General features: G+C 39.8%; 1 protein-coding gene across 5 annotated transcripts; it reads left to right on the top strand.

Annotated features, from left to right (window-relative positions):
• Positions 1–11372: 11372 nt before the first annotated feature.
• SLC25A13 (solute carrier family 25 member 13) lies at positions 11373–118136 on the top strand. Of its 5 annotated transcripts, none has more exons than XM_052801805.1 (19): positions 11709–11767; positions 14234–14248; positions 36585–36638; positions 41192–41334; positions 47910–48025; positions 63733–63872; positions 70574–70720; positions 72283–72421; positions 73254–73347; positions 73519–73603; positions 75772–75856; positions 76310–76468; positions 83514–83566; positions 85580–85660; positions 98578–98718; positions 110969–111107; positions 114825–114983; positions 115064–115154; positions 116035–118136. In XM_052801805.1, exons 1-19 carry the CDS (start codon positions 11756–11758, stop codon positions 116222–116224), a joined length of 2043 nt encoding a protein of 680 aa, XP_052657765.1. In that variant the 5' UTR covers positions 11709–11755; the 3' UTR covers positions 116225–118136. The 5 variants fall into 5 exon arrangements, with proteins under 5 accessions (XP_052657789.1, XP_052657780.1, XP_052657765.1 ...); XM_052801797.1 differs by lacking the exon at positions 11709–11767 and adding an exon at positions 16569–16633 and having other exon boundaries at positions 14197–14248; XM_052801829.1 differs by lacking the exons at positions 11709–11767; positions 14234–14248 and adding an exon at positions 11373–11394.
• The last annotated feature ends 3760 nt before the right edge of the window (positions 118137–121896 follow it).

The following is a 121896-nucleotide window of genomic DNA, read 5'->3' on the forward strand; positions in this document are numbered from 1 at the left end:
ATTTTCTGTCATTCTCTAAGGACCAATGTACCTCTGTTTGAGGCTTTACAGTGTCTGATCAATGATTGTTTCAAGGGATGTCAAGACTCTATACAGCCCATTCTGTGCAGTCATTTACCTTTCTAGAAGACTGAACATACAAAGCGTTTTAATTCTGACAAAAAATATTGCTTTTTCTCTGAGCTATTTTTTGTAACCTGTCCTTTTCTTCAAAGCAAGTGGAATCTCTCATCTAGCATTTCGATACAACAAGCAATCACACTTAACTTTTCTGCTGTTGTATTGTTTCTAATTGTACCTACTTACATTCTATGTCTCAAAAAAGAAAAGAATGCAACAAAGAAAAAAATTGGATTATACAAATAATTTATTCATCATACACTTGGAAATAAAATATAAAGTTTTTTCATCTTTTTCCATTATAAGATCTTATTTTCATTTGCTTACATATTAACCCATCACTTCGGGCCAGAATATTCCATGGTAGCTGGCTGGCTCACAGTGACCTTTTTTTTTAAGTTTTAGCAAAACTGGTGCAGTCATTCTGAAGAACAAGATGAAAAGAGTGTTTTTTCAATACTAGAAAAGTTTTCAGAAAGTGAGCTGTGGCATCCACCATACTTTGGAACAGATGGATGAAAACTAATAGACAGCTAATGCTTGTATTAGGGATGTGCTTTTTATTACCTCATGCCAGTAAAATGATTTAATTTGGACAAGATGAAAAGTTTGGAAAATTTGAAATCTGCAGATTCTCAGTAATGGTTTGCTCAGGGCTGGTACCTAAATTCTTCAAATATTTGTTCCACATTGAGCCAGCAGCTGAAGGATGTAAGTTCTCTGCATTTCCATGACTACTTTTTGCTGTTGTTGGCTAACGCAGCACTGAAGAGCCAAACTAAAATTAGGGAATTTCTTTTCCACTTCCAGTGCACAAAAGAGGGGAAAATGGCTCAATTAGGGCACAAGAGAAACAAGTCAGAGCTGGTATGTTGGGAAACAGCAGCAGAGGCTGAGGAAGAGCAGCCATTGAAAAAATGTAAAAGGAGTTGGCAAAGGTCTTCAAGCACTGGGCTACGAAGGAAACCAGATCAACTGAAGAGGGATGAGGTTGCAAATACCAGGATTAGAAATTAGTCAGAGTGGGGAAGGCTGCTCAGTGACAGAAAGAATGAAATGAGGCCCAAGGAGGTAAAGGTGATTAGTCAGATAAGGAGTTTCATGAGGAGTAGCCAAGGACATACAACAGCTGTGGGGGAGAGACCAAGGTATTAAAAGGAGGGAGACGGGGACAATACATTATCAGGAGGGTAGTAGATGAAAGGCCAATACCGACCTGTGTATGACTGGGGGAAAAAAACCCCAATCTAAAAATACAAGCACTGGACTGCAGTCCCTTCAAGAACTGGAATATTTTAATGTGTCCGATGATCCTGAATTATCTTCTGCACCAGAGAAAAATGTGACAGGAATAATTAAAATCAGTAGCCACCAAAGCAACTGGGGGCACTGCATTTCTTCAGGTATTTCTGAAGCTTTCACTGGCTGTCATGTACCCACTGCAAGCCAGGCTGTGTGAGAATCTGTTCAGTGTCTGAAGTCCCTGCTGGATCAAGCCCTCTGAGGCAAAGGAATGCCAGTTTCTGGCCCTTAAAACCTTGGCTGAGCTATGAACTAAGCTGCTCAGCTCTAACAGGAATGGGCCAGGTGAGGACCCGAGTGGAGACATCGCCTTGGGCGCCTACAGAGCCGTACAGGGAGGCTTCTGTGGGGCTCCAGTGACGACAGACTCTATTCAAGAAAAATCACAGCTTTGAGATTCCCAACCATTTCAGCATCCTTTCACAGATCTGACCCAGAGAATTTAGTACATGTCTTCACATAGCACTAGACAGGTTATGAAAAAAATCCAACCAGGCATTTCAGACCCTCTAAGAGAAGCTGGATGCAGGTTAGTTATGCAAAGAGAGCCAGAGGTACTGACCTCTGAAAAGCTGGCAGGAGCGCTTGGAATCACTTTCTGATATGCAGCAAGTAGCTGACGAGTAATGATTAACAGATTCCAAATAGCAACTTTAGACCATGTAGCTGTGGTCAGAATAAATGGTTCATGTTAATGATTTACATAAACATTTCAAACTCGGTGGCACGGAAGTGAGTATCTTTCATCTAGCAGCAAGAATATAGAAGATCTGCCTGAAGGGAAACTGAAAGCTCAGTTATTGTGATACTTAACCTAAGTATCTGAAGTTCCTCCGTTAAATATAGAGTGGTATGTCAAATGCCTGGGCTCAGCTCGTTTCTACATAATCGCTCATGGAATATTTTCTTTCCTCCAGAGATAATGCTCTGACTTGGACTAATAAGACTCTCAAAAGATCTGATTAGTTAAGCTTCACTTAAAATGTGCCAAAGCAAAGTGAGATAGACAATCCCACAACTCATCTCCTTGGTTCTTGTCCAAAAAGCACTGAACAATGGGCTCTGCAACAGGCACTGCCGGTCAGCAAACTCAGGCCTTTCAGAAGAAAAAGGAGAGCATGTTCTGGAGCTGAAAGTTGTTTCTGCTCATGCCCGACCTTTGCAGGATATGGGTCTCCTACTTGATATCAAGTACAACAAGGGAATAGAGAAAAGGCTGTTACTTTGCTTAGTTTTTAAGGGCAAATAAACCAAGACCAGAACCTCCACTAGGTACCTAGGAACTCTTTGGGAACCAACACAAGCCTGGCAGGGTGGGAGAAAAGTGTTGCATCTTGCAACTGCCCAGAGCCAAGAAGTCTGACAGATGTGTCTCATTCCCGATAAGAGTTCCAGCTGCTAAGTGCTATTCTATATGAGTTTCTGAACAATATAACAATACTAGCAGGCTGCTTCAGGAGGCTTGTAAATATAAAATTCCCCCAACAAGCCATACTATTAAGTAGACAGTGACACTGTTCTGAAGTTCCAAATCTTCTTCAGCTTCAGCTTCTCTGTGGACCTCATCAAGCCTAGTCTCAGAGGTAAAATGAAAGTGAGCAGATCCACTCTCAAAGAAAATGCCGGTCCCTTATGGAAGAACAACCAACCTGTAGCTCTTCAGTGCTGGTTATCATCTTAGCACTTGAGTTGTGGCTGAGGATTCAAGAAGGGTATTGCTTTCAAATCTCACTAGCAAAAGTTGCACGTATTCTCTCAATCAATATAGCCTACCTATTTGCGTTATCTGGCTGAATCTAGTAATGAGCCTCATGGTGATTGTACATACTCTGCACTGACAGGGAAATACCAGAAGAGGAAAGTACACAAGACTCGAGTGCATTTTATGACTACTTCTCTGATGCTCCTACAGAAGTCTAAGTTAATGGATTCCCTCACCAGGAGGTGAACATTTCAATGATATGCACTTTAAGTCACTCTGTATTAATATAAACAAGCAAAGCAGTACATGACAAAGTTGTTCTCTTCACCCCGGCAGAGATGAAAATTTTTTTCCCTTTTGCAAGTTTTCCTCTCTCTCCCTGGAAAAGGACACTTTGCTGACTCACATCTGATTAGCCCTGTGTCCTGGTTTTGGCTGGAATAAAGTTAATTTTCTTCTTAGTAGATGGTGTAGCGCTGTGTTTTGGGAAGAATGTTGATAACACACTGATGTTTTAGTTGTTGCTAAGCAGTGTTTACACTAAGTCAAGGACTTTTCAGCTTCTCATACTGCCCCAGCAGAGGCTGGGGGTACATAAGAAACTGGGAGGGGACACAGCAAGGACAGCTGACCCAAATAAGCCAAAGGGGTATTCCATACCATATGACATCATGCCCAGTATATAAACTGGGGGGAGTTGGCCGGGGGGCACCACGGCTCAGGGATTGGCTGGGCACCCTCAGCGGGTGGTGAGCAATTGCATTGTGCATCACTTCCTTTGTATATTCTCTTATTGTTAGTAGTATTAGTATTATTTTCCCTTCCTTTTCTGTCCTATTAAACTGTCTTTATCTCAACCCACGAGTTTTACTTTTTTCAACCCGATTCTCTCCCCCATCCCACTGTGGTGGGGGGAGTGAGCGAGCGGCTGCGTGGTGCTTAATTGCCAGCTGGGATTAAACCACGACACCCTGTTACTGTAGTAGAAGCAGTGGAGAAGGAGAAAAGAACTGGATTCTTTTCTGCCTCATACATCACTATCCACCCACAAAATCTAACAGAGGATAAATCATATTCTCAGATGGGAATTTTCCTACTGATTTCAGTAAGCAAAGCAATGGATTTTCTGTATTTATTTTTTAAATTTTGTTAGCCACAGAAATAGTGGGCTAAACAATCAAAACATCTGTTGCAGTTCAGCTTTCAGGAACTTAGCCGAAAGCCCCTAAGCCCTCCTTTTGATATGTAGAGTGTGGACATCTGGCTGTGAAAGCTCTGAAACACTGAACACAAAAGCGCATGACACATTTTTACTGAGTCACTGCCGGTCATACAACTCATCCTGAAATATCATGCCTGCTTCTGAAGCATGAAACCATAGATCCAGATCGTTTCTTCCCACCTCCCCAAGGCTTGTTCCAACCACACTGAAAACAACAACAAACAAAACAAAAAGAGAAAAGAGGAGAGAAACAATCCATCAAACAAGCAGCTATGTGAGCAGAGCAACCCAGAAAGTCTGATTTCCTGTGGATTCTTCTGGAGTTTAAAGAGATCAGTAGCTGGGCTGACGTCTTCCCCTGTGGTTAGGCTTTCCTCTCTCTTTGGATATGGATTCTTTGGAGTCTATTAAGACATGAACTTACAGTGTAGTCTATTCTTCAGTGGGAGCAATAAGAAGTCTTTATTCTTTATCAGGCTGCTGTTTTTTACAAAACCTGGAGCAATGTCATACCTCTGAGACTGCCACTTTTCTCTCAGGCCTGGTTGAAACTTGCTAACAGCTGACTTTTGACCAGATACATACAGAAGCAATGTGACCTGCTTTTCTTGGTAATGGAATTAAAAACAAGTGCTCCAAATAATTAGAAGTTATCATGTTCCCTAGGTAAACACACTTGCTATCAATGCTTCCACTCTTTTAAGTCATTAAAAAACTTTTGAACTTTTGTCTTTATTCAGTTTGTTTTCACAAAACAAATACCAAAAGCTGGCATACACTGATAATGGAGAGCTGTAAATACCTAGGTGGGTAATATTCTTAGAGTCTAAGCAAAGCACTGAAACTAACGGAAAAGCTCCAGCGGGCTTTAATGGACTTTGAGCTTGACCATCTTTCTTCAGCTATGGAAAAAGACTAGCTCATAGTGGGTCCTCTGGAAATGTGTACTAATAATTAATAAATGTTGTATCTCCATGGAAAATAAAAAATGATGGGTTTTGGCTGGAGAATGAAAGAAAACACTGAGTTTCAAGATGACCAAATGTTTATATTTTCAAACACATAAGTTTGTTGAAGTTAAGAGAAACTCAGTGCTTTGTACAAAACTTTGCAGAGGTTCTACGACTTTCTGCAAAGTCTTGACTAACTTAAATCCAGCTGTCCTCTTGTACATGATGTATGTTCAGTGTGTGCAGACATTCATGCATACATTTTATAGACATATACATGTTCTATTAAACGATGCCTAGTCTTTTCTGTGAATAAAGTCTGGTTAAAAAGTAATGTGTCTATCCAAATATGACCAACATTTCAGCAAATGGATTTATTAACAGATTTCAGTCTGTTGTTATGGATAATGTTTACATTCTAGGTATTTTGGTGACTAGGTTAACTTTATTAATAGCAAATTAATATACTGTGTTGAAAATCTGATCTACTTTTGCTCTTTATTTTGCAGTGATTGACAGATTCATTATAATTTTTTCCTCTTCATAAATGCTTCAGAATTGAGATCTAATCCCTCTTTTGCCATTTTAACTTGGTGTTGCAATTTTGTTTACTTAATAAATAAAACTGCAAGAAAAAGAAGGTAATTTACCCCTTCATAAACCTCTATCTTGTTAACTTCCATCTCTGAATAATGGCCAGTGAGCGTGCAATGTGGCTGATACAGAATGGATTTGGTGTAAGCAAAAACAATTCTGATGGTATTGTTAGAAGCTGGCATTTGCACTTATGCAAATTTTTTACTGATTCAGAATAACAATGATTTAATCCAGCAGCACAGTTCAGCACTTGACATGCAAACACAACTGTTATTGTGTTTTAATTTATTTTTTTATATCCCCTTATTAAAAAAAAACCAAGAAAAATTTAGATAACTCCTATATCTGTAAAATTTACATTCAGTACATAGCTTAAAAAATGTGACACTATTAGTACACAGTGTGATAAATATTCTAAGCATACACAACTTCTGCTAGGTGATAAAATATTCTGAGCATGTCCTAAAATGATTCTCTCATCAGAGATGGCTTGTTACCTCCACCATCAGCAGATACTGATAATTAATCAACTGAAATGAATCTTTACAGAATAAACAAATCTGTTATACATGAAGGATGATTATGTTCTTTTGGCTGTGAAGATTTTTCATAACTTATTCATGCCAATGGTGTGCCTGAGTTATGAAGTATTTTTCACTTATGAAATAAATATAGCATCCTTTGTTTGTCATATATCCCCTCTATTTTCTGGGCTTTAACAACGTAAATCAGCACAAATCTACCAGCTATGCTGATTTACACCAACAGAAGAATTAACCCTCTATTCATAATCAGCATCAATGTTTCCTGAGTTATTTCAGATGCATTTCTAAAACATAGCCCTGGTAAAGCATTTTCAACTGTTCCATTTTAACAATAATGTCTGTGTAAATGCCATCATCATCCGTAAGACAGAATCATAGCTGTCTCCTTCCAACTTTGTGAATTCCATTCTCGCCTGGTAGATGCAATACACACAGTGGGGGATAGTGTCGTATTTTGAGATGGGAAAGCCATGAAAATATACTACCATTTGTATAGATTTTTAAAACGAAATCATACTTCTGCATGCTGCTTTTATGCTCACTTTACCTTAAACTATTTAAATGACCAGTTTGGTTTTTCACTGGCAGAAACACTGATAGACGATGAATTTTAGACACACATGTGAAAGTATTTTAAAATCTTATGTTCTAAGGAACAGGAAACAAGATCATGTTTGGCTGACCTCCTCAGCAATCACAGGTAAACAACAGGGTTTAAATTACAAATATGTGTGATATGGTAAAAAAACAACAGCAAAAAAGCAAACATTGACAATCGTCAGATGACATTATAATATAACCAGAAAAACAGCAAATATATTTGAGGAAATCATGATCTGCTGTGAATATTCTTCAGAGAAAGAAGAAATGTGAATGATTCATTCAGACTGAGTCATACTTTATTTTATTAGAGAAATTCTCAGGGTTAGGCCCACTGTGTGAGCACAAATTCTTGGCTAAGATTCACTAAAACTGATGTGCTAACTCACATCAGCCAGACATCCTTTATTAAAAAAAAAAAAACGAAACACAAACCCACAGAAACAACAAAAAAACCCAACCAAGCCCTTGACCTAAGGAAAGGGATACTGCTTCATGCCTTTCCTTGAGGCTTCACTGGTGGAGAGGAGTCAATAAAGAGTTTTAAGAACTATTTAAACAAAATCTGCTCAGGAAAACTGTGTGCTCATTTCTTTTGAACATTCAGCTCTTTCCCATTAGGAATGAGGCCACTTGTTTATTTCTACTATAAGCTATACTTACAGGAAGACATGGTGCAAGTTTTGTGGTAAGTTAAAATACAGCACACTATCCATGCTGCTGTATGTATAATATAACACAAAAGAAGCCTCCTGGAAGACAATTACTATGTTGTGGGGCAGACAGAAGGTATACTGAGGAAAACAGCTCAATAATTTGGATAGTATCGTAAGTCTTGAGGGCCTTGGGTCAGTCTTTGCTTTACCTCAGCCTTTCACCAAGGCACTCAGTGCATCCAGATCTTTCCAGATCCAGTCCTTTCCAGATCTCTCCAGATGCACTCAGATCTTTCCAGATCCAGGAAGATATTTTCTTGCCTTTAAGCTACATAATGCAATGCCTACATTTTAGGCAGCTGTCTGCCAGTGCAAAATCCAGAACATTGTAAGAGAAATCATAGAAAGAGTAATGAATGTCAGAATAAGATCCAAAATAGCTAGCACACTGAGCTCTGCCTTACACTAGTCAATAGGAAAATGATGATCATTTTATCAGTCCTTTATCAAGTCTAAAAAATCACGAGGCCCAGGCTGTCAGTTACCCCAAGGTAATCTTCAAGAAGCTCAGCAAAGATCATATGTGCCTACTGAATTACGCTTGCCCTGCTATACAATAGCCTAACAGTTAAAACGCCAAGCAGTGAACCAGCTCTCATTCTCTCTTCTACATGAAAAGTTAAAGCCTATTTTTTCATCTCAAGGACAGTGTCCAGATACTAGGTTGTGGCTTATTTTGGAAACAAGCTACAGCTCTTCCTGCAAAACCCGTCCCCATATGTACAAACAAGCTCAAGATGCCCTGTATCAGAAGAGGGCACAAGAAGGAGCTAACTGTAGGCTGTTTCACATTGCAGAGGGGAGCCCTGAAATGATTGTGTGCTCTGTTTTTTGAGTGTTACATGAAAGACACAGAAAAAGCTGCCAGCTGAGGAGACAGAATCTCCTAACTTCTCCAAGAAATGCTTATATTTTTGTAATGAAAACTGACTCACAATTTTACCCTCATCCCATTGGATTTTACCAGACAAAAGAGTCACAATTCTCTCCAGTCCAGCTGATCTTGGATGCTCCTCTGCACAATGACACAGCTTCACTAGAAAGAATGAAAAATGTTCCTCCTCTATTCCCCAGAGTAGTCTATGGCTTTGTGGTTAAAATATACTGAAAGGAGTATGACACATGGGGCTGAATCTAACCTCAGTCAACAGTGGACTTTTTGAAAATAAGTTGCTTATGTAGCCAAAGACAGTGCTGTAATCTACTACAGTCATACTGCATGCCATTTTAAAAGTGAACATTAGCCTTCACTGCTTTTTCTATGAAGATAAGGAACTTGGGCCTGCACGTGCACGTTGGACATGGTCAGGGACCTGCCAGGCCAAACCCTTTATGCTCAGGTTTTCATGTAAGCTAGGTGATGACCTTCCAGCCTTGTCAGGACCAAGGCACTGCTGAAGGCATGCCCAGGACTTGAGGCACCTGGAGCTCTTGAAGGCTGGGAAATGAAGTAGATCCAGACTAGATATAGGAAGGGACCTCTAAAGGTCATCTAGTCTACCCCCCCTGCAATAAGCAGGGACATCTTCATCTAGGTAAGGTTGCTCAGACCCCTGTCCAATCTGATGGGTACATTCAGACTAGATACAATGAGGGTGGTGAACCACTGGCACAAGTTGCCCAGAGAGGTGGTAGATGCACCATCCCTGGAAACATTCAAGGTCAGGTTGCACAGGGTTCTGAGCAACCTGATCTAGTTGAAGATGTCCCTGCTTATTGCAGGGGGGTTGGACTAGATGACCTTTAAAGGTCCCTTCCAACCCAAACTATTCTATAATTCTATGATTCTAAGTGTTAGAAGAGCTCAGATGCTGTCACATTTACGGAACAGTTGAATGAGGCTTCCCAGGGTCATGCTTTTTTATTTGCCTCTCTGAATTTCACCACCAGCCTACCTGAAACATAAGCAGTTTTCATGCTTGTGTTTTTCCTTGGCAATTGACTCAAGACCATGTGGCAGTATAACGTAAGAACTGTAGTAATTTTCTTAGCGGTCTTAATATGGAAAAAAAAAAATCCCATTGAAGCCTGTTTTCACAAAAATAAAGCTCAATAGGACAGACTTTCAGCCTCACATCTAAATATCCTGGCTTCTGTATATTCACAGAATGTTGTATTTGTATTCTAAGACAATTGTTATGCCATTTTCTCTCTGTAATTTTTCTCTTCTTAGTGGTATTATTAAAATAATCTGAGATTGGTTTTTGTTGTTTATAAATGGACTGCTATTATCTATTCATTTATGACAAGGTGACAGTTATCTAGTTTGCAGAGAGGCACTACATGATTTTTTTTGTGTTCATTTGAAAAGGTGTGGTTGGAGGAAGGCTTCAAGTCTGCTTTGCTCTAACTGTTTTTTCTAGGTCAGGGAGATGCAGCAAGAAGAGAAAGGCTGTGCTGTCTCACAGAACAGCTGAGCACATGCAGCGGGCACACGGATCGGGGCAGGTAGAAAAGGAAGAGAATCCAGCAAGTGGAAGGGTCTTACAAGAAGCAGAGACTGGAAGACTGCTGAGACGCGAAGGAGGCAAGTACGTTCCCAGGCCTCACAGGCAATGGAAGAAACTTCCGAGGGACACAGAGGAGACTGTATAATTTGCTGAAAAACAGAAAGTCATTAATTCATTGGACTGAAAACAAACATAAAAAGAGCCATCTTGCAAAGATTTATAGTGGGCAGGTGCAGATGTGTTTATGAATCCTTATCACTTCCCTGCTGTCTCCCTCTAAGACAATTAAAAACAATTAAAGAGTTAATTGTCCTGGTTTATATTGTAATAGCTGTCTTTGAGATCCTTTGCCTTTTTAGTATCGTTACAAAACTCATTTTAAGGGAAGTGCTGGAAGATCCACCTCAAAGCTATGACTAACTTGATATCCCATTATAAACACAAAACCTCACCCCAGAGCTGCTCGTACAAGCAACCTTTAGTTACACACATGTGACAAGTTCCCTGTCTGCACTGCCAGCCTCAGGCCAGCCTGAAGTCCCCCCAGGAGCCAGAAGCCCCGAGGCCAGCCAGAGTGGGCATCAGCAGGGCTGGCGATTGCCCTGGTCACAGCCGCGGGCCTGCATGCCAAATGGTATGCTGCCAAACATGCCCAGACAGGCTGTCTGTAGACAGTCTGCAAACTGTCTGTGAGGCTGAGCGTGCCATACTTGTGGTCATCCTGGGTATAGCCGTGGACTCTAGTGGGGCTGCTTACGTGTCACGTTCACGCTGACTTAGGAACTAAAATGGCATTAACAAAATTTGATTGAAAGCACAGCTCGTTCTCGGGACATCCCAGAATGAAGCCTCGGGATACAGCAACTGGATGAAACATCCCTCAAGCAGCAGTCCAGCTCGCGGGGAAGAAACAGCTCTGGGCAGGAGCGCAGGGTTTGCTGAGAGGCGCAACACCAGCATGGCTGCTGTGAAGGTGTTTGGCATCCTTTCTGCTGCTTGCCCCAGCCGGCGTGCTCTGAGCACCCCGGAGGCATTTCCTCGGGTTAACAGCACGAGTCACTCATTGGCGACATGGTGGTCACTCAGGGCTCTCTCCAGCGGCCGGAGGGGCCTCAGGGCCCCTCAGAGTCCCTCTGAGGCGACTCGGAGGCTGCAAGGCCACCAGCCGTAAACTGAGGAGAAAACCTGAGGTAAACCGGGTCCCCCTCGCAGGGGTGAGGTGGCGCCCGCCCCGAAAGGCCCGCGGCCCGCCGGTGCCTGAGGCCGCATCTCCCGCCGCCTCACCTGGCCTGGCCTGGCTCAGCGCACAGCGCGGACCCGCCAGCCCCCCGCGGGGCCGGGCCGGGCCGGGCCGGGCCCGGCCCGGCGGGGTGCAGCCAATGGGCTGGCGGCGCCGAGCGGCCCCGTCCATGCCTGGGAGAGCAGTGACGGCCGGCGCTGGCGGGCTGGTGCGCAGGCGGGGAAGCTGCCTGCCGCGGTCGGAAGGGAGGGGAGAGGAGGGGAGGAAGGGAAGGGACGGGAAGGGAAGGGGGTGGCCGCGCCGGGCACAGCATGGCTGCCAAGGTAAGTCACCGCCGGCGGCGGGCGGGGAGGCGGCGCGGGCGGCGGCGGCGCGGGCGGCGGGTTGTCGGCGCGCGCCAGCGCGGCCGTTGGCGGCGGGGAAGGGGCCGCGGCGGGAGGCGGGCGGCTGCCGCGTTTGACCTCGGGCCTGTCCTTGGCGAAACTCGGCGGGTGGCGCCGCCTCCTCCTCGCGGCTCCGCGGCCCCTCGCCGCCGACCCCGGGGGAGGAGGGGGCTGGGTTGCGGGGCCGCCGAGCGCCGGCGGCGGGGGTGGCCCTCCCCCGGCCGGCGGCGTTGGGTGCCGGCGGGTACGGAGACGGCGCGGCGGGGATCCCCGCCTGCCAGCCCCGGGGAGCGGGCCTGCTCTCTGCTTGTAATGCACCATCTGCGTGACACCGCGCGGCCGCCTCCCGCTGCCGGGGAGGTGAGGGGCGGCTGGTGCCGCCGTGGCTCGGTGCGGCCCTCACCGCCGCGGCCGGCGCCCTGCCCCGGCCGGCACCCGCGCCCCGGCTCCGGCGAGCGCTGTTAGGCCCAGCCGTGCCTCAGTAAGCACCCCGGCGTACACGTCCTTACACAAAATGCAGGTGCATAAGAATGCACAGACGTACGTGTTTGTATATACGCTTATTTTTGGACGAGGGAATGCAGCGGGTCCTTGGGGCAGCGGCTGGCAGGTCAGGACCTTGCGGGGCTCGCCGTGCCCAGAGCGGGCACTGATGTTGGCCCTGCCCCGCTTGCAGGCCTTAGCGTGATAGTCCCTTTTTGCTTTTCCTCCCATTTTCTCCACATACTTGTTTTTACCTTCTGTTTTCCCATTTCATTGTAGTTGCCAGCCGGTTTCATTTGTCAGTGCTCTCCTGTCAGATTGATACCTGTTAGTTAGGCTTTTCTGCTGTTTTAGAGGGATAAATTAATTGAAATGCTTTTTATCAATTGTTTAATAACACACTTCCATCCCAGAAAAAAATAAGAATTAGCCATTAGCTGGATCAAGACCGTATAAAACGTGGGTATTCAGCTTCTAATGGCAGATAACATTATATGTAGCGTTGGTGTTTCAAAACTTACTACTAGGCTTTCATTAGGTTTCTTCTTTGAATACTGAGACTTTAAAAAAATAAATTGGCCCACATCCTGCTTTTGTTGAAGTCAGTGATGAAACTTAAATCAAGAAAACATCGGAAAACAAAACTTCCCCAAACAACGCAAAGCAGCACATGTGCTCACTCTGGCTGGAGTTGTACACTTGTTTGTTTCGGTGAGTCCGTGACAGTGCTGCTCCTATCAGTACCTTCCTTGCTAAGAACTCAGGTTATCTGAAATGCATGCTGTTTTAATGGCTTGGGCAGTATGTGATTCCTCTTTGCTAGGTTATACGAAACAGTTGTCCCCAAAGCTTATGTTTATTATTTATAAATCTTAGCTGTCCAGTCTAGCTTCCCCCCCCCCCCCACTGGTCCATACACACAGCTTATCAGTTACATCTTGCTAAACTATTGGTGTTAAAAGAGTTAAAAGTCTTCCATTCACTGAATTTATGAACCATTTACTTATCTTTTCCTCTCCAAGCAGCAGTTCTTAATCTGCAACCTGTTTGAATCCATACTAGTCACATATACTTAAAAAATGTTGTATGTGTAGTTAGTGTTTGTCTAAATCAGGTAGACGTGTGCTCCATGCTACACATTTGCTCCATGCTACACATTTGCTCCATGCTACACATTTGCTCCATGCTACACATTTGCTCCATGCTACACATTTGCTCCATGCTACACATTTGCTCCATGCTACACATTTGCTCCATGCTACACATTTGCATGGTGTCCTTTTTATTTTAGCCTGGTTTATTGTACAGTTCAGATCACCAAAATCTATACAGGCATATGTTGGAAAGACTCAACACTTAAGGAGAAACTGAATTGAATATCGTATGTTTCTGATTATGTCAGGCTCAGCAGAGAGATACCTGATAAAAAGAATAATGACTTGTCGCTAGTGTCATAAGCATCCTTGGTGCATTGCAAGACAGAGATACAGCACTTTGTACTGCAGGGTTTACAGCCCTCATGTAGCTTCTGAGGAAGGCTTCTGGTTGCAGGCTTGAATGTGTTTTGAGAGACTTATGTTTTTAAAAAAAAAAAGTAGAACTGGGAGCAGCTAGAATGGATTAATTATTAAGTTACCTTGTGAGACTTCAAGGGTTTTTTTATCTTCTTGAGGTGAAACAGTTGCTGTTAAGCACAAGTGAATTTCTATTTTTATTGAAGTCAGTGGCAAAATGTAAGTAGCGTTTCATACTCTAACGGTAATGTCTGAGCTCAGGTTCTGCAAGCATACATATGAATAACTTTGCCACGTAAAGAGCTTCTGGGCCTGAAGTTATTCACATGTGCTTGCAGGCATGGGCCTTGATTTGTGTTCTAACTTCCTCACTGATGCATCTCAGTAATGTTTGCCTTTTTCACCTCAGCCAAACAATGGACTGGTGAGTCGAATGATTTTTCTAAAATCCCTTCAGTACCTTTTCCTTGCCAATATCCTGCATGACTGCTTCCTTTAATTTTTTAATTATACCCTTTTAGGCATATGAGTCTTTAGGATTGAATGTAATTGTTCTTTGCTTGCAAGATTTCAAATGTTGACATTTTAAGCAGACTCTAGGAATTCAGTCTGTCAAAAGGAAAACCCAAACGGGATACTGTTAAGGCTGCATAGTTAAACACTCAGGTGTCAAGAAATGGGCAAAGCTTTTATGCGTGGAATCTTTCATGTCCATTACAGTGCCATTTAATTATCTTTGTTGTGTGTTACTCAGTGTCTTACAATTTATACATTTTAAACAACGTATATTGCACATCAGCATCTTTTCTTAATCTTTGAAAACATTTTCTGAAAGTGTTTTGTGAAAACTGCACTGCAAATTATATTTGCACAAATTGCCAGTAAAAATTGCAAGTGAGATGTTCCAGTAGATTTTTACCCCATTGATAACTAAATTACCATCATAGGTACTGGCTTCTTTTTCTGAATTGCACAGAAAACAGGCTATGTGGAAAGTCTTTACGGTAATGCATGTACAGAGCAATAATGACATTTTACATAGTGTGTCATGCTTTATTTCTTCATTTTGAGTGTTTAACAATGCAGTCACAATGTTTTTTCAGCCCTTTAGCCAGATACTTCTAAAGAGAAGTTACATAGTCTAGCTAATGCCCCTTGTCATTCACCTGGTGTGTATTTTACAGCAAAATTAACTGTGCCTGTTGAGTGAATGTAAACTACCCTTGGTCTCTATCCTGCTACACAGTTCTGGGCATAGCTGTTGTCTCATGCATGTGCAAAGTGTGACTTGCTATCTTTTTAAAGTCCTACTGCTTGGTGAATATATAAACTTATTTTCAGTGGGAAGTTCTAAGGTACTTCTCAACGAGAACTCTTTCCATATCCAATTTTGCCTTTGCCACTGTCCTAATTTGTCTGTTCAACTTAAGGTCAGAAACTGTCACTTATAATGGGAGCTAGTATATATAATATTTTTAAACTTTGTATTTCATAACCACTAAGCTACAATCAGAACAGTTAAAAATTTTATTAACGAAAACTCCAAACTTGAATAATTTTGGTAGATAAAATAAAGATTAGAAACTGTAAAAACAGTGGGCTTAGCATGGAAGCACTTGTACACCATTAAATTTCATCTCTGCTATGGATAGCATGTGAATGAATTTCGATACTTGTACTGAACTGCATAGTACTGATATAGGAGTTGATTTTTAAATACTGTGGAATATCTCTCTTGTTTCTAATGTAATTTTTTTTGGTGCATGTGTGAGCTTCTATTGCGCACATACTGGTTGCCTCTATTACCCAGAATATATGAAGTATTTTAAAATTACTGTCTTATGAACAAAGTGAACACAAATATCACATGCTTAAAAGTTAGTTGTAAAATGACTGTTCAAGTGAAGGCATGAACTTTGCATCAGTACCTGGTGGGACTACTTGCATGCTTAATTTTAAGTGCATGTGTAAGTCTTTTGAAGAAAAGTGCCTGACTGTCAGAAATAAAAAGATAACACAAAGAGATTTTGTTGTTGACTTTACTTACATGACAATATTCGGGATGTTTCTATTGCAAGGTAAAGAAAATTTGTTACACAGTTTTTGAATATTTAACAATTTTTTAATTCTCTTTCTGCTTGTGTTTTTCTGGAACTGTGTACTATGGAAGCTGTATCAGTGGAGTTACATATTCTTTCTGGTTACTGCCGTATTTACCTTTAAAATTCTAAACCTTGTCATATCAAAAATAGTTCGTCCCCTTCATAGTCTCTTTGTATGTCTTGGTGTTGATATAGTCAGACATTTCCCACTGAACACCCCAGTCCTGCAAGATGCATCACCGTGACTGAATTAATTGGAGTTCTGTGAAGGGTTGATGCTGCTGGCCCTGCCTCTATGGGTCTTTTTGTGTGTAGAAATGATCCGATGCTGGCAGTGGGTGATGGGAATTAATGAGGTCTGGATAAGCAATGGTTGAAATACAAACAGCATGGCAATGCAATTCTAAATGAACGTGATTCCAAACAATGCTGAAACTATTAGATGCTGGTGCAACCATGCCACGTTGATTATTTTGCTGTCATGCACACCCAGCGTGTCCCTTTGTGCTCCATCGTGCCTCTTTGTTCAGCTCCTTCTCCTGTGCTCCTCTCCCCTGTGCTAGCAGTAGGGTGGGGTGTGCCTGGGAACAGACTGAATTCACTCTTCTTCCCCTCGATGATGCCTTTCTTCCCTTCCTCCAGCAAAATGGAAGAGAAGAATTGCATTGCATTACATGTGGATTCGTTGGGCCCTCAGAAAGGAACAGGTGAGGGATCCTAGCATCATGATGGGCTACCGTGTCCATGAAAGGAGTGGAGTCCCTTACAGACAGGCTCCAGCCACTCAGTGAGATGAAAATTGTGGGGTAAAAGTGGTTGGTGAGTAAGGAGAGAGCAAGCTGTGTGTCCCTGAAGCATCACTGAGTTTGTGTACTGTAGAGTTAGTAGTGTCATGATGCTTAATGGCACCGTGGTAATTTTTTTGGATGTGATAGCACCGTGTAAGATCCACATGGAAAATCCTATTGCTAGTCTGTACAGGTCCAGTGGTGCTCGCTGATGTGTAGTTACATTTTGGAACTGCACATAAGTACGTAAATTCTTAAAACACCTTACGTATCACGAGACTCTTCTTTCCACTTCCCCCCTCAGAAAAAACATGTGTATTTATGCTGCTTATGACTTATTACTGCATCTTGACTTCTTAAGAGGCCAGAATTTGCCTGATAAAGGGACACTGAATTTGTGTGAGTGCTGATAACTTCAAACCTTTTCTAAGTACAAAGTAGCATGCACGATGACTACGACTGAAACAGAGGAGAAAGCAAATCATTTACTTCCCTTCCCTTCCCTGTCGTCCCTGCCATTGTTTATGTGTTTAGTTTCATTTGGTTTCTTTTACTGCACAAGTGTTTGCTTATGCCATTTACCTGTAGGAGGACTGCTTGAGTCCTAATCCCACAAGGTGCACGGCTATTTACGGGGCCCACTGGCAAGAATAATTCCAGGGAAGGCACTCACGGAGTGACTATCTTGTGGAAAAAGTCCATACAGCTCTCTTCTGCAGTGAATGCCGAGTTACCCTGAAAAGGAGTTTTATTACACTGGGGCTTTTGTCTCAATTGAGTTTATGTGTTTCTTTGTACTACTATTCCCACCCCCTACACCCCCTTTCCTTATGAGAGCAAGGTGGGAGCAAGAGGAGGTGGTGAAAGAGGTCAATTTATGTCTTTAATATGTTAGAGAGGTACTGATGGGATCGCATGTTGCAACTGCCAGTGGTTTTAACAAGTTTTTGAAACTTGCTCTTCTCCATTCTGGTATCCCTGTAAGAGGAATTGCAGGGTGACCTTGCTTCATGTATAGCTCTAGGAGAGTCTTACTGGACCCAACAGTTATGTGTACATCCTTACATGCATCTTGTCTGTTGTGATGTCCGCTGAAAAGTATGTAAAGTTATCTGGATCTTACCACATCGGGAAATGAATTCCTCGTTCTATGCAGCTTTGTGTCCCAGGAGGTTAGAGAAGCTGTTCCGAGTGTGCATCAAACAATATGTTAAAGGCACTTCTCCTGTTCCTGTAATGTAGACAAGCTTACAGCCCTGAATGATAACAATGTGTCTTCTGACCAGCTTGTTTAGGCCAATATCTATTTTATTTATCTATGTTGTCCAAGGAGTATGACAAGGAGGTATGTGATACTGTATTTCCTGGAAGATGGCATGATTGTGCTGCTTAATTTTAGCTTCATTTTTGCTTTTGATCTGTGGAAGCGCTGCTGCTTTGGCTATAGAATGGCTTCGCTGTACTGAATAGAGCCTGTATGTTTGTATGGCGCCAAACCTAAACTTGCATAAGGCCTCTGGGCACTACTGTGAATGCTAATCATGCTGTTTTGCTCCAGCTACAACACAATCTTCAGAAGCAGAGTAGCTGATGTTTTATGGTGCTAGATAACTATGGATAGTAAAACATAAGGTTGCATATTTTCTGGTGCATTCTCTTTCTGGAAAGTATCTGTATCTCAGTCATTTGAAGGGAGATAAAGAGGTCCTTGTAAAAATACTCTTGTCTTCGATTGCTTTGGAATAAAGCAATTTCAACTCAAGCTTTGTTAAAACACTTAAAGGAACACTGCAAATGCATTTTCATAACATTTTAAAATAATTTCATGCTATTTACAATACCTTAGAAACGTGCAATTGTAATTATATTCTTTACCAAAAATGTTACTTGGCCTGCACAAAATCCAGTGTGTTAAAGGATGAAATTGCTCATAAGGAGTGGGTTGTTGGCATTTTTCATTTTCTCTGAAGAGGGAAAAAAAGTAACATTTGAGAGAGAGCGGAGAATTGAACGCACGTATACCAAACTATGTACATTTGGAGAAGAAACAGAAGAAATAGAGCTTGTCACAAGCCTGATCAAATTCCTCTTGTTGGATACTTGTGAGGTCCCTAACCTCAGCTGCTGGATTCATATGCTTCTGGTGTCTTGCATGCCTAGGCAGCCTGCAAGAACTGTTTCTATGCTGACCAGTAAGGTTACTCTTTGGGTCTCCTTGAAGGTCTGCCTTACTACCTGGCTTAATCCTGGCCATGTGAAAACCAGAGCCTGGAGTTTAGGCTAAGAAGACTCTTTGGTGTTCTCTAGATCAACATCTCCATGCCTAAATTTTATCCACTTGGCTTTGGAACTAGAATTAGGAAACCTATCTGAGGTGTCCAGGAACAGGAACCACAACAGCCAGGATGCTGATTAGGGAGCATCTAAGTCAGCCAGTGGGAAATGAAAAGATAGGGATGTCCCAGGAGGATTTTCAAACGGCAAGGCTTGCATCTCTTATTTCAGTCAGGGACGCTGTGTACTTAGCAACACAAGGACTGGGGGACAGAGGAGTGGGCCAGAACCAGATTCAGTTGCGAGCAATTAAGGCAGCCAGCTGGGAGGGGGAAGATTTGGATTCTCTGTTGCCAGTGGTGTTTATGCATTTTGCATGAATGATACCTCCACCTGCCAGTTTTGGAGGGTTGCTATGCTTGATGCTTACTACAGTTCTGCCAATGCACCTTAAATGTGTTGCATGCGTGGTTGCTGGGCTGGAGTGGAGACGCCTGTTCAGCGTGTTTGAAATGTCTGTACGTGCTCAGCCAGGACTGTGGTGCTTCTGGATGTGCACCTTGGTGGAACTGGAATCCTGAAAATCGTAAGTCGCGTGTGCCTTTCTGCTTGTAGGTGGATTGGTTCTTGCATCAGGCTGTGACTGAGGTAGTGGAGCGTGCTATTGGATCTGACCCTCAGAGGCCAAGCAAAGTGGAGTTTGCAAATACATAAACACACGTTTTATTTGTAGAGAGTGCACTGAGATTGGCAGACTTGTGCCCAGACAGCCAAACCTTTTCACAATGATTTTAAAATCTTAGTAGTGTCATCACTACTTCCATAGTTTTAGGAGGTTACTGGTTCTTTTTTAGAGTTGTAGGCTAGACTGGATCAGGCCTCTGGGACTGGTTCTTTGCCTGTTTTCCCTTCCTGAGACTGAGCTGATAGTCTCTCTGCACTGGTGCTAGGGCTGAACTCACTGTAGCTGTTCTGTTAGTTGGGTTAGAATGGAGAGGTACCTGTTCGCTTTCTGAACTGCGAGGTCACTGCATTTTTTGAAAGCCAGTGGTGGCCACGAAGCTGTGATTCAACTTGGATAATACTAAACATGCAGTAGCAATACTAGAGTAATGTAATGGTGCCGGGGTGAATTAGAGTGGGTAACTGACTTGGCAAAAAGTAGCACAGCTTCTTTTTTTATATATATAGCTTGCTTTTGTTTGCTTTAAATCAGATCAGTTCCTTAATATGGTTCACAGCAAAGCAGCATAAAGAGTTATGTGGACTATTTACTGTCTGGCATTTACAGATATTTTTTGCATTTTCCACTGCTCAGCAGAGAAATGAGAAGGAATTGTTTTTTACCAAAATTAGGTCTATGCTGTTGTCTGTGGATCAGGCAGTTTGTTTGTTGACAACCCTTCATGCTTGGCTCATGACAGGATAACCATAGAGGTGCTAGGGCTTTTTCCCTAAACATAAGAGGCATGGTGCAAGAACGTAGCCATGGGGATGTAACTGTAAGTTTTGCATAGGCAAAATTGTGAGGTTGTCATAGAACTAATTGGTCAACCGATGTACCCACTAGTTATTTAAATGCCAGTGGGCGACAGTCAGTTTAAATGTTCGGAAGAGGGAAAGTAAAAAATGGAACTAAAACACCAATAAAACTCAGTCACCATTTTCCTCTTAAATATTTATACTAAACTCTTCAAAAGTCTTTTTTCCCATTTTCTTTATATAGCCCAGTAACTGGACTGATAGGAGCATTTTTAAAAGGAAAAGTTTGATGTGAATTTTCCATGAAAGCAGAAATAAAAAAATCAGACTGCCCTTGCAAATGGTTTAGTGTTGTGTTGGTTTTTAAAAGATGTGTCTCTGATTGGCTTATTTATGTATTCAAATGTGAACTGACTTTGCTGTAGGAGGAGTAACTTGTTTTAGGCAAGTTTATGGTGGTATTTGCCTTGATTAGGCTAGCTCGTCCCTACAGGTTTTTCTAACAGTGCTGATCAGTTCTAGCTCAACACCAGGCACAGAAGATGTCCTTAGCCTGTAGGAGTCAGGCAGCTGGTGAAATCCTAAGTCTCTGAGGCTTTCTTCTCCCTTTAGAAATGTGGGAGAGTAGAGGGGAGTGACCTTAGTGGTGAAGATGATGGAAGCTTGCATGCGATGCAATAAACTTTATGTTTTGTTTCTTAGATTGGTAGTTTTTGAATTATTGATACATATGTGAATTTTTAAGCACTATGGCATTTTATAAAATACCCATATTCAAATGTATAGAGGTCAAAACGAAAAACCTAGCTACAAAGAGGTTTCATGCATTTATTTTAGGTTACTGTTGCCTTTATGACTATGACCTCCACATCACCTCAGTCTTGCTTCCTACCAGCCAGGTCATGTTAGCATAAATAATGTTGGTGCTTTGTTCATCCCTTCAGCAGGAGACCCACTCTCAAAGGCTTTGGGCCAGAGCTGGAGGGAGGTTTATATCCTTCTGGGAACAGGCACCTGGGACCTTTTATGGGACTCGTCTTTGTGTTGTTTTTCTTAACCCAGATATCGTATTTGGAAAACTTATCCAATCGTGAGTTTATTGTAATAAATAGTACTACTGCAACTTGTGATTGCTTTAGTTACTCTAAAATACGTTTCCATTCTTAAGTGACACATTTTCTTTACTATCCACATCTGTCTGTGGGATAGAGAGTGTTTTTGTCCCTGTAGCAGCCTTTCTTATGCCTGACAGTTTGTGTTCCTTCTCAAGCACCATTGCTGGAGTTCACTGAATTTAGATGTAGGCTTTTTGGAAGACCTGAGGCTTGCCATCAGTTAGAGCTTCATTTGGTTTTAGGTAGGGCATAGTTACACCACAGTGTTTGCTGTGGAAGCTGAGAGGTGACAATTCTGGTTTTCACCAAGCTCTCGGTCAACTAGTGTCCGAATAGCCTCTTGTTTTCAGTAGATGTTGCAGATTTTCATATGAGTCTGTCTTGTCTCCTAGTCTTTCCACATTTTTGGCATTCTTACTGTTAATATTTTAGGTGGCTGTGATTGCAATGAATAGGACAGATAACTGCTCTTGAAACTGTTAATTCTTGCTCCACAAACTGTCCTTATGACAAGTGAAGACTTCCCAGCCATATAGTGCTGTTTGAATTATTACTACTTCTCTTTGATTAAATGCAGGTGCAAATAGTGAAAAAAAGATGTTAACACTGCATCTTCTTGCATACTGCTAGGTTAATTAAATTTGATGTAATGTGGAGAGAAACACACAGACATGTGTCTTTATTCGGGCATGTAGGATCACCTTTTTTGTGAAGTGCAGTGCTTCACAGAAAGCAGATAAAGAATGTACTGCTCCAGCACCTCTCTCAGGTATCTGGGACAGGAATGTCTGACAGCAAAACAGACTGATGAGGGAGGCAAATGGTTAATGATAAGTTGTAAATTGAAGAAGGGTCTTTCAGAAACTGACCTTTTTAAAGCACATCAAATGCTTTTTGACCAGCATATCTTATTTTCTAAAAGCTGCCAGAATACAGAATTAAATTCACCTCCTAAGGTCCAAGTTTTGGTAAGCCAGCAATGACAATCCTAGAGTTGTAGTTATCTGTAGAACTATCCTGAGGTTATATCGAGATTAGCCACAAATTATATAGCTGGAACTTGATTATGTCTTCTGTTCAAAAGAGAAATATTAAGAAGATAGTTTTGCTTGAAGGGTATTAGCATATAGTCTTTAATTTTTTTCCAATCTTCAGGTCCCACCGTAAATCAATCCCATGTGAAGGTAATATACCCTCAAACTCTTAAAGTCTAGTTTTTAAAAAATTTCTCATCAGTATAAAAATTTCAAGGCTTTTAAAGGCTATTTTTGCAATTATGGAGACCTATCAGAAGGGTAATACATGTGCTTTTTACAACCATGATTTTTATGTCCTTGATGATTAGGGCAATTGAAGAATTGCAAAGAGCAACCTTAATTCCAAAGCTGGAATACGGAAGAAGGTGTTGTGTAGCTAGATGACCATAGTTATTAGCCAACCTTATAAATAGGTAGAAGCAGATTTTTTTCCCCTCCTCCTTCAGATGCCGTTACATAATTAGTGTTCTGGAGTATTAAAACCTTGGCTCTTGAGCTAAACAAGTGTTGAGCAAATTAAAACATAATATTTCTGAGTAGTTGTGGAACTGCACAGAGAGGGAAGCATAGGAGATCAAAGTCTGTATATTTCTGGTATAGTTGAACAATTTTTCTTAAACTGAAAACTTTAGGAAAAGGACGAGAACAGTGATCTGATGTATGTGAATTTCATTTGTTATTTCCCCAATACCGTTTATTCTTTCTCTCTCTCCATTTGTGACACTGTAATCTTGTTGGTACTTCCTTCGTAATTGAAATTGATTTACTGGAATTCACATTGTTGTGTAAAATGCTATTGACCACAGATTTTTCCAGCTTCATGCACAATTTTGTATTTATCTTTTCATGTATTTCGGTTTCTGTAGGTGAATACTACCTGGTATTTATTGACTGAATATTTAAAAATGTTCTTACCTGGAGCCGAGCTTCATTTCTGTCTGAGAAGATAAGTCTAAACTTATCAGGAAATGGAAGGTTCAAAGAAGGTTCCTTGGCAGGTTGGAGTTTTTTCTTAGGGCTGGCTTTACAAGATGAGGAGAGAACAACAACTAGCACTCTCTGTTCTTTGTTTTTCTTTCTGATGTTGTGTACTGGGAAAAATGTCTGTAGATTTCAGAATATGGAGTCATAGAAGGGCACACATTTTTTTCTAATTTCTTTGTGATAGTGTTTGCATGCTGTCTAAAAGTGCACTTAGTCAACAGGGGAGGATGCTTTCACAAGGCTGATCCCGAGCCAAATGCCAATCATCGAGCCAGTAGGAAGAATAAATTCTAATTGTCTTCATATTTAAGTTGCTGTTTCTTATCCCAGCTTCCCTGAACTCTCTCAGCCAATAGAACCATCACTTATTTGGGGTTTGGGGTTTTTGCCTCAGTTAATAGATATTTAATTCTGGGAAGTTAGCAAATGTGCCCCCTTCATCTAAGTAAAGCAGTAAATTATAATAGTTTTTAAGGAGTAAATTAGAGTGAATTATTCAGTGTTTGAGTAGCTTGAGCGGCATCTGGCTACATCCTTCATCAAAGACTGATAGGTGTTACTCAAAATGCAGGTAACATCTCCAAAGCATAAAAGGCCATCAGCAGGATCATGACACAAAGATTCTATGTCTGTGCACACAACTCTGGTTTGGAGGTCTGTGTTCAAAGGTGTGCACACATGGTTTCCTACACTGAGAAATGAGATCTCATCTCCTGCCTTAATGCTTCTTCCTACTTCTGCGTGTTTGTGGTGGTGTTTTGCATTTTTTCTGCAGTTCTTTTACGCCAGGTGCAGACTACAGCTTCTTAGTCGAGTATCTGGTCTGGTGTGTGATGTTACGGTGAGGGAGATAGACTAGGATGTTGTCCTGTATCAGTAGCAGGGTGGGAGGCTCCCTGCTTAAAGGACTTAAATTGAAAGGTATGTTCTGCAGTAGCAGTCAAGCATTATCGTCTGTCCTTTGTTACGTGACTTTCCTGTCGCATCCATCCATCGTGTGACCTGATACATAGGTCTGATTTTAGGACAGAGGAAAAGAGGTCTGAAAATTAGTACTACTGAACAAACAGCAGGCTGTTCGTTATTATTGTCATCTTTCTGTGCCTTGGAAATACGGCCTATTTCCACTCTTCCCTGGATCCTTGGCTACTAAAACCTCTTGGTCACGTATTTTATTATTGTAGGTCTTTATCATGTTTGACAACTACTGTTTGATGGAACATCACTGATTTAACAGATCTTTGGCAGAAGAAACCTTTAAGTGAGGCACCAAGTATGAAAAGCCATTAGAAAAAACGTGGTATGTAAAAATACTGTGTCGGGCTGATTCCTGCTTTCAGCCCATTGTGCAGTCTGAATCTGACTAGAGAAATCTTCACGTGTTTAGGGGAAGAAATTTTTGAATAATTTCACATTTCCATTAAAATAGTTTTTGTCACTGACATCAAGTCAGCCTTCCTCCTTCCTGTCACTTCACCTGTCTAACGCTGCTTGCCATTGTGTGTCAGTCTAACTGGAAACTACTTTGTAAAGATCATGAATTAGTCCCGTGTTGATGCTGTTCAAAAGGAAAACATGGCAACAACAAACTTTCTACAATTGCTTTTACTCTGTTCACACACCCAAATCAGTTACTTGGTCTGCATCTTTACTTTCAAGAATGGTGTGAAGCAGTGGGTTCAGTCTCTTCTGCATTGTGAACATTGTACTACGAAAGTTTTGGGTTTCTCTTTTCTTCTCACAGTAGAAAATGATAGTGACTGTAAACTTATTGCAATTTGCTTTTCGTGTTCCATTACACGTAACTTATAGATTCAGTATCTCAGTTATGAGAATAGCTCAGACCAGAATACTTAATTCTCAAGTGTGTAAACATTCAGCCCAAATACTGTATAATTAAAATAGCACTTAATAGTTCCTTATTCTGTGTGCTACTGACAAGGATAGTGAACCAGCTTTTTCCCTTTTTCTTGTGGATGAGTGGGGAGAGAAGGAGGGAAAGAGGGAACTGAACTTTTGAAAATGATGTAAGGAGCTTAGCAAAGTATGCACAAAAAGACTGTCAAACACACTTATTTTCCTTCTGTGTTTTTAGAAAGTTTTATACAGAATACGTGTCTACAATTCTTTTGTGGCTTTGAAAACCTGGAGGTACTTTGTGTTGTGTGTGACCCACAGTTTGATTAAACAAAGGGATATATAATGAAAACTAGTGTGAGGTCTCCTGACTTTTCTGTTCACTGTTTGAAGACTTCCTGGGCTGGCACAGATTGCAAAAGCTGTCAGGAGTAATCACTGCTTGATCACCCAGCGTTTTTATGAGGCAAAGCATTAATTTTTTGCATTTCAAAGGGCTGGATCAACTGGTCAGAAAGAAGTTTTTGGAATTTTACTACATTTTTGACAGTTGATGGCAAAAAGTGAACTACATTGTAAGCTGATACCAGTAGCATACTGTGGGATGGCTGACATACTGCTCTTAATTCATTTGGTGATGTCAGGGTGCTGACATCAACCCAAGTGTCCAAGGAATGAAATGGAAGAACTTCTGGTTAACGAGAAATTGAATGAAGAGTGCTAGAATTTCTCTGGTATCTTAAACTCTGCTCTGTGTTTGGTTAATCTGGTATTTTTAGATTTTAGTTTAACTGCAGTGCCCCATAAGAAAATGGAAATCTCTTTCTTGGCAAAAAAAAAAAAAAAGATAAGATTTAATTCTGTTTTACACTCTGCTAAACATGCCTGCCTGAAAGTAATTTTAGGATTTTTTTTTTTAAATTCCTATCTTTAAATCAAAATGCTCAGTTTGACATCATCATAATTTCCACTGCAACCAAATGATCTCACAAAAATATTCTGAGGGCAGTGCAGCAGAAGTAAATTTAATGCTTTAATGAAACAGTTATTGCTTTATGCAAATATATGTAATAAAATAGACTCACAGATGAGAAGCCAAAATCATTCAAGCTAAAATCAGAATAGTTTCTAATTAAAATGTATTAAAATGCTGGAAATGTTTCCGCAGTTTCTTAAGGAGATGAGAATTTTTTAATTATTGTTGTCAGGTATCTTACAACTTTTGCAAATTACAGAGAGTTATTGTGAACTCTAACAATTTTGACTGAGTTGCGGCAAGTCACTGGCAGATAAACCTTTAGTATTGCAGTTACTGCCTTACATAAACGATTTAGGTCTTCATTGGATTATTTAATATTCCCACATGAAACTGCAAATTATTTCCAAGTACCTTCTTTGATAGCTTCAACTTTCTGTTCAAGCTCTTAGCAAGAATGAAGGTTACATGGCCACAGTGGCCTGTGGTAACTGTGTAATCTGCTAATATTTAAGCACCAAGCATTTGTTTATTGTTAACACTGAAGATAAGAATTGTAAAAGAAAATGTTAAACTGCCTTTACTTCATAATTGCCCTGTCTTCAGGGAGTTGATTTCATAATTTTAAACTGAAACCCGTCTGATGGGAGTTGGACAAACGGTGATACCGTTGCTTGCAGGAAAAAGAGAGCGTGTTTGCAAACTTGTATTTTGGCATGTATTTTGAGATGACAGGCAAAAATCTTTAAGGGAGAGAGAGAGAGACTTTGTTATTTGAAAGTCTAGGTTTTCCATAGTCAGAGGTTGACTAGCATGTTTATCTGGAAGGTGGATAGTTACTGTGACTCTTTCAGCTTTCACAGAGCATGGGCATGCTCCCCATGACCCAATACTCCACTGTGCTGAGTGCTGAACAGACAAAAAAGAAAAGAAAAAAGAACCTAATTTTTTTTTCTTGTTGTTTCAAGTAGCACAGTGTTATTATTTGCCTAAGGAGTGCTGCTGTTATTTTTGTTAGCTATGAGGAAGGGTTCCTGACCACAGGACTTAAGATTTTCTTTGAGTCTCATCATTTATAGCCTTTAATAAGTTCGCTTTGTGTGTGTGATGCCGTTTCCATTGTGCAGTTGTCTTTTGTTCTTTTTAAGGTTGTAGAATTGGATACATGCACACATAGGGATTCATGCCCACTCCCACACCCTCCCCAGTTCTCTGAGCTGCTGAGGTGTAGCATTTTCAATAGAGTTGAATAGATGGATTTGATTATAAATAGGATCTTGAAAAGTGAACTTCTGTGTTCAAAGAAGAAAACACAACACTGAAACAAAATACATTTACCTGTCAGTTATTCCTACATAATTCCTGTCATGCAATTATTAGTCAAGACATGTAATGTATAGGAACTTTTCTCCAGCACATTTCTTTTACTTGCTCATTCACAAGCACGAAGTCACAAATACCAACAGTTACTCTAGCAACAACTTGAGACAGACCTTTCCGCAAGTTTTTAGGCACTGATTGCACATCCATATAATATTTTTTTTTCCTTATTACAGAAGTAGTAGTATCTCTTACCTGAGAGCAGATCATTCTGTTACGATACCCCTGTATGGCACTGCTCCAGGCTTGCTTTCTTCAAAGGGCAGCAGTTTTTTTGTTTATTGCTGCAAATGATCCTGCTCACTCACTGGGACCTTGTGTCACAGTATAACTTCCATTGCATTGACATCTGGGAGAGAAAATCACAGAGAAACCTTCTGTAACACTGTTCAGAGTGTCTATTTCTGCCATTGTTTGCTGTCTTGGTTCTGTAATTTATGAAGGTGTCAGATAAAATATGGGACGCATCTTTTTAGGTCGCTGTCAGCACTCCATGGCGTCAGGTGCAGTGCAGCACTCTCAAGAAGTTCCCTGGTGGCGAAGCATTATATCTATTGTTTTGAATCTTTTGATTTGTGACTTGTCTTGGTAGAAGAGCCTGATCATTTAGGCTGAAAAAGCTGCTTTGTACCATGCCAGGGGCGGAGTAAGCATTTGGGTGTTGGGGGCTGGAGCTAAAAGCCAGGTGAAACCAGGAGTGATTGTCTCTGTTGAGCTGTGAACTGCTGGGAACCTTGAGCACCATGAGCACCAGGACCTTGGAGAGGCTCGTTAGTAGCTTATATGTTGCACTCAGTGATGGCTTTCCCAGAGGTCACTGGTGCTCTGCATAGCTGTGAGAAGATGCTTCCTGAAGGTGTCACCTTGTGAGAACCATAGTGTTAAATGGCCTTGTGTCTTAATTGTCGCTTACCCGTTGCTTAATCCTGGTCCAAATACATATTTTATGCTAATAACATTGGGTGCCAGATAAACTTTATGCTGCCCTAATAGTCTGCTACTTCTCCCTGACAATTTTTGAGTGATAACAGCTATCTAATCTGCTTCCTTCAGGAACTACTTTTGATCTTGCTGTTACACTGGAGAATTTTTCTATCCTTTGCTTCTTTGGACGAGATGACTATTTTCCTGCCGGATGTAAGCCTGAAGTTTAGCTCTAGAAGATGAATTGCTAGCACTGGGAGGACTGCTTTTGGAAGATGAATGTGAGGCAGTTGATGTCTTGAGCTTATGGTCAATGCACTGGTTGTATGGTGCATTGTAACAGAACAAGCCCTGGGAGAATCAAAAGGGAAAGTTTAAACTGGGCTGAGATAGCCACCAAATATGTTTTAGCAGGTTGACATTCATTATGCTTAGGTATGCCTCCATTTCTGAAAAGTGTAAGGAAGCAAAAGGGAGAGCAAAGTAACAATGTTAGCTTCTATCATCCCATCCATCTATGGTGAGCAGGAGGGAGGTATTTTTGAAAAATACCCATGAGTTGATGGAAACAACATTTGACCATTCTCATTAATAGCTCATTTGAAATAAACTTTTTTACTGAAGAACCCTTAATAGGTATTGTTCTGGTTTAACCCCAGCCAGCAACTAAGCACCACGCAGCTGCTCACTCACTTCCCCCCCACCCAGTGGGATGGGGGAGAGAATCAGGAAAAAAAGAGTAAAACTTGTGGGTTGAGGTAAGAACAGTTTAATAGGACAGAAAGGAAGAGAATAATGATGATGATGATGATAATAATAATAAAATTACAATAATAATACTAAAAGGATTGGAACATACAAAACAAGTGATGCACAATGCAATTGCTCACCACTCGCTGACTGATGCCGAGTTAGTTCCCGAGCAGCAATCTGCACCCCCAAGCCAACTCCCTCCAGTTTACATACTGGGCATGACATCCCATGGTATGGAATATTCCTTTGGCCAGTTTGGGTCAGCTGCCCTGGCTGTGTCCCCTCCCAACTTCTTGTTGCCCCTCCAGCCTTCTTGCTGGCTGGGCATGAGAAGCTGAAAAATCCTTGACTTAATATAAACGCTACTTAGCAACAACTGAAAACATCAGTGTGTTATCAACATTCTTTTCATACTGAATCCAAAACATAACACTATACCAGCTACTAGAAAGAAAATTAACTCTATCCCAGCTGAAACCAGGACATGTATAATTATTGCATTTCTTCAAGTGAGTGGTGAGCTCCAGTTTGCTGAGATACATTGGGATATGTAAATATTACATAATGGCTGTAGCGAAGTAGCTTGCTTGTGTATCTTTCCATCACAGTCCTGAAGATCATCTGAGTGAAAACATGTTACAGAGGAGATATGAGACAATAGGGAATATTAGTTTGAGGAAGAAGATGGGCTGCTGCAGTCAGAGTACTGTAGCTGTTTATGATAGGTAGGTAGGTAAAGTGATTGGAGAGCTGAGCTTTTTCTGATGCCTACATGACAAGTGAAAGAGAAATTTCTGTTTTTCACAAAGAGTTGGTTTCAGGTTCAGTTTCTCACTGTCGTGTAGTGCATCATGTTTTGTTGTAGGAATGACAGCAATTGCATCCTTGTCCTAGTCCAGAGGCTGACTACAAACTAATAGTCCGGTTTGTTCCTAACTGCATCTTCTGATACATGCTTAGAGTTTGGAGTCGATAGTATTGGTCACAGTATGATGCTTTTTCCTTTTATTAAACAATTTTGCTGAGCAATGACAATGCCTAGCTATTTTTACCTTAGTATCGGGCTAGTTATATGGTCCTTCTGTTTTCCAGATCTTTAAGTAGGAAAATTGTAGAAGTACACAGCCTAAGTGTCTTTTTACGTAGCATTAATTAGCTATTCTTGGAAATTCTTGTAGCAGTTTTCCTTAAGATATACACTACTCCCACATTGGTTTCTGTACCTACTTGGAAGCATTGGACAAACTGGACAAGCATTTTCCTGTGTATATGTAATTGATAACTGTGTGTTGGTCCTCAGGTTGTGTGCAAAAATACTATGGTTTATTGGGAATCTCCTTGTGCAAGAACCATCTTACGAACAAGCCAGCTGCATTTGCTTTGGGACTTTGAAAGTAGAATCAAAGCTAGCAGCTGATTGCCCAATAAAGTAGTCTGTTAGCTTTGATGCATTTGGGGGAAGTGAGACTTCCACTTACCATGGTGCAGAAGCTGAACTGGGAATTGCCCAGGATTTATAATTGTGACAGAGTGAAGATAGATGTGAATAGTTTTGCCTGAGATTTGCTGTCTCTGTTAGCTAGCAAATTTTGTTCTGCTTCACCATTGTATGGAGTAGTCTCTGCGCAACTGTCTAGTTTCATTAATGTTTATTCGGTAGCTCTGCATACTGAATCAGCCTGTAGGATCTAAAAAGACTTCGTTGATTAGTGTTAATAATATTTCTTTTTCTTAGCTTAGCTAGGTGTTATTGGATAAAGGAATGCAGTAATTGCTACTTAGTGTAGGGTTACACTTTTGCAAAATGTGATGTTCGACTCTGAGGATGAGAACTGTTTTTAGAAAATAAATGTTTTTGTCTCAGGGTGACTGTGCTCAAACTGATGAGGCTGAATGTACCTGCTTAGTAGTTACCAGCTTCTCTTACAGTGCTTCTTACCCTAAGCCTTTGGGTAGGTATGCCAAATGCCATCTGATTATATTTTCCTAGGAGAAATACTCAGCTTACCGTTAGGGAGGTCTGGCAAGAACGTCTTTTTGATCTACATTCTGTGCCAGCTCTCCTTGCAGTTGTCTGCTTCCCTGCTTGGTGAACTGGTCCACATCTTGCTTGCAAACTTTCCCGTGATGCTGAGTTCTGTGTAGTTCACTTTCCATTGCAGATCACAGTCAAGTTCTTTTACTTGGATTCTGTTGAGCAGAAGGAATGGCAGTGCTTTTGCTGAGGTGAGAATATGCTGAAGCTTGTTGGGCTAATGAAAAACAGTTATTGGGGCAGCTGAAACAGGAGACAGTGCCTTGGACAGATGTTGATGCAGAACACTGTTGTAACTTATGATGCTGTGTGTGATGATGGAAAGTGACCAAGGGGAGTTGCTAGGTTAGAAGAATGATTGTGTATGTTTGTGGTAGTACTAGTGTAAATATGGAAGAAGGGTGATTCTCATCTAAGTAAGCAAGTTAGTTTTATTAATATACAAACTGGAGCATTGTTTTAGCATAATACTTACACAGTATTAATAGAATTCTGGTCTGAATTCAATCTTGGCCAGTAACTGCGCTTGAATTGGTTTCCAATATTCCAGTCACTCATTTAAACAGGAATGTAAGGTCAAACCCTGGTTTGATCTCCTTTGGAGTGGCACATTTTGAGTGTGTATGTATACTCTTAGCCAGAAGGAAACATTACAGTGATCTAATCTGACCTCTTAAATAAACTGGGCCACATGTGTTTGAGTCTTACAGGTGGACTCAATAACTTGTGATGAAACTAAAGAATACCTCTAGAATACACGAGGTTTCAATCTTGATTTGAGGTCTTTTAGTGGTGCCAAATACATTGCGTTCTTTAGTCGTGTTTAAGAATGGAAGAACTTTTAAAAAATAGTCTACATTTCAACATGAAGCTACTAGAGCTTGTGATCACTTGTTAGGCCTTTCATCAAACATCTTCTCTCTGTATGTGCCTGTAGATAGTGTTCTCTAGAATTAAACAGACTGAGCTCACTAGTGCCCAGCAGCGAGGCAGCCCTGCCACAGCTCCGGTTCTCTGCTTGGAGAATGGCTGCTCTCCAGCATCTTACCTGCTTGGTGTCAGGAGTTTTTAAAGATCATCAGGGTAGAGGGGGACATCTTTACCTCCATCAACTTTCTCCTTCACGCTTGAGCTCTATTCAGGTCAAACCGTGAGGAAGAAACAACTCTTTATCTTTGGTTAGGACTTGCTGTTGTCCCAATAAACTTTCTGGAATGTTGTAGCAATTCCCAGGTATTCCTGGATCCCCATCACCTTTCTACTCTATCCAAACAATGGCTACTAAAGTGATCTTTACCATAAAGGTGAGAAGGTCAGACATCTTATGTTTGCCGTTAGGTTAATGCTATATTGGCATTAATTTCGATTTTCCTACTGCCCTTTTTCTCTCTTGCTCACCTGTGGTGTTGTTCTTTACTGGGTGGAGCACACTCACTACTTTATTAGTCCTTTTGTATCTCTTGATACCATATACCATCTGACAACCTGTTCCTTCTGCCATGTGTATGACAAATATATTAATAGATTTGATTGGAAATGTAATATAATTTTCTTTGATTCCCAATGGATTCTATTTTCTTGCGTTGTTGTACAGTTATATTTTTCTGGGAAGAGTTGGTTTGCATTTGTTATTGAGGGTGGAAGTGAGACTGAAAATGCATGTCACTGTAAATTGAGCATAAGTCAGCAAGGAGAAAAGAGCTCTGCTGGAGAAAATGGGCTGAAATTAAGATGAAGGTGCAAGGGAGTCTAAGGATATGAACAGCTCCAGTGTGCAAATCAACCTGTGTGTTACTGTCCCTCACAGAGCTTTCCCTTTCTCTGTGCACCCTCTGTTTCCCTTTGCTGAACGTCATTGCTAATGGGAGGGTTTCAGCATTTTTAAATTCAGTTCTTATATTGCCTGTGCTGGCTGGTTCTTTGTATACATTATAATGCACATATACACATAATATGTTGGCTAAAACTTCCAAGTATCTACCTTAGGAATGAAAATCCCTGCTGACATTTTCTGTACGTTATCCCGGTCTCTTCTGTAGCATTTCCTGACTTTGTTATAATCCTGCACTTTAGTTTCTGTACTCCCTGTTGTCTCCTGTTATTTTAAAAATAAATGTTGTTTGTTGGAGAGATTTCTTCACTGAACCTTACTTAATAAAAGTTACTGGGTTTTTTTAAGTGTTAGTGTCTGTTACAAAGCATCTCTTTGTGAAGAGCAGTAACAAACATTATTTCCCTCAGATCTGTTTTATCAAATGCCTCCTCAGGCAAGTAGAGAGATGTCATGCCTACCAGCTCATAGCTGGTTTTCTCTCAGGCTTCTTATGGAGAGAAGATAAAGTAAAATGCAGAAGGCTTTTTAGTAACAAAACACATCGGTAACAAAACACATCACCTAAGCCCAGTTATATGAAAGTCAGTAAATATCATCTGAGTTGACTGAAGGAGAAGCAGCCTGTGTCTGTGGGTCACTTTTCATCAGGCACACTACCTGTTGGCTTGCAGTCTTGTTGGCATCAGGTTACTTAGCCCACCTTCAACTGCTAACGTAACTGGGAACAATTTTCGGAATGGTATTGAAAGTGATATTTTGACCTTTTCCAGAAGGGGAATCTGCTAGTAACGCCTGTCATCGGGATCAGTTCTTGTGTCTGTGTGTGCAGCTTCAGCTTTGCCCACAGCTGGGGATGGATGAAAGGCTAAATTAAATACTACTTCTTCTAGGACTGGTATGGCTGCATTAGCATTGGTCCTCCTGAAGCTGTAACATAATGTAATAGAGGCTCTTTTCCTTATATTAGGGTCAAATACACCTTTCAAAATGGACATTGGTGGATGACACATGGACAAACCAATTAATGTGGTGCTAACCATCCCTTTCCTATCCTATTTCCCGGGAAATGGAAGAATGTGGAAGTAGACAGTGGGAAATGGAGGGAAGCTGTGGTCCACAGCCACTGCTTGGGCTGCTATTCTGCAGTGCCTCTATGCATTCATTGACCTGACCAGCTTCAACCTGTCTTTCAGTATATGGTTTGAAAGAAACTTGCTGTAAAAAACCCACCAACCTATAATCAAAAGGGGGCTGAAAAATGGCAGCTGGGCTGTGAGCACATTTTGTCTCCTGAGTTTCTCAAAATATTAATGTCAGTGAAACCAAAGGAAAATGAGTGTAAGTTCAGCTATCAGCATGTACCCCTTTGTTCTTTTCATCTCTGGTTTATTTAGGCTTAGATTTCTGGGACAGTATAAAATTTAAACTTTAAGGCAGATGAAGTGTGATACTGATTTATTTTTAATGCCTGTAGGTGTTTGAAGTGTCTTTTGTTTGCCTATATAGTGGCAAGATTCTGGATTGCAGCAGTATAGAAATGGTGGGGTTTTTTCTTTCCACAGTTCCCAATTACTCTAGAGTACCAGATTTTTACAAATGAGCTTAAATTAAATCTTTGCTTACTACACAGTGATTACATTTAGGACAGCTGGTACTTTAGAAAATACACATTTTTAGATTCCCAGCTTCACAATTACACTTTGATTTTTTGCAACGGCCTCCACACGGATTTCTGTGCAAACACAGAATTGGGACTCTAGCTGTGGACTCGGTCATTTGAGTCCTAGCATAACTTCAGGTGTGGTTTTTCCATTTTAAAAAAACCTTCTAGAATTTTATAAGAAACCTTATTCATACACTTTTCTTAAAATACTCTGGGGTTTTTTTGTGGGGATTTTTTTGCTTGTCTTTTTTTTTTTAGGGTTTTTTTTGGTGGGTTTTTTTTAATTTTTAAATGACCCATTTAGGGTGAGGACAAACTTATTAAAGATTCTTCATTAAATGTACGTGTGAGGATATAATGCTGTTGTACAGACTTATACAGATTCCTACCATTTTCTGCAGTAGTCTAGTGTGCTACTAGAAATGCACTTGCAGTCACGTTCGCTTTTACAGTCTACCATTACTCTGGAGAGTCAAGAAAGTAGTTGGTCATGTTTCATTGATAACATTTCTGATGTTTAAGTCTTAGGTGAGGGTAAGATTTTTACGTCTTTCCCTTTGGCTGTTTATTCCCCATTACAGAGATGTTTTCACAAGTTTTTTGAAAATCCAGGTTTGCTTGCAAAGTAATTTTTTTTAATTAGAAATAGATTTATGTGCTGAATTGACTTACCAGATGATGGTTATTATGTTGGCAAGCAAGATTTTATCAAAGTATCCTGAAGAAAGAAAGGGAAACTCTATAGCAGGCACAGACTGAGGGGATGAATCCACTTACTGCCAAAAGCAGCAAATGGATGGCATGGTATGTCAACAAGGAAAATAGTGATGGGCTTACTCTCCGTACTGGATATAGAAAGTTTTTTAATTGAGTGTTTTGGGGAAAAAAAATCCTATTTCTTTGGGTTTGTGGTGATAAACGTATAACTTAGATTTTAGTTGGAAACTGGCTAGTTGTCTGATCTGCAGAAAAGTGTAGATACTGTGCTTCCTGAATTCATCTCATCAAAAAGGTCTACACTGTAAGTTTAAATAGTTTAAAATGTTAGAAGTAGGAAGTAGAAGTACCAATAAACCAAATAATTACATTGGAATTCAGCCTTTTAGGGAGTTGTTTTCTTGGACATGTTTGTAAGTGTGAGTATTTTATTCTTGCCATCTATCAGCTGGGGGCTGCGTATGGTACTCTGAAATCCTTAGATGAAAGATGTTGGAAGTATAAAAATCTATATGGTAAAGAGGGTATAACGCCGAATCCCAGCAGAGAGGTATGTTGAAAAGATTTGATACTTGAATGTCTTTATGACTTGTTAATGTGCGCTTGTTTAAGAATTGCAGGGTTGCATAAGGGAAGCAGTTACAACAAAAATGTTGAATAACTTAGTGTAAATGTGAAATGAGTAAAATAAGCATGGCCAGCTAAAGTAGTACCTAATTTATCTAAGGTGAACATTTATTTTCATCACTCATTCTGTTGTTCGAATTCTTCCTTTTAAATGGCACTTTGACATCTTTTTTATAGATTATGCATATTAATGTAATTGTATTTACTTGTAGGTGGCTCTAACCAAGAGAGCTGATCCAGCTGAGTTGAAAACAATATTTTTGAAGGTATGTATAAAGTAAATATTTTACTCTTTTTGCTTGAATTTTTTATATCTTTTGCTACTTTATTGCAGCATACAACTCTTGATAGTTTTTCCAACCATTAATCATTCACTGTATTATTACCATGTTAGACTTAAATACCATTATCAGAATTGAACAATGCTCACCAAGAAGTCAGATATATTCCTGAGTGATTATTGTATTGACTCAGAAGAAGTATTACTATCTTAGAAAAAACCCGCTTTGTTCGGAGAATGTGGTGGGAGTTTCTATATTGTTCCTACACATAGTAAAATGTTCGTGTAGACACCTTGCTGTTAGACCATGTGGTAAACTTTCTTCTCCCATCCTTGCTTCCTTCCTTCCTTCAGGGTTATCTCTGCTTTTATAATTTGTAGAAGTGTTGGGAAGATCACCTTGTGAAGTGGTGGCCATATTTATTATTTAAATAAAATTCTCTCCTGGTTTCAGCTGGGATAGAGTTAATTTTCCTTCTAGTAGCTGGTATAGTGTTATGTTTTGGATTCAGTATGAGAAGAATGTTGATAACACACTGATGTTTTCAGTTGTTGCTAAGTAGTGTTTATATTAAGTCAAGGATTTTTCAGCTTCTCATGCCCAGCCAGCAAGAAGGCTGGAGGGGCAACAAGAAGTTGGGAGGGGACACAGCCAGGACAGCTGACCCAAACTGGCCAAAGGGGTATTCCATACCATGGGATGTCATACCCAGTTTATAAACTGGGGGGAGTTGGCCTGGGGGGAATTGCTGCTCGGGAACTAACTGGGCATCGGTTGGTGAGTGGTGAGCAATTGCATTGTGCATCACTTGTTTTGTATATTCCAATCCTTTTATGATTATTGTAATTTTATTATTATTATTATTATCATCATCATCATCATTATTCTCTTCCTTTCTGTCCTGTTAAACTGTTCTTACCTCAACCCACAAGTTTTACTCTTTTTTTCCTGATTCTCTCCCCCATCCCACTGGGTGTGGGGAGGTGAGTGAGCAGCCGCGTGGTGCTTAGTTACTGGCTGGGGTTAAACCACGATGAATTCCTTCTGTGTTGGCCTGCTATAGAAGTGTGCAAGTAAAGAAATGACTTGTGTACTTGCTTGTATACTTGGGAGAAGTGTGCTTTAATGTTTTGCTGGAAATTGGCTTTCTTTGACCCATTTCCTAAATCTAAATAACTATTCCTAACCTTCCGAAGATTTATTAGTACAGTGTCTGTATTAGTTTGGTAGTCTGGTATGAAAAAAGAGAACAGGAATTGGTGGGCCTGGAGAATATATTTGAGGTAGGTGCCACAGTGCTACAGGGAGCTGTTGTATCTGAATTATTATTATGAAGGTGTTGAGTGCCTCAGAGAGCTCATATCTTTCCAAGTTCCTCCCTCCACCTTCCCTTTTTCCAGCATCATGCCCCACTCTCCGTGCACTTCTTGGCATGTTTTCCATTGTCCCTTGTGAGCTATTATTAACAATACGTGTGGGTGTCACTATGTATACTGCCAGTATTTATAGCTTTGTCATATACTGTCAGTATTTATAGCTCTGAAATCAGATTTTCAGTTGAGGAAGGCAGGATTTAACTTATGAAGTCCCGGAACTTGTGTCTGTCAGGAGAGCAAAAAGACTTTTGAAAAAGGATGGGATAATGTGATTTTAGAGGTAAATGCTTGAAGAGTAGGAGCAAGGCAGCAGAAAAGGCAGACGGGGAGTCGACTGCTGACCTGAGAAGGTGGCAGCATTGAGGAAGAGAGTAAACACAGTAGAGAGAATCCTGGTCCCTTCTGCAATGCAAGGCAGCACTCGGTTGTGGTGGGGTGGGTTGGTTGGTTGGTTGGTTGGTTTGCTGAGAATAGTGTGAAAATTGTTTCCTACCTGCCTGTAGGTATTCACTTCTCTGGTGTTTCTAAAGATTGTAGCTCCCTCAGCTTTCAGTTTTGGTGGATTGAATGGGTTGTGGTTGAGCTCACTAAATACCACCTCCAGCTCCTTTCTCTTCCTTTTCTGCTTCCCCTTCCACTGAAAAGAAGGGGTCTCAGTAAAGTAAAGTAATGAAATATGAGGTAAACATTTTGTTCAGTGTAATACAGAAATTGTCCTGTTGCTTCTGCAGATTGTGGAATCTTCACTTATAAAATAACTTGACAGCCATTCTTTCTACTTCAGTTAAGTATTAAAAAATATGATTGCCAAGTAGGAATAGTAGAAATAAATACGAAGCTAGAAGTTTAAATACAGTTGATTACAGTCAACTTTTAGTGTATTTAATACATCAAACCCTCAATAAAATGTTTGCAAATCTTATTTAAAATGGGGTTGAACTGGTTAATACTTGACTATCTAAAATGTATGTAAATAAGTTACCAAAAAGCCATTACGTACTATTGTATAATATCAAATTCTCAGTGGGTATAATTGCCAAAGTGGGGAAAAACACAATTGTAAAGAACCATTTTTTTTAATGTCTCTCCTCCAAAACCAATAGAATTGATGTTTTTCTCTTTTTGTTATGATAATTTCCAAGAGTAACTCTACTTTTTCTAAGTCTTCTACCATAACCCCTAAGAGATTAGATTTTAGTCAAAGTGATCAAGCTGACATTTTCCAAGGTCATTTTCTATATGTAGTGTAGAGTACGTGAGTGGATTTCAAATACACTTGAGTAAATCACAATGACAAGAAACGGGGGGACACTGAAACCTTATGCTGTTTTCTGTTATTGAGTGCCCTAGCAGGGGGTTAGCCTGGATGAAAAAAATGAAATATAGAAGCATAGGCTGTCTGACTTATTTGATTTGTTTCTCAATAGCAGCTGTGTTAAAAGTTTCTGAGGCTGGGATTCTGAAAGATTCTGTCTCCCTGCAAATGATTACATTGAAATCAATTGATCTGCTAGTCCTTATAAAAGTATACAATTCAAAATTCCTTGCAGTGTATCAAATAGAAAGCTTGTGTTACAAACAGTGTCTATTGAAACAGGAATCCTTAAATGCTAACCAATATATAGATGCCAAAGCAAGTTATGTTTTGTTTGGGCTTGGTTCTCTGAAGCCTTGTTTCTTGAAGATATTGCTGTACCTGAAGACTGTATTTATATAACACTAGAAGAAAATAATCTACTTACTGTTACACTTTGGCATCCCTCTGAGAGTTATATACCTGCAGCAGGTATAACGGTACTCTGCAGGCACCAGTGTGGCTCTACGAAATGAAAACTGGCAGTTTCCTTCCCTTAGCAGAGCCATAGCAATGTAAAACAAACTGTGTTTTTGAAGTACGCTACAACATAGCAATAGGCATCTAATTTATTTATTACTTCAGTGTGGATAATGCTCTGTGGGGAGCTGCAACAATGGTTTATCATCCTACCTTGCCTTAAAAAAAAAAAAAAAAAAAAGAAATTAACAGTTGCTTTCCTGTTCTCAGTGCACATTTGTTATCCCAAGACAGACCTTTTTCCCTTAAAGCTAATACATGGTTCTGCAAATGTTGCCTGGGTTTTCTTTTCCTCTTAATTATTGTCCTTATCCTTTTTCTTTCCTTAAAAAACATTTTTAGGGTTGATTTCAAATTTACCCTTCTACAGAAAATGAGGGCTTTAAACTTTGAGGGGTGACTGAGGAATCAGGGTAAAGATGATAGCAAAGGCAATTTTATTTATTTATGTATTATCTTCAGAATATTTTAATATTCCTTTTCCTTGGTATGTGACATGTTACTGGAGGCTTCCCTTGGGAGCGAATATGCCTAGTTCTGTCAATAGCTGTTTTCTGGACTAGTATGCCAGTAACTATGGTATAAAGTGGGAGTAACATATGCCGGCGGTGTTTGGTAAGGTGTTGGACCTCTCTTCTTGTTTCTGCAGTGTGGTGAACTGTCGGAAGTTCTTGTTTTCTGTTACGTTTTCCTGCAAATGCTGTTCTCCGGCCTCCTTTCAGCAGTTCAATCAAGGAGGAGTGTCTGTAGGTTCTCCTTTACTTAGGGAGCAGCCGTGGTTGAAGGTGATGCGGTGGCATTCCTCCAAAATAGCACCCCCAGGTGGACACCCCAGGTGTGGGATCGTTTACTCCACTAGCACTGCAATGTCATTTCGTGGGTGTAAACCTGCCTTCTCATCCTGAAGTGGAACGGCTACACAAAGGAGTCATTTCAGATAAATAAGATATGCTGGAGTATCCTGTTGCTGGCAGAGTTCAGTAGGCCTGAAATGCCACATGCATGTTAGCAAACGTGCGTGTGCTTCATGTTCTACTTCAAAAAAACATTCAGTACTGGAGCATTTCTAGACTACTGTGGAGAAACTGTTGACATGATAAACAAAAAATCATATATCTGCCACTCTTCTGGCTGGGAAGCTAAGCCTTCAGCTGCTTGAGTACTCCCCACTTACTCTTTCCTGTTTGGGTGTAGGCTGTAGGTTCTTCAGAGCAGAACTGTCATCTGCTGTAACGTAAGCCTCCTCCTGATTGGAAACTATGGGTGGTGGTAATAAATGCCTGGAGAAGGATGTATTTGAGGCACTAAATGTTGTATTCATTTAACAGTATGCAAGTGTGGAGAAGAATGGTGAATTCTTCATGTCTCCTAATGACTTTGTCACACGGTACCTGAAGATAATTGGAGATGGTTTGCCTAATGCAAGCACTGTACAGCTCCTTGCAGGTGTGGTGGATCAGACAAAAGATGGGTAAGTGGTTTTTTTTCTGTTGTTAATTTAAAAAATACAAAACCATTCTTCCAAAACAGTCTTGATGCCTGAAGGGTGGTGGGGTTTGGTTTTGGTTTGGTTTGGGGTTTTTTTTGCTTTTTTCTGCCTGCAGATACATAAAGGAATACAGTATCTTTTAAGTGGAAAGAGTAGAAAATATGTTTTGGGCTGCATGTACCATTTAGCTGAGCAAACCATTTTCTATCTACTATGTATTTTTAACTCATTGAACCTTTCATGTTTGTTGGCTGGCTCCCCTAACTCCTGCTTTCCTTTCCTTTCATGAGTCTTTCTGTCTCTGTTTACTGTATGTATCTGTCACAAACACATTCAAATAGCAGTCCAAAATAAGTTTAGATGGTGTAGGAAGAGACCGTATAAAAAAGTGCCCCAGCTTTTTTTTGCCATAGCACTGTTAAAGGTTTTTGCCACTGTTTTTTTCCCCTAAGAGGGAGGAGGAGCAACTAAGGTATTTAGGGAGCCACTTTGCAGTCTTGGGAAGACAGCAGTGAAGTTGGTTGCACATGGTTTACATTTGAAAGGCTGGCTTTGCCAATAGGCAAGATTAGCTACCGCTCCATCTTCCCCCTTCTTTAATGAAATCCTAGCTTTTGCTTTTGGTACTTGCCCGGGCAAGCTGTCTCTTCACCCATATGAATGCATTTTTTTAACCCTGCCTTTAAAGTATCTTTAGAGAAACTTCAGAATAATTAGCTATGGACTTAAAGTCTGTAGTTGTGGCATTTTTAGAAACCAGAAAACTTCAGGCATGACTCATATCAGTGGTTGCAGAGAATAAAATGTGAGATAAATAAAGCATGACTAGAGAATGCAGGCTTCCTAGGGAACAGATGCATGTATAACTGAGAACTTTTGCAACAGTTTCTGTGCTCTCTTCTGCTCAGCCAGCCTCATGTATTTGGCAGCTGGGTACCTTAAACCTTGCAGATGAGTTAATGTGATGATTGTTACCCTTGGTGAAAGAATTCTGTAAAAAGTCATATTGGTAACATTGGCATGATGGCAGCAAGAAAGTGGTGGCTTCAGGTAGTGTTTGACTGAAAACATTAAACATTTCTCAGATTTCTTCCCTTGGTTTGATGCCTGCAAAAACGGCATTTGCCAAATTACATGGCTTCAAATCCATTTTGTAATAAGAAGATTGAGAGTATAATCCATACCTTGTGATTTGGATCTCCCTCACAAGCAGAAGCTGGTGTCAGGAAGAGCAAAATGTAAAACTGTAGCCTATGTGAAGTTGTTGACAAGTTGGGATTTCATAACTTGGCATGAACTTGTAGGAGTTTTGCGGTGTAGTATTGAGGCTTCTAATTGCTGCTTTCTGCCATGAGTAAGGACTGTTTCTGCAGTCCAGACTGTGCAGTGGCAAGGGACTGCATGTTCCTAACATGTCTTTGGAGAGTCTTTTCTGGTATTCAGGCTGCCTTCTTGTTTAGCTGCTGTACTAATATGTGAAAGAGTGGAGAAAGTTAAGAAAGTGATTAGCATCCATCTCTCTCTACCCTGGCATTGTAGCATTTTTTTGCCATGTGGCCAGGCGTTTGTATCTTGTTCTAGTGGTGTATAAAGTAATTTGCAGTGATCGTCTGAAGCAAGGGTCAATTGCTTTTTGGTTCCTGGAATGAAATCTCCTAGGGATGGCAATAGGACCTACTGGTCTTCTCCTATTGAATTCTTTCCAGCTTGGCAGTCCAGAGCTCCTGGTTTTAAAGTGAAGTACAAAACTGCTTTTGTTAGTGTTCATTTTTAATAGGCTGGTCAGTGTTTAGGGACTTACACGTGTTTAAGGTCATGAGAGTCTGTTCAATAATTTAGCTTTATTTCTAGTATAAAGTAGAAGGTAGCTTGCAAGAGCAATGACGAAGTTAATTTTGTTATAGTGTTAGTGGCTTAAAGTAGTGCAGTTCTGAAAATACTGCTAGGATATTTGTAGAAGCATTTATCCACTGTCTTGGATCCCTGTTTTGCTCTGAAGAAGCATCTCTTCTTCATGACTGGTGAGCATGACCACTCTCTCAGCCCAGAACTACCAGGGTTGCTCCTAGCACTTTTAAAAATGCTTTTTAATTCCTTCTGATTTTGATGAGAAGTTAGGTACCGAGTGTAATCAGTGAGGAATACTAAAATGGGTAAGTCACTCGGGTGAAAGGCAGATAGCACAAGAGCTTCTGACTCATGAGCAGAGCAAACAAATAGGCAAAGAGTTGCTTACCCCAGAGCTGAAGAATTCCTGAGTGTGGAGTGTAAAGAACAGTACCTCTTATGTACAATCTGACTGTGGTTGCTGTGGACAAAATCTCTCATGTAGCTCTAGCACAATTCCTGCATTGCCAGAGATTAAGGATTTGAGGCTATCTACAGGAGCTGCCATTAGTGTGACAAAGGTACGAGATCTCTTAAGGCAGACTTTGTCATTCAGTGAATATCTGTTGCCTCGGAAGCAAGTTTTACCTCCATCTTAAGTCAGGGCATAGGGTTATTTGGAGGTAGACTTTCCTTCTGACCTCTTACGGAAGCATCTTTTTAAGATTTCCTTTAAGAAAAGGAAATGCTTTTCTTGCTGATTGCCAGAGAAGCCTTTCAAATTAGTAGATCGGTAATAATACAGATTTTTTTTAAGTCTTATATTGCATGGCTGTAGTTTGTATGAAACGGACTTAAGGGCTTTGATGGGTTTCTGGCCTTAAGCTTCTCATTCCTAATTTTAGTACCAAAACAATGCTTCATTTGGCTTCAGCTGGATCAGAGACTTTGCCAAAATACACTGGCTTTCTTAAGACCTGTCAGCAACAGGCCAGGCATTTTCCATCCTGCCTACTATAACATACTGTTTTTCAGTCTTTTGTTGTACTTTTAAACATCTGTCTAACAAAATAAGTATTAACTCCACATCTCTGTTTGGACTGTAGTAACCAACACTTTACTGAGAAATACTGTATGCTTTATTTTTAGAAAGGACAAACTATTCAAAAATAACACCTGGAAATGCCAGCATTTTCCGTTACTATTGGATATAAATTTATACTCTAATGCATCAATTTATACTATACTTAGTTTACCTAGGTTGCAGCATAAAATAATAGATGTAGCTTCAATTTGTGTCCCATTATGCTATCAAGTTTAAATTGCTGATACAGTAAAAACATATGCATTGATTTCTGAAGAAACCTCTTCATCATTGCATTTGTATGTATTATTACAGTGGGTGATGGCTTTTTTTATTTTGCATGGCTACATACGGACTTTCTTTGGTGGGAATGCATCATGCCTATGTGGTGCCCAGATTCCATGGGTGTGAGCACCAAAAGAAGAAGCATGGAAGAAAGGAGAGATTAGTAAATAGTGGGGTTGCTGCACCATACCCAGTTGTTATGTTTGGACTGTAGCTCTTGTGTATGGATGTTTTTAAAATATCAAAATTTCAGCCTTCCTGAATAAATCATGCCAATATTGGGACTGATAACGAGGATGTGAAGGTGAAGGAAGACTTTGACCAGTTGGGCAGGATATCTTCAAGACTGAAGTAAAATTTTGTAAACATTTCAGCTTCCTCTCTTTGTGCTGTTAAAATCACTAGGCTTTTCTCTGCTTTTGTAACATAAATGAGCACTTGTTTAGGTAGATAAAATAACTCTTAAGTAGTATATTGAAGTCCATGTTAATATGTGCTGTTTAATGACACCTAATGATATTCAGTGAAGGGTTGTGCTAAACCCAAAAGGGTGATGCTAAACCGGAGAGAAAATGTGTTACCCAGGCAACTACCCTTGTGCAGTACAGAGAAGTGAGCATATGGCTATGCAGTACACATTATTTCAGCATCTTTAAGCATTAAGAATCACACGTGTAATTGACTGTGAAAAATTACTGCTCAGTTACTGTATTGTATGGTCATAATAGAAGTAAATGAATACGTCATTGTTGCTAGAATAGATCTGTTGGGAATCACTAGCAGGCTAGTCTACTTAGGGAGCAAAAATACAATAAGAAGAAAATAGCTGGTTTAATTAACATGTAAAAATTGGGTTAATTTGAATTCAGCTGGCACAGCAGATATTAATGTCTCTTCTTTAACAGTCTGGCTAGAACCACACAATTTGTACACTTTTAATCTTCCTAGTACTATGAATAATTGTTTTTAAAAATGGATATGGGGTTATTTTAAGCATCTCTCTCTGACTTATTAGGGGGGTTTATTACTTGCAAGTACTGACAAAGAATGCTTCTACCAGCATAAAATCTTGTAGCAGTGTTAATACATGGAGTTTTAATCAAATCCAGGCCTGATAACATGGAGTATGTTCTTAGCGTGGTGCTGGGATTCTGCTAGGATAGGTGCTGTATTTCTTTTCTGTGCTGTCATCACTGTGTTGGGATCTGTTGGTAAGGACATATGCTGGTTGTTGTTTCACACAAAAAGCATCTTTATCAAAATGCTGTTAGCAGATATTTTAGATTTTTAATTCTAAACAATCCTATTCTAGAGTCTTGTTGCCTGCTGTCTATTTTGTTCTTTCTCTGTGTGGGCTTTATAATCTTTGGGACAGAAGAGTTCAGTGCTTTGTATCTGCTGTTGTGGAAGTTGTCAGGTATGTAGCCAATAATAATGGATAATAATGAGCTTTTATAACCTGTAAGTCCCATAGTAACAATAAATATGCATAAATGGAAAACTAAGTAGCTTGTGATATATTGGTTTAAAATTGCAGGAAATGTTGCATTTTTTTAGATTTCTTTTGGCATAGGAGAGATGGAAGTTTTCTTCCATTTAAAGACTGAGTATCTGTGTATTCTGTGTCTAACAGTTGGGAGTACTGAGGGCTCCCAAGGAATTTAAAATAAACAACCTGATGGCCTGCCCATGTGCTAACGTGCATATGTAGCGAGTCATTGGCTTCTTTGCCAGCAAAGCTTAAGGCATGCTTATATGTTTACTGGCATCATCAATTGTGAGCTTAATATTAAGAATACCTGAGGAGGTTTCTCTTTATTTATTTCTCACACTACATAATAACCTACGGTGGCAAGTTCCTTTAACTAGTTATTTGTTAGACTATTTCTGACTCTACATATGCTTTCTTTTACTTTTATTTAGTGCATATATATTGAGGGAGGTAAAGTAGAACAGCTTTTTGGCCTTCTCTGTGCCATGTTTTTTTTTTTAATGTCCTCTTTTGTTCATCTTCTTGTTTCATGTTCTTCACGGAAATCAACTTCTGTTACCCTATGGATGTTTGGCTGCTGACATGCAGCAAGCACACTTCTGTGTGACTTGAAATTAATTCCCTTAAGACAGGGTGGCTGGAAATTGCTGTACAGTCGTGGGTCGTCATAACTTGATAGAATGTCTTTTCCAACCTATTCAAACACTTTGTTCTTCACTGTTATTGCATACTGAGTGGAAGTTTTCATTGAACTGTCTGCAGTGTCATTTTGAGTCAAAGTCCTAAGGATATAGTTAGTTTCTAATAAAAAAAAAATAATTGTATGTGTTTCTTGACATTTGTTACACTGAATTTTGTGCTTCTCAGAAATAAGTCTTTGTTCCCCAGCTACTGCCATGTGAACCCATTAAAGCTATGCGCTTGCTACGCTGACATAAAGCAGCCTCGAGAGAGGGCAATCTTAAACCTCCCAGACTGCCAGCAGGCCCTGCAGCCACATATTTGAAGATCATTTTAAACTGTACAACCTAGACATTAAAGAAGTAGCATAACAGAAGAATGGTTGGCCTTTGCCTCTTTAAGAATAGGAGTTTGATCTCCATTTGAACTCTTGGGTGTGACCCAGAGAAATTAGAACTGCTCAAGGTCTTTGCTGTAGCCAATCTACTGCTGGAAACAATGCCAAGTTGTCTAATTATGTATTTCTGCTTATTAACTAACTTAAAGAAGGGCACTTCTGCTTTTATCTGTGTTCTGCTACTGCGCTCATGTATTGGGAACCTGGCTGTAATGATGAATTTGAATAAACTGCTCTTGGGCTGAGGAGTGATGTGCAGACTACTGCTTGAAATTTGTGACTCAACACGCAGGACTGGAGGGCTGCAATGGATGACTAATAAGTTGCTAGCAAACAGATAATACATTCCAATCGGTTCCTTCTGAAGTGAGTGGCAGCATGTAGGTCTCCAAAAGCCTTAAGTACTGAGTCTTGAGGGAAGTTACTCCTATCTTTATTGGCTCTCTGTCTTGCCAGTGGAGGGAGGTAGGCTCCCCCAGAGGGCAGTTCACTTAGACATTAAAGCTGAGGTGAGTAGCCACGCTGAGCGCTTTGCTTATTTTATGTTCTGTTGTGACTTGCTGAGAGGAATAGTTCCTTGTTCAACAAAGTCACTTCCATCTAGCGATATAAAGGCCTCCTGACGGTATTGGTGATAGGGCATTTTAGGATAAATTTTAATCCCTATTGATAACATTTTGTACACATTTTGGTTGTGATCTTACTTCTTCTGTATAATCTATGTTATATTGTATTTCAGTTTCCTGCGAGCAAGTGGTTTCATAGCTCTTGCTTTTTCCTTCATCCCTTAGGTTGATATCCTTTCAAGAGTTTGTGGCATTTGAATCAGTCCTGTGTGCTCCAGATGCATTGTTCATAGTAGCCTTTCAGCTGTTTGACAAGACTGGCAAAGGAGAAGTTACTTTTGGTAAGACTGTTATTAAATGTACACTCTTAATTTAAAAATTCCTACTTATGCCAAACTACTTCACCATCTGTTGCTGTAGGAAACACAGTGATTGGTAGTGGAACTACACTAGTGCCAAGCAACTTCCTGGCTGAGTTTTTTTAATCATTTACATGTGCACAATATGAAGTTGAGGTCATGGTCATCTTCATGGTTTTCTCTGGAGACCTTGTCACTTCTCTTTTTCTCTTCCCCAACATGCTTGTGCAGGTCTTCAGAACAGCAGTGAAAGGTGACTATAGGAAATGATTGTAAAACCGCAAGAAAGTTGCCAGAAGACTTGGGTGAATGTTGAGTCTGAAATTACCCTGAATTATTTTTTGTTTAAATTGGCTATATTTCAAGCTGTCTTCCTTTTCACTTTCTTCTGTGAGATTTTACAGCAATAAATCCATTATTAACCTGCCCCCTCAACCGCCCCCCACCCCCCCAAAAAAATTCAGCTGTGCATTGGAGGTGTGGTGTTTGCACTGACAACATGAGAAATACTCAGGCCAGTTTAAAACTTGATTATGGGGACTGTTTATTTCTAGATACTATACAGACAACTTTTGATATCTGCAGGATTATCTGCCACCTGCCTAATGATAAGGGCCATTCTGTCTGGAAGAAGGATTCAGAAATTAGCAGGTTTTAATAACTTCGGACACTGAGGTTGCACTTCAAAAAGTATGGGTGATTTTTTTGCCCTAAATACCTACACTGGATAAAATTGCTATTTCTAATCTGCTACATTTGGACATGGTTATCCATATGTCTCAAATTTTATTAATTTGTTGTTAAACAGTTTTAAGTAAAAGGAAAGTTGGATGACATTGGCTTTTTTGTCTTTCTGAAATGTATGGTTCACATGTCCTTTGTCTTTTGCTAGTGTTCCCCACACATGTTTTATGCTCAGTTAAAAAATAACTTCCCTTTCCATTTGAACTGACAAGATCCTGTTACCATTGCTTGAAGCATCACAGTATTCCTTCTACCATCTCCAAAAATCTGTATTTGAAGTTGCGGCTGGTGAGAAGACTTGCTGTCTCTTCTTTTGTCTATTTTGGTTTTTCATTATTTCGGTTGTCTGTTGAGGTTGTGAAAGATGTGCTTTTTGTGTGCTATATTACTTGTTAGAACAGCTTTTTAAAAATTACTACAGATGCTAAAAGATTTGAAAGAATTTCAGGAAAAAGTTCTGCTGATCATAACCTTGATGAAGGAAGTATTTTGTGCCTAACAGTCTTGTGCATGTGTATGGACAGAGAGGTAATGAGAGATGGCATGCTTTTAAATCAAGAGGGCACGCATATTTTGCAGAGGTTTTGTTCCAGCGCAGACAAACCAGGGTTCTTGGAATGCCTGTGATGTGCAGGTTCTTGTCTGCATCACAGCCTCTGGTTGCTTGGAGCGCTCGTTAATAACCTAGGAAGAACTGTAGTCGTTTGATCTGAATGCTGAATCAGTCCGACTTAACTTTTTAACTCTTGGCATTCTTGTTCGTATTTTTTCTACTGGCAAATGCTTCCCTTGGGGTTTGACACAGTGAGTCAAGGGATTTGTTTGGCATTTGAAGTCCATTGAAGTCTTTCTAGTGATGAGAGAAACTCCTATGCCAGGCTGTATTTAAGGTATTTGAAAGAGGAGACATCCCAACATTGGCAGAACCTCAGATAGCTTTTTTTTTTTTTTTTTTTTTTTTTTAATTCCTTCCTCTCCCCCTTTGAAAGTATAAATGCATTTGTAACTTTTGTATAGTACCTTGTGGCTACCACCCCAGCAAATGCCTGGAGTGGGGAGGATGTAAGAGCTGTCTCAGTGTTGTGCATTCTCAGCAGAAACGGTTACCTTTAGACAAAGCTAGTTTCTATTTTCTATCATAAGAAAAAAAGCTCTCCCCCCCACTATGAACCCCCCCTAATATTTTCACGGATAAATTATTACAATACTGTCCTGTAACTTTGCCACTCAGTGCCTCAGTCATGAGTCTTTGAGGTTAATTATAAGATCTTTTTCCATTGACTTGCATGAGCGTGGGATCAAGTCCTTATCAAGGTTAGGAGACTTAAATAGGGGGTTTGTATACTGTGGAATTACAGTGTGAAAGGAACAGAAGAAAAGGGAAAGGATCGCTTTTCACTATACTGCTGTTAAGTGTAGTATCTCAAGGATGCCATTATAAGTCTGTATCTCAATTTATTGTTGCAAAGAAACAGCATGGCTTATCTGTGCAGTCATTGTTTTTCTGTATACTGAGATAATGGTATAAATATTTTAGCTTATACCGAACAGAATATAGGGCTTCCCAGCTGTGAACTTCACATTTTCTACTAAGCAATTCATCCAAATCTTATTCTTCCACAGGTGCACTTAGCTTGGCACCTTTGTAAAACAAACTAATAATGGGCTTTGCGTCAATGAGCTTTTACACTGAATGCCACGTCCAGGCTGTGGATATTTAGAGAAAAGTTCTGGGTAAAGGAGTTCCAGTATTTAATACTTTGCACTTACTTCTCTTGAAAAATGCTGCACTCTTACTTCAGCTTCTGGGTTGGAAATGCCTTTGCATTTTAGCCATGTATTGACATCTCTACAATTTAAAATGTTTCTTCCAAGTTACAGGTTAACTGTACCTGGTTCTTTGACAGAGCTAGCATGTCTTTAAAAGGGCTGATCCGCAAGCGGTGTGGGTACGTGGGGGTGGGTGGGAAGTATTTCTAGTTTATTGCTTTGTGAGGTGAATGAAATGGCCACTAGTAAATTAGTGGCCAGTGGCTGATTGAGACTACACCTGGCTGTTGCATCATGTCGTAGATTTATCTGCTGCTGAAGTGTCAAAGCTTTGACAGTTTGCAAGGAGTTAAAGCTCTCAGCAGGAAAGTGGGAGGAAGTTTAGCTGGCTTTTAAATTCGAGGCAAAGAGCAAACCATTGCTTCTTACTGTTGAGTGTTGACAGGCACATAAAAGCTGATAATGTAAGTCCAGGGGTTTAAGAGACTTAGTAGAGTTGCTTTTTTGTCGTATGACTGTATTTTAATGCCTCATTAAAGAAGCAGAGCCCTTTGAAATTCTTTACTAGATGGCATTTAAAAAAAGGCAAGATGGTTGGGTAAAAATGTCAATGTTTAAAAACTAAGTCATCTTAACCTTCATCTCTAATTTCAGATGGATAAATGAAATGATGGGAGCTAACAGTTCTGAGCTGTGAATAAATAACACAGTGGTGATATCCAGGGACTGGAACTTTCCTTTTCTTATACTGGTTCTCACAGCCCTAGCGAAGGGCAAAATAAGTGTTGTCCATGTTGGTTTTGCTGACAGAGAAAGGAAAGGCACAAAAAGACATGTGATTGCCCAAGTCTGTGCTGCCAACCGATGTTGAACCTCGCTTTGAAGATTTTCATTCTGATTTCTTTTAAAGTAGAATTTCCCACCAGACAGAAATTCTGGCTCTTGTACTTAATGAAATGTCGCTGTGGTATAGTGTGTGTTTTTCTGGTTTTGGGGGTATTTTTTAAAAGTCTTCTAATTCAACCTGAAGCTGTTTCAAAATGGATGCTGTGTTGTGCTGCTTTGAGAAATACGAGTATGCTGTAAAACAAGTCAGTCCTTTAATTTAAAATAAAATTAAAAAGCAAAACAACCCCCCCAAAACCCAGCAAAAACGCAAAGGGAATGGGGATCCTAAACCCCAAATTGTTGTTTGTTTAGCATAACAGCTGCAGAATCGAGCAATGTAATCTGCTTTTGTCTCAAGACAAAACTTTATTTACATGTAGACAGCAGCTATTGTGGGTCTCTGCTTCTGTTATTAATTCAGTGCATTATATCAGTACAGTTCTTAGGTAAACACATTAAGTAAGGATACATCTTACTAAGCACTCCGATTTGCTTATCTGATACTTGAATTGCCTGAATACTTGTTTGTAAACTTTCTAAAACCACATAGCTCTTAACAGAGGTTTAAATAGCTATACAGCTATTGTGATAAGCTTCAGAATTTTTCCTCTATGATAACGTTCTGTTACTCTTTCAATATGCCAAGAATTATTACAGGAGTCTCACAATTGCTTTCCTGACCGAAGGATTAGGTTCAGACTGTGTAAGCTAGCTCTTGCTTTTGTTACAGAGGATTATTTATTTTATGCTTTGCCCTGTAATTGCTTGGTATGACTTGGCTCTTCTTACGGGATCTGTAATTCTTTCATTTTTCTTGCACAACACCTAGCTTAGTGATGCCCAGCCTGGTACACTCAATACCATGTAAAGCAAGGAAAAGCTAAATCTGAACTACTAAAATAAATTGCTGAGGCTATAAGCTTTGATCACTTGATAAATTGCAATATTCAGTATTTCTCAGTGAAATTTCCATTGCTGGTTCAAACTGGTTAGAAGCCATTTGTAGCTAGTGATGTGTTAGCTTACACCTACACAGTGAAACATTTGTTGGTTTATAAATGACAGTTGCCTAGATATGATGATCCCAACGGCAACATTACAAATGCAAAATTTGTTTAGTCTCTGATATTTTTTGTTGTTGTTTGGACTGGATTTTGCACAAATAATGGCCAGTTTTAATTAAAAGAGGATGTAAAAAGAGGATATTTTCTTCAAAACAATTTTTGAAATCTTCTTGGTACTGTTTTCAGAGAATTTTGTTTCTAGACATATGTCGACTTGGCAGGATTTTCTTGTTTTGTTTTTTCTTTTAACTAAAATGTTATGTAACCAGGCAGACTTACATGAAGGCATCTTAAGTAAAACAAAGGCTATTTAGTCACAAAGTGAATCTGTCATTTTAAATATTAGGAGAAACTCCATCCTTTTACACAGTTGTGTTTCATTTGGTCTGGAAAATACAACTGAGTTTTCTAAATCATCCAGAACTGAAATTTGGTGTTTCAGTTTGTTCTGTGTTGTTGGTTTTGTTTTGAAAAATTTTTTTTTTTTTTTTTTTAAATCAGAGTTGCCTACTGACAAACATCAGGCTGATGGCTGAGCATCTCTCTTGTTCATTACCAAAACCCAAGGAATGAGTACAGAATTATCGAACAGTTTAGGTTGGAAGGGACTGTGGCAGCCATCTGGTTCAAACCCTTGCAGGGCCATCAAGACCAGGTTGCTCTGGGGGCAACATCCGTCAAGGTTTTAAATATCTCTGAGGATGGAGGCTCTGCACCCTCTGTGAGCAAGCATCTTCCAGTGTTTGACCACTGTTACAGTGAAAAACAATTTCCTGATGCCTAGTTGGGATTGCCCATGTTCCAGCTTGCCTCTTGTCCTTCAACTGTGTCTCTCTGTCTTCCCTTCACCCTCCCATTGGGTAGTTGCAGACATCAGTGAGGTCCTCCTTTAGCCCACCTTTCTCCAGGCTGACAAAACCCCATAGCATCAGCCTTTCCACGCATGTCGTGTACATCAACCCCCAACTATCTTCTATGGAGAAAATAGAAGTGGCATTTTATTTTAGTTAGCCAGGTTATGCTGTTTACCTTGGTGGAATTGATCTGGTTTTTTTATTCTTCTTCTTCAGGGTAAAAGGGGTAAATTTAGTCTTTATGCTCTCATGGGGCTTAGTGCTTTCCAAACCTGTGGTCTTCGGGCTCTGGCAGTTTGTTGCTCGCTTCTAATGAGGCCAGGAAAGGTAATAAAGAAATGTAAGGCTGTTGCCAGTAAGCTGAAATTATGGATATTCACAGCTCAAGTAGAAATATTTTTAAGGGATTGCATCTTGGAAAAATGTTGAAAACCTTTTCTGTAAGTCAATTATGTAATATTTCGTGTATAAATTCATGTTATTTTCCCTTACATCCAAGGAGGACAGAAGAAGCATACAAGCTTGGATCCAGAGTCTTAACTGCTGAGACTGATGGTACTCTTGGAAAGAGCCTGCTTTTATTTGGGTATTTGCAATGTTTAGCAGAGGTAATAGAAGTGCTTAGGTATCTCAGTCAAAAATCAGGGCCAAGCTGAATTGGACAGTGTATGGATATGTCATGAGGAAGTGAATTCATAGTTTTTAGAAGTGACAAGAGCATGAACAACCAGAGCAGGGGAAGGTAGGAGGATAAAAAAGTGAGAACATTTTCAGCAGAGGGGTGAAACTTGAAGCATATCATGGATCTTTTGATTGGGAAAAATCATAAAGGCACAAGCATGTTTGCTGTGATAATGTTTTCATTAACGTAAAATTAACCTGTAAGACTGCTCTTTCCTTGTTGAAAAGTTTGGATAGGGCAATTAAGTTACAACCGAATGAATTTTGTTCAGTAGCTAGTGCCTCTCTCCTAAAAGGGAATGCATGCTGAACTTTTTTGTTAGGGTTCATACTGGACTTTATGGTTTGCTGGGGGCTTTTGGGGGATTTTTTGGTTGTTGTCATCTTTAAAAGCCTACTTACAACATCTGAAAGACATTTTGTTAGCAATGCTGGTCTTAATCTCACCTCTGTGTACAACAGGTGCTATATGATCTTTGTTGCTTCTTCCAACCACAAAATGGATGTGGTTCACATCTGAATGGAAGCAGACACTTATAGTGAGAGACTCCAGGCTCCTGCTTCTTTGCCCTGCTGTGACTGCTTCTAAGGGTGCTGGCACTCCATTGGGGCTGTCGCAGTACAGTCTCTTTTCTGCCTGGAGATGTGCCGAGTCAACCAATTCATTTTATGAGGGCAGCCCAACAAATATTATAAGCTTTTGCTTTCCATTGATGTGCTCCAGATGTTAGTATGTTACCTGGAGGTGAAAAAGCTTTGTGAACGCATCCAGTTTTTGCTATATGTGGAGCTTTATTGCACTTCTTTAAATGATCAGTTTGCACTACAAAAAGACACACCCTGATTTTTGGACCTTTTTTAATGACTTATGAGCAGTGTTTTCTGAACAACTGAACGTAGATGCACACCAATATCAGATTGGCATGTATGTGTTGTATGGTATCTTGTCAGAGATCGGAAGAACTGCTTAGAAGCTGTCCCAGTTCAGTGGGTCAAAAATCCACTTTTTATTAAAGGCTAACTGTAGATTTGCATGATTGACTATAATGGCTCAAATTTTAAAAGATAGAGGTAACAGAAAGCACTTCCAGTTGGTGGGATAATTCAAGAATACTACATGCTCAGATGGCTAAAATAATGTGCTTTCTGCTGCTACTTCATGCTAGTTAAAAAGAAAGAAATAGTTGTGGAAAAGGTGGGAAAAAGCCAATTTGAGAGTAAATTTCAACTATATGAGGTCACTCTTTGGTTAACAGTAAGCTGAGGGTTAGCCATCTTTCATACAGCTGTATATCCTGTTGCGAAAAAAAGCCCAACATGATTACTAGGCAGCATTTGGGGAGGAACCAGAAGCTTCCACACCAGAATATATATAAACTGTGGCAGCAGCAGTGTACCACTTTAAGCTTGATTTTTATTTTTTTTCCCCATCCCTTTTTCAAATTGTCCTGGAATTACAGATTAGAAGGTAAAAACTTCAGCAGGCCCTAAGAGCTAGGAAAGTGTTTTGTTATTACAAATGTTAATACGAAATTTCAGATAGCAAAATACACATACTTTTGCGGTGTGTGTAATTTAGTTTTCTAAATTGGAAAATCTGCTGTTACCTAGCAGTTAATGACTATTTTTTTCCAACATTTGGAATGCAGGACCTGATTTGATAAGCTGATAAAAGAAAACAAAACTGAGAACATGTTGGAAGTGCTCAAAGTGAAAATTACAGTTTAGGTAGGTTTGGGGGTAGATAGTTAGACGTTTTAATTGAACTAAAATAGTTTTATACTAATACAGTACTGTTGTGGGAGTACATTTTGTGGTGCATTTGAAATTGAAGTATTTAAGTGGGGGAAAATGTATGTTAATGCTTTGCAAGAAAGTGATTTTTTTTTTTTTTTTAATACCATCTATCTAAGCAAAATAGCTGTTAAAGAAATAGAGCTCTCAACTCTGTGCTGGAGAGTAAAGTTTAGGATAATTTCTTCGAGCCAGGAGTTTGCTTTTATCACTTTTGTTGGTATATTAAACTGCTGTGGGAAACAATCATGTGAATTCTGAAGTAAATTTGTATTCCTGGACAATTACAGTGAAATCAGCCCCTGCCAGTGTAAAAAAGGGTATTGAGTCAGTCTGGATTCTGAAAGTCCTGTGTTTTTAACATCTCCATGATAGGGATAACAGAAATGAGTCCAGATGATGATTTCACTTACCCACATGGAAACGAGGGCATTGAATTTGATATGACAGCTTTGGTTACACGCAACCAACACTGGCTTATGTTAAGTAGCGGAAACCCCTGCTTGTGCATTACAATTCAGCACTAGTCCACAGCTGAACTAGATCAACATAGTTAAATTGGTTAAAATGACCATTTTTATTATTTGAGTTTAATTTTGTCTTTGGGGATTTTCTCTGAATTTGGAGTAACTAGGCCTGAAGAAAAATAAGCTACCACTTACACATGCATGCACACACAGAAAATTATCAAAAGAAGTAAATTCTGTGCATTTTAGGTGTTTATATGCAAGTGTATATGTGCAGCCTTATTTTTCAGGTGCGGATGAAACTGATCTTAGTCTAAATAGATTTGGTGCACTAATGGAGAGTTTTGCACTCTCTTGAATGAATCCGTTTTAAAACAGTAGCAGTACCACATGATAGAGCACAGATAAATTGCACTGACCTGAGCTACTATCTTTTTTCAAATCAACCCCCCCGCCCCCCTTCTTGAGTCGTGTAATGCAATCCCATTATCTTCAGATTATGTGCTCTGTTTCTACTCTGCCAGCTTCAGTTTGAGTGTTCTACCAGATACCTTCCTTGTAATATTGTAATATTTTAAGAAGGAAAGAACCTAATTTAATTTTTTATTAATTCAGAATTGCAGAATAGATTGTGGTCCATGTTTTGCGAGGAATTAAGAGGCAGTGAAAGTACAGCATTAGTGTATTATTTCAGGGCTTCTAACCTGAGGAAGAAGGTGGCTGTAACAGCCCTTCCTGTTCTTACTGCTTTGTTGAGGGAAGTTGGAGGGATGAGTACCTTTCCTTTGCAATCCTTAGTAATCAAGCTATTCCAATGTGTTACTTAACTTACAGCATGGCCACTATAAAACTGTTTCAACTCATTTCCTTGACAAAGCAGCAGTGAGATGAAGAAGATGATTGTAGCGCTTGTATTTCCAGAGTGTTGTACCTCTTCTGGGTGAATGGGGATAAATGGACAACCCAGCCAAGTGCTTGGACTGCCCATCATTCCACATCTTAGCTGAGCAGATGTGATGTTGGCATATGCTTTCCAAAATAAAAAGTCATCATTACAGGACACTTATTGCCAGACCGTAGAAGGATGGAAATAAACTTCTAACTAGCTGTGTATTTGAAGCTCACAACAGTAAATAAAAAAAACAACAAACAAAAAACCCAAAGTAAAAAAGCCAACCCAAACTTTGGATAAACCCCAACAATTCCAGTAAAACAAGGTAATACAAAATATTATTACTTGAGTATTTTTGACACGTATGTATGCACATGTCTCTGTACACGTATGCTTTTGCACAAGTTTATTGTACTTCTTCTGTGGCCAGGAGCAGCAAGGGCCAGCTGCTCCACCAGACAGGTGAGTCTACAGCCGAGCAAGGGTGCCAAGAGGCCAGGGCATGGGCACAGATCTCACTGACGAGGGGTGCAGTCCCACGCTACCTGAGCAAGGACAGAAGAGCAGGTCTGGTGACAGTGACCAGGGTCAGCCAGACAAGTCCACAGGGATGAGGCAGGTCCAAGGGAAGGCTGGGAAGTCAGGTCAGGGGGTTGGGGTTACCAAGGTGCAGGTGTCCCTACAGCATGGCTTACCAGGGAGGATCAAGGATGTGAGATGAGGCTTCTCCCAGCTCCTCCTCCTGCAGCACTTTGCCTGGACCCTGATTCCTCATGCTCGTGGGTGGGTCATGGGGAAGAGGTTGCAGAACCTGGTGGTGCACTCAGGGTCATGAAACTTATGGAAGACGTGGAGTTGTTTCAAATGATCATTGAGGACTAAAGCCTGTGGAAATCGTTCTGTTCTCATCTCCACTGAGCTTTAGGTCAGGTCTTGCTTGGCAGTTGGCAATGTGCTGGGGTTTCCTAGTCATGATGTTGAAACAGCTACTCTCATCAGAAGTTTAATTTGACCAACTGGACTTTCTTCTTTGCCTTTTCTTCTGTGTAGGATTTATTTTAAATTACCTTGGGAGAAAAAAAGCACTTTTTTATTACAGCCATTTAAAGGAAACTGTTTCCAAATGCATGAACAGTAGTGCTTAACCATTAACAAAACATGATTTTATAAAGGTATCACCTTTTGTCTGAGCAGAATGATGGGGATTTGCATATTCAGGTTTAAAAAACCTTATCTCTTTATACTAAAATACCTATTCCACACTCTTTGCATTAATTTTACTTCGTTTAATCCAAGTCATAGCTATAATGCTCGTATGTTCCTCTTCAGGGCCTTAAGTGTGATGAATATAGAAGCAGTTACTGCCAGAAGGGTTTGAAAAGGTTATTGGTGCATGTGGAACTCGTGTTAACTTACGATAATTTATGTCTTTTCAAATTTGTCTTTTGTTTTCCTCTTTGCAGAAGGTAGCCTGTGTTCTTTACAGAGGTTGCTATTACCAATATCATGAGGGTAATCTCATTTTTTTCTCAAGGCCTACGGTTTTGGTACAGGTTTTCTATACCCTGCACAAATTGCTTAATTATGTAAAGGTATAACATATATAAAATCTATAGAACATATAACTTGTATAAAATAGAGCCAATGATGACAGCTTTTCTGCAAAAATGTTGCAGCTATTTTGTAAGGGCAGTGGGTTTTTTGTAGATGATCATGAAATCTTTTTCTAGCTATACATTGAGATAGTATTAACTTTATTGGACTTGATGACACTGCATGAAAAAATTATGTACTTGCACAAATAAATAGTTTGAAAGAATTTCAGATTTAGTACATCAGATATTTATGGACTGTACCCTGTAAAGATTTTAGTAGCTTGTTCTGTCAAGTGACTTTTCTTAAATGTAAAATATAGTGGGAGAATGACTTTCAGTTTTTTCCTTTTAAAATTTCAAATTTCCAAATATATAGTTTTCACTTGGGGAATATTGGTGGCCCTTGTTGTGTCAAGAGTGCCTGTAGTTATTCCAAAGCATGCTTTATTTCTGTTATAATTCTTAATCACAGTATGGAAATGTGAATGCAGTATACTTGTTTATACAGTAACATTTAAGCATAGACATCAGTACACTGGAGAGAAGAAAGTCCCCAGATCTCAAAGGACCAAAGACCCCACTGTAAACCAGCAGGCAGTTCACCTGGAGGGAAAATAGAACAACTTTTTCGAACAGTGATCAGAAACCAATGACAAGGTACCTATTTTTTAATTAGAGGAAGCTTAGGGACAAACAATTATTTGTTTTAGAATTTTGCAATTTATTTTAAAATTGAGTTTTGAAGTTTAATTTTTTTAAAGATTGACACAACAGCATGGATTTCTAAAAGTGAATGTTTAAAATCTTCAACCTGTTGTTCGTTTTGCTTTCCAACAGCTCCTGGTTCAAACAATGCAAACACAGAAATGATTGTATCTTTTGTTAGCTTTAGATCTTGTGCTCTTACGGCTCCAGACACTGGAGAATGAACATTTCGCTTTTTTTAAAACTAAAACAATTAAATAGTATGGATTTAAAAGCTTCTGTTTATCAGATATTTTGATTAAATGTTGGTTTAGGATCAAACCACAGTTGCCCAGAGAGGTTGTGGAATCTCCATCGTTGGAGATACTCAAACCTCAGCTGGCCATGGCCCTGAGCAGCCTGACCTGGTTGGACTTTATTTGGCAGGAGGTTGGACCAGATGACATCCAGATGTCCTTTCCATCACAAATTATTCTGTAACTCTGTGAAACAGGTTCCTTTAAAAAAAGGTCTAAACAACCAAAATAACTCCTGGCTACTGAAGGACATTGCTGCTCCTCTATGTTTTACTGTGTTTAGTTCAGCAGCTTGCGGGTAGCCGTGGAACTTCAGCTGCAGGTTTAAGGCAAAACTACATTTTAAAATTGTCCATTTTTTATTTTAATACTGGACTTTGATTAGGAGATGATACTGTTAGAACTGAACAATAACTTGGAGTGACTTCTAGCACATAATTGGATACATTTTGATGGTTAAATCACAGGCTAAAACACGTAAGATTTGTTCATGGAGTATGAACGGTCTTTCATGTCTGAATCAGGCAATCTGACTACAGATGAGACTTGAGTCAGTGACATTGTAGATGAATGGGGTGATGAGACCTAGGGAGGAAGGAGGAAAAACACTGTCCGCTGAGCATATATAGGAGTTTGTGAACCATAAATAGTTGCAAAAAGGAAATACAGGGTATGTGTAAAAAGGCAGTGTTAAACAGGATACTGATCAAAGAATCAGTAGAAGCACAGTAGGCAATCTTGCAGTCAGCTGCCTGCACTATATAATCCAACATGCACTCTGTCAAAAAAGCATTTGATATTAGTTGCCAAGTCAATATACAGTATGACTTTGAAAAGATCAAGGAGTGTAGGGAGTTCTCTTACTATTGTACTAAGTACCTACACTAATGCAGCAGTCTGTGTTTTCCAAGTCATAACAAAAATTAAGTGTGCATCTCCTGCTTGGACTGTGCAGAGGGATATTTGTACTTACATGAACTTCTGAGGCATGCGTGTAGCCTTTAATCTCTAAAATAGGCAAGGGAATGCAAATGCCCTGGATATAGACCTTGCTATATTCCTAGATGGCTTGATAAGGTTTTAAGTTCCATTGCTGTGGGTTCCTTTGCCATTTATAATGCCAATAATTAAACATTGTATTTAGTCTGAAATTACTTTTCTTTTCACTTCTTGATGTTTGATTTTCTTCAGCTGGAATTTTTCTTTTGGGCCCCAACTAAGGAGGGTTTACAGGGCACAGAGTTGGGGAAGCAAGATGCATTGTTACTTCAAGATGGCTAATGTATGATAATGAATTAAAATAAAATTAGTGGCATAATCAGAGGACACTCTGTAACTTTCATATGTTAACAAGCTGAAGTAAAGATTGTGAGGAGCCTGGCCCCATCAAAAGGAATTTGAGACTGCTTTTATACTAGCTAAGTTTTTCCTATTTCTTACCTCAAATTAAGTAAGAAAGCACCTTTTTTCTCTGACAAAGACAAATCTGGAGTGCAACCAAACATAGCTTTTGGTAAACGGTGACTTGTTCCTAATCTCATCCAAACAGTATCAGTGTCTTGCTCTGGGGAAATTCAGGAGGTGGAGTGAGAGGGAAGGAGGAAGCAGATGAGCACCTGATTTCTGTGCAAGAGACACATACTGGAGCTGTTCTGTGAATATCTTCATTCCTCTGGAAAAGCAGAGTGGTCGCTACCAGGAAGAGACAGCCTTCATTTCCTCTTGTTTGCAGGCAATACAGGCCGTCTTCTTCATGCTGGTTGCCTTCTTTGAAGGAAGTCTGGCAGAAAGCAGGAACTTTAGAAAGGTGATCTCCAATAACATGTCGCAGGGTGCCTCGAGCTGTGTCAGTAGGAAGCATCCGAAATAAAAGACTTTCAATAGAGGGACAGGACCTCACCCTGAACCAATTGGCTTTCCCTCCCGTTGCCTTGAGAGCAGAATTTTGCTCCTGGAGAATGCTGGCAGAAAAGATCCAAGCTGGCTGAGGTGGCGCTTGAAGACATGAATGAACAATGATGTCCTGGGGGCACTGACATTGCTTGGAGAAAATTCTCATAGGATATTAGGACTTGAAGTTCTGAATTTTAAGAATCTGAGGTTAACTGAGGTCAGTCTTTCCGTTTGTAAGTTAAACCCAACTTGCTCTTTCACCACAGATTCCCTGGGATCAGTGGGTGGTGTGTTTTTAAAGATGAAACTACTGACTGTGTTGAGGGATGGGAAGAGGTCTGCAGTATCATCTCTGCTCTCTGTGAAACCCCCTTGCTTTAGAACAAGCTGCCTTCTGGGTAACACCAACTGCAGTGCTCTCGGGTCTGTGCAGCAGGACACCTGCCCCTTTTACATCCTTGGGACCATTTTTTCCTATGTCTTTATCCTTCATTCACTTGGTTGCTTCCTGACATGTTCCTGGCTCTCAGCCATGCCACCCTGCTCTCACTTTCTCCTGCTTCCTAAGCCTAAAAGTGGGAATTCCACCCTTGCTGGGTTTCCCTGGGTCAGCAGAGCCACTGTGCCTGGCTGGCATGGGCTGAACCAGAAGCCAGAACTCAACTTGCGCAGGAGACAGGACCTCGTGGCCCCAGGGTGTCGGCTCCCACCTTTGCTTGTGGCGCTGGGATGAGCTGGAAGGCGACTCCCAGGTGAGGTGGCTCCCAGCTTGTTCTGCACACAAGCAGGCACAAAGCTGTGCTGATTTCCTTGACCCCAGGCACCAGCCACGCTTGGGAACTGGCTCCCAGCTCTGCTGCTCGCAGAGACAGACAGGAGCTCAGGGTTTGGGCTCCTGCTCTTTCTTCTACAAAGCGTGAAGGGAGCAGGAGACCAGCTCCTGGCCCTGCCTGTGGGTAGGGAGTGTCTCCTGGGAACCAGCTCTCTGTGCCTGCAGGAGCTAGCAGGAGACAAGAGCTGGCTCTTGGCTGACGTTGCTGGAGGAGTTGTACGGCAATTAGAAAGGTGTGTAGCAGTTGGGAACCTCTGGTCTTGAGCTTGTTTGTCAGAAGATATCTTTGCCCTATATTTTTGGCTGAGACAGACTGTCACACTGAAGTGGGCACCGTCGTGTGAGACAAGTACTTCCTCGGATCTTGTTGCTCTTGCCATTAGTTAAAATACGGACAGTCCAGTTCCAGCGATGTATGGTCCTTCTAACTGATGGTACAACTTGCTGTATTTCAAATAGTTGTTTCTTCACCAGAAATGCCATGTATTACCAAAAAGTCTGCCAAGCCTGTATAAACTGTTGCCTGGTTACGACTCCTAAACTGAACTAAACTACGAAGCTTGCATTTAGGTGTGATCAAACAAATTTGTCATGCTGCCCCCATCCTGGTAGCAGAGGTCTAGGGTTAAAGTCTGCTTAGTGCTGGAGGTGGTGATAAGTTTGTGTTCCTGCCTGCCATGTACCCCCCATCCCCTGTCCTGGATGTCGCTGCTTCTGTAAGGTAACTACAGAAAAGTGGATCTTGAAGTAGTGGTATTTTTGTAGTTGATTTGTTTGAATGTGGAGAACTCTGGGAATAATACAGAAGCCTGATTTATAGTGACACAAAACTTTCATTGTTAGCAGCTTGAAAAGATTATGCTGAAAATTGGTTAGTTCTAGTCATCTTTTTATAAATTGTCTTTTAATTTTAATCTTTTCTTGCTTGACTTTGAAACTTGAATATCTAGTTGGGTCTCTTCTAATCAAATGCGGTGAGTATAAAACTTCACAAATAGCAAGATTGTTCAGAAACTATTTGTGAGGGTGTTCAAAACTTCATGATAATTTTGGTAAACGGAAAAATTAGGTTTGCTTTACAATATGTTACTAATTTATATGAACAGTATTGCTTTCCTATTAGAAAATATCATATTTGTTTACATGCTTGTCTCTATTGTTATTTTATTTTATTTTATTTTATTATTAAATGAACATTTTTCTTTTCTTCCCAGAGGATGCTAAGCAAGTTTTTGGCCAGACCACAATTCATCAGCACATTCCTTTTAACTGGAATTCAGAGTTTGTACAGCTGCATTTTGGAAAGGATAGAAAAAGACACCTAACATACGCGGAGTTCACCCAGTTTTTACTGGTGGGTCTAATACAATACAGTTTGTCAAGAGTAATAAGAAGGATACAAGAATCAAAGTATTTGCAAACTTGCCAGATACCATGCTGGTAGGAAAGTTGAAAGATAAACCAAGTATAGGCTTTTACAGTCGGAGTGCTGGACTTTAATAGTGTGTTGATATATAGTATATGCTTATGGTAAAATTGCTGATTCAGGCTAGCTGTTTTTTTTTTTCTTTTGTTTTTGGCACCTGTGTGCAGAAGCTGATTTTTTTTCTACACTGTTGTGTAGACAGAGACATGAAATTAAAAACCTAGACCTCTAAGTCTGAAAATCTCCTGTATATTTAAATCCATGAGTCAAAGAGTGTTAAATAACAGTATTGAACATTTTGGACCCAGTTGCCAGACTGGTGTTGAGAAGTACTTCTGTCTGTAAACAGCATGTTTACCAAATGTGTATTTAATTCAGTGCTGATATCCAATAAAGATGTTTTGCTGCAAGCCCTTTCCACACACTTCTTTACTTTTGACCTTTTTTGAATTAAGAGTATCTCAGATAGGGAAAGGCTATTTAGCTTTGCTTGTGGTATATAGAGAATAAAATACTACCTTTCTTTTGCAAGGAATTCTTGGCTATTCATACTTCGGGGTACTTTGTTACAGAAAATAAAATATTGTGCTAATAAAATGTAAACAGATTATCTGTATTTCAGCAGTACTGTTAAAAATAGTCTTCAGTAGGAAAAGTGATCCTTGAAGTGGTGAAACACGTGAGTTTCTTATTTGTATTCCTTTTGAATACTTAATGCCTGTATTAGTATTTACACTAGAGAGTTTTAAAATGGGAACCTGCTTCAAGACTGCAAGGTTTCTTTTTTTCTTGTTTACACAAGTATGTTAGTTCACAGTAGGAGGTGGTATCATTTTGATGAGGAATAATTAAGATAATGCTATTGAGACAAATGTTTCAAATTGACTTTGTAGAACAGAGCCTAATTAACTTTGTATGAAGAGGACGTCAGGTATGACATGATTAAATTGTATTCCCTTAGGTTTTGTATTGACTATTGTAACTCCTAAGTAGCTAAGGCATAGACCAGTTTTGTGATGGAATAGTGAACTAAAACCTCTTTTAGATAAAAGAGCAAATGTGTTACTTGATTAGGAAAAAACACCCCTGGCTACATGCTCTGGTGTTCTACTACCTCCTTCCAACTACAGAATAAGCCCTGGATATGTATTCTGATTTTGGTGGATTAAAATCACAGTCTTAACAGAGTACCAGTCCTGTTTGCCTCATGCGTCTGTTTGTTTAGAGATCTGAGAACAACCTGAAGAAAAACCCAGAATGAAAAAAAGGATACTTTTTTCCCGCAAAAAAGGGGAGTAGCTGTGAGAGAGGTTAGAGCCACAGACCTAAAAGAGCCTGTAACCTTATGGCTGGGTATTTGGAAGAGTTGAGTTCATTCTTTGTGTCTTTGGGTTCTTTCATGTTTTTTCTTTGAATTAGGAAAAGCAAGAGCTGAGGCAGCAGTTTTCTAACTTTGGAGATGAGTCCTAACTACTAGGCTTTCTCATCCTGTGGAGGGGTGTTCCTCTTTCCTTGTCTGAAAGGACTTTCCTTGGATGTGATCATATTCTGGGGAGAATTGTATTTGGTTTTGGTATGTCTTGCCCCTGCTGTGGTTTTTTGGGGTTTTTTTTTGTTTGGTTTTTTTTAAACAACTCCACTGTAAAAGTGGATCTTGGCTAGTTGCAGTGCAGAGTAAAAGGTTGTGTTGGAACGCATGAGTGGTCCTCATGAGCCAGGCAGCCCTTTTGGTGATGATCCATACAGGACAAAAAGAGGGAGGAAAAGCATAAACCTGGAGACAAAGGATGACGATTCTGGGTGTCCTCTAGAGAGTTGAGATGCATTCAGGAAAAGTTCTAAGGCTGCTAATAAAGATGCTCTCAGCATTGTTGCAGGCAGCAAGGACTTTCAAATAAATTAATTGTCCTAAGATTCTGCTGAAGCTGTCTGCTATCAGTACAGTTTGTTAGGATGCTCAGTCAGTCACAGTAATTGGGTACATCTGCCTACCCACTTTCTAGAACTGTAAATCTTTGAAACACCTAGGTTTCCCAGGTGACTCTTGCTTTGCAGCACTGTATTACAGATACTGAAGTTTGGACACACAACTCTCAGCACAAATTGGAGAGTTAATGTTCACAGGCATAGAAATCTTCCTTTAAGCTCTGTAACCTGTGGTAGTCAGCCTTTCCTTCTGACACTCTGCCTGTGCATGAGTCAGTCTCCTTAGTCTGATGTCTAGACCTTGGACCTTAGACAGCAGGAGACCACAGTGGATACCAAATTACCTTTCTGCATTCCTGATGTGCGAATGCTCTTTACATTGCACTTAACATGGACCAGATGGTTCTGTAAGGCGCTTCAGGTACTGCTTTGTAAGTACAATGCAATTTGCAACTTTTAATGAAATAATCCAGCTAGATTCAAATTCATTCACGCTGGGTCCTATTATGCCACGTAAAATTTTTACATATTCATTATCTGTCGCAGCATTTGGGGTAATCGTCACTTCTGGCAAAGCTGAAGATATGTGGAAAATAACATTATTATATTTGATCCACGCACAAGATGGATCTCTTCTGGCTTTAAGTAAGAAGAGTTTATATGGGATTCTGAATATTTACATCCTGCCAGCACTTTTTTTGTCTACAGTAACAGAGATTCCCAAAAGTATAGCCTCCAAACTGTTTGACTCTAATACAGTTAACAATCTATTTGCATCAACCCAGAGCTCAAGGTGCGTTGTTTTACCCTGCTTCTCATTTTGCTAGCTTAAAATTAGCTCGTATATCTCCACTATATATCCATCACATCTATATGTTTGGATATGGTCATGTTCCGTCATCACCTAAGTGGCAAGTCTGCTTCATGAAGAGCAACACTGGCCCCTTTCTCAGCACGTAAAATCTATTCCGCAGGATGAATTTTAACATAGGCTTACATGTGGGCCTGGTAAATCCATTTCCACATTGTCTGGGAATTTATTTGTGCCCAGCATATTAGCTGATGAAGTAGTACTCTTTATAATTGAACCCTGGGATCTACTCCAGTGGAAAGGATTGTGCTGTATCTGATGACTTGTAGATCCATTGGGATGGAACCCAAACATAAATCTCTAAGTGGAAAGTAAAGAAGCTTTTAATGAGCTGTAAGTGAAAGCTGAGGTAAAATCTCTAGATAGGAAATAATTTCATGAAAATTCTGGTGCCAGCATGCCTGCCATGATGTGCAAATTAATTTTTCACAAAGTCCTATACTACCTGGGGGAATTCTGGACTTCCAGCATCAAGGGAGAAGCTTGTTTTCTAAGTATATCTAAGTTTACAGAAAGTCTAGTCAGAGAAGATTCTTTAGAATGTATAATTTGTATTGCAAAGCAATGAGGATTGTATTTCTTCCAACCTTCATTTGTCTAGGTAAACAATATTGGACTGAAATAGGTGAAACAATAAAAATTATTGCAAGTCAGATAGCATCTCTAAACACTACAACTTTGCTTTATTGTTTTTCAGTTTATTTTTAAGGTGGTATTTTTTATCTTGGCTGCATATACACAGCATAAGCAATGTTACAAACGTCTCATAAAGATTTCCCTGATAAAGTGCTAGTAGCTACTGAGCCTCATTTTGAAACGTAGTTAGTCATGCTGTGAGATGTCTCAACTTTCAGGCTTGGAGACTGAGGGAGTAGATAGCCTTTCTTTTGCATTAAACACTTTAAGGAGTTTATTACGTTGTTATGCAATGTACAGTGATTAGAGAAGTGACATCTGTCTGGGGTTTTTTGTGCCAGACTTTATAGGTGAAATTTAGTTTTGAGACTAAGTGTGTTACCATGTAATGGTCTGCATGTTCTTGTATGCTGTGTCACTGCCATGGTCATGGTTTGGGAATGTCATGTGGCTGAAGGTCCCTGCGCTTTTTTCTGCTCAGTGCTACTGGAAAATGCATAGCACAGCTCAAAATAACTGTAGCCTAAAAAGACCCTACCTTTCTGAGAAGGTGGGATGAATCTTCTGTATCTATTTGCAGTATGCTTAAACCATTTCATTTCTGAACTAAGGAGGAGGTGCAAATAGGGAGCTCCAGGAGACTGACATCATCCTATTCAGAGTTTTGTCTTGCTGTCTATCTACAGCTAAGTGGCTCTTTTGTAGCTGACAAGAACATGGGCAAATGGCAGCACTGAGTCCTTGACCATGTGTTTAACCAGGTGGGATAATTCTTCTGTCTAGTGGGTTCCACAGGTACCAAGAAGATTGAAAGGAATCACGTTAGCAAGGATAGGATGGGGTGATTTGGCTTGTACTCAACTGTAGTACTAACAGCCCTTTTGCAGTTAGCTGGGTGATGACAAGAAACATGCACTTAACGTACCTCTCTGGAACGTGAGCCCTGCTTTGCTTCTGTGGCTGAGACGTCGCTGTCAGCCAAGGTCCCACCAGTGGTATACGTACCTCCAAACTTGCTGATAGGTGTACACAGATGGTAAGAGATTGGACTTCTGTAAGTGGCGTCCAGGTTTTTAACTGCATTCTGGTGCTGGATTCTGCCAGCACAACACTGCCAGCAGTTTCAGTGGTTAAAACAAATTGAACAAGAGGAGGAGAAGAAAGCAACATTCACAGTTTCCCATGTAATCCTGCTGCAAAATTCAATTTATTTTTTCTTTGGTGTTGCTGCCACTTAATGACAAACATTTTTGTTCATTTGTTCATACGTTTCTACCTGCCAGGTGTATTTAGGGATAGAAGAGTTATTATACCTAACTTCTCTTCAGAGCTCTCTGCTTCCCAAGTAGCTGCCTGCCTCAAGCTGATGAAATTTTTTTGTGTTCTTGTGCTCCTCCCACCGTAAATCTCCCAAAATTGCTTGCTTCCAAATTCCTGTTGAAATTATAGTCACAATTGTAGTGAAGCAAGAGCTTACATGGCTGCATCCAGCCAGAGTGAATATTATTGCTGAATTGTAACACCTCCACATAGGGGGCTATAATGTAAAGGAAACGTGACAGAACTGAAATTGTAACACTTCAAATTATAACCCCACAAGTGTTTCTCATCAAAAGCAGAAATTTCTGAATAATTCTGAGAGTGAAACAGTGTTGAAACATTGATCAGTCCTTTCCTCCCCACCCCTTTCCTCTTTCTGCCTAATATAGTAGGAGATTTTCATCATACCTTTCAGGTCAGGGTGCAGTGTTTTAATTAGAAATTAGGACTGAAATTGGAGATGTCTGGAGGCTGAAATGAAAGGAGAAGCATGGTTTGAGTGGCAGCGTGCATCGGTGGTTGTGGTGTGAGCTGAATGAGCTGAAGTAGGGGTGGCAGCTGCAGACCTCTGGCAGGTCTGATGCTACACCGATTGAATTTGCCTTTTGCGCTTCATTCTCTATTCCCTTGAATACTGCTGTGAGATAAATACCAACTTACAGGAGATCATATTCACTGTGAATACATCGTGCTGGTGATTCTTGACTAGCCTGAGTCTTGGCTTAGTATGACTTTTAAGGCATATATTTGCAAATATAATGGAAATAATAAGATAGTGTCAAGGTCCACTGCAAGACTTGCTTAGTATTGCTGACATACTTTTGCTCTGATTCCATTTTCTGAATAAGTGATTATGAATATGTATTCAGACTAAGCACTGTATTTCTAGGGAATAAGTTTTTATAAGCCTTATTTAAAGGGAGGACATGGCAATGATAATTTTTTTCCTCCATTCAGCAAAGAAATACAGATTGGGAAGTCTTAACTACATCACCAAAAGGTCTTTCTGGTTTTGGCAAACCTGTAGAACTGAACAAAAAGTTCATATATGTTATCAAGTTACTATCTGTGCAAGATCATTCCTTTTAAATGAAAAATAAAAAAATAAAAAAGTAGTCTAACAGTAATTCATGAAGAAAGGGTGAAGGTCACAGTAGGAAAAGATACAGTTTTGAGAAATTAAATGCCTTTTTTCTCCCCTCTTCTGTCAGGGGTACATTTGAATCACAAAATTAAATTATCAGGTGGTTGCATAAGATAATTCTTGTGATTGATCTCTGCCTGTTACTACTGCTGAAATACTGAGAATTGATCTTTAATCAGTTGTGATACAAAGAGTTCTAACTAAACTGCTGGTGTCTTTTGTAGACAAATAACTTTGTTTTAAATGAGGATGCTTTTTGAGGGAATGCTTTCAAGATTAGTGGATGTCTACATGGAGATCTCTGATGATTGCATTGTCCTCGTTCAATGAGTAGCAAACGCTTTTACAGAAAGTATTTTAACCTGCTGTGACACATGCCATAAACTGGATAATGCACATCATGGAACACTTTAATCTCCATGAGTGGGAGATTACCTGCACTGGTGTGTTGATACGTGTCCTCCATTTCTCAGTTAAATGAATTGCATGACCTAATGTCCAGGCAGCAGAGAAGTCATGATGGTTGTCCTAGATATTGAGCTCAATGATAGAGACCATATTTGTGACTGATAGAAAAGCCTGAAAGTTACACATCCAATATCCAAGGAAAATTAGATTGCATGTTGTCGTGTTTTGTTAAATATGAGATATCTTGTAGGATTGCATTATATAAAATCTAACTATTAAGGTGATGATTTTGAACCTAACTTTTTTTTTTTCATGTGTTTTCAGGAGATACAGTTAGAACATGCAAAACAAGCTTTTGTGCAGAGAGACAATGCTCAGGCCGGAAGAGTCACAGCTATGGACTTCAGGGACATTATGGTCACTATCCGGCCACACATGCTGACACCATTTGTAGAAGAATGTCTAGTAGCTGTGAGTAGTTCTGGTATCCTGACTGGCAAAGACCTGGGATACAGATGTGGGATTCCTTTTTTATATACCTCAACCACTATATGTGGCACATAGTCCAGCTTATGGATGCATGTTTTTAAGTCTAGCAGTTATTATCTACACATATGAAAGTTAACCCTCATTGCAGAATATGTATCCTCAATGTTCCTGGTCTCCTGAGACAAAAGACAAAGCAGGTATATGGACCTTAGTAATGGCCTACAAATGTAGAGTTTGCCTGACTATTTCCAGTCATTCCATCACAGTAGACTGTGTCAAATATGTTAAATACCATTGCATCCCACTTAGGAAGTCATCCTCAAAGGACTTGTTTTGTAATGTCAGGTCTAAGCTCCTGAGTGTAATTTCCAAGCACCTGGGACAGTGTATGAACTGGAATCACCGAAGGACGTTCAATATATATTAACTGATAGTTGTTACACTTGAGTGTACACTTTTTTCAGCGTGAAGTGCATAAACCAAATTAAATATTACAATTCTGCAATTTCACTGAAGAAAAAACAAAAGTACCTTTGCTTTTGACCACAGTTTCTAATCTTGGGAACTTGTAACAGCACCTTCCAAGTAATCCAAAGTCTGGCCATATCCATGTTTAAAGAAATCTGTTCTGCTTTGACTTGCAAGGGAGAATTCCAGGGGGATGTGTGAAGTGATGAGAACTGCAAGCTCTGGACAGAATATTGGAAGAAGCATACAGCAAAAAGCATAGCCAGAAGACTTAGGGACTGACAATGAGATCTGATACTTTCTCCCTCGATTCTCTCCCCAGTCTAGTTACCAGCTTTCTTGGGTCATATACTCTTTCATAAAACATAAGATTTTTGATTCTTCCTCAAGATCAATTAAATTTTGTCAAGCATATGCATTGTTTTCAGAAATTTGCATGATCACCAATCTTATACTTTAAATAGGGAATTGATTTAATAATTTTTCTGTGTGCAGACCCAACACCACTTTAAAATAAAGTTTTAAGCTCAGTTCTCATTTGAGAATGAATAACTGTTTGAACCTTATTGTTCCCATTTTGTTTGACTGCCTGATCCAAGCCTGAGAGCTTACTGCTGGTTTTCCATGACTTGAAATGCCTGTGAATTTAAATGTTTCAGTTGACCTTTTTCAGAATATGTTTTGATTTTGTTGAAATTTTCTGTATAGTAATATACTTTACATGTAGAAGTAGATTTCCTCATTACTAGAAATAAGCCAACTTATGAAACATTTCCAACTGAAGCAGTACTGAAACTTGAACTTTGTAAATTACTACTGGTTATGTTGCTATAATCCTGCATATGTATTTGTTTAGGTTTGTAGGGTGGGGAGAGTTTTACATTCTGGTCATAATTAGTTTCAGTAACATAAGAATCTTTCATAGTTTTCTTTATTTTGCAGGTTTTTTTAAAAAGCAAGCCTGTGCTACTGTCGCTCTTGTAAAATAACATTGTTTGAAAACCTTCATTTCAAGATTTTTCTTAGTCTTGTAACGGTGTCCTTTCTCTTTTCTTCTTTTACTGTCTCTACTCTAGGCTGCTGGAGGTACCACTTCCCATCAGGTCAGCTTTTCCTATTTTAATGGATTTAATTCTCTCCTTAACAACATGGAGCTCATTAGAAAGATCTACAGTACTCTGGCTGGAAATAGAAAAGATGTGGAAGTCACTAAGGGTTGGTAGAAATGTTTGCAATCTGGAAGTTTCCTTGGGTGTTTGGCTGGGGCGGGTGGAGGGAAAGACCTCATCTGTATGCTTTTAAATCAATGGGAGGGGGAGAAAGCCTGCCTCGTTAGCATTCCTTGGTACGCCACTCAGTATTGTACACTCCTGTTGGAGTCCACCCTCCAGGTTTTTCATTTTGTTTCAATCAGAAAAAGGTCCTAGTAAACTGGTGGTGGGGGCAGGGTGAGGAAAGTATGTAAAGATATTTAAAAGTTTAAAAAACTTCCTAGGACTCCTGCCAAATTGGCAGCATATTAAAGTGACCTTCAAGGGTAGTTGAAGAATTCCATAAACTTGTATTGGCGACACAGTAAGCTGATCTACAAGCTTGGAACAAGATGTTATCTGCTATATCTAACCACTTTTATAGAGAATTCCCTGTGCAATGCCAAAGTTTCATTAATGTGGCCTACTGGGACTATGCATGAAAAGTTCCACATCTCTTGACTCCTGAGGTTTTTTTCTGTTTGCTTTTTATTTTATTTTTTTTCCCTCTGACTGGCAACTGATTGATACCGTATGTCAGATATCCTAAATCCTGCTGATAGTGCTAAGCTTTAAGACCAGAGAGTTGTACTTACTTGCATGAAGAATAGACCATTTAAAACATACATTTACGTAGTGGCAGAAACACTTTTGTGGTGGGTCACTGTTGTTCCCCTTCTCCCTCCCCCACCAGCATCTTCTACTTAATACTAAAATGTAAAGCAACTCTGGGGTGCTCTGGATTATTTGTTCTAGTTTGATTAGTTTTTCTTTTCTGTATTTTTATTCTGCTGCAGAGGAGTTTGTTCTGGCAGCTCAGAAATTTGGTCAGGTTACACCCATGGAAGTTGACATCTTGTTTCAGTTAGCAGATCTATATGAGCCACGGGGGTAAGTGGAGAATTATCTGTCCTCCTCTCTTTCCTTTCCTACTCTTTCCTTGGAAGGAGTGGGAGGTGGTGTTGGGGAACAGGATTGTGTGGTAGTAGCCACATGCAGGTAACTTCTTGTGATCTGAAAACCCATCTCTAAGCAAATGCTAAGCTGAATTAATTTCCTCAGGCGCATGACGTTAGCTGATATTGAAAGAATTGCTCCTCTGGAGGAAGGGACGTTGCCTTACAACCTGGCTGAGGCTCAGAGGCAGGTAAGAACAGAAGCCAGTATGATGCTATTATCTGTTTCCAGTGCCAGGTAAATAGATAGCCAACCTCCTTCTGTGTTGTCGGCTATGTTGCTTTTCTCTTGTGTTCTGTAATATCTGTGAGGAATACCTTCTTGTTAGAATTTATTTTTAACCTGTGTCATGTACTCTCCATCTCTTCTCGGTGCCCCTTTCTCTTGGGCTGCATTTGGACAGGTTAAATGCAATTTACTTTGGAAAGATAAAATGTATATGAGTGTCACCCAGCCGTTCAGTAAATATTAGGTGTATACCTAATTAAGGTGTTTATGTTTTGTGATTCTGTTGCTCTCTGTTCTTTTTAATGAGGAAAGAAGACTTCCTGCTTCGAATGTGGATAGCAAATTCAGCATCTAGCCTATTAAATGGCAGCCCTTGTTCTGAACACACACGCAAGTTCCTGGCTTCAGAGTGTTCTCTACTTTGCCTTAAGCTCTGCTGAATATCAAAATAGGAGAAATTATGTTTAGTCTACCATTACAGTTTCAGTAAAAGTATTAATATTCTCTGCATTTCCAAAAACTAAAGGCTTTCAATGGTATAACAGCAAATGAACTTCTGTTGTCTTTGAGGCAAAAAAAAAAAAAAGGAATGTTGTTCAAATGTCAAACCTGTTGACCTTTTAGTTTTCATATTATTTTAGCATATCTTATATTTTCATTGACATGAGTTTCTGTACAGATAGATTTAAAACTAACCCTCTGTTTCTGTTTCTCTCTGTCTCTATTTTGAGGCAGTCTTAACTTTGTGTCTTGTGAGACTAAGGGGTTTTTTGTTGGGTTTTTTTTTCCTGCTCTGGGTCTGTGCAGAGACGCCAGTTTGACCACAATGAGTTGATGCAGGCTACATTTTTAGGACTACCAGGCCATAAGCCAGGCCTATGTGTGTGTGTGTGTACACACGCATCTCTTGCTTCTCTTTCTTCTTCTCCTCCCTCCCCTACATGTGAACACCCCCACCACCACTCCAAGACAGTATCTAGGGTGGCGGTTTTATGTTTGTTTGAGCAGTTACTAAATGTTGACTATGCTGGGATGAATTCAAATGAGTTGGCTCCCAAAAGCTCACTGTCTATTCCTAGAAGACTTCTAAAGGAGTTAAAAGCATTTGCATTGGACTGAATATCAAGTAATGTAAGTTACAATAGGTGGCAGTAAAATGTAGCCAAAAATGAGGTGCTGAAAGTAGCAGCTTCTTCAATTTTTGCTTTGGGGCCACCGTCTTTGCTAGTATGATTTATGCTGTTTTAAGAGGCTAGGATATATGAACCTGCTTAAATCTTACAATTTCTTCTGCATATGTGTCCTACCTTTTCATTTTTTCATCCAATTCCTCTTTAATGTCAGCTGCTTGATGCTAAGACTGAAAAGATTTTCAGCTACATTGATACCTTCAATTTATTTTCTGGCCAACTCCACGCACACTGGAACATTAGCTAAAACTTGAACATGTTTTCAGGAAAAAATATATCCATATTTTTATTTTGTCCTCTAACTTGTAGTATCCTAAAAAAAACATATTACAAAAAGTGATAGTAAGTATGGAAGGCTTAACGCCCCTGCAGAACTTCTGTTTTCCTAATTCTTTTCTTTCCTTAGATAGAAATTTTAAATCTGGAGCACTTCTGCAATTTATTTTTCATTGGGTTGAATCTAGCACTCATAGACTGTGAGCAAAATGAAGTTTTGCTTTATGAAACCTTATTTTCCTTTCGCTAATATGTATGAACAATGCTTGCATAGTTGATGGCCTGAGAAGTAATAGGTATACCCGGTTTTGGCAACAGTAGAATGAAATTCCTAACTGGAGTTGCTTTTAGCTGTAGAAAATTAGTGACTTGCGATGCAATATGTGTGCCTTCATATGCACATTTAGACCATTGATTTTGGAGTTGTATAATTTTGTTGTAGTATCAGTCTTTCTTTGCTATTCCAATCTGAAGAGGCTACATTATACGGCACTTAGAAATCAGTGGAAAAGAAATAATAATTGAAAACAAAATCTCCAGTTTATTGTGGGATTTTTTTCAGGTGTCTGTATATTTATCTCTGTCTGATCATGAGATGTTCTCTCATGAAATACGGTGTTCTGATTATTTTTCTTGTCTTTCCTTTTAAATCCTGTCTCGACAGAAAGCTTCAGGTGATGTGTCTCGACCTATTCTCATCCAGATTGCAGAATCGGCATACAGATTTGCCCTTGGTTCGGTTGCTGGAGGTTAGTCATGGCTGAGCAAAAGAATATTCATCTTCACTGTTTGGGTTTTTTCTTCTCCTGCCCTTCTTCCCTTTCTGCCTTTCATTTAAGTGTGGAAGGCTTCTCAGTCTTTCCCTTGGAGCCATGTCTAAGGGATGGGATGACTGTAAGATTGAAGGCGAAGGGGTCATCTGGTCTACAAGAGTTTTGGAATTTACGAGCCATTGGAGTTTGCAGATGGTGTTGCTATTTCATTTGTGACCAAACCAGTTTCAGAAGAATCAGATTAATAGTGACGTAGGGCCAGGAAGTGCTTTTGGTTAAAACGGGGAGGTAGTTTAATGTACCCAGAATATATAGTGGAGGAAAAAAGATACAAGTGATACTCGAGATGTAAATGTGGAAGATGACCGTGGCAGTCAAACACTGCAAATGCAAAATCATGTTTTCTTATAGCTTGATTTTTATTTGCAGCTGTTGGAGCCACTGCAGTCTACCCAATTGATTTGGTAAAAACTCGAATGCAAAACCAGCGCTCTACAGGCTCTTTTGTGGGAGAACTTATGTATAAAAACAGCTTTGATTGCTTCAAGAAAGTGCTACGTTATGAAGGTTTCTTTGGGCTTTATAGAGGTAAGTTTAAAAGGTGGTATATACTAATGATAAGATATTAATAAAAGTTCAGTGGGCCTCTGGATTTTTCAGCCTTTTTTGTTGAGACTTCAATTTTGCCTGGTTTGTGCTTTTGCTTCTACTCTGTTATAGATTAAGTGTTTGCAAACTTCTTGATAATGAAAACCTCACTGTAATGAGAACATTCTAGGACCTCTCTGTCCCTTCCTTCCTCACCTGCAATAGGGCAACAATAGCAATTTCCTACAGCAAAAGTATACTGTTAGTCAAGTTTTTATTTCCTTAGCAGTCCTTAATACCAAGAATGTTTTGTCCTGTTTGATAAGAAGTTAGATCATCTGGTTTTGGTTTTTTGTTTGTGTTTTGTTTGTGTTGGTTGAGTCACCATCCCTGGAGATATTCAAAAAGCAAGTGGACAGGGTACTCCAGGACATGGTTTAGGGGGCATGGGTAATGGTTGGACTCCATGATCTTGAAGGTCTTTTACAACCAAAATGATTCTATGATTCTATTCTATGATTCTTTCTTATCTGTTTTCTTTCTATTTAAAAACATAAAAACATAGAGAAAATGTGGTACCTTGTTATTAACCAGATCTCTTTTTGTGATATCTTTTGCGACAAAAAGGTCTCTCTGAACCAGTTGCATGTGCTTCACTAATCATTGGGAATAGTCATCTTTATCAGGTTTTATGTATGCCTCTCCTTAGTTTGTGATTGTTGAGTCAGCCAGAGAGGTTAGCTGAGTGTCAAGCCACTTAGCTTTATATACGTAATCAATACACGCAAGTTATGAAGTTAGCTGTTCCAAGCTCCCTTTGTAGTCAATGGAGAAAGCTCCAAAAGCTCATTTGCTCTGTTCAGGATGTAAATCATCCTCACTTTGGGTATTTTAGGTAAGTGCCTGCAGTTAGATGGTGGCGCTTTTTTATTTTGTCCTTGTCCCAGTTCTGGCATCAATGGTGTAAGTTCAGGTAATGCAGAAGTAGTCAAAGAATCATGAACTACTGCGTGAGACTGCAGTTCTTCTCTGTCATAGAGATAAAGCAAATTATATTTCTGGTATCCCAATTATTGAGATCTGTTATCCCCCTCTGCCGTAGTCACTGGGGAGGATTTGAAACTTGCATTACTTATTTCATCTTTAGCTGACTTGCTTAGAAACTTTTTTTAACTTTTGAAAATAAGAATATTGTAATGACAGAAACTAATTGCTAAAAGCAGTTGAGTCAGGAATGAAGAATGGAGGATTTCAGTAAAATACTGTTATGATCTGGGAAAGCTATATGCACCTGCAAAAAAAGTAACAGTTTATAAGACGATGTGTGAAACAACATTAAAACTAAGTGGTGTGATAATGTGCACTCTTTAACATATGACCTGAGTTACTGGCTGTTGGCTAAGTAGCTCCTCTGCAATATACAGACTTAGTAATTATTTCAGCACAATTGGAGATAGGAAGAGACTGTTATTATTGACTGTTTGAGGCAATTTTTTGAGTAGGCCTAATAATTTAATAAAGGGTATTGACATGGTTTCTATTTTGTAAGTATTTATAGTAATCAGAATCGTAAGAAGTCCCAGTTATTGGCTAAAGAACAAAATGTATTCCCTGCAAATGTATGTCTGCTCCTTCCAGGATCCTGAAAGAATAAATATGCAGAATTCCACTATTATCTGCTTCTGTCTTAATGAAACTCTGAAGCACAGTGATTTTTTCACCTGGGAAAAAAAACCCTCAGTAATGTCATAAATGCATATTAACTCCATTTGCTTGTCGTGGTTTTGGAGTGATTTTTTCATTGCCAAATTGGGGAACTTTAGGAACCTTCATCAGTATAGCTTGTCCTTCTGTTCTCCATCCCCTTCACTACTTTTCAGTCTTCCAAGGAGTACTGAATAGTGAAATCTCAGACAGTTTGGTGGAGCTGAACTTCTAAACCCAGGGCAATAATCTTGATTCTGGATTATATAGTAGAAATCGTGTGATGGCAAAGAACACCATCATTTCAGAGGCAAATTGAGACCTGCATTTCTACAGATCCTCTACTTAAAGGGCACCCTGATTTAACTTCTTTTTTTAAAGAGTCAAATAGAGAAAACTCCTTGAAAATGTGGAGCTTCCTCTGTGCAGTTCTGTAAATTTGGACTGTTGCTTGCTGTCTAAGGAGATGATGATGGAGAAAGTTGAGCAACTGAGTGCAGAATGAAGGTTTCTGGGTAAGCTTGAGAGGACAAGAAAATTTGAAATTAACATTTTATAGTTTAGTATATTGACCCAATTTAATGCAGTAAACTTATAACAAGAATCATCTCATTCTGGTCTTAAATACTACACTGGGTAAGACAAACTACAGAGTACACTACTTTTTGCTGTTCATCAGTAAGTGGAATTCTTTCTTACACTGTGGTGCATTCAGAGTTCAGTAAATGTGGGGGGTTTTCCCCAGAGGAGGAGGGAGTAGTCATTGGTAGAGTTCTCCTGCTTAGCTGAATAGTGATGCAAAACCTTTTAAAAAAATTATAATAGAAGCATTTGGAGCAGTGGTCTCTTTGTCATGACGCACTGCAAGAAAGCAAACAGGAATTATAAACCCTACTCTGAACTCAGCCATTTCAGATGGTATTTTTAATACAAGGCACATTTTTCCATCCAGTAAAGTGAACTGATTTTTCTTTTTTGTATCATTATTTTATTCCAAACTCGAAAAGGGCAAAACTACCATATTCTAAACCACCATCTCAGATAAGGATAAATTACACCATCTTGTGGATATAAAGAGAGCACTAAATTTTGTTTAATGTCAGTTTGATTCTAAGGATAATCAGTATTTTCACTGAGAAGATACTTTGATTTAAAAACCCCTCCAAACATGATACAAACCTCTGTAGAATCTTAATAATATGCATTATTTGAATGCTGTGTTGTTAGATTCGGGCTTTTTAAGACTGTACATCTGAGATACATTTTTCATCTGTCGCTTTCTCAGCATGGCTGAAAAGAATACTCATCTCATGTACCTATAATTTACTGTTGTGACTACATTTATCCCTGAAATACATATTTAGAAACTCACAGGTATTTATATATTTGCAAATATAAGAAAATTTTGGAAGCTGCAATTTGTCAGCATCTCTTCCAACAGATAAGGTCACCTATATTTCTTAATATTATTTTAATCAGAAGTCCACCTGATGAGTCACAGAATGTTTCACAGTCTTAAGCAGTGCGTTTAGTAGAGGTTATATCACCTATACTGGATAGAAATTTTATGGGAAATTTAAGTACCAGAGATAATATGTAGCTCATGAAAATGTTCAGTAGCCATGCTGTTAATGCTACTTCTCCTAGAGGATGAAAAAGACAGGAAATGCTGCAGAAGACTCTGTCATCAGTGATCATTAACTGTTAAGGAACTTGTTAGTTTTATTTCTTCTGATGGTGCTTCTAGCACTGCAGTGACTCCAGATGCCCTCTAATCTTAGATTTTAATCATTCATTCATCATCCAACTTCATTATTACTGATGGACTCCCATGCTAGTGATATAACAAGACCATGGCAGAAGCTTTCCTCCAGAAGTATGCAATGAAGTACAATTTTTTTAGAATGGAAGTACAAGCCTACTCCTACCCAAAGTTCTGTCAAAGTACAAAATCTTCAAGAAACGCCCCATTTCCAGTCTGAGGGAGCTGTGCTTGAAGGGCAACTGGTGATTAATTGTCCAATTTCTTGTGTGAATCCTGTAATAGAAAAAATTGGCAGTATTCATTCTGTCAGATGTCCAAATGGTTTCAAATATTTTACCTAGACCGAGCAACAACTCCTTCAGCCAGTGGGTTTTTCTACTATGAAGGGAAAGTCACATCCATTACACAGTGTGAAACTGAAGTTTCACTTTTAGATGTCTGAAAAAATACTTTGGCCAAGTAAGATTTTTTTTTTTTTTTCTTTTACTGGATGCCATCACTACAGCTGGGCTGGATGAGCTATTGCATGTATATTCACAATGTATTTAGACTGCTTTCAGAAAGTAACTTGTATGATGTCACAAACTGACTGTAGCTCTTGGTGCTTTCTCTCGCATATACCTTCACCTGCCCATAGAGTCCTACTATGACAGTGTGTCAAATATGAAGTGGTACATGGTAATTGCTACTAAAAAGCCTTGGATATATAAAAATGTGTTGAGTAATGTTTGCTACATACTATACTAGTAGGCTGCCTATGTGCAAAAAGTTATTCTCTGATAAGAGGCATACATTTTTAAGACGCTGTCAGACATTTCTAAGACTGTCCTACATCTGTGTATGTGTCATATTGCTGATCTGCTAATGCATAGTAACACTGAAAAATTCCCAGCGTGTCAGGATAACCCCAACAGAAAAATGACATCTTCATATGTGTCCCTTGATGTGCTTGCTTTCTTCCAAAACTTACCATCTTTATCACGTTCAGAAATCTTTCAACAGTGTTTCAGGGCTCTCATCAAAACAATAAAGAAAAGATAATTTAGTTTTGATGGGCATAACATATAGAATGCATAGGTACTATTTACAGATAGCTTTATTACGTAGGTATGAGAGCAAACGAAGAGTCCCTCTACCTTCCTAAGGCCGAGGTGGTATCTGGCAAGGCTATAAAATAGAGTATTAAAATTAATGCTGCCTTTTTTAGAATACTGTATGCTATCTTGCAGTAAAGATACATGGCATTATCTGTAATTAAACTTAAAAAGCACTTTTATACTCTAAAATTGCGTGTGAAGTAGAGAGACAAAAAGAAAATAATGCGCTGGGTTTTTGGCTGTTCAGTTAGGTTTTTGGGGTTTTTTTGTTGGTGGGATTTTTTTTTTTTTTGTAACTTCTACCTGTTCTTTTTAATCTTTCTCTTCTACATTGAAGTTTTATGGAAAGTTTTGAGTTGTAACAGTCCCATTCAGATTTGAGTGCAAAAGGAATGGACCAGATGGGAAAAAAACCCACTTGTGCCAAGATAAACATGTTTTTCTCCATTTTTACAAGTGCCTTTACAAATGCAAAGTCTTAGGAGCTGAAAAATGGTAAAAAGGCCATCTTCAGATCAGTCTAGTGGAAATCAATTTGATTTGTCCTGCTCATGTTGCTTCTAAAACTGGAGGTTCATACACATCTCCCAACTGGACTATTTTTATAATTTTATACCTTGATATTTTAGAATGTCTTTTTCTGTAGTTCATTTGATACGATATAACTTCAAAGTCATGTTATATTTAGCTTAGGTGTAGTAATATATGTATATGTGATTTTAGAATTAATGATCTCCAGGTTCTTTTGGAATTACATATCTGCTTACAGACCTGCTCTAATTCTACTGCATTAGACTTAGGATCAGGTACTGTGCTTGTAAAGTAAATGGAATGTTTTTTAATCTCCGAAGATAGAAAGTTCATTGGCCATAATGTCTATACAAAGCCACACACGTCCTATAGCAAGATGTGAATATCATAGCAGTTATAAAGATAATTTTGTCTGTATAAGGCTAAGACTGAAAAAAATCCTATTCATTGTTTATCCTTGTGTTTTCTTCATAGTGCTGTAGAAAATGTAGTATTTAATTACACAATTCTGACTATCTTAATGGTTTTTCATTGAAGTCTGGATTCAAGTCACCTGTGCAACTAAAACTGTTTAAGAAATTCAAGTTTTGAAATTTAACTTACTCTGCAGAATCTCTTCTTTTGAGCAACTGCATATGAACTTATCGTATTCTTTGTTTGAATATTCAGCCATATGATCATAATTCAACATAATTGTTTTGGGTAAATGTTAGGTGTGTATGTACGTCAACTATATATGCAATTACTTTTTTTGACACTTGAAAAACAAAAATGCTAATACAGGTGCAAAATTTTAAAGGCATTAGTATATAAATATGGCTGGCCCTCCTGCTACCGCAACCCAAATGGTGCTATTCTCCAATGTCATTTCCTTATTAAGAGCATCAGTAGTAACCAGTAAAGCTGATAGATGGTAGCAGGATGGAAGAATACACTAATCCAGTGCATATACATCTTTCTCTTTGTTATTCTGATGTTTAGCTCTTTGGGAAAATGCTTTTGGCAAGTTAGCTCTTAGATGTGGAACCTTAATTGTTGTCTTTTTCCCCAAAAAATAAAACCATGGAGAGGTGAAAATGTCAGGCTTTGTAGCAAGTATCCAAAGTTGCTGCCTGAGCTACTGAAACAAAGCGGGTCTGCACCAGAAACTGTAGCCAGGGTGATTTTTCTCACATTTCTGAATGGTGTCCTAATTTTGTTATGCTGATGAATGCTGGCAACACCATTCTAGCCCCAGGCTTAGTTGGTAAGCTTGGTGTATTTTTAGGTTGTGTCGTCCAAAATTTTACAAAATATCGACCCTTCACTTCAGGCAAGTGAAGCCAGCAGTCAGAGATTCCCACTTCCAGTTCTCTAGTGCATCACATCTAGCAAAATAAATTAGGATATTCCATACCTGGGAGGAAAGCAGCATAACTTCCTTTGTTTTAAGAACTGGTGAGTTGGCTGCGCAAAGAGCTCAAGAATGTAATCATGCATGTTTGAATATTTTGCATTATTTTGATTCCTATCCTCTTGGGTCCTGCTATCTAATGCCATTGGTTTTGCCAGAAAAAGATACTACACTCATGATTTTTGAAGTGGATGCATTGTGTATCTCACAAAATTAATTAGAAAGTCTTAATTTTTGTGTGAAGATGCAGAAAATGTTAGTTTAGGACAGAGTACTGAAACGTAGTTGGCAAATCTGGATTAGTGTTAAAGTGAGCTAATATCACATTTTAAAAAGCTAAAGAAACAAATAGGTATAGACAGTCATAGCACTTGAAGTGGTAGCACAAAGTTTGTTCTCAAAATGAAATGTTTAAGTATTCTCATTAAATATAAGAACACAAAATTGCTGTAAAAATTGCCCATTTCTAGATGGTGATCTCTATATATATTGGTTGATTTGTTTAGTTAATACCAAGTTACTTGATGCAATGAATTCTCTATTTCCGTGTTACAGGTCTGTTACCACAGCTATTAGGAGTAGCACCAGAGAAGGCCATAAAACTTACTGTAAGTTTGCAAATGGGTTGTTTTCACATTTCTCCACATTGTAAAGTCCATCTAATTACAATTAGCGCATTAAGGATTTTTATCCTTAATGTGTCAGCAGCAATGCAGAGTGTTCCCCAGGGCTCAGTATTGGGGCCAGTTCTGTTTAGTATCTTTATCAATGATCTGGACGAGGAAGTCAAGTGCACCCTCAGTAAGTTTGCAGATGACACCAAGTTGGGTGGGAGGGTTGATCTGCTTGAGGGTAGGAAGGCTCTACAGAGGATCTGGACAGGCTGGATCGATGGGCCAAGGCCAATTGTATGAGGTGCAACACGGCCAAGTGCCGGGTCCTGCACTTGGGGCACAACAACCCCGTGCAGCACTACAGGCTTGGGGAAGAGTGGCTGGAAAGCTGCCCGGTGGAAAAGGACCTGGGGGTGTTGGTCGACAGCCGGCTGAATATGAGCCAGCAGTGTGCCCAGGTGGCCAAGAAGGCCAACGGCATCCTGGCCTGTATCAGAAATAGTGTGGCCAGCAGGAGCAGGGAAGAGATTGTCCCCCTGTACTCAGCACTGGTGAGGCCACACCTCGAGTACTGTGTTCAGTTTTGGGCCCCTCACTACAGGAAAGACATTGAGGTGCTGGAGCAGAAAGGAGAGCAACAAAGGTGGTGTAGGGCCTGGAGCGCAAGTCTTATGAGGAGCGGCTGAGGGAACTGGGGTTGTTTAGCCCAGAGAAAAGGAGGCTGAGGGGAGACCTTATCACTCTCTACAACTGCCTGAAAGGAGGCTGTAGTGAGGTGGGTGCTGGTCTCTCCTATCAGGTAAGTAGTGATAGGATGAGGAGAAATGGCCTCAAGTTGCGCCACGGGAGGTTTAGATTGGATATTAGGAAAAATTTCTTCACCGAAAGGGTTGTCAAGCATTGGAACAGGCTTCCCAGGGAAGTGGTTGAGTCACCACCCTTGGAGGTATTTAAAAGTCTTGTAGATGTGATGCTTGGGGACATGGTTTAGTGGTGGGCTTGGCAGTGCTAGGTTAGTGGTTGGACTGGATGATCTTAAAGGTCTTTTCCAACCTAAACAATTCTATCATTCTATGATTTTTGCTTGATACGAACTTAATTACAAAAAGCACAAAGCAACTGTTTATATCTGACTTGTGAACATTACAAATGGCATACAAGTCACCTGCAGATAGATATAGATATATATATATATATGTACATTTTAAGAATCTTACTGAAAACTTGTTTTTGGACTCGCTCCAAAATGTAACAAGCTTATTCAACTTGTTCAGCTCATCTGCTTGTTTGTACGTAGCACAGGCCTTTGGTTTCACTTCTTAGCAAAAATGGGTAATTATTTATTGGATTTGGAGGGCTTTTGTTTTTGTGGTTCCTATATGTTTAATTCCAGTGCAACAGGAGATAATATAAGCATGCAGTGTAGTGTTGGTAAGAAAGGAACTTGTTTGCATGAATTTTTTTTCCTAAATGTTTTGCTTCTGTAATTTTGTTATTTCTTGAATGATTTTAAGGCACTGAAGAATTTCTTATTATAACCCAATCATAATGTATTGGTTATTCAATGGTAAGCTAATATTCACCAAAGCTTGTAGTATGCATTTTTTAAAAAGAAAGTACTTAATGCTATTAATTGCGTTACTATTGTGTTAAAACTTATTATTGAACATTCTGATATTAATTTGAAATTATATTTAAATTTTTAAATGTAGTGAGCATTTCTAAAATCTTAAGTGATTTTATCATTAATTTTCAGAGAATGATTTTATTATTTAGTTAGTGATTGTTATCTTTTTTCAGTAATAAATATTTGAATTGTGCTGCAAATCTTTGTTAGAAAGAAGAACATAGCTTTACAATATTTCATATAAAATCTAAGATTTGTTTGATATCTGTTAGTTTGGTAGCTTCATGGATATATTTGCGTTTTCAGTTGCACAGAATTTGCAGCTGATGTTTTCTCCAACCTTTTAATTTATCAGCTTTCATAAATGTTTGTTTTTTAAGGTTAATGATTTTGTGAGAGATAAGTTTATGACTAAAGATGGCTCTGTCCCACTGGCTGCAGAAATTCTTGCTGGTGGCTGTGTAAGTATCTTTAATTTCCTTCATATGAGATTCATGAAAGTGCAGTGTGTAAGATTAACTATGTGGACTAAGACTTCTGTTTAACCACAGATCCAGTTCAAGAGCAGACTCTACTAGAGCATCTCAATTCTTTCCTAGATAGGCCAGCCGTTCTTGATGAAAGGGTAAATGTTTCTGTGCATCGTGTCTTTTAACTGCGCTGTATAATTCTCACAGCTTAGAGTTTGTTTCCTTAATAAAGAATCTGTCTTTATTCATGTTGGCTGTAGCTTATAGCCTAAAGAGGATTCATGCTAACCTTTCCAGAACTTAATAATGAGTTACTACTTTGTGGCACCCACTCCGCCACGTCACTTCTTTCCGATGTGTTATTGCACCCACTAATTTTCACTTTTTACAGTGATACTGGCTTTTTGAAATGGCAAAAACTACTCATGCTTCTTTGAGTTCATAGCAGACGTAGGCTGTGTAATGTTAACTCAGTACATAATGCATTCCTGAATGTAGGCTGTATTTAAAACCCACTAAGTTTTTAAGAGTGTTTTGCTTGCACAAAGTAGTATCTTAATGAACAACTGGCATATTACTGGGTAAATGATAATACTTCATGGTTTGATCTAGTTCTGTCTGTTCATATCATGGCTTACTTTATCTGGTGTATTGATTTTGTTCAAGCAAATGTAAATACTTTAGGTAAAATGAATAGTTGTTCAAAGACCAGCGCACTTTACAGATAAAGAACACTGTTTATTTAAACCGGCTTTGATCACTGGGGCAGAGCAATGTTGGTATATTTTCAATCTATCTTTGTTTCTGCTGTCATAAGACAGATGAGGTCACATTTTCAAGCAGCTTCTACCTGTGTCAAAAACTACAGTGAGCAGCAACTTAAAAACAAATGCTTGTGTCTTAACCTCAGTAGGTGCGGAGAGTTGTGCTGTATGTGCTTGCAGAGAGCGTACTATGATTATCTGAGCCTCAGGGTGCAATGGCTAGGTTGCATTGCAGACTGAGAAGCCCTGGCTTTCTATAATTCTCAGGAGATGGGGCAGGATTTGGCTGGTGTCTGACTGCTCCTTCTGTTTGATCACTGACCTGTTGTAGACTGCCAGGTAGGATCCCCTTGTTCTGTAACTTTAGGAGCATTCGGGGGAGAAAAAAAGAAGGGGAGGGAGAGAAGAATGTGGGTCTCTCAAGCTCTAAATAAAAAGCATGCTGTAAATGAAGGAAAAATGCAATAAAGTGCTTGCAGAGTAAAAAGTATTTGCCCCTTACACTAATAAAACGTCTTATGAACATAGCAGCCATAGAGAATTCAGCAAAATTTTCATTTAAAATGTCATTTGATCTAGGGTTTTTATTTTTACAGACTGCTGTGAATTTTTTAATGCAGTACAAAAAGCACTCTTTACAGAGAGCTGTCATTCATGAGAATGCTGCAGCAAGCTTTTTGCCAGTAGTTCATTGTAAACTAAGGATCTGCTTTAAGAGATAGGTGGTTTGAGACGTATTTTAAACGTGCTGTAAATGTTGGCTTGTCCTATTTGGTATTTGAAATATATATTAACAATGAGATGCTGCATAAAGTTGTAGCAGTAGACATGTGGTGGCAGAATGCCTTGAGTTTTCTTTTAACTGGAGTGCTCCACTTAAGGGCATAGTCTGGTGCCAGGTAGATGGGTTGCAACTTGTCTTTTCTGCAGGTGGTCTTTGGGGGGTTTTTTTGTAATTTTAAAGCCAATTCAGACTAGCAACAGAGACTATCATTACAAGTGGTGCCTAGTTTTTTGGGGTGAATTTTTCTCTCATGGTATAAACACATACATAAAATACGAGATGCCAAAGACAGGCTTTTTCCTATAGATTTCAGTGTTGTATTGGCCTAACTTTCTGTCCCTGTTTAAGCCAATGTGAAACCTGCGATTTCACTGTGGAAACAGGAAGGACACTGTTGAATGCTTTTGAAAATTTTCAGTCTTGGATTTTTACCTCATTTTGCAATGTAGCAATCGCTTATGTGGGAGGCAAGAAGACAGGAGTGCATGATGTGTTAAGAGTCTAAAAAGGGGCAGCCAACTAAGATGAATTTCATAAAAGACACCTGCCCTATCACCTTTCTGCTCTGAGTATCTAATTCTCAGCTGTGATTGTGTTACAAACACAGATGTTAAATTTTCCTTCTTCAGTGGTTCTGTTTCCTTGGAGGGTATTCATTGCTTATGGAAGGGCTGTGTGCTGGGGTGCATACTACATTTTAATGTTTTAAATACCAGCCCTGTGAGTACTGTATAGCATTAATACCTTAGAACTGGAGGACCGAGCAGATACTTGGATGGTTTGGGTTGTTCAGTAACACAAAGGGCTTTGAAGGGGTCAGTATCACCTGAGTAGCTCCACTCCGCTGTTTGCCCAACCATTGCCAGGCGTTGACTTTTAAGTCCCCAAGGAGTTCACTTTGCATCATAATTACTGAGAATTAGTACACATGGCTGACTTTTGCACTTGTAACTAAAGCTGATTGTTTCATTGAACAAGTCTTTTTCTGTTTTGTAAACTGTTTTCTCTCCTGGAAAAAAAAAAAAAGAAGAAAAGAAGAAAATAGATCTTTTACTTCATGACCTCGTGGCACTTAGTTCAGTTAACAGCCTGTTTCATAGCTTTTTATCTTGTGAAGATGAAAGTGATAGGTTGGTTGAGATTTTTTTTTTTTTTTGTTGAGACCCCCAAGAACATAATTAAAAGTATAACCTCTATATTTTTATACAGAATCTTAAGGAGGGTTGTTATGTAAATTACTAACTCAAAATTTCCATCTCCTTTGTTTGTAAGAAATTTTCCTACTGACTATGGTATTTGTTACCCATAAAAATATATGTAACTTCCAGATTTGCACAATGCCTGACACCCACCATGAACTCTGGTCTCTGCTGTTCATTTAGGACTCTCATTTCTCATATGAATCCTATATAGCCTTTATCATTATTAGACTAGTAAAAAGCTTTGGTTCCAAGACATATTGTAATGATACCGTAGAGCTAGGATCTGCTGAGCATCTAAACCACAAATCTGACGTAACCTCCTTGAAGGAAAAAGTGCACAAATATACTAGGTTTGATATCTGCTAATGCTGTAACTTACCTTCAGGGATTCTTTAATAAAGGGATGATCTTGGGTAAGCTGTAAGTACAACTTGAAATCTTTTTTTTACAGTGGCAATAAACTTGAAGTTTCTGTAAGCTTTTTTCCATGGTCTTTCAATTTATTTTATATTTTAAATAAAAAATAATCACTAATCATACCGAGTTTAGCTGCTTGCTTCTTTTAAACTTAATTCACTTAAAAGCTTCTGTTAAAAGTAACCTGATTTTTTTGATACAGCACTGTTATTATTTTTTTAGTTATATTAACCAATTGAAAATTTTGTTTGTAAAAGTGGCATAAATATTATTTTGGTGGTTTTGAGGTGTTTCTTTAACACTAAGCTTTTAGGTGAGACAGTTATTTCATTTAGTTCCTTAAATAAAGCAGTTCCATGTGTAATTGAAAAATTTACGTTGTGTGTCTGGAAGTAACCAGGAAGGAGATGCAAAGATGCAAAATAAAGAGTAATCATAAAACACACAAAAAATATTAAGAAAAACAGAAGTATAGCATGACTAAAAAGAAATAGTTGTATAATATATGTTGCCTTGTCTGCATATAGTAATACAATTATATAGGTAAATCGGAGGCTTAATTTTCAGCAAAAAAAAAGCATTTTGCTTTATTAACCTTTGCTTCTGCTCTCCCTCCTCTTTCCTTTTCCACACACAGTCTTTTCCTTTGCAGCTGCTCAGTGTGTGCTCACTATTAGCCAGTTTAAGTCATGTAGCACAGTACAATTACGGACCCCGTACAGATCTGCTTTTATTTAAGTTGTCAATACAATTTTAGGCATATTTCTAGAGACTTTATAGTAATCGTAATAAAGTTAAAACATATTGGACCTGCTTGGACAACCTCAACTCTGCCATGGAACATAAAAATTAGATACGGTTAAGATGGAGTTCATCTAGAAAGTGCAAAATCCTGTCCAGAATTAATTTTTATAAAGGAAAATGATGTGAAATTCCAATTGAATTGTGCCAAATAAGTGATCCAGTACAAATAGCTTTATAAAGCTACTTACAACATCTATTTTATGTTTCAGAGAGTAATAAAGATAAGTCCACATCTGAGCTGCATTTTCTCTATGGCAATGCAGTGGAGGTAGAGGGTGTACGGACTGCAATTCCCACACTTCTTAGATCTCTTACTTGCAAAAATTTAGACATTTCTAAGTTGTAGGCTAAAGGAGACTGAAGGTGTCATTATTGCTTTCATTATTCAGAAACCTAAATCTCATAAAATTCTATTCTGTTTGGCAAAGAAGGCTGAGCTATGGGTAGAATGAAACTGAGCATTATGTATTCTGGGGGGGGGGGAAATCTCTGCATGTATATCTGAAAAAAGAACAACTGCTATCACATAGAAAAGTTTTGGTATAGTTTATTGAGATAGTTAAGCAATCATGGTCTTCTTAATGATTGCTCATATTAGCTTTGAAAGCAAGTGGCATGCATCTCTTGAACTCTTAATAGATTTGTTCTGGAAGGTCTGTTCTCCTTGTAGTCGGGTATTACTTTCAAGGGGAGTTCTACCTGCATGTGTAAAAGCCCAACATTCACATTTCTTGTTTAAGGAAAAGTTCAGAAGCTCCTGATAAATTTTTTTTTTTCCTTGATTAAATTAAAAGCTATTTTCTTTTTACATAAAATTTATGTTGTTAAATAAATTAATTAGAGTTAAAGTCTATTTAATATAATTAATATAATGTAAAAGAATATACTGTAATTAATTAGGTATTTTTAAAGTGTAGTTTTCTCCTCTGAACCACTGTAATTGGAATTATTTTCAGCATACTGAAAATAATTTAAACTAATTGTAAACTTTTGGTACAAAAAAATGCAGCTAGATCTGGACTTCAATTTAACTTCATATTTGCAAACCTGTTGTATTTGAACACTGCTCTGTTTTAATTGTCTCTGATTAATTTTCATCTAATCTTGGATTTAAGCCTTGTAATGAAGTTTGGGAAGGCAACATATAGTAACATGATAGCCCTTCCAAGAGATTGTACCAAAGGGTGGGGAAGTGCCTGGTGTCCAGTTCCTGCTTATCTTTGACCTCACCCCACATTTCCTTGCAGGTTTGGATGTTTTAAAAGTAGTTTGCTCAAATTTTCACACAGTCATACCTGTTTAAACTGGCCTTTCCTGAAAGCAGTAAGGAGTTATGCAGAACATGATTTCACTCTGTTTTGAGTTTTCCTTTTGGATTGGCTAATGTAACTTTAATTTTTTTCCAGAGGTATTTTCCCATAACAAATTAGAGGTGTTTTTCCGTTTTGCTTCCCCTCTCCTCTTCCTTTTCATTTCCCTTCTCCCCTAAAAAAAAAAAAAAAAAAAGAGAGCGAGAGAGAGGGAATTTTTCAAACTGTAGAACAAGAAGGGATGCATAGGTTTAGGTTGATATGTTTCTGATTGTAGAACCGAACAGTTCTGAACTCTTAAAAAGCCCATTTTTTTCCAACAGGCATACATAATATTCTTTCCATTTGAAATGTAGTCTTTTTTTTTCCTATTATATTAAAAATAATGACTGCAAAATTTTATATGAACATACATTACAGTTTAAAACATGTATTTGTTTTGACAATTATATTTTATTACACATCCCTTTCTCCTATTACTCTTTTTTCTACTGGCAGTAAAATATTTTAGTGTTTATGAGTGCAGGTTCCAAAAAAACCCCCAAAACAAAGCCTCAAACTCAAATCAGGAATTAAAATCTAGCTTTCTATGAGAAAAAGGAAGATATTTATGATGTCACGGTAATTTATGATGTGACCAAGAAATAATGGGTCACAGTTTTAATACAGCTACCATGCTTTAAGACTTGAAAGGTCTGTAAATCATTAAATGATTCTACAACTAGTCAAAATAGACAACTAGAGCAGACAGAGCCAAATGTTAACATATTTGACAGGTCTGTAACTTAATTGCTTTTATAATGCCAATCAAGTAGGCTCCACTTTGATTTTTTTTGGCTAGGCTTCTGAGAACTGAATTACCTATGACGTGGAAAATATCAAATCCACAATTTTAATTTTTTTCCCACTGCAGACTTGGTCAGTGCTTATAAACAAACCATACTCCTGTTTGTTTCTGTTTAGCCAGGTCATTAATATACAATTGTAGGAGAATCACCACAACTTGTATCCAAGTCTTGGAAATCTGTCTGAAGCAGTAGCAGGAATGTACTTCTGTTCAGACTAATTGCAATTCTATTTATGAGCACTTTTACGTGAGCGTTTGAAGGAGCTTGCTTTACATTTTATGTACACTTGGACGTTAACAAGACTGTGATTCTAGCAGCGTTCACTGTTTGAGCTGCCCAAAGTAAAACCTTAGCCAGACCAAGAGAAAGCTGTCCTCGGAAGACAAGAAGGATTACTGGAGAAAAACACAGTTCTGCCTGAGCAGCATGAAAGCTGTTTCTGTGCTAGCCTGGTCAGGGTAGTGAAAAGCAGATGATTGAGGGCTCAGGAAATCTCCTCACGATCTGAAGAAAAGGTATTTACTCTATGAACTCCCGTTGCTAAAGAGCATTATCAGAATCCTGTATAGATAGGACCACAGATGAGAGGACACAAAATAGCATGAAATGGCTTGTCTGGATTTTTGAAGCCTGGCTTTATCAGAAAAAAAGGTAACATAGAACCAAGCTTTTGAGAACCCAGTATGCTTTGCCCTTGACATACAGTGCCACGTAATTAAGGTTGTCACCTTTGAAATCTATAAGAAAAACAGTCACTTTGGACAGATGTCTGTTCTGTTACTCGGTAGCTCTTATGGTAACAGGCAAGTCCATAGTGAAGTCACCGTTGCAGCAGCCCAACATAATTCATCTGATGCTCTTGGGATCTTTTGCCATACAAACACCAAGGCTTTTAGAGGTAGTTTGAAGCACTGCAGTGGCACTCCATAAATCTGGCTTCTAAGCCTTGTTCTGTCATAGAGTTAGTATGTGATTTTTGTGGTAAATCATTGAATAGTTCTGTGCCTTAGTTGCCCTTTATTATACAATGAGGATGGTAATTCTTCCATTCTTGCATCCCTTGAGTGCATTTTTAATTTAGATTTTTTTTTTTTATGATGGGGAACAATCCTTATTTTGTGTCTGTACAACACTCAGCACTTTAGGAACCTTGGCTTTCATTAGGATTAATGGATGGAAGCAAATGCACAAGATAACAAGGTGCATCTGGCAGCTGGCAAGGAGAAAGGGCCTGGGACAGCGTACAATATTCAGTATGACTGAATGTGATAAACAGTTGACTAAAAATTTTGGAACTTGCACCTGCTTGTCTTTTTGTAAACTGAACGAGTAACCAAGACATTGTAGATGATTTCTTTTACAGAGGTTGATTTTGGATAATTATATAATATGTTGCTTATATATTTTAATGGTTGCCATTACTTGCCATAATTGCTATCCCTGGGTGATATTGTTGGGAAATATTAACGCTCTAATAGCAGTAGTAGTCCTTTCTTCATCTATGAAACCTTGAAAGGTGGTATGTGACAAGTTGCATGGGATGCAGAAGAAAGATCTAGGCTGACCCTAAATGCTCTTAGCTGAGAACAGGAAAAAGGCTATGATTTGAAGTAGCTAATAAGGTTAATTAGAGGCACAAGAACAGTTCATGGTCAGTAGAGATGAAAGGAAAAGAATCTAGTACTTTCTTCTGAGATGGAAAACACAGAATTTTCTTCCTGAATTGCAAGCTGTATTCTCTTCAGAACCTACACTGAAGCTTTCAAATTGAGATGTGAAAGCCCTAGGAGATTTGGGTCTGGTGTGCTCATTTCTTATCTAATCTCATAAGGGCACAAAATGCAGTTACATTAAAAAGAACAGGAACTTCTTGTCTTAGTGTAGTGAGGGGGGTGAAAATCTGTTTATTTTCCAGTAAATTTTATTACAAGGTGATTTGAACACATGTAGAAAACATTCTGACTTCTTAAACTGGAGTGTTGTTAAGCGATTGTTATTAAACTAATTTTTTTTCACTACAGAGTGGGTTTTATTGCCTCATGGACAAAAAAAAAAAATACCTCAACTATTTCTACTTCTCCCTTCCATTCAGTAAAGTAGGAAAGTAGAAGGACGCATGTGATAGACAGTACTGTATTACTATACAAGGCTATACTGCCATCGAGAGGTGCTGGGTGATATCATACCAGTGCAGAGTTGAAGAACTGCAAAAATGAAAAAAAAACCAGCTTGTTTTTAAAAATTCACATGTGTGTGGATGCTTAGCTAGCTCTCCGTGTGTTAAAGCACATTGAATGTTTTACAGGGATGCAGATTTCTAGCTCTGTGTGTATGAGGAGTTCTTGGATGACAGAGGTATTTCCCTTTTATTTTCTTGCTTTACATCGAACGAGACCATAAATGCTTGTGATTAGGTCAAATGTTAAATTCTTTCAGAATAATATGGGCCCTTTGTGGGCCCTTACAGATAATTATCCATGCAGTACCTCTAGGTATCTACTCCTATAAATAACTCAAAATTGCAGGTTTTATTTTAATCACATGATAATAACTGAAAAGTAATAGATTTGCTTTTAGAGTCAGATCATTTGTTTCTTTAAAAAATGATTGGAAGAGGTGATAAGGAATTCAGAGTTGAGGGTATTCGAGTTTGTAACTTCAGTATGGAAAAATTGGTGTTACTGGGAAGTATCTATATTAAATGGTTGAAGAAGTTGATTTTTGTGACACTTGGTGAAGAAACCATTAAGCTTGAGCGACCTGTGCTTAAACTGTGTTTATTCTGGCCAAAAAAGTAGTTTTCAAATTCTGACCTTTGGGAGCATATTTCAAAATTTTAAAATGAGATACACTTTCAGCTGCAAAAGTTAGCAAACAAGAAGGCAACGTTCTTCAACTTTTGGCCAAACAGAATGAATGAGCAGGGTGATACAATGTGCTGATGATGTTTTGTCTGTTTTTTCCGTAAGAGTTTATACCAGCACCTTGAAGAGACTGGAAAAAAATAGGTTGATGAGATTTCTTTCATTGCATTCACTATGCAAAAACTCAGAAGACAGAAGCCATGCTATTGTGATTCAAGCTACTGATTTGGAGATCAGGATGTCTGGAGACTCTTACATGTTTGAGCTAGGGGGATGCACACACTGGGCATACAATTAACCTCTTTACCTCAAATCCCCTTCTTGTAAAACTGAAGTCATTGTACTTTCCTCACAGGAGCACTGGGAGGAAATACCATTAATATTTATGAGACACTTGCATACTATGATGATGAATAACACAATAGGAGTTACCAGTACTAGACAAGCAAGAAATCATTTCATTAGAGAGTATAGTAGCCATCTACAGTTTGCTCCCCCCCCCCCCCCCCCCATTTGGAGAGTAAGGAGCTGCAGTTACCAGCACAGATGGTTAAATGACAGTGATAAAAGCTCCCCACCAGGCAACTGTACTTGTTACCGCTAGAACTGCCTCTGCACGCGCTGATAAACCAGCCTTCCTCTCCATCACAAAGCAGGCAGGTGGTAGAAACCCTCCTGCCGACACCCTCTGTAAGGTATTGTCTGGCTCATCACTTTCAGTTATTCACCATTTGATTTTTGGAGTGTATCTTTGATCAAATTCAGAGGATGACAAAGGTTGTTCAGGGAGTTCTGGGCTAGTACCTGGACAATTTTGTGGAAAGACTTCACTGGAAATTTCTGATGTCTTTCTTCAGACCTGCTTTGTGGGCAGCAGAACTGGTAGTTGTTTTAGTAGTGCCTGGTGCATGCAGGTCTCAGTGCTTTAAAAATTGAATGCAGCGAGCTTGATTGTATGAGGTGGGTAAATAATAGGATCCCCATTTTTCAAATAGCAAGCTGAAGCAGAGGAAATCTTGTGTGATTTGCTCACAGCCACAAACATCTAATGCTGCAAGTGTCGATGCAGCCAGGTTGGACATGCAAACATAAACATTTATATGTGCTAGCATCTAAAGTATTTCACTTTTATTTGAATTGAGAAATTATTTGCCTTTATTCTCCTTCAAAATCAGATACCTGTTTCTCTATCCTTTCTTTAAATACGGCATTCACTTATAAACACTTTTATACATTTTTTTAAATTGCTCAGTGTTTTGGTGCATTAATAATAACAAACTTAATTTTGTTGTCATCTTTTAAATTTTTGTCGTGGTTTAACCCCAGCCAGCAACTAAACACCACGCAGCCGCTCACTCACTCCCCCCCACTCAGTGGGATGGGGGAGAAAATCGGGAAAAGAAGCAAAACCCGTGGGTTGAGATAAGAACGGTTTAATAGAACAGAAAAGAAGAAACTAATAATGATAATGATAACACTAATAAAATGACAACAGCAATAATGAAAGGATTGGAATGTACAAATGATGCACAGTGCAATTGCTCACCACCCGCCGACCGACACCCAGCCAGTCCCCGAGCGGTGAATCCCTGCCCCCCTCCACTTCCCCGTTCCTAAACTGGATGGGACGTCACATGGTATGGAATACACCGTTGGCCAGTTTGGGTCAGCTGCCCTGGCTGTGTCCTGTGCCAACTTCTTGTGCCCCTCCAGCTTTCTCACTGGCTGGGCATGAGAAGCTGAAAAATCCTTGACATTAGTCTAAACACTACTGAGCAACAACTGAAAACATCAGTGTTATCAACATTCTTCACATACTGAACTCAAAACATAGCACTGTACCAGCTACTAGGAAGACAGTTAACTCTATCCCAGCTGAAACCAGGACAATTTTAATATGGTTTTCCTGTAGTGAAAATTAAAGGAACACTTCCCATGGAGTCATGGCACAATGAACTGCGAGAATATCATACTGGGGGAAAGTACTATATTTGTGCTAACGGATCAGTTGGTATGAGTTTTTTAGTAGTGTGTTTTAGGGGAGGGCTGTGGTACAGAAAACTTACAAATGAACAGTATCACTTGCAAATAAACTTTATCACCTGCAATTGGGATTTTATCATTTTAAGAAGAAAATATGTGTGATGGCGTGTGGGAACACTTAGTATTTGTAACACATAGACCCAAATGTTTATTATGTAGGAATCTGTAATTCACCATAAGGACTGTTCCAGGATTTTTTTTTTTATTTTGAGACTTTGCAAGATGAGTAGACAAGTAAAAGAAACAATTTTTTTGTTATGAATGCTTGCTTACTTAATATGTTTCAGTTTAACTGCAAAACTGAAGGCAGCATATGTGCCAAATAATTTATCAGTCTAATTTCTGATGGCAACAAGAATAGCAGTTTTATATGTACCAGGATTCTGGTTTGGTAAAAGCAGTTAAATTAAATTATGCCAATTTGAAAGTCAAAGCCAGTTGAGTTACACAAGAGCATGCTTTTTCTGGTCAAAATAGGAAACATTTGGGATATTTTGGGGGTTATGTAAAGACTTTAATTTGTAACCACACTGTGTATGCTCAGTCTAAGTGGTAGACAAGAATAGTTGTTCGTGCGATTTGCCATTTCTTCAGCACATTATTTAAACCATATTACTGTGCATATTTTTTATTTTGAATGATAGTTAATCTGAGCTATGATTAATTCTTTTAACATTTAGATAATTTAAAAAAGATGTGCACATAGTGTTTACATACTAGACATGGCTAGATGCAAGCACATTTAAATGCAGCTTATTTCATTTTAGTCATAACCTTCCAGAAAAAAAACAGTTGGTTTTTTGTGGGGTGGGTGAGCGTTGCCCTTTGCATAGTTTGTGTGATTTCAGAACCTAGAGAATGGCATAGCTGTTGGGCCACATAATTAAGAAATTAACATAAGTTAGAATGACACTGTTGAATTTGGGCCAGATGGAGTTTGAATGAGTATTTTTTGAATACACATAGGTAACCTTCATGTTACCTTTTTTTCTTGTTCCAAATTTTTAACTCGAGATCTGTCAGTGTAGCAGAAAGGTTATGCCCTCCCTACGTTACATATTGCGAATGAGGTGAACTTTACAAGAACTAGCAGGGAATCTGAAATGCTTGCCACTGTTGTGTTTTAAATCTAACTTTCAAAATCAGTTGAGTGATGTCTTCCAAACAAACGGAGACTGACATGTTAAAAACATTCAGCGGTTCTTGATTAATAGAATCCTTCAGTCTGTAGACCTTCTTTTCTTTATTACCTGGTGCACAAATAATGATGTGGAGCTCAGACTCTTGAATCAAACAGCATTTAATGGCAGTGAAACTGGTAGTTCTGTGGGGTTTTAAAAAAAGCACAATATATCTGCAGTTCTGGTCTTTGGAATCCATGTGTTCTTTGTTTTATGAACTCATGCCAAAATTGAAAAAGCTTCTGCCAGACTTTCACTCTTCAACAGTATGTTTTCACTTTCTGTGTAGTGGCATGCACATCTCAGTTTCTTTACTTAGTTACTAATTCTTCCTTTCACTTTATTACTTGCTTTACAGTGTTCTTGGCTTGTCAGTATTGCATAACTTGGTGTTGGTGAATGTATTCTTGCAGCAAGAATTGAGCTAGTGTCTGTCTGATGTAATGCAGTGTCCAGCAGTGGCTGACCTGTTTCCTCTCTGTTTTTCCTGACCACTCATCTCGGGGGGGGGGGGGGGGGGGTAGATTTCCTACTTTGTGAGCTGCAGTTTATTAACTAATACTAAAACTCTTGTCTGCTAATAGATTAACCAACTGCAGCAGGATTAAAAATGTCTTCTCTTGAATGTAACAGGACATATGCTGCAAATAATGTAGCAGGTTAATGTATTGCCTTCCACTTTTAATTTCAGGCTGGAGGTTCTCAAGTGATCTTTACCAATCCACTGGAAATTGTTAAGATTCGATTACAGGTGGCTGGAGAAATTACTACTGGTCCACGAGTTAGTGCCCTCACTGTATTACGGGACTTAGGCTTCTTTGGTCTCTACAAGGTATGGGGGTTTTTTATATATACATGAATTAAAATTCAATTATTAATATTTCAAATCAAAAGATCATTTCATTGTTCTCACAAACTTTCATAGGTGGACATAATTGTACTTTTTGAAAAATTCTTCCTTATTATGTGATACTGTATCTTCATTTTTCATTTCTAACTAAGGGAAGAAACTGTCTCGTGTTTTTGAGCATGTGGTTCTTGTAGATCTTACTAAGATTTCTTTTCTCACTTCAGCAGGTGTAAGTATTGTTCATCGAGGATTAGTTTGTGATTCCTGATGTTCTGCCTGGTGTAAAAGTAAACTTATTATCATCTGCTTCATGATCTAGAGCTTACAGTTTTGGAGTTGTGCTTTTGCTCTTCTGTGTTTGATTCAGCAACTTTCCCAGATGTCATTGTTAATTTCGTGATGGGAATTAATTGCAGCACAATAATAGTGAAGAAATACAGACAGTGGGAGCCCAGCATAAAAATAAACTCCTAAAGCAAGCTTCCCCTTGCTACTTTAGAAGAATGTTGCCACAAATAATACCAGGAAAAGCTGCTTTTATGAGTGTATACTACAAACTCTACAGTTCTGCTTTCTACATTACTGTCTTCACATGGATATGTAAATATGTAGAAATAAAGTTAGGTTTAATGTGAGACTGTCGCAGGATTAGAAACATTTTGTGTCAAATCTAATAGGATGTATGCTGCAAATAATTTAAAAGGATTAACATACTGCCTTCTACTTTTAGATGAAGGAGACTAGATATGGGGGAGTATGAAAGGTCTCGAAGTACTTTGAGATAGCCATTGCACACAGTATTGAAACAAAAGCTGTAATGAGTGCCATGTACTTCTTCAGATTCTGCAGCTTACTTCTTGGGAGAAAACTTTCACACTACCCATTTGTCCCAGTATTTCCAGTAGAGCAGGCAGTACTCCTCTGTTTCTTATTTACAGCAGCATAACTGTAAATTGAAGATGCTTCAAAAACCACCAAATGAGCCCCATCCCCCTCCTCCACAATACTTGAATTCCATCTCCACTTTTAAGCATCCAGTCCTTTTAAATTGTTCTGTTAACATTACAAAGAGGAAGCCTGCCTGGGAGTAGATGTATGTATGTTTTGGCCTGGAGAGAAGTTGCAGACCTGAATAGGGTTTAATGGGGAGTTGTTTTTCCCTTTAAATTGACTTGCTAATTTTTTAGGTGTTTTACTGAAGCTGATGCTATTGTGTAAACTCCTAGTAAATGGCATTATGGTGTTGATCAGGTCAACATTTACAACTGAAAACACGGATATGGTAAACAGTCTGCATCCCTGAGGCTGTGCAGGAATGGAGGGCAGCTATTGACTTTTACTTGAACTAGTAAAAATAAAATGAGAGAGTGATGAACTAGTTTACGGAAGTTAGCGTTTTTTAGATTTTTTTTTTTTCCCTGAATACCTGCTCTTGGTGGCTGAGCAGAATTTGCTGCATTTTTCAATTTTTAAATGGCATTAATGTCTTGGGTCGTGTTATGAAGTATTTCTGGTTTTTAGAGTAGATACTTGGTGAATATTTGTAAGGAATACACCTGAACAGGAGCTGGTTACAGCACTATGTTGCGTTGAAACAGGCAGTTATTTAATCACAAGCTACACAGTTTCATTGGTTCATTCATTAAGTCCATTTACCTCCACAAAAAAAGCCACAGAAGGGTTTTGTTTTAACTCTTCTTTTGTCTCTGTTTCTGTTGCTCTTCACCCCTCCACCCCATGTGTTTGTCCTTTTGTATGTGCAATTTAGATTCATTGCCTACAAAAACTTGACTGATTTGACAAAACTAGAGAATTTAACCTGGCAATCACAGTCATCAACCCAACAGAACGCAGGCCATGTCAGAAGGCTTTGTGTCCAAGTGCACCCTTAGTCACAGCTAGCTCTGTCATTGGGCAGGTTTGTGCTGTTGTCCACCAAACACTTTGGCACTGTAGCCAAAAAACAAAAGGCAATTCTATCTGCCCCCTCTCCCATATGCCAGCAAGAGTGTTCGTGCAGCCACATAATGATCTGGAACAGGAAACTCATTAAAACTGAAGCTTCCTCCTCCTTATGGCTTAGTTTATTGTGAACCCAGACCAGCTCACTTTGTAGCTCCTCAGGATGGTTGTACCCAGGTGAAGGGAGGAATGGCTTCATGGCACGGCGAACCCATCAGTCTGTATCAGAGGAGTTTTATACTGCCCTGAGGTGCTTGTAGAACAGCAGTGTTAGGGGCAAAAGTAGTCCTCTCCTGAATGCTTGAGCTGAAACTGGCAGTGCTGGTGAGGCCAGGCAGGGATTAACAATTCATTGCATCAAAGTAAAGCAGCCTCAGTAAACATTACCCAGAGACACCAATGGTCTAAAATGAATTTCACACGAGACTAGATTTGGTAGGTGCTACCTTCTCTGGTGGTGCTTCTAGTAAATTAATTTGGTGAGTGTAATGACCAAGCGAACATCAAATAGTAATAAATGTTCTACTAATCAGAATTGAAATGTCTTGGTACATTTGGAATACTTGTACTCTTAATGAGTCAAATTAGCTTTAAAACTATAAAACAGGAATGAGGATTTTATGTGTATCTCAGTACTTTCCATGGTGTTCAGTCTAACATGAACAGCTCTTTCATTTGCATCTTAATTCTTTGTTTTAGCTTTGTTTTTTCTTTTGTGTCTCAAGACACAAGGCTTGTATCTCAAGCCCTGAATGTACTTATTTTAGTAGATCTAAGTAAGACTCCATACGTACTGCTCCAGAAGAACAAGAATAGATACTTGTTTTAGAAAACAGTTTTATTTGTGAATCTTGGAGTTTGTTTGTAGGCTTAATGGGCCTTCATGTAAGTATTCCAGCTGTTTAAACACTGGTCTATCTTAGCCATGATTTAGTTAATCAGTTAGTCATTTCTTTTGCAAGTGTTGAAAGTAAAATTCTAGACTTTTCATTTCAGGAATTTTCATTTGAAATAAATGGATGTCTTTTTTTTTATTCCTAAGTTTTCTTTAAAAAAATTGTATAACAATCCAAACTTTAAATGTAATTTTTCATTTCATAGTTGATAACAAAATATTTTGTTTTCTTTTTTTTTTTCTGTTTGGTATAGCCTGAATTTATGTTCTGCTGGGTTTTTTTTCTTTTTCTTTTGTGGCCAAAAGAAAGCAAAATGAACAAAAATTAACTACTCCATCAATTTTGGTTCAAGACCATAATGTTCCTCCTTTTCCACTTGACTTGTTAGAAATTCTTGTAAAACTGCTCTAAGAAGGGTTGACTGCAGTTTTCTACAGCAGTTTCTACCACTGACCACCCAAATAATTAACTTCTGATGTCTGGATTAATGGACGTCAAGTGCTTGTAGTGCTGTGTCCCTGGAAAAGGTGAAGATGGCCATTGTCTAGATGAGGCCAGGTAGGGTGGGATAGTATGAGAAGCTGTACAGAGGGACAGGGTCCTCTGTTGCTTACAGAATTTCCTTAACAGTCTTGCTTTGAGATGGGAAGAAAAGGGATTCCTTCAACCTAACAGTTGGCTGGTAAAATCCATGGAGAGCAAAGACTAATGCTTTGTCTGTACTGCCAGCAGCGGAGAAAATAGTCTTGTTATAGACATAGAATAAATGGAATGGTATCACATATTTAATAGGAAGATGGAGCCCAGAAGATGTGATGTTAACTTGAAATTCATATTACCATAATGATAATTTTTCAAAATAGGAGTATGGATATTTTTAAGCGGGGTTTTTTTGTGATGAATGAGAACATTACCAGTCAGTCTGCAAGCTCATAGTAGAGCTGAAGTGTTTCCATTGCTCATCAATGTGAGTTTACTTCTATGTTGGTAAGTTACAAACCTCTTAAATCAGGACTGGTCGTCCAGTCTGCTGCACACTGGCTTTTCTGTTTCTCTCGCTCTGCTTTGGTGCTGTTTCATTTACCATGTTGCAAGGACTGCAGTGAAAATTCTCTTTTCCCAGTTCAGAAATAAATCATCTTGAAAGCTGTTCTTACCACCATAGATCAGTCCAGCATACTCTGCTTAGTTCCTGTGAATCTTTTATGCTGAATTCAGGTGAAAATCTGTAAGAGTCCCGTACAGTAGTCAGCGAGGAAGAATGTACTTTCATTAATTATAACTGTAGCCAGAAGATGCAAAGAATTACATATGTTTGTCTTCGCTTCATGAGGCAAATTCCTGCATGTTTTAACAAGATCTACTGCTTGTTGTTTGAATTCTTGTATTTTGTATTAATTTCTACCTATGAAGCACTTTGTGTGGATTTTAAAATAAAATGCCTCTACACCCCTGATACGGGTAATTTCGGTGTTTCTGTCTTGCATTAACAGAGAAAACAGAGGCACAGACAAATAAATCTTATGTCAAAAAATCAACAAAGGAGATGCTATGTAAACCCTTTTTGCATCCAGCTGAGTGAATCTTGTATTGATTATGATCATAATTATCCCAGCGTTCTAGTCCAAATGAATAACCATTTGAGGATTACCAAGAAGCTGGGTTATGTAGTTTTGATGCCCCTCTATATTAGTGAGATTAATATTCTTTTGGGTCATTCATTGGCATGTTAACGTGGTGCTCTACTTAAACAAACAAACCCCAAAACCCCTCACCCTTTTTCTAATGCCTAATTGGAATTGGCCATGTTCCAGCTTGTCCATTGCCTCTAATCCTTCTACTGTGCACCTCCAAGAAGTGTTGTCTTCCCTGCACCCTCCAAGTAGTTGAAGAGAGCAGGAAGGTTTCCCCCTTAGAGCTCAGCCTGCTCTTTGAGTTGAGCACACTGAGTTCCCTCAGCCTCTCCTCATCTACCATGTGCTACCCAGCTGGCTTGACGGCCCTGCACTGGACTCACTCCAGTGTGGCAATGTCTTTCTTGTACTGGAGAGACCAGAACTGGACACAGGTCTCCAGATGTGGTCTCACCGGTGCTGAATGGAGGGGAATAATCATGTCCCTTGCACCCTTGCTACTACAGCCCAAGGTGTGGCTGGCTGTCTTCACTGCAGAGAGACATTGCTGACCCATACTCAACTTGGTGACCAGTACCCTCCAGATTTTTTCTCCAAAGCTACTTTCTGGCCGCTCGGCCTCAGCCTGTACAGCTGCATAGGGCTATTCCAGTCCAGGTGCAGGACTTTGCATTTGCTGATTTGAACTTAATGATATTCTTGTCAGCCTGTTTCTCCATCCTGTGAAGGTCTCTCTTAATAGCAGCCTTGCCCTGTAGCATACTAGCTACTCCGTCAATTCAGTATCATCCACTAATCTGCTGAGAGTGCAGCTCATGTTCCACTGATTTAGCTATGAACATACTATGGCAGACCATCTCAAAAGCCTTGCTCATTGTCAAGGTGTACAACATCCATTGCTGTCGCCTCATCCACAGGTCTGGCAAACAGGTTGGTCAGCTGTGATTTGGTAAATCCATATTGGTTGTTCCCAATCTTTCTCTTGCTCTTCATGTGCTTGGAAATGGCTTCCAGGAGCATTTGTTCCATAAACCTCCCAGGGACAGAGGTGTGCCCAAACAGCTTGTAGTTTCCCAGATCTTCCTTCTTGCTCTTCTACAAGATAGGTGTGATGTTTGTCTTTTTCCAGTCATCAGAATCCGCTGTACTGACTTGACCTTTTGAAGGTAGTAACAGCCTCACAACGACATCAGCCAGCTATCTTGGCACCATTGGAGGTATGTCTTTGGGTCTCACTGATTGTATATGTGCAGATGGCTTAAGTGCTCTGTCTGTAGGTAATGCTGTCCTCCTGCAGACTTTTCTGGTAAGCTCATGGAGCTGAGAGGCCTGAGGGCAGATTTTACTAGTAAAAAGCAAAGCTAAAGTAATTTCTCTGCCTTTTCGATGTACTTTGTCGCTAGACTTCCAGCCCACATGGAGTAACAGCCTCACAATTTGTTTAGTTGTCCTTTTGCTGCTGCTGTGCTTACAGAAGCCCTTTTTACTCCCCCTTCACATCCCTTACTAGATCCAATTCCAGCTGACCCTTGGCTTTCCTGACTCAATTGCTGCATGCCCAAGCAGTGGTTCTGTATTTCTCCTGGATAGCCCATACCCACCTCTGCTTCCTTTTTACTTTCTGCATTTGAGCTCAGTCAGGAGTTCCCTGTTCATCCATGCTGGCCTTCTGACATGGTTTCTCAACCTTCTGCACAGCAGAATGGACCATCCTAGTGCTTTGAGGAGACTGTCCTTGAAGATCAATATTATCTTGGTGTACCTTTGTACCTCTAAGTTTTTATTTGGCGGAAAATTGCTATCACAGTGCATAGAGGTCCAGGTCAGATAATTTAGGTCTCCTCTCCTTCTCTTTGTTCCCCACCAAAGAACTAAAGACCAGTAGATCTGGAAAAACAGACGGGGTTTTTCACTTCAACTAATTGTCCATCATAGTAAGTACAACAATTTAAAGTCAGAGCTTCCTCCCAGACTCACTGCGCCTTCACTGGGTGTTCAGATACTAGCAAATCTGTAATGATACGCAGCTTAGAAATAAAATGCATGTTAATTCCAGCAATAAAAAGATTTGATACATACGGTTTGTTAGGCTAACTGCTGGCTTGAACCCCCGTAGTTCTTTAAGGCTAGAAAGCAAATTTTTTTTTTCTGCCTTTGTCTAAAATTCTGAACTACTTGTGTAAATAAGTATTTTAAAACATTGTACTTATCAAAACCCAGCTGCTCCTTTGGGGAGGCACATAACAGTACTTTTGCAGAAGGATTTTTGCAGGATTTTTGCAATAGCATCCTGGCTTGTTTCAGAAATAGTGTGGCCAGCAGAACTAGGGAAGGGATCGTCCCCCTGTACTCAGCACTGGTGAGGCCGCACCTCGAGTACTGTGTTCAGTTTTGGGCCCCTCACTACAGGAAAGACGTTGAGGTGCTGGAGCAGAGAGGAGAGCAACGAAGCTGGTGGAGGGTCTAGAGCACAAGTCTTATGAGGAGCGGCTGAGGGAACTGGGGTTGCTTAGCCCAGAGAAAAGGAGGCTGAGGGGAGACCTTATCACTCTCTACAACTGCCTGAAAGGAGGCTGTAGTGAGGTGGGTGCTGGTCTCTCCTATCAGGTAAGTAGTGATAGGATGAGGAGAAATGGCCTCAAGTTGCGCCATGGGAGGTTTAGATTGGATGTTAGGAAAAATTTCTTCACCGAAAGGGTTGTCAAGCATTGGAACAGGCTTCCCAGGGAAGTGGTTGAGTCACCACCCTTGGAGGTATTTAAAAGTCTTGTAGATGTGATGCTTGGGGACATGGTTTAGTGGTGGGCTTGGCAGTGCTAGGTTAGTGGTTGGACTGGATGATCTTAAAGGTCTTTTCCAACCTAAACAATTCTATCATTCTATGAATTTGTTTCCTCTGTTTGTCTTCTTTCTGCCAGTAATTGTTGCTGTGAAAGCACCAGGGCATGGAAGCTTACAACTAGTAAATTCTTCTTTAGCTACAGATGTTCTGTAGATGACAGCTATTCTTAAAAATATAGAGACAACATATCCCAGTCAGAAAAAATATCATTTAGCCTAACACAATATGTCATTTATGTTGGCAGAAATGGGAAAGGATACATTTCTGGTTTTCAATATTTTTAATAGATTTTATTTAATTTCTGGTCACAGTTGAATATTGAAGTAATCATACAAGATTAGCTAATACACTTTCCATCTTCTGCCTGTCTTATACAGTAATAAGCATAAAGCCCCATTAAAGTCAGTTGAATTTATATTCTCTCGGTTTCAAAAGACTTCAAGTGCTCAGGTAAATACACATTGTAAGTACACCTACTTATTTTGTACATTATAGAAACTTATATCGATGTAATATCTGCCATAAAATGTTTAATAAAATATTACCCTTCTTATAAATAATCATTCTGAATAGTGTTTTACAGCATAACAGACAATGCCACTCCATAATTTTGCACAACAGAGTTATTCTGTTATCCCAAGAAGATGGCAAATAATACGGTAGTAAATGATTCTTCAAGGAAAGGGTACTTTGGTTGTGGTAATGTTTATGATTACAATTACTCGAAGGTATTTAGCTCAGATTTGTGCTTTGGCTGATACCGCCAACACAGTTTACATTTCCAAAACTAGTCAGAAAAGCTTCCAAAAGTCTCTTCACTTTTTTTTGACAACTTCATAAATGGGCTTCTGGTGTGTTGACCTGGAAAGTGCAATCTCAGGTGACAGGATGTGTACCAAGCTCCCACCTGGTTGCTTTGATAACAGCTGAGGTATTTCACTGCTTGAAGTTGTGAGTTTACAGCAGGATGATAAACATACGAAACAGAGTAGTAAAAGTTTTGAGTTACCTTAATTTGCATCCACCGTGCCTATTTGTGACTGTGTTCTCATATGTGAGAACCTGCTCTTCAGAAATTTTCTTTGAAAATAACCAAAAGAAAAAAAGCCCTTCCAACTAAGAAGTGCTATAATTTTTGTCTGCAAACTGAATCTGAATTGCTGGCACAGCATTTGAAATCAGCGCTTTATTCCTCTAACCCGATGTGCTAAATCAGTTTCATATTTTTGTTGGTATAAATAGATGTGAGTAAAAACGTATAGCAGCTTTTAAGGCAATGTCATTTTACAGTAGAAAAAATTACAGCCCTTGAAAGCAAATGCCAGTAATATTTGACTGACTGTTATGAAACCTGTTAGGTGCTGTTAGGGCTCCGATTCCAAAGGGTTAAGTCTGTAGTAAAACCCAAGAAGAATGCAAAATGATCAAGAAATGACATGCTGCCTATTGTTTGTAGCTATAGGATCAAAATAACAATTATACATGCCAAATAAATTCTAAACCTGTAAAGGAGAAAAAGAGAGGGTGGCTGTAAGTACAGGTGCCAGAAGCATTAAATAACCCTCTCAGACAAGGTGCACCACTGTTGTCTTGAATGCTGCTAGGTCCCCCCAGTCTGGCATTTTTCCCCCTGCACTAGACAATGTGCATTCACTGCAGGAGACTAGGTTAAGCCTGCGTCTCCCAGACCTGCCGGCTCCTTCTGCTCAACCCGACACAGAGGTGCCTTTGTCAGTATAATTACCCTCCCCTTGTAGTAGAAATAGTTTGTTTAGAGCCTTATTTGCAGGTAGAGCTGGTATAAGCAGGAATTAGCATGCTAAAGAACCTGCCCCAGCGCTGACTTGGGCTTATTTATCCGAATCTTTGACAATCAGGGTTTTTTTCCCTCCATTGGTTTATTCAGTGAGATACTATCCGAGATTAAGAGCTTTAAGGTTATTAAAGAGATTGAAGATGGGAGCCAGCTGGCTGTTGTGTGAGGCAGGCGCATGTCATGGTGTGTAGGATCTCCCAACAATTTCATGCCTGGCAGATCTGCACCTTGGCTGCCAGAATAAACTCGGGCGGATGATCCTTACAGCTTTCTGGGGATTGATTAAAACTCCTTTTGGCTTTCAGCACGTTGTCCACATCAAAAAGGTGTGAGAAGTAAAATAAATGTTTCTTTTGCTTTTCAAGATACTGTGGCCAATCTCCCTAAGCCTTCCTAATTGGCCTAGGCTGGTTGCGGATGATTAACTTGAAGTTAAATGAGGCCTGCTTTTAAACATACTTTCCCAGACTTTAAACGGAAAGATGGGGGGAAACTTTAGACTGTAGCGATGCTGGACCGGAGCCAAGCTGGGTTATTATTAAAGTGGATCCAAGTTTTGATCCAAGTTTTGTTTACACTGAGCCAACTAAGTTGACGGACATCCCTCGCTCTCTGTGTACCTGAGTGTGTATTATTAATGATATTAACAATATGCCATTTCTGCCCATGAAAAAGAGCCTTTTAATGAAGGGAGAGGAATATTAGCAGCTCAGGTTGAGTTAAGAGTTGCTCACATTTAGAGTTTATTGGTTTCTGTAAGTTATTTTAACTATGTCAAGATATTTCAGAGTATGAAAAAAATGTGGAGGAAAAAATGTGCGCAGTGTTTAATGACAACATTGCAAAGAAAATAAAAGTAATGTGCCCTGAGGGCAAAGGCAGCGAGGAGATTTGCTCTGAGGAAAAGCATGCTCTAAAAATAAATCTTTGAAGAAACCATGTCGGTCTGTGAATGTTCTGTTAGTGAGTTTCATAATTTTTCTGTGAGGTAAATACAGTGCAGACATTTGATCATTAAAAAGTTGTTTTTCCATACAGAATTTGGTAAAACCACAGTCTTGTCTTTTTATGTGAAGATTAAAGGTGAACTGTAAAACGGGCTTCTGTTGTGCATGACAGCCCAGAATTCTTGTGTCTCTGGTGAATACAGAAGATTCACCTTCTCTGTGCCCTCAAAGTAAAGTGTATGGGCTTTGCAGGTAATTTTGAGAGGAGAATCCAGCCCAGCATCGCTTTGTTCTGTGGCTGATAACCCCATTCAGCGTGGGTGAACAGCAGAGCGGCTGCAACAGCAGCGCTTCAAGTTCCTTTATGGCATTTTCCTTAGTGTATCTAGAAAGGCATAACGAGAACCAGCAACTGGCAGCATAAATCAGACAAATCCAGCTGAGCAACAAGGCAAAGGGTCTTAACAGCAGGAGTCTTTAACCTCCAAACGGACCGTCAGGGGAAGCAGTCAGTTCTCAGTCTGAAAACGTCAAGAAATAAGCTGAGAAAGTGTGGTGGAAAGCAGCTGGGGTTGGAGCAGAGCGTGATTGTGCTCACCGTGCTCGGTAACTGAGTCTGTGACACACAGAAAGTCTTGACTAGAAGATCTGATGTCTGTTTTTAGATAAATCTTTATTTTCTCAGAGGCATTCTCTGACTGCAAACTGCACTTATTAGCATCTGTGAACTGGCTCCCAGGACGTGGTTTTCCTGTCACGCATCCTGCTCGCACACCCCTGCCTTCCCTTGCTGAAAGGTGACTTTTCAGTTTTTCTGACACCTTGCAGCTCTTGCGTCTTTGCTTGATAACCAGCATCCAACTTGGATAAGCACTGTATTTTAACTGCTATTATAGTACAAGCTAAGCTTACAGATATGTCCAGGCGTATCATTAGATTTAATTAAATTCTGTGGATATTAGCATGTCCCCTGTGAAATGTCTGGCACTGAGCCATGCCCTGGTAGCCCTGTACACAAGAGAAGTACAGTAACAAGGGCACCCCGTGAGGGCTCGTGGATGAACCTCAAGCAGTTTCACCACAACTCCACCCTCGCTTCAAAGAGAAGATCATCCGCAAACCATTTCTTTCTCAAGCTTGGAAGGTTTTGCCCATTTTCCAAAGCCACCTCCGGTTTGTACCTTCCTGCTGGTCTCAGCCCTGGTGTGTTAAGGCTCTGGTGTCCTCTGGATCTCCATATTGAGGAAAGGCAGATTGCAAGTCCCTTTTGCTTTTGGAACATGGATATTATTTGGTATTTTATTTTGGTTGCCTCCCCTAGTGGCTTTTTTGCTTTCCCCCCTGCTTGAAAAACAGTTGATTGCCTGCTGCTACCCTAAAACTTTCCTTGCCTGTTTGCCATCCTCTTAGGTTTGAAGCTGGCTACATTGCTGGTAACTTCGTTGGCTGTTTGTACCACTTGCAAAATCGATAGCAAGGCAAATTTAACAGCAAGAGCTGAAACTTACTTGAAACAAACTGTGTCCCAGATCACCTGTACTTCAAAAATCACAAGTAAATCGTCCTGCTACTGTTCTGCAAAAGAGTTACTGTTATGGCCCTACTCTCTTTCTTTCCCACTTTCCCTTGATTTATGTTGGATTATCAATTGCAATGTCTGCATAGGTGTATGGACTGGGCACTATTTTCCCTGAAGTATTTATTGTAAGTGGGAATGAGAGGGGACAGACCTGTCCTGTGGCTCAATCTTCTGCAGACACATCCTAAATTCCCACTACAGGTGCATGGCTACAATGTCAACTATTTAAAATTCTGCAAAGGTGTTATCAGAGTTTACTCCAACACATCACATTTTCTCTATTACCAGCAAATAACTACAGCACTAGGGAGTGAGGAACAACAAGTAGACAAGATAAATACAATGACAGAAATTACTGAACCAAGAAACAATACACAGAGACTCCTCAGCAGGGTGAAATACATGTATCTCTCAAATTTTTGAGAGGAGAAATGGCTTTTTCTATAAGCCCTTTGCAACAAAACGAAAAAATAAAATGTTGCTCTGCTCTCTGATGTTCATAGTTCATCATGTTAAATTTGCTCATTCTCAAAACTTGTTCTCTTTTTCAACACAGGGTGCTAAGGCATGTTTTTTGCGTGACATCCCCTTCTCTGCCATTTACTTCCCCTGTTATGCTCACTTGAAAGCTTCACTTGCAAATGAAGATGGGAGGGTCAGCCCTGGAAATCTGCTCTTGGCTGGATCAATAGCTGGTAAGTGCCCAAATTTCTTTTTCCATGGCACTGTATTGCACCTGCAGCACAATAGTTACACCAGTGAGAACTTTGAAAAGCTCAGAAGAACTGTATGCAACTATAGTGTATTTTACAATCTTACGCCCAAATAACGGAAAGCTACCATGCTGTAGAGTGAGTTGATGTTAAAAATAAAGATACTTTAAGTTCCTGGTATAACCGTAATTTCAGGAGGCAAAAGAAAGGGGAAGATTTAAGTGCTGATGTTTTGTTAACATATATCATCATTCCTTGTGAAGCTACAGTGCTGGTTTTGGCTGTGTCTGACTGACTGGTAAAGTTTTGTTGAAATGATTTATAAATAAAATCATGGCATTCATGAAATTCTTTATGATCAAAGGAATCCTGAGTTTTGGTATGGAGTCCAAAAGCCATGCTAGCAGTACAGCTGTCCAAACACATTGACATAAAATGTGACAAAATGATGAGGGTTACTTGCTACCCACAGTATCCCATGCAGGTACTTGGTTTCATGACGATTTTACCCTTATTGGTTTTCTTATATTAAACAAAACAGAAAAATTTGAAAACACTTCTGCTATGCCACAGGTTGCTGATTCCTAGCATACCCAGATACGACAGAGGTGCTGACTGTGATCTTGAGCACTTGCTTGTTTCAGTCTGTAACATGGTGGAAAGGAGAGCCAAATCAGGCTTAACTTGTCACAGAAGCGTTTAACTTGAGTGCGCCAGAGCCTAAGGGAAAAGGCAGAGACATGTTTTGTAGCCTCAGCTTGCCCTTGTGTCTGCTGCATAGCTGGTCCCTGGCACAGCACCCAGCTTCTCTGCCCAAAGGGGACCACCTTTTGGTAGCTGCCTCCTGGAGAGGGCAGCTTGAGAGTCCTGCTACATCCACTTCCCTTCAGGAAACAAACGGGCTTGGAAATTTGTGCAACAGGACCTTTGGAGGAGTGTGTAGCAAGCAGGAGGGCTCACATCAGCAGGTATTTCCATCGTGTTCATTGGAGGCTGCTTGGTTTCTCTGAGCTGCAGCCGAGTTCTTCCTCCAGCGTGGCCCCTGACAGGCTGCTGTGACCTGTCAGGTGAGAAAAATGATGGAGTGGCATGAATCCATTACAGATAGGTGGTTTAGCTATGTTTTCTTAATTTTAAGCTTTCTTCTCCCTGGGGAAACTGTTCTTGGTCAGGATTATACATGGAGCTGTGTCCCTTGAGGAGCAGGGATCTTTTATAGCCAGTGTCTGGGCATAGGATATAGCTAAGATCAAGTGGTTTGTCTTGTTGAAGCATATAGCTCTGTATTCAGTAGCTTCTAGTCCAAAGGAATTGACCTGGCACTAGGAAAACCAGTTGTGTTCAAATGACTGGTGCTTAAAACACCTTTGTCCTCTCCCCTCCCCCACCCCAAACCAGAGCCAGCTTCCAAGCCCCGCAACAGGAGCTTACAGCCAGCTTATTTCTCACCCATTTTAATGGAACAAAACAATTTTTGAACTTTAGATCGTATTTACAGACTTGAAACATAAGCTGGCATTTTTAAGCCAAGTCATTTCTTAGATTTTCCTATTTTTCTCTTTCTAGCCATTGTGAGGTGATTGCAGACTGAGATAACCGTCCCTTTGAAGTTCAGGCACAGAAGCAGTCTTTATTGTTGCTGATATGGCTTACCAAATGAGCTATAATGTGAATTTTATCCAGTGCTTCCTGTGAATCCCATCCTAGGTTAACTCTCATGAGCAAATCACGGTGTTACAGATACAACACTCATGGTACTGTTTACAAAAACAAGGCATTTCTTTTATTGGGTACAAGTAGAGCATGGTGGGGGCATATGTGTCCGCTCTGGTTTGCCACGAGAAAGTCAAGGAGAAGACAAAACAAAACCCCCACCACCTCTGAAACGCTGGCTTGGTCTCTGGGCTGATGTCTCTGCTCTGGCTGGGGATCTTGCCTGGTCATCAGACTTCAGACACGTGCATGAGCTCCAGCTGGATGTGGGAGCTCCGCCTTTCCACAGCCCGTGGTGCTGGGATGCTCAAGCTGGCCGTGCTCAGCTGCACACCTGCATCCTTTGCCAGTGGGCATTGCTTGTGCTGGGTATATTTTCTTCCATTTTGTTGTTGTTAGGGTCACGTGCAACATGCATGTCATCTAGCTTGATCTGCTTCTGGTTTTCACTGTTCACCAGATGCCTCAACCTGTTGTGCCACAGCATTTTCTGAGGAGATGATTCCAATATCAGCTACAGGATCTCTCCTTAATTTGCTCCATCTGCTTATCTGCCTCCACTGACTTCCTTCTCCTCCCCTTGCTCCTCTTTTTTACTGTCAGCTCCTGCTGTGTCATTTGTCTCATTTTGATTGTAAGCTCCTCACAGCAGCGACCTGTAAATTTTTGTCTGTAAAGTCTTTTGTCCTGTACACATAGCTCCTAAAAACAGGACTAAAACATCTTTAACTGCAAAATATCCTCAGTAATAAGGAATGAGGAATAAGGAGATGGAAGTCAATGGGTAGTAAGCAGAATTGTTTCTAAGTATGTCCTTTGGTTTTCCTTGAAAACACTGGTTGGCTTTTGAAGGACAAATGTCCGGCTTCAAATTGAAGACTCAACCAATATCCTGGTGTGGGTAAGTCTAAGCAAAGAGGAATTTCAACATTTCTGGAGTTCAGAAATCTTTACCGGGTTTTAGTACTTGCCTGCCAGACTGACCACTGTGCAAGTTCAGCATGTGTGTTATTTTGGGGGGTCCGAGAGAGGAGGAGGAGTTCTTATTTTGGTGATACGCACACGCTTATATCTCTCAGAGCAGTCTGCAGGAAGGGTGCTCTGGTGCTTGAAGCCAGACCATGCTGGTTTGGACAAAAGTTGTTACAGAATTATTAAGCCTAAAAAAAAAAAAAAAAGCAAAGGAGATTTATGCATCTACATCTGACCAAGTTGGTTTGGAACAGATGCAGAATGGAAAAGTAATAAAACCATAAGAGACAGTGTCTTCTGGGTACAGTCTCGGTGCTTTTTTTTGGCTTTTTTTTTTTTTTTAATTCTAAACATGGGCAGCCCCAGTTCGGATAGAAATGATTTTAGAAATACCACCCATTGGTAATTTGGTATTTTTTGCTTTCAGTTGATTATCTGCTAGGGTAAATTTAAATCTTCCTCCAAGTGTTCTGCTGAGAATGTCAGCTGTGGCTTTGCAGCTGAGCAGTCTGCCATTCCTAATGAGAAGAATGACCCTTTTTTTAAACGTTGGCTCTCATGCCTTGCTGAGCATGCATGGCATTATCTGGTTCTCCGTACCACTGCTGCGGGGGCAGGGTGCGTGTACAGATTATTCTAGAGCAGTGTGCAACCAGAATGCCAGGAACCAGAGGCATGAAAAGGAAAGGGAAAGATCGACCTCGCCTCCAAAAACTTTGTGCTTATTAACTATGCAAGTTTCTGGTTAGTGCTGAAAAATCCAGCCCGTGCCTCCCAGCTTGGCGGGAAGCATGTGGTACGGTTGTTCCTCTAGGAGAAGCTCTCTCTGGGTGAAGCCACATCCACAACGGCTGCCTCTTGTTGCTTGTTCTCCTTTCCAGCTTCTACTTAAATCAAACATGGCTGAATTCTCATGTTAGAAGGACAAAAGGCACAGTTACCGCTGGGTAGATGAGGTATGTAGCATATGTGACAAGTCGATGATACCCACCAGATGCATTTCGTGTTGTGTAGGTATGCCTGCAGCCTCTCTGGTGACCCCTGCGGATGTCATCAAAACAAGGCTACAGGTGGCAGCCCGGGCAGGACAGACCACCTACAGCGGCGTTGTAGACTGTTTTGCAAAGATCCTTCGAGAGGAAGGTCCGAAGGCTCTGTGGAAAGGAGCAGGAGGTGTGTAAGAGAGCTTTGATTACTGAGTGATTTCTAATTGTGGTTTTTGTCACTTAGGAACTCTTTTCTTTTCTTTCAAGCTCGTGTATTTCGATCTTCTCCTCAGTTTGGTGTAACTCTCGTAACTTACGAGCTACTGCAGAGATGGTTTTACGTGGACTTCGGGGGAGTGTAAGTATGTGGTATCTGAATCTGCCTGGGACCCTGAAGCTGCACTTGGTTCTGTGTGGGTCTTGGTGCTCCTCGATATGTCAGAGTCAGGGTCTTGCTATTATGGAGGACACGTTGCAAAGGCTTTGTAAATATTACTTAAGCCACACCACACTGGTGGAGGTTAGGATGATATTCCAGTACCTGTTTCACAGCAAGACACTACCACATTTTATATCACCCATTTCAAGCTGGGGACCTGTGTTAGTGTAAACAGAGACAGTGAGAGGCTAAATAATGGGCTGGGGATATAACTGCAGGGGAAATGTGATGCCTGCCAGGTCAGGATACACTCTGCATTAGTCCTCATTAGTTTGGTGAAGGAGCTGTGCCCCTGATTAGGCAAAAGAGTCTATAGGTGTCACCAAGTCCAAAACCTATTTGTTGGAGCTTCAGCTCTGCCTTCTGTCTTTGTTGATGATACAGATGCATGTGTATGTTGCTGTTTAACGTGATCCCAGGAGCAGCTGCAGACCATTTACAAAGCTTTGGGGACAGTAGTTTGAAAGCCACCACAAAAATTACTTAAACTCTGCTAGGTTCCTGGATTGGTTATGCACTGTAGCAGAGACTTACAAACCTGGGCTCCCCAACGCTTCAGTTTTGATTCATACACTACAAATTTTATTTGGATTTGACCGTACTCAATCAACATGGAGGCTCCTGACTGTTCTGGAAGGTTTTAAAACAGGGTATTTCTCATTACATTGTAGCATTTAATTTAGTTACTTGCTGGGAGGTACACTCAGGTGTCTCATTCAGCTTACTTTATGGAGGGGATTTTTTGTGAATACTGGTTTTACTCTGTGGAAATTAATTTATTATTTTTATTATTTTGCAGAAAACCAGCTGGATCAGAGCCAGTTCCTAAATCTAGGATCACACTCCCTGCTCCTAACCCTGACCATGTAGGTGGTTATAAATTGGCAGTTGCCACTTTTGCAGGGATTGAAAACAAGTTTGGACTTTACCTACCTCGGTTTAAGCCATCGCCACCTACCTCAAAGGCTGCTGCAGCAGTAGGACCCTAAGTTTATTGCTGTAGGTTTTTTGTTATTAGTTGGGAAAGAGCCACTTTTCTAATTGGTTATTACTTTGTTCCTTTAGCTTCTCATCATATAACAGTTTAGCTTCGTTTGAGTTTTAAGGCAATTTTCATCCTAAATGTAATGATTTGTCTTTGTGCTTCCTTAACCAGATCACTGTGAAATTCTTACCAGTTGTTTTAAGTTTGGGACCATGAATGTATTTGTCCACATCTGACATGCGCTTGTGTTGGGAAGACACTAATTTTAGGTTCTGTTTATTGGGGAGGGCTGGGTGAGAGCTGTGAACCAGATCATCTTACAGGCAATGCTCAGTTGCAGATCACCAGGGCGGATGTTGCACATCGTCACTCAAATGGAAAAACTCAGTAGATATCACGGTGCTCAAAGCGGAATGATTTTGACTGTACATGTAAATTGGTTATAAACTTAATGCGTGTCTGTAGAGGTCAGCAAATATATACCCGGTACCTAAGTATGCCAGTACAGCTTCAACTTTTTAAATATGTACACGCACAAGTTCTGTTTCTGGATTGTATTATGAAGCTTTTATGTGGAACATGTTTTTGTAATGGAAACCACATTTATAAATGTTTAGCCGTTGTATTATGTTACTGGTATCAAAATGCTCAAAAGAAAGTGTTATTGTCCATAGTCTTTGCACTTTATGGAAGAACTTTTGGCATTCTACTACACATACAAGGAAATTTCATAACTAGGTGCCTATCTTGGGTTGCTGGTGTTTGAAATTCAGTTTGTATATGCACTTCTATAGTAAAACGCTGCTTGTTTAAATAACTGCAATAGAAAATTCATGCACTGTATCAATGGTACCTGCCTTAACTGCTGGCTTGTAATTGGCAAATAGGTGGTTTCAGATTCTTATTTACTTCATTGAGTCAAAAGAGATTAAAATACTCTAAAAGAAAAGATTTTACTTAATTTTTTGGTGCCTTGCACAGTGTTTAGAAAATTATGTATTTATGAAGATAGAAATAAACCTTTCAAACAGATGCACACATGGTATTCTGTTACGGAAATAGTGTAGTACGTCAGACGTCTTGTTCAACTTCAGTTATAAAGTTAGGTTAAGATAAAGTTAATATTTGGACATGTAAGCTATAAAAACACCTGCAGCTTGAGAATAAATTATATGAATTGCCCTGTGTAGAAAAGACATCTGTTGGTGTAGATGTCACTGAAAAAAAGAAATTTTTCCTCAGTCAAAAACCAGGATTGGAGTAAGCTTTGATATTTTGACCTTTACTTTTACGGGGAGGTTAATGTGTTATGAACAGTCTGACTACCTAGTCAGTTGAAGGTACTGTTGGGTGTCTTCTGTGATGCCTCTTAAGACCAGGAAGAATTTGGTCTTGCTTGTCTTCTAGAGGTGGGTACCTTCAATGTTGACTGTAAACTGAGGGAATGCATAGATGCAGTATCATTGCAGACAAATGGGTTAGGCATGCAGTATCACATTGTTGTACTATAACTTATGGAAATACTGAAATGGAAATCACTCTATTGTTGTATTTGTGTTTGGGTCATTGTGAAAATTATTCTCTTGGACTAATTTGCATTTTGAAGTTACTGGTGAAATGGAGTCATGGCAGGAGTAGCATCTGCAGTACTCAAGCACGTGAAAGCGAGGGGAGAAGATGACATCTACCTGCAGCTGCATCTTGGAGTCTGGCTAAACCAGTGTGCAGAGACTCTGCGCTGGGCTCTGACAGCCGCCGGCTGCTCCCTCTCAACCCTGTATATCCAAGTCTCTCCAAATGACAGGTCCTTTGTTTCAGCAATGGGGAAAAAAACCCTGCCCCTTGTATTACTGCAAAATTAACTGTCAGGATTTTTGGTTAAGGCTTGTCATAAAAGTTAAACTTTCTCACCGGGAGCTGCCTGTGCTTGACACTTGAGATTTTAGGCTATTTAGGAGCTGGTTTTACACTTCATCCCTCACTTTTGCCTGACGTACCTTGTGAAGGGCTTCTCTGCAAAGTCAGCAGCTCGGGGAGAATGCCCGAGTACTGAGCTGCACGTTCGCCCGGGCCGGGAGAGGAAGCGCCTGGCCACGTGCGTGGCTTCAGCCGGCAGCTGCTCCTTCCTCGTGGAGCCTGGAGAGAGGGACACCCAGGCTGCACCGACCAGAGCACGTCCCTCTCTGCTGCCTAATGCCAAACCCCAACGCAGCCGGGGCCTCGCAGCTGGGAACAGAAGAGGAATTAGAGCTGGGTTATTGTAAGACTTGCACAACTTCTTGGCTCGTGTGATAAAGATCGTTGCTTGTGTTTTACAAAGCAAATCATAACTCAGACCCGTTCCCCTGCCTACTGCTGCCCTCTCTTTCCCAGGCCTGGCTGTATATTTATGACTTGTCCTTTATTCCAGGGATGAAGGGACGAAGCTCCCAGCCCCAGGACAAAGCTCAGGTGCAGCTCTCCTATGGCAGGTCCATCTCAGAAGGCCACAGCCTTCATCTTCTCCCTGGCAGCAGATGAGCAAGGCTGGCCTGACACCCCTACCACCACCCATGGTGGCCCTTCCCTCCCCATTAACTGTCTTCTGGGGGGTTGTTCTGTCCTTCTGCCCTTCTTTTCAGGGCCAGTAGATGATGGAGGCAGGAGCAGAAGGGTTGAAGAGCCAGTGACTGCTTCGTTAACACGCAGCCCAGTTCAAAACGTTTCAAAGCACGCTACAGCTCTGCCCGGAGATCTTGGGGAAGTTCTGTGCCCACAGTCGGCTTCCTCCAGACACAAAAGGATGCATTCCTGCTCCGAAAAGCTTACAGGCCAAGAAATTGTAAGATTGCCTTACAAACAAACAAAAGGCCCCGAGGACAATGTTTAGATGTTTGTCCTCTTTGGGTTTCTGGGTGAGTTACGCGAAGTGTGGGAGGATTGGGATAAAATGTAACCTAGCTTACTTCCTGCAGTCCAGCTAACTCCCTGTGACAGCACTTCCAGAAAAAAATGATCAAGTATTGATGATGTCACCTATCAGCATGAGTGGGGTGGGGGTGTCCCTGAAGCAGTTACCCTGTATTTGTGTTCCTCAGTGCAGCAGAAGCTGAGGGATGGTTTTCTGCCTGGACCCTGGGGAATGGGTTGGGTTTAAGCAGACTTAATGTTGACAGTTTGCAGGAACGCTTTTGTGAGCAAACATACCACAGGCTTCAAAAATAACTTGGGCAGGTTTTTCTAAACCTGCTAAAATTACAAAACCCGACAAACTGCTCTGCATCTTCCTTAGGAGGGGACAGCCTGCTTGGGAACATCCCTGCCGTACACTCCATGATGTGCATGCATGTCACAGTGCTTACTGCTGAGCTCCTCAGCTCTCCAATGCACACGTGGCAGAGGGATGAACAGGAATCCTCCAACCTTGCTGTTTAAACACCACTGTGAAATTCAGACTCTGTTTTCAGTTGAAATATTTGCCATTTTTGCATAAGCTAGAAGACGACTTCCAGAGATGGTGATCATTTGTAAGTTAATTAATGGTCGAGAATACAGAAATCTCAAGACATTTGTACTTTAAGTGTCTCCAGAGAGCTTCAAACACAGGAAATAACACAGAAGCAGCCTGGGAAGAAGTGGTTTCTTTAACGCCACGTGCCGTATGGTGGTTCTGCTTTCTGCACAGTGGCCAGCGGAGAGCTCAGGCTGTGAGCATGGGCAGCCTCTCCCAGTGCTGAATGTGAGGGTGTTACTGAGGTGTGTGTTGCCCTTCAGACAGCGATGGCATTTTAAGAAGTGTATTCATCATTTTAACCGCTCCTTGCACTATTCCTCATTGCACCGGGAAGCAGTACCGTTGCTTGCAAGATTCATTCCAGCTGCTGTAGTTATATTGCAAAGGGCTGCCTGGCCTCCCTCCGTGCTCACTCACACCCCCCAGGCTGTGCAGACAGTGCATACCGGACATGGTGGTGCTACTACAGAAGTAGCTCTGCTTATGTCTTTGAAGGAGAACCAGTCCTGTAAGCTTCCTGAGGATGGGCTGCTAGCCCCGTAGCACCATTAGGCACCGAGTCCTTCCTTAGGACTGATGCTGCCCCGGTGATAGCAGAGTCTCCTTTGTCTGTCACTGGTCAGTAGGGACCAGGTCACTCTAGGTGGGATGCCATCTGGCTCTGTGAGTGGTTTCCAGTTTTCTGCTGTGTTTGCTTTGTATCTAAAGTTGCTAAAACTCGAGAGCTTTTCCCGTATGTCTTGGGTGAAAGAACCTATTGCCAGTTGTTTCCATAGCACTAGAGATGCAGGCTGTTCTTTGCAGTAAGAGCTCATGGTGTTCCAGGACGTGGTTGGGACTCCTGTGTTTTCAGAAGTAGCAAATGCTGGGGGTGTTGGTTTTGAGACCCAGGAGGAAGTACCTTTCATCTTGGAAGATTCTCCATGGAGCACTTGCTGAGTACCCTGCAGAAAATGCTGCAGCTCCTGAATCATTGTGACCCAGCACCATTTGTTCCCCATGCCTTTTCTCTTTGAAGTAACAGGCGAGAGGCAGTCCTGCTGAGTCTAATCTCAAGCAGCAAACAGTTGCTCTGACGTGATGACCTTCCCATGGGGATGTCTGTGGTGCTCTCAGACTCAGGAAGCAGCCCATTTCATTTCCACCTTTCAAGCATCTACTTGGTGTAAGTGCTATTATTTACATGATGGGCCTGGCATTCCAGCCCCATGCTCGGTTTTTGTGTGTCCTGACCAAATTCAAGGTTGCTCTTTCAGTGTGCCCTGGCCATCGTCGTCTTCCTCTGTTACCGTGGGGGTTTCTTGAACAGGGTGCATGTCATGAAGGTGAAGTAACCCTGCTTCCCCTTTTAGCTAATGCCTGCAGCTCCCACCCTCAGTGCCACCTACCATGTCTTCCCCGTGTCCTTTCGCAGCTCCTTTCAGAACAAATCCCAAGTCCCTGGCCACGCCATTCCTCTGCTTCTCACTCATGTTGGTGTGGCTTTGATCCTTGGCGCTGAAATCAAGGGAGAATCTGGTCTTCCCTTCACCAAGCACAGGACAGTTGTCTCTTCCACACTGTTGTGTTTAACCCCAGCTGGCAGCTAAGCACCACACAGCTGCTCGCTCACTCCCCCCACCACAGTGGAAGGGGGAGAGAATTGGGGGGGGGGGGGGAAGTAAAACTTGTGGGTTGAGATAAACACAGTTTAGACAGAAAGGAAGAGAATAGTAATAATAACAATAAATGACAACAATAATAATAAAAGAATTGGAATATACAAAACAAGTGATGCACAATACAATTGCTCACAACCCGCCGACTGATGCCCAGCCAATCGCCAAGCTGTGGTGCCCCCTGGCCAACTCCCCCCAGTTTATATACTGGGCATGATGTCATATGGTATGGAATACCCCTTTGGTCAATTTGGGTCAGCTGTACTGGCTGTGTCCCCTCCCAGTTTCTTGTGTACCCCCAGCCTCTGCTGGCAGGGCAGCATGAGAAGCTGAAAAGTCCTTGACTTAGTATAAACACTGCTTAGCAACAACTAAAACATCAGTGTGTTATCAGCATTATTCTCATACTGAATCCAAAACATAACAGTAGACTGTACCAGCTACTGAGACGAAAATTAACTTTATTCCAGCCAAAAGCAGGACACACATCCAGCTCACAGGCCACTCCTCCATCCTGTACCTCAA

The sequence above is a fragment of the Harpia harpyja genome, chromosome 1 (genome assembly GCF_026419915.1).
Source record: "Harpia harpyja isolate bHarHar1 chromosome 1, bHarHar1 primary haplotype, whole genome shotgun sequence".
NCBI classification, from domain to species: Eukaryota; Metazoa; Chordata; class Aves; order Accipitriformes; family Accipitridae; genus Harpia; species Harpia harpyja.

Excerpts from the sequence above, each read along its gene's own strand:
- SLC25A13 (XM_052801797.1), top strand. The coding sequence starts at position 14,212 with ATGTTTGCCTTTTTCACCTCAGCCAAACAATGGACTG. Across the intron at positions 63,873-70,573 it reads AGTTCACCCAGTTTTTACTG|GAGATACAGTTAGAACATGC; the intron begins GTGGGTCTAATA and ends ATGTGTTTTCAG. Across the intron at positions 73,604-75,771 it reads TGGCTGAGGCTCAGAGGCAG|AAAGCTTCAGGTGATGTGTC; the intron begins GTAAGAACAGAA and ends CTGTCTCGACAG.